The sequence below is a fragment of the Pezoporus occidentalis genome, unplaced genomic scaffold (genome assembly GCF_034315485.1).
Source record: "Pezoporus occidentalis ecotype Australia unplaced genomic scaffold, CSIRO_AGI_Poc_V1 ctg132, whole genome shotgun sequence".
Classification (NCBI taxonomy): Eukaryota; Metazoa; Chordata; class Aves; order Psittaciformes; family Psittacidae; genus Pezoporus; species Pezoporus occidentalis.
The window spans coordinates 1,535,639-1,679,817 of NW_026913126.1; the positions used below are offsets into that span (position 1 = coordinate 1,535,639).

At 40.0% G+C, this 144,179-nt stretch overlaps 2 protein-coding genes across 3 annotated transcripts; one reads left to right on the top strand and one right to left on the bottom strand.

Annotated features, from left to right (window-relative positions):
* Positions 1-313: 313 nt before the first annotated feature.
* Positions 314-51,207, bottom strand: GALNT12 (polypeptide N-acetylgalactosaminyltransferase 12). The gene is made up of 10 exons (XM_062608976.1): positions 50,661-51,207; positions 35,895-36,064; positions 34,984-35,173; positions 31,625-31,810; positions 29,338-29,455; positions 22,656-22,832; positions 19,944-20,075; positions 12,384-12,497; positions 4,322-4,477; positions 314-2,078 (listed from the first exon to the last, which is right to left on the bottom strand). Exons 1-10 carry the CDS (start codon positions 51,035-51,037, stop codon positions 1,941-1,943), a joined length of 1,758 nt encoding a protein of 585 aa, XP_062464960.1. The 5' UTR covers positions 51,038-51,207; the 3' UTR covers positions 314-1,940.
* An 8,835-nt stretch (positions 51,208-60,042) lies between these two features.
* ANKS6 (ankyrin repeat and sterile alpha motif domain containing 6) lies at positions 60,043-95,928 on the top strand. Of its 2 annotated transcripts, none has more exons than XM_062608977.1 (17): positions 60,043-60,840; positions 63,964-64,463; positions 68,604-68,648; positions 71,859-72,063; positions 74,064-74,170; positions 75,720-75,868; positions 80,059-80,269; positions 80,900-80,949; positions 81,829-82,032; positions 83,907-84,072; positions 84,733-84,902; positions 88,234-88,420; positions 89,201-89,317; positions 90,649-90,716; positions 91,960-92,076; positions 92,984-93,080; positions 95,145-95,928. In XM_062608977.1, exons 1-17 carry the CDS (start codon positions 60,107-60,109, stop codon positions 95,192-95,194), a joined length of 3,177 nt encoding a protein of 1,058 aa, XP_062464961.1. In that variant the 5' UTR covers positions 60,043-60,106; the 3' UTR covers positions 95,195-95,928. The 2 variants fall into 2 exon arrangements, with proteins under 2 accessions (XP_062464961.1, XP_062464962.1); XM_062608978.1 differs by having other exon boundaries at positions 80,059-80,266.
* Positions 95,929-144,179: the final 48,251 nt, after the last annotated feature.

Sequence of the window (144,179 nt, forward strand, 5' to 3'; positions counted from 1 at the left end):
ACGAAGTGCACAGCACTGCTGCTAGCAGGTGAACAGAAGCATTACTGAGTTCAGCAAAGTGAACTTGAGAGACCATAAAATAAAGCTGCCTTCTCCCAAGTGCTGCAGGGATCAGAACCTAAGAATCAGAGAAATGATTAAAAGATCATAACTGATCATAAGAAAAACATAACTGATCATAAGAAAAACATAACTGATCATAAGAAAAACATAACTGATCATAAGAAAAAATATTTGTAAATATAAAAAAGAGGTATAAAATATATACAGGTAAATATATAAAAAATAGTTGTAAAGACAGTTCTCACTCTACTGAATCACAATATATTTTATTAATTCTAACATCAATTTCATCAGTCCAGCCCACAGAGACAAAACTTTAAAGGTGCTCACAAAATCATTCTATCTACATTTGTTTAGACAGACCTTGGACGAACTTACATAGGCATCTCCTACAGGCAGAAACGCTCCCCCCCACACCCTAATCATATAAATAGGTATGCCAAAATGGCACAAGCTTATAAGGTTTCACAGGAAAAGATGTACATTTTTTATCAAAAACATGAACAAAGGCAGGTAACAAAATACATACGAAACTAGCTGGAACTAGACTTCTAAAGGAAAAAAGGTTGACATTTTCATGCTTCTACACATAGACATACTGCCAGCTGATATGGAAAGAAACTTTCCTTATGAGATGAAACCCTTTTAATCAACGTTATAATGACTGATGATGGTCAATGACCAAGTATGTTGCTAAACATGCTACTTGTCTGATCAAGTAAAGGGGATCCCACATAGCAGGGCAGAACACATGCTGTACTGGTGCAGATCGAACCCCATGTTTTCAATAAACCGTATGCATTGACACAGCCAACTTACCAGAAAAGGAGTTCCCAGACAAAATGCAAGTTAAATCTTAAAAGACAATTCTTTTTGTAGTGATATCAGCTGTTTACCATATCAATTAGTTGCAAACCTATTTTTATCTAATAATTTTTTATACTAACTACTTAAACATTTACAATTTAATTAAAGATACAATTTCTTAGATTCATTTTCTCTAACTGCAGTTTTGAAAGTTGTCAGAAGAATTATAGCTAGGTCTGATCTTGCAAGTTTTATACATGTTGGAAATCCATATAATGTTGAATTAAGTTGTGCACTCTGGGACACAGCTGCATAACTAGATCCATGTGAATGTAAATCACTTTCCCTAGAGCATCACCTTTAAATATTGTTGCTGTATTTCTTTAAGATGAGAAAAATCCCCATTTTACTGCAAAACCAGACTTAAGCATGTTTAAAAACTTGTCAAGTGCCATTATAATATGAAATTGTTGCAACATTTGATGTACAGTATTGTCAAGCATGTGCAATCTGTAAGCATCTAGACTGTTATTTGTGCAAATACATGCAGACCTACTCTGCCTTCATGTGCAAATCCACACTGTCTCCAGTGACAGTTTTGTGGTAGTCACTTAGGGCAGAATCTGGCCTACATTTACCTTCTTGGTATTTAAAAGACAAGAAGAATGATTAACTACTATCTTCTAAAAGGCCCAACTGCAGAATGCTTTAGTAGAAAAATAAACATTTTAAGTTATTGGCAGATAACATTAGTGCAATTATTTTGACTGCCTTACTTTTACACAGTAGATTAAAAAAATATATTGTCACTTGTGAAAGGAACCTAAGACACTTCAGAAGCAGTTATGTAGCTGCCAAATAAAGAGTAAAGAAGAGGAGTGATTCTGTGGCATAACCACAAGCTCTCAATGCCTTTTAATGCTCCAGAAAACAAAATCCAAGGCTTGTAAACTAATTACAGTTCTTTCTGTACAAAAATGCATCACTTATGTGATTTTCAAAAGGCTGACTAACTGCTGAATAAAAAGAGCACATTTTCATATTCAGCTATAGCCTAGACCACATCTGGATCAACTTCTTTCTTTGAAGAACCATTTTTGGTAGTCTGAGTCTGTACACGGTCGTAACAATGGTGCTGGGTTACCATTGTAAGCATTTGACTCTGCTTGTACGCACTTCTGGGTTTGAAGATGAAACAAGGTACCATCCTACAAAAGACAAGAATAAGTTTTGCTTTTCAGGTCTTAAAAATTACAGGCATATCACTGTGTCTTAAAGTAACAGAAGACATTTGCAACAAATAAATGTCACACATATCCTTCTCATGGGGCCATTCAGTGAAGCCAAGAAGTGTAAGTAGAAGATCTCTGAAACGTTATCAAAAGACCCTTTTAAACTTATATTACCAGTGCTTCAGAGCGATTCATGTCTTGACATCTAAGCCCATAAAAGATGTACTAACTTCATTCACTTTCATTGCCTTTTGTTACCGTGCTTGAATATGGGCAGAGAAAACCAAAGTATAGGCATTACCCAAATTCACCAACTTACTGCACATCTTGCAAGAAAAATGTAAATGTTAGTTAAGTGTAGATGTTGGTTATATTTTTAGCAAAGAAAATTCCCGTTTCTTCACAGAGTATATTTTTAGTGGAAAAGGCAAAAATATCTAAGCATGCCCCTTGCCTGCAGATACAGGTGGAGTTAATCACACCTCAAGCCACAGCCCCTGATGCCCAGCAGCGTGTGCTTGCTCATGGCTTGCTGACAGGCTTAGCTGCTGAATGACGTTTCTATTTCCATTGTGATAATTCAAATTTTTGAGTGGACTAATCAATATCTCCCTCACTCGTTTCTGACTCTCTGCCCGTAAGAACTTAATTCTTGCCAGGCTGCTGGGAAGGCTGCTCAAATCTTTGATTATGTTACATCCATAAGGACAGCTTTTCCAGTGTCTGAAATTTCTCTGCACAAAGCAAGAGAAATGTGGTATTGACACCTCACCCATCACTTACCTTGAAAAGTGGGGACCAGTGATTTTGATTTAATGCAATAGAAGAGGAGGAATTGGAAAAGAGCAAAATGCTCTCAAATCGCACGCAGGCACAAAGTGGTCACGAGAAACAAAGAAGATTTGAAGTAATTCCTGAAGTTTCATATGCTAAAAGCTAATGGTTAGGAATGCAGTGGAAACAGATGTATTCCAAAACTGTGTTTTCTGAAGTGACTTCGGGCCTTTCAATATATGTAATCTTAGGGATTAACAGACACGACCTTGAAAAATTCTGTTAAAAGTCAGCATTGAAAATGAAATGTCATTTATTTATAAAGTCAGCCTTTCAAATATTTTGTTTTACTCAGTAATACCACTATGAGCTTCAGACTGGACTAGATACAGTGAATGGACAATAGTTTTCATATTTTTTCTTTTGAATTCACCCTGCCACATATCACTGGTGGTAGTATCCAAGCACGAAATTTGTCTGCCATGGAGCCTGTAGGAGTTTAGATGCACTGTGCAGACACATTAGGTAAACGCACCATTTTGACATATTACGTGACCTTTTCCCTTACCCAAATAATATCACTCCAGAACCTGACCAAGGCCATCTTTTTTCATCCTGTTTGTTTTCTCTTGGGCATCCAGGAACTCCTTCAGAGATTAAAAACTAAACACAAGGTTTTCTAAGATCACATGATATGTTTATTAAATATACTCCCATACTTCTCAGTATTTCACCCCTTTGGGAGTAGGCATTAAGGCTGAAGAAGAGAGGTACAGATTTGCTGAGTGCCCACAGCCAGGACGATTTGTCCTGTGTAGGGGCAGGAGTAGGGCAGAAGGTAGTTTTTCAATGGTGCAGCAAAGTACCCAATGACATATTGCAGAAAAGCTCAGGGAGCACTTCTGGTCTGCATAGGGAGGGTCACGAAAGATGGTTTGCAGAGGAGAAGCAGCAGCTCTCAAAAGCAAGAAAGAGTGTAAAGTAATGGTGGTATGTGAAGTATCAGGGATATATGGGAAATAAATGAAGTCAATGAAAGAAGAGCAGAGATAGACCAGCCACAAGATTGATTGGGAAAGGGCTGTAATTTCTCCTCAGTTCTCAGGAAAAGGCAGTAGGCGTGTGATGCAAGAGAGCTGAGCAGCCCAGAAAATACTAGATATGGACAAGGCAGAGAGACCTCCTTCAACATTCCCAACTCCTCTTAGGTGAAGAAGGGCATTTTCCTTTCTCTCATCCTCCTATTCTTTATGCTGCCATACTCTTCACCTGCACACTGCTGCTACCCTGCTTCTGTGTTCAGATATTAAGACAGCATATCTCAGAGATCTCTACTGAGGTTGTGGCCTGCATGATGTGTAGGCAGTAAAAGAAAAAGAAAGAGAACCTCAACAATTCTCCTTCAACTACTTCCAGAAACCCCAAACGCAAGCAGGCACACTTACCTCTCTGAAAACAAACTTCTGGTTTTCAGGAATATTGCGGACATTTTCATGACACAAGTACATTGTCAAGTAGTCGGTCCCCGAATCAACTGCTGCGCAGACTTCTGGCTGTCGGGTATTGTAACGTATTTCATTATGGGATGTGTACTCGAAAAACTACAAACCCAAAAGAAGCAAAAGACAACAGTCATTTCATATGTACACAAGAAAGTATTTATGAGGAGGCTATACTAAGATACTATAATTAAATTCACATATTAAACTTGCCACTGTGAAGAGAAATTCTGCCAAAAATAGTCAAGGAGCCTCAACTTCTGCCATTTGCTAACTTTTTTACAGAAAATCTATCTTAGCACACCACTGCTTTACTCTGGTAGCACTTAAAATGTATGAATTGCTGAATAAATGCCGTGGAAGACAGACTTTCCAGCACTAAAGAATTTACAAAATTCGACTGTAATATTCTACTTGCACATTCTAGATAACACTTAAAAATAGGATGGAAAACATTTTATAGTCTGACATTTTGCCTTCTTAATTCAGTTGTCGCAAAACAATGTTACTTTTAATTAAGAAGTTGCTCACTGCATAGTTCAAAGCAGTTTGGTCAAGGTTCATTTCCAATTACAAAGTACTCCGGAGGCACAGTGATAAGCATTTTATTATATACCATTTTTAGATATTATTTGAAGCAAATCAGCTACAGGTGCTTTTAAACACAAACGTTATTAAAGACAATTTACTGGCTTTGCTTGATGCACAATATTCTACAGAGGTGTTCTGAACATGCTGTAAAACATTTTGGCTTCTGCAGCCAAAAATCATGGTTGATGACTTCCTTAAAATTTTTATATTTATTGTGGACATATGCCAAATTTTGTACTTCATTAAAGAGCGGCAGAGCTTGAGAGCTGTTTGTATTTAGCATGCTTGTAAATAATTTAGATGGCTATAGTGCATGGATGTGTGTTTAGATCCAATTTAGATTATACTAAGTAGAGGAGAGTTTTATACACATCAGAAAATTGCTTTTTACCAATAGTATAGGTGCATTAGTGGAAATCAATAAAAGGATGGAGGGACAGAAGGAATCCTCTTCTGTTTTGTTTCACCCCTGGAGAAAGAGACTGTAAGGCTTTGTGAAAGGGGGTATGCCAATTCAGAAATATTGTGTGCACTTGAACTTAGTGCAAAACCATCCTTAGCAACCACCAAGTCTAATTAACCTTGAAAGAGAAACTGGAAATGGAGTTTTAATGTAAACAGAACTGTGTGATTACAAAGTCTGAAGTCATCCATTTCCAGGTGTAAGAGCTCTGATTTAGACTACGCTGATGGTAGTTGTTTTACGAAATCTGCCCTTCCTTTTAACACAATCAGGTATTTCTCTGCTAAGGTGGCTGTCGCAGCCATACTCAGATGAATGCTGCCCATTGCATCATGGCTTTGCTTTTTTTTGGCAGTGGTGCAAGTGACTGACCCCCTATTTTTAACCTGTGTGCCACCATTCATTTGTGGTATGCCGCAAAGGGAAGTGAGTGTTTTGAGAAAGCAGCTTCACCCAGGAGACTCTGATTTCACCTTGAAATCTATTGCTAGGACCTGTTCCTATGATGTAGGCTGAACTGCCTTTACGACATTTGCTCTATGCCAGAAATGTCGACTCATCAATGGAAGTCAACTGTGAGAACATTGGCCTATTATTATTACTATTATTATGAAAAACAGCAATGTGCTTGGTGACAGCCAGCATGGCTTCACTAAGGGGAAATCCTGCCTGACCAATTTGATAAGGCTACAGAACTGATGGCCAGGGGTAGAGCAGTTGACATCATCTACCTGGACTTGTGCAAAGCGCTCGACACTGTCCAGCACGATATCCCCGTCTCTAAATTGGAGAGACACGAGCTTGATAGATGGACCACTCGGTGGATAAAGAACTGGCTGGATGGCCGCACACAAAGAGTTGTGGTCAATGGCTCAATGCCCAGCTGGAGACCGGTAAGGAGTGGTGTCCTTCAGGGATCGGTGTTTGGACCAGTGTTGTTCAACATCTTTGTCACTGACATGGACAGTGGGATTGAGTGCGCCCTCAGCAAGTTTGCCGATGACACCAAGCTGTGTGGTTCGGTTGATATGCTGGAGGGAAGGAATGTCATCCAGAGGGACCTCGACACGCTTGTGAGGTGGGCTGATGCCAACCTCATGAAGTTTAACCATGACAAGTGCAAGGTCCTACACCTGGGTCGGAGCAATCCAAGGCACAGCTACAGGTTGGGCAGAGAAGAGATTCAGAGCAGCCCTGTGGAGAAGGACTTGGGGGTGCTGGTCAATGAGAAAATGAACATGAGCCCGCTTCAGTGTGCGCTTGCAGCCCAGAAAGCCAACCGTATCCTGGGCTGCATCAAGAGGAGTGTGACCAGCAGGTCAAAGGAGGTGAACCTGCCCCTCTACTCTGCTCTCGTGAGACCTCACCTGGAGTATTGTGTACCATTCTGGTGGCCTCAACATAAAAAGGACATGGAACTGTTGGAACAAGTCCAGAGAAGGGCCATGAGGATGATCAGGGGACTGGAGCATCTCCCATATGAAGATAGGCTGAGAAAGTTGGGGCTGTTCAGCCTGGAGAAGAGAAGGCTGCATGGAGACCTCATAGCAGCCTTCCAGTATCTGAAGGGGGCCTAGAAGGATGCTGGGGAGGGACTCTTCATTAGAGACTGCAGTGATGGGACCAGGGGTAACAGGTTAAAACTTAAACAGGGGAAGTTTAGACTGGATATAAGGAGGAAGTTCTTTACTGTGAGGGTGGTGAGGCACTGGAATGGGTTGCCCAAGGAAGTTGTGAATGCTCCATTCTTAGCGGTGTTCAAGGCCAGGCTGGACAGAGCCTTGGATGACATGGTCTAGTGGAAGGTATCCCTGCCCATGGCAGGGGGGCTGGAACTTGATGATCCTAAGGTCCTTTCCATCGCTAACTATTCTATGATTCTATTTACCCCAATAGGAAGGGGCTATTCCCTGGCCTTCAGGCTTTTGTTCCCATGTTCGGTATCTGATTGGCACATGGAAAGTCTACTTCTTCAGGCACCTCATTGAGCTATAAAGGGCACTCACTCATTTTAAGCCTATGACTTGTGAATAATGAAAAAAAAAAAGCTTCAATCCCTCTCATTTGTGTCTGGATGGACATTTTTTTACAGCTGTCACTTTTACAGGGCCACATGTAGAGCCCTGCTCATTAGTAGATTTATTAGATACAATAACTTCTTTTAGCAATTTGCATTCAGTATCAGTGAAAGCCTGCAAGCTGCTGATTGCACCAGATGCATCAAGAATAGATGGAACAGCTACTAGGACAGAGTGCTCCTTACTATTGACATCTTCCTTGAATGACCTCTCAAGGACTTGTACCAGATTTTGGAATAGAAGAGCAAGTAAAATGGTTATTTCTGAATAACATTAATGTTATAATAACAATAATAAGAATGTTATTTCTGGATATTAAGGATTGGGGTTGTAGCATTAGCAACTAAGGACTCCTGCCTCCTTGTCCAATTAATATTATACAGTTCTTTAACCTATACTCCTTCAAATGAAATAAATACTTCAGGCTTCAGGCTTTTTCAAGCTCCAGTAATACATGAGATAAACCTCTTTGACCTCAAAAAGTAAAGTGTTCTTTAATGCCCTTTCCTTGCTGAGCTGGTTCTGTGGACAGAAGGGAAGCATTTTCAAACTGATCCATAGCTCAGCAACTAGTAGCTATGCAGCATTTCTTTGCTTCAGAGAACCAGCAGACTCCTTTAAGTGCTACTGAGAAGCTTGATGAGGCCTTTTATCCAGTGCCTAGTACTTCTGGGTGATCTATGGGATATGCTGGAGCTGCATCAGTGCTCTGCAGAAAAAGTGATGGAGGCAGATTTCAGATACCTCACCACACCCTGTAACCTACTCTCACCCCTCCCTGTGCCTGGATACTGCTCCTCTGCACATATGAAGAAGTTTGCACTTGATGGGTACAACCAGCAGAGAGGATACCAGGTCTGATACTCCTTTCACAGAAAACCCAAGGACTTTGCTAAGCTATTTGCCTGCCTCTCCCTATTTGCCTCAAATCTATCAGCTGAAAATGGGAATATTGGAGGAAGCACTACCAGACAAAGCAGGCTGTTCAGTGGTTTCCCATCCTCCTACCACATCAGATCAGCTTCCTGCCATCATACATGGGTGCCCTCCATACTGCTTCCCAACCATACCAGGAAGGGCAATGGGCTTTATTAGTGTTGAATTTCAAAGCCTTCATTCTCATTTACTGGGGACAGACAATCCCACAAAACTCCAGCAGCCTGAGGTGCAAGCACCAAGCAGCCAACATTTTGTGTATTTTCTGTCTCTCTTCCATATACACACAGGTCCTACCCCTGCAGTTGTATCCTCATCTTCTTGCTACAACGGACTCACTAATTTTAAACAACCTACTTACACAACAACTCCTTACACAAAAGCAACTCAAAAGGACTAAAAACAACAGTCTCACTTAGGCCATGGATTCAAGGAAAACATCAACAAACTACCAGGGACCTTAGTTTTCTCAGAGTAATTTTTGTTACTGAGACATAACATGGGAGCAGGTGCTGGACTTTATAAAAAATCAAGAGCGCAGAGCTCTCTCCTCTCGGCACAGTGCGCACAGATATTCAGAGGTCACTTTAAGTGGAGAATTGCTTCCAGTGAAAAAAGCTTTTGCAGTTGTCCCCTACAAAAACAGCCACCTGCCAGCAGCATATCATGCCAGCGGATGGGTGTACTGGAGTGTAAGACACAGATGTCTGACCAAGTTAACCTTCATTAATGTTAAATCCTATCAAGATGTTTTTGGATAATAACTTTACTGAGCTGTACTCTGGAGAATAAACTTCATTCCTTTGTACCATGAAACAGAGTGAATGTGCAGCAGGGAATACTGTTTGAGGAAGAAAGTGATGAATCGTGGAACAAACACTGCAACTAGAAGAAGGGATGAGAAAAAGACTAAAGGACTCAAAATGGGAGCTAGCCAGGAAAGAAGAAAGGCATGTGAAAAGGAGCAAAACATGACCTAATCTGAGTAGTAACTGGGGGAAGAGTAAGTGAGAGGAGAGACAGAGTGAGGGTGTTAGCAAAAGGCTGTGAGACAGACAGCATGGGAAAGAAAGTGTTAAGTAGCATGTAGTGAAGAAACTGCAACTGTCTATGATACATGGTGCTGGACAGGGGACTGTATGGAAGCTTTGTAATGAGGGTTTGCTGCTAAAGCTGTATATAAGTAATGAGTGATGAGAACAGATTGGAGGAGAACAGGCAGAAGAGTTCTGTATTAGGATGCCAGATTCCCTTCCAAGGACAATCAGAACTTAAGGGCTACCTGCTGTTAGCAAACATCTGTGAAACTCTGAAATGCCCTGCTCACCTTAACACAACCAGAAGATGACAAACCTGGTCACCATCAGCTGACAGTGATGTATGTACATGTGGGAGATTTGACTGTTTCAATCCTGCCACTGTCACCTGCCAACTGAGCTAAGGAATTCATACCACCAGGAACAGCCTACTACCTTTGCAGAACAACTGTCAAAAGGTGGGGGCCAGGAAGGAAATAGAAATATCCTGCTGGTAGGTTTCACGGCTATTTGTGAGCCAGAAAAAGAAGGTGCAAGTTCAGCAACCCTGACTTTCGTTTCCTGTCTCACTTGTGCTTCTATGCCTTGTCTTATTTTAGCCTCCCTCTATTCCTGTACCTGCAGTTCTTCCTGCTGTTCACTTCTTCTCTTGCAACTACTACTCATACCCCCGTTTGCCAATCAGTATCTCCACTAAAGGGGTCTACAGTGATTCTGATTGTTTCATGCTCCTTCCTTGTCTTCCTCTGTCACACATGAGGCTCCTTGCCTGTTGCCCTACCTCTGTCACAAGCTTCTTCTGCCCCCTGCCACCTTGGCCCCCTTTCCCTGGTTCCATGCCTTTTGCCCACTGTGTTTGCCATTCCCTCGTCAGGCTCTGCAATTCCCCGTGTCACCTCCTATTTTCTCTCATGGGTTTATATCGCAGTCAGGCAACTTCTCCATTTCTCCTGCTGCCTAGATGCCAGCAGAGGGAGCGCTAATTGCACCGCTCCCACAGCATCGGTGCTCTCAGCCCGGTGCTGCTATTGCAGGTGTGTTGCACCATCAGCAGAGATAGCAATGCTCTGACATCTAGCAATGTGGTCTTTGCAGCAAATTCAGTTAATCTTTTAGTGCTAGCTAAACAAAGGACAACTGTAAAAGTGTCCTCTCATGACAATCCATCTCTCAGTTGCACTGTTGCTTTCACCTTTTGTCCTATATCATTATTTTTTTCTTGGTGGAAGAGAAAATTCAAACAAACTTTCTTTTCTCAGAAAAATACAAAAAGATTCAACCCCTCTACTCTTGTAATCTAAAAAAAAAAAAAAAAAAATCTATAAATACCTTTTGTGTTTGAGTATGCAATCCCATACTTGAAATACTTCTTAATCTACAACAGCAATCAATTCTTCCTCATAAGGAAGTGGCTTAACTCTGTTGTCTGATTATCAACTTCTGTATAGGTGTACACAAGCGTATTAACTTGTGCATGGAGCTGAACTGGAGGAGTAAAATGGGGTGGGGTGACATACATCTGTCAGTACTGAGATCCTTTGGCTTTTATGATGCAAGACTCTCTGCCTGCCCTACCCTGCGCCTTGGTCTCCAGGATAGAAACATTAGGAAAGTTAAGACATAAACTGATAAATAATACTAAAACCCAGAAAAGTTTCTTGTTAGTACTTAAGGCAACAAACTTGCTACCAAAACCAAATCTACTTTCTTCTAAGATACAAAGCAGAGTGCTAAGACTATTGTTTTCCTTTTCTTATTTAAAAGGCAAGTCACATTAGAAGCTTCTTTCTTAACACATACTTGCTTTTCACTCCTCAAGCTTGTATATATTTATAAAGCAAAGTTCAGAAAGATAAGAAATACACTGCTTATCTGCCACATCTCTGGTTCTTTCCCAGACTTGTTTTTCCTTTCCTAACTGAATGTTTGGGTTAATTTCCTTAAGAAAAAAAAAAAATTCCCAAAGAGTAAAGTCACCCAAGTTGTCAATTTTATGTACTTACTCTCAACAAAGACCTTGGTTATTTCTCTACCCCTCCCCACCAGAAGCATACTATATAGTCTAATCTGAGTTAGAAGCCAAAAATCAAGCTAAATAGGGAAGTACATGTTACATGCCACAGAAACACCAAACCTTAATTCTAAATGGTGGCCACTCAAAGCCATGCAAAATATCCATTGTAAATTGGCACATGGTGCCCATAAACACTTTTAACATGGCATTATGCAGACAGCTTTATGGGTATCATAACTAACCATGAATGCACACACTTTCAATCAGCAGGGAGAAAGACACCAGCAAGCATTTTCAGCTTCAGAAGTTAAAACCAGGAAAGGAATAATGAAAGTGTTAGAGGGACCCCTGCTCCCCTGGGATTCTGGAGCCCAAGCCCAACATGACATTTCTCTACTGTGGAGTTCAGGAGAAGATGCCCTCCAAAACCACTTGCACAGTTTAGACAAGCATGAAGAGGAAAAGACATGATGACAGACACAGGCAGAACTAGGTGAGGTTTGCAGTATTATTAAGGGCTTTGGAGACATGGACAGACAAAAGCTCAGAGATGTGCTGGTCTGCCCAAGACCAGCTGGAGGTGAACAAACACTGGCCTAATAAACATTACAGCTGCAGTGCTATGCTGTTAACCCCTGCTAATGAGCTCTGTGGAAAGGCATAATTAAGGTATGCATGAGTTCTCTCATCTGGGTAGACACATCTTCAGAATGAAGAAAATCTGTCCTGGATATACATCAAAATTACAAGCAGTCGGTGCAAGAATCAAAATCAGACCTACGATTACTTCATTGTGGCAACATATTCTCTCAGCCCTACTGCAATGCCTTTACCATACTTTTTTACATTACAACCGTGTTAGTCAGAATTAAAGTAAACCAAATCTTACCTGATTTTGTCCCATGCCATGACATGGGTACAGTATGATCCTGTGTCCGGTTACTTGATGTTCATTTGTAGGGTTATAGTCAAAACAGAAGTTTGCCATTCCTCTATTCTTCAGCTAATCAAAACAAGAATATTTTAAAGTATTAAACTAAGGAAAATATGTTGTAGTCACTTTACACCCATCCTGCTGGGCTGTGAGGTTTATATCCTAGAGCTAGAGCAAATTAACTTGATTAGATCAAGTGGATCCAATGGCAACATCTCTCTGACTAGTGTGAAATAAGACTGTTGGGACCATCTTGACTTCGGGCATTGAAGCAGACAGGCTTCCCCTAGGAATGACACCGTGTTCCTGTGTATTTGCAAATGAAGTAGGTAGGAACTATGAAAAGCTGTGTTGAAACCCAGCAAGCCAGCAATCCGCATGGAACAGAAGAGTCAGGGATGTCTTCCCCCACCCAGGATGTACTTCTTCAATTATTCTTATGAAGACTACATACTTTTCTGAGTTTGTCAAATGGGTGATATTACAAGGATTTGTTCTCAAAAGGATTGCAGTACCCTCTTGAGGTTGAGCAAGCAGACAGATTTTAAGAACAGTATCTTACACCTCAAAGTGGGTAACATGTCTTTGGAGACAGACACTAGGTGTGACATTAAACATTCTTTACCAGTGTGGCTGATCTCTGACACATGAGGTGCATAACTTTCAGATTAAATTTTAAAGTATTAAGTCACCTCATTTTAAAAACATCAGGCCAATTAACAGGGACTTGTATTTAAGTATTCAGGAGGCAAAAGTGACTGAAAATAAGTTAAACAATGTCATAACAATTACTGACTCTTAGTATTAGCCACTTAACTGAATTTAAAATTACACAAGGCAAAAGAGGTTCTGTAAGCATAGGTTCAAGCTGAATGCCCCCGTTACTGAATGTAATTATATCACAGACAAAAAGAATAAGCATAGTAAATCTCAGAAGAGTTAGCTCAGCAAGGTGTAATTTCACTGCTCTTAACTAGTCATGATAATTGCATCCTCAGTTCTCAATGGGGAGAATGGATAGACACAAAGGGACTGCAAAAGGCTAAAACCAAACAAACAAGACAAACCCTGCAGGACCCAAACCCACCACAGACCTAACCACACAAGTTGAAAAATTAAATATTTCTGTTCTACATACATTTTTCTTTCCTAACTGCTGTTTTTATTGCTACCCAACATCCTCTTTCCACTGCTTTGTGCCTATTCCCGCTGAATGACAGCCAAGCTCTCAGTGCTCTGCATGCCTGGGCTGCTGGCCCAAGGCAACAGTAATACAGAGGGTCTCTGGAGGACCACCAAGAGCTTGGGGCCCTTTGCAGGCCTGCTGGGGCTGTGAGACTCTCCTGTCAGAGCCAAATGTATAAATGTAGGAGTGAAGCCCTACCCTTACAGGCTTTGCCTCTTAATTCCTCTCTGAACACGTTTCCACTAGCATTCGGTGGAATTTTTCAGTACAAGATAAACCAACATGTGAATTTGGTGTTTGATAAAATTCGTCCTTACTTTAGCAGAAGCAAATAAACCTCCCTGGGAACCCTTTCTACAGAAAGCACTGCTTGGTTTGTTGGGAACCCACTAGGCTGCTGCACCCTTCCCCTGAGCTGTCAGAAGACATTTCATTTACTTTGATAACACTAGACAAGTACCACACCTCCAAAAGTAGGAAAGGAAAGTTTCTTTAACAGATGACTTTTAACACAACCGTGTAACTACGTAAACCAAACAATAAGCTTCTCATCTTTCTGCATTCTACATCAAGAATGTGCAGACATATTCCTAAACATACACGGCCCATATCTCAACCTATTTATTTTAGTTTGTTTTATCAGATACCAGTAGATATTCTTCTATACCCACACTTCATCAGTAAGCCTAATAGATATTCAAGACATACTCTGTGGGAATAGCCCATACTAAGCTGTCAGATGACCTGATCTGAAATGATAAAAGATTTGAAAATCTGATCACTGCACCATTTAGGCAAAAAAACTAAAACCCGCCCTCAGTTCCTAGGCAGAAAAAAAGAAGTATGAGAGAATTTGTGAAAGTAGTGTTTTTCTCTTGTTAAATGAGAACACAGTTTAAGTTCCCTTTATGTGCAACAGCTCTATCAAAACAGTAATCATTCATTCATTTCTGAAGCTCTCTTTATTCCCATATCCACCATAAACACATCATGCAATAAGAACAAAATTTTCTCTGTGACTTACCTTAATTCTTTTGCAGAATGCTGCATTAGAGAAACAGAAGCAAGAAAAAATGTTGATCACCTTGTCATTTAAACACATAGATCTAAAAAGTTCTGCCCATGCAGGATTACTGGCTGCATCTTTCTACAGTGTTTGTCTCCTGTTGAAACATTGCAGGCATACTCTACAGTGCCACTGAGTTACCACTCATTTGCAGGCTGCGATACGTAATAAACAGCAGCTACTGAGATATTCACCTCAGACCTTTATCCCCTACTGCTTGGAGAAATTCAAATCTGTTTTTTCCCTAAAAAATCTGCACACTTGCATATATTGACAGAATACAGGTATCAATCTGGCTTTGGGGTTATTTTGAAGATAAAATCTATGTCATGTAACTGTAAGCAACACATCAACAACAGATTTTTTACATTAAAACTTCATTACATTAGTTGGTAAGTACAGTCAGTGGAGTACAGCCAACTTCTCATCCACAAAACAGATCAGAATCCTCTTTATTCCACCACAGTGGCATTGCTGCTGATGCATTAATGGAATGGGCAGATGATACTGTGGGACACAGTAAGATACAGATTTGTAGCAAGCAAACAGCTTCATGGTACTGACCAGTCATAAGCTTTTAACTCAAAGGTAATCTGAGCAGTCACAGGGGATGATTTTTCTGAGCATATGATATTTTCATATCATGCTTTTTTGAATTAAAAATAGTGAATATCCTCAGATTTCTGTTAACTTGTTAAATGCAATGCTGAAATGGGTATACAATGCTGATGACTAAGACCCTTTGAAGGAATCAAAATAATGAGACACTGCTACTGGAATCTAGTTGCTCACTCCAGCGAGTCCAGATCTCCCTGGGAAACTCAAGAACATACAAGCACATGTCTCAAGTAATGCTGTATTCACTTGAGATTAGTATCAAACACTTGAACTTCTCCCACTTCCTTTAAAAAGGTCTGTCTCAAGCTTTCAGAGGCTGCACAGCCAACAGAGTGGTGCATGTTTTGCTATGATGGCCATCAGATCTCCAGGTCTAGTCAGCCATAACACTGGGTACCAATTCAATCTCAAGTGGTACAATAGAAATTGTATTATAATGCAGTTTTAGAGGTATGCCCTAGAGGAGGCTGTTTTAGAGCCTGATGCCTCAGAGGACTTCTAACACCAGACATCCAATAGTTTTCTTGATATATAACTTAAGCCACATAGCAAAGATCGCTTCCGTAAGTTTGTCCATATATATCATGTGTTATTTGGATAAATTACAAAATTCTCTCTTTTTTTTGTCACAGCAAAACAAAATTCTTTATCGTTTTAAAGGCTTAAAATCCTTCTTCCTGATTTTTTTTTTAAGGTTATTTCTGGCCTAAATTAATAGAAAATTATGACTAAGCATTTGGAAATTCATTGATGATTAAAATTGTCTTGAGGGAAAATGTGGAAGGAAATGGCCAACAGAAAACTTCAAGTTTTTGATCTCCCAACTGATTCAGTCAGTCTCAGATGCCTTTAAGGATAGATGGTGAAAGAGCCATCAGCTAGATAGCCACAAACATCTATCAGCTTAGCTGCTTCACATCAGCTAGAATAAAGACCAGATAGAAACTGTTTGAGAAGAACAGAGGAAAACTTCTCATATCTGAACATAACGTAGTCTCACTGCCAAGTAATAAAACTTACAGAAAAGCAGAGGTAAAATCCTGATTTTTAAGTCAATGCTGCCTTTTTAAAGCAATCTGGATGCCAAGTTCAAAACCAAATTCACTGGCTGACCATAATCTTCAATCTCAGATATGCCAGCAATACTTAGTAAGAGGGGAGAAGAACCCTGGCTATTGAACCCTTGCTTTGCACCCATGTATTTCCACATTCATCAACAACACAAAAAAATCACAGAGCTGCCCAGTTCCTCCATTTTCACCTACCCGCATGATGCAGCTACATCACAGTACTAATACTGGACACATAAAATGGCTCAAAGTTCTTCCTAGAGGTGTCCGCACCATCCCATCCCATAGCAGCTAAGATTTTTAAGCAGACCTAGTCTGGGCTGTGAGGGTGGGCAATCTGCACAGGCCTGGGGTTCAAGTCTTTTTAAGATTTCACACCAGCTGCAGCAGAAGTATACACTTCACTGGTAAGTACAAGCTCAAGGATAGCCAAATCAGGTGCTATGCCAGCAAGAAAAGAGACATCAGTGCTCTGTACAAGAACCTAAAAAGGATTTTCAGCCTTTCCAGAAATGCTGACATCTTAATATTTTAACCCACTGTCATAGTTTAAACCCTAGCGAGACAGCTTGTTCATTCACTCCCAGTGAGTGGTGCTGGGCTGAAAGCAATCGAGGCCCCCCCACCCCGGGGGCTCTCCCATTCCACACTCCTGGAGGGATGGGGAGGAAAATCAAAAGAGTGCAACTCCCATGGGTTGAGACAAGAACAGTCCAGCAACCAATGTACAACACAAATCACCACCGCTACCACCAATGACAACAATGATAAAATAACAAGGGAAGAGAATACAATACCACCCACCGAGAAACGAGTCTGACCCAGAAGACCCCGTGTCCTTCCGACTAACTCCCAGTTACATCCTGAGCATGACGTGCTGTGGTATGGAATACCTCTTTGGCTAGCTTGGGTCAGGTGTCCTGTCTCTGCTTCCTCCCGGCTTCTCCTCCTCCCTGGCAGAGCATGAGGCTCACAAAGTCCTTGGTCAGAGTAAACATTACTTAGCAACAACTGAAAACATCGGTATCACCAGCACTGTTCCCAGGCTGAAAGTCAAAAACACAGCGTTGCACCAGCTACCAAGAAGGAGAAAAATTGACTGCTACTGCTAAACCCAGGACACCCACTAAGTGTCTACCCGCTTCACTCCCTCCTGCCCCCCAAACAAATTAAACTTGAAAGGTTTAGATCATGTCCCACACAAAGTTCCAAAGCTGCATGGAGCCCAAGAACAAGTTAGAAGTATATGCCTCATTTCTAGGCCTCCAACAGTTTATAAGAATGCAATCATAGTTTGGGCACAAATATTAAAAATTTGGTATGCTTAAATAAAATTAACACCAGTAGCTATTTGTCAGTGCATGGCACTGAATGCTGCTCAATAATTCTTGCATTTATTTCAATAACATACAGCTGAGCTATGGGTAACCTTAGAAAGCTTTTCAACTTCAGTGTAAAGATCTTTAAGGGAGGGAGAAATCCCCATATTCCTTTGCAGTCTCTCTGAACAACTGAATAACCTCACACTAAACTGTGCTGTTAGCAAAGCCAACACTTTGAAACACAGTATTTTTGTGAACCAGAAAAACACTACACAGCTAAAGCAAGAGTAAAGAACATGATCAATGATTCACTGAAGTTAGCAGATGGGACTCAATATCCACAAAACAGTTGAATCACTAGGTGTCATTTTTGCACTGTCACTTTCTTAGAGTATAACTGTACTTTAATTGCATTTTAAACTCTTCCTGAAAAAAAAAAAAGTGCATTCTTATTCTGCTCACAACTAGATGACAGCATTTAAGGATTGACTTTAGAGAAATACACAGAGCACACCCAAATTACACCACAGATACTTCAAGAAGCGCTGAACAAGAATTATTATTTCTAGGTATTGCCAACACCTTTGCTGAGGATGACATGTGCAGTTAAATCGTGAGAGAAACTGCACAAATCCCTTCCCCTCTGAGGGGGTTGAAGCACTGTCATCACTGCCACCAGTCTCAGCTTTGCTTGAGAGGGCAAAGGACGGAAGTAGAGGGGAGGATAAGGTTACTGAAATGCTTGTGGAAGGTAAGTCTCAACATGTTATTGCTTCAGCTGTCACTGACCTTGTCAGTTAGCGATCCAGCACAAAACAACTGAAAACGAACCAGTGCTGTACTGGGGAACATTCAAAGTGCTTGAGTAATGGTGGATATTACCTTTGATGCCAGTGACCACACGGATACCAACTCAAGCGCAAAGCTCCAAGACAAATGGAGGAGGGTGGCTACTCTCTCAGAGGTTCCCAAGAGCTTTGCTGGCAGCTGATGCACATCCCAGGGGAGCTCCTACAACTCCCCAAGGAAAAGACTGTTCTCTATGGAAAACTGCAGCATTTCCACATTAGGATCTTTTCCGTTCAAAAAATAAAAAAGCTATTAGGGAAGACTGTGTGGAGACTTGGTTCTTGTGTGTTTTGTACACCCACAATAATCAGGTTTTTTCCTCCACTCACGGAGATCCAGCAGAGACTGAGTAATTGAAGTGCAGATGGCAGCAAGACAAGACTGTTGTGACACAGGCTGGATGTGATGCAGCAGTGTGGGAACGCAGCTTAGCTAGATCTGCAGAGTGATCGAGTTACCAGCAGAAGTACTTCTAAATCAATGCGGCATTGGTAATCAGGAAGGCATTTTATACAGCTTTGCCTGGCAGAAAGGCGCAGTCTTGTCTTGCTAATAAGACACGCAGCAGATATCTACTCATTTTTCAGACAAGCGGGTATTTGCTGCATCATCTCTGCCTTCATCCCTTTCAAATAAGATTACAGAAATGTGATATACATGGAGCTAGTTTATATTTATTTGTAAGCTGCAAACAGCATAGAAAGTTGTCAACTCTTAAAAAGGAGAAGGGGATTCTGATATTGAACCAACGAAAACTATTTGTGAACCTGTGCTGGTCTGAAGTGGCCTCCACATTAAAAATTAACACGTTGGTTTTGACATGTAGAATCCTGTATGATCTGTGAACTCACAGCACCAGCTCCCTCTCCCATCATAATTTTCATCAGATAAAATGTGCAAATACGTGTTTCAATGCACTTTCCACTGGTAGTGGTGGAAATACCCTCCCTGGAAGTGTTCAAAAACCATGTAGATGCCCTCAGTGTTATGGTTTAGTGGTGGACCTGGCAGTCCTGGGGTAAAGGTTGGACTTAATGATCTCAAAGGTCTTTTCCAATGTAGTTGATTCCGATTCTGTTTTCAAGTCAACAAGTAAAAAATGGAACACTTTGGTGTTTCAATAAATTAACAAAGTCATCTTTTGTTGCCTTTAACGCTCCCAAAGCATCAACTGGAAGGTGTAATTCATGGCTACATTGCCTGTTCTTCTCCCTTCTCACAGGACTGCTTCATGAACAGCACCCCCTAGATAAAATTCTGATAGAAACCACATGTTAAAGCCTACCAATTTTAACTGAATTTGATCAAAATCCCAAACTGATTTTAGCTTAAAAATACCTTGATATTGAGTTAGTAGGAGAGCTCAGAGAACCGCAAGGAGGCCCCTTCTCAGCAGCCACATACCATTCCAAAGAAGCCTGGTCTGTCCTCAGGTACATGAAGCTCTGGGTACACATTCTCCAAGAACCATTTGAAGTCCTTACATTTCAGCTTCTCTCGAAGGAGTCTCCTTTCTGTCACATCTCCATATGGTTCCTGAAAGAAAAAAAAAAGAAAAAGAAGGAGGAAACGATTAAAAATAACCCCAACCAGAACAGATGCTTTCTTTTAAATTATCTTTTTACATTATTAGGAACCGTATGCTAAAGTGATGAGTAGGACTTTTAGCCAGGAAAAATCCTTATGTTTGGGTGCTGGATTTGATTTCATTATCCTTACATTTGTTAAATGTTGACAGAAAAAGAATTGGAACAGTGTACATAAAGTTTTAAAATACTCTAGAGGACAGTTTGTCTGAGAAAACTCCTCAAATCTGCAAGTAAGGAAGTCCTTGAATATAGATTTCTGGGAAGTGAGATGATGTGTTGGAAAATAAAACTCCCTTTAGCTGGATAATTGAAAATCTCAAAAGCAGTGAATGAATCTTGAGCATTTTAAACCATTACACCATGCATTTGCAAATTTCCTGTACCAACAGATTTACAATTAACTGATGAAATTTATAAAATCTGCTAATGTTTCCTTAGAACTTCACAGTTTTGGCAGGTGGGGAGTATAAAGTCTTAAAACTCCAGAGAAAAGCTTCCATGGCAGACGTTTCCCTGTCTATAGATGGAGCAGAGTTCACATCTTTTCATGTCTGTCTTCAAAAATCTGTCTTTATATTGACTAAGGACTTCAAACAGTCAGGCATGAGATAGCATTTGCAACCCCCTGATTTTTACAGGTCATTTGACATACTCTTTCATCAAACCACGTATATGTTTGCATTTCTCAAAGATGTGGAAATATCACTGGAAACACAAAGCTGATATAGAACAGAGGCAAAGATGCGTGCTTGAATAAACAAAGAGCATGACATATTAGCTCCAAGGTCTGAACATTAATCTTGAAGTGAAACTTTATGGAACCAAATTCTGCAGCCATAGCATCAATCATTTTTTCATTATGCCATGGAACTGAATATTTGGATTAGATGAAGTAAAAGGGTCTGAACTCAACCACTGCAACAACTGGTGCATAGAGTACTATAGAAACTAGCGTGCATCAGCGGTAGCTTTGTTACGTGCAAAAAAACCCACACAAGTCTCACCTCACATCCACACTGTCACAATAAGCCAATATGCATAATTTCCAGCACACAAATATCCTTTAAAGTTCTGTCATCACAGACATAAGTTGCCCAGAACTTTACAAGAAAAACTGTCAGCATTTATTGCTGTTTTCTCATTGTATACAACAAGCAGAATCAGGCTGGCACTGCCTGTGAGCTCCTGTCTTCAGATATACAAACCCCATATTTCTCATAAAGTCAGACACTAATAATAAAACCTAAATGGCTTTTATGATGTTAAACAATTATTACAAATGCATGGACTGTAATAACCTAATTATCCAGTTTAATCCAAAGGAACACAAGATGGAAACTAACCAAATTCAGCTTCCCCAGCGTCCTCCAGCACATTATTTAAAAGCCTAATGGTTTCAAGAGCACTTTTTCCCCAAACACATCTATTGGGGTAGACCACCCACACATGTGGGGGTCTCCCTGTCCCCCTGCCTGGTCCCTAAGCTCTGCTCCAGCACAGCCAGAGGTGAGTGCCCAGCAGCCCACCCATCACATGCACAAAACCAGAAAGCCAGCGCTTAGAAAACTTGCTGTGCAAAGAAAAGTGTCTGGGGAGATTAAGCACCTCCAGAAATAAGAAACAGCAAAGAATTATTTCTTTTAGGCCTGAATTTTGAAATCTGTGCCAGAGATTCATTCAAGGCACTATGTGGATATTTCAGCATTAGTCTTGCAGCCTACAGGCCCCTCATGGTAAGTATACCCAAGCTATGAATTTGCACACCGGTTTACTGTTTTGACCTACTCAATTTTGATAGTATTTATCTCCTGAAAAATACAAATGATCTTGTATTTTCTTTCTCACAGACAATAAAGATATTAACTGGTTGTTTTTTTAAAAAAAACATCAGAACTGATAATTCAGACATTTTATTAGGGACATATTCACCTGAGTTCCCAGGACTGACTTTAATTACTTTAATCTTTGCAATATTGATTTTATTGGGACTTGTTTTTAATCAAACGTCATGCAGCAGTAAATCAAACAGGAAAATCCATCTTGTCTTACATCAGTCCAAAGCTTTACAATTATCACAAGATAAGTAATATTGCTAAAGATTATTACCATGCTGTTCACTTAAAGAGCTACTGCTCATTGAAACTTGATGATTAACATTCATTAAGTGTGTCTGTTCTGCAATTCTTTATCGATAGAATCCTGTATGAGCTGTTTCACAGAAGTGCACACTTTAGGCTAAACAGCTCCACCTTCCACCTTACCTGAGTCACCTTGCTTAGCTTTATTCCTTCACTTATTCATTCATTCATTTAATATTGACAGAGATTTAGCTGCCTTCTAGTATTACAGAGTTTCTGTCTTTTTTCTATATTACTATACATACACTGACTCTATGCTTGGAAAAAGTTTCAGAAGAAATAAGAAGCAAACATAACAAGCACTTCATGTTAAATATTAGCTTAATTAATACTTATTTCACTGAAAAGAAATTCTACTGAAATTCTAAGAATAAGGGACTTGAACTCACCAGGCGAGCGTGTGGGTTTCGGTGGTAATAAAGTTCTCTATATTCATCCATCCACACTTCAGCTGCACGCACACTGTTTGCCAGAGCTTTGGACCGTGAGTAGGGAGCTTGCTTGGGGAAAACGTGACCTACATGGGAGCAAGGGTGGATCTCAAGACTTCCTCCACACTGCCATATCTGAGCAAAGAATTGACATTGTGAGTCATTACTTTGAATCTTTGCAAGCAGAAGGATAACGTAACAATAAGTCTCTGTACGAACAACACCCCAAGAATATCACAGCACACTATAAGCAACACAGACAATAATTTTGTGTCTCATTTGATGAATAATCCTTGTGAACTCAGAGCAAATCACTGGGAGTAACAAGGAGATAAATCCATCTCTGGTTTTATATGGTGTGCAATTATTGCCTCCTTAGCTTTATTTCTCTGAAGGCATAAGAAACGGTCCACAATATTTCTGCAGGTCTCTGCTCTACAATTCAAGTTATACAGGCCTTATTTAAGCAAACAAACAAAGAAAGAACAGGAAAAAGATGAGAGACATGATTTTTGTCCAAATTAACCATGCAAATAGCAACCTTAGAAAGAAACTGATGATCAGTAACTGATTTCTTACCAGAAATCTTTGCCCATATTCTACTGGAAAAATGGTAAGGTTGACATAGCATTGGAGAATGGTAAGTTGTGCTCCCATTTCTATATGCACTCTTCAGAAGAGAGGCATAGGTACCTGGTCATAAAATAAAACTAACTTTTTTCATTGGAAAGCTAGGAAAGGAACTGAAGGCCCAACACATGAAAAGAAAAAGACAAATTCTGTAACTAGTTCATGGTGGTTAAACGAGCAAGAGTGAAATAACCTCCCCTATTTAAAGCAATATTCCTATTTGCTGTCAAGGAAAACACTTGAACCTGAATGTGGAATTGGAGAAACTCACTCTGTCCTTGTGCTCATACTCGTGCCTCTGGCTCCCCAGGTCAAGCTCCATCCCTGGTAGTGTTCAGAGCCAGGCTGGATGTAGCCTTGGGCAAGATGGTTTAGTGTGAGGTGTCCCTGCCCATGGCAGGGGGGTTGGAACTAGATGATCTTAAGGTCCTTTCCAACCCTAACTATTCTATGATTCTATGAAATTGTACACCCCTTGAGATAAAGCCCATAAATGACAACTGAGTGAATACATTAGCCTCAGCACTCTACAAATTTTTGTAATTGTCTCTTCTCTTTTCAAAACCACAGATTTTGGCAGTTCATCTATATACCTATACTTTCCCATCTGCCATTCTGTTCTCAAGTTTGATGTAATGAAAAGAAAGCACGGCTAGGTATTTCCTATGTAATATTGTGTGCTATCACAGTTTTGTTTCTGAAGGGTGCCCAAAACAGTTTCTGAAACTTAGTCATATGGAAGGAAAGGCAGAACATGCCACTACTCCTGAACAAACTATCACCAACAGCTCCAACAGACTTTCCACAGAAGATTTTTGAGAACTAGCACTCCAGCAAGCTAATTCTCCTAGTGTATTCAACCATGCATAGGTGACACCTCGTCTTTCCTTTGTAACTGGAGGACACAGGAAATTAGCTGGAAAATGCTTAAAGGGTAGAGGTCTGACAACATTCTTGTATAATGAATACATTTTTAATTACATGATATTCAAATAAACTCAGCAGGAGTGAAAGCTATGAGGAGGCAAATAAAACTTCTCTAACCTAACAATGACAAAAGTTCAAAAATTGTACTGAAGTTAAGAGGAAAACACATTATTCTACTCTCCTGTGAGAAAGTCTGATTTAAATGGAATAATATAGGCTGACCATAGCTCTGTTAAACTGCTGGCACAAAGAGAATTTCACAACAGCTGAATTTTCATTAATTAAAATTCTAAATTTCTCTACAAAATAACCATAGGTTGCTAAGCAATGCTTATTTAATTCTGCTTCTTTCATCAAAACAGTTCAAAACCACTCATCTTTCTATTACAAAAAAAAAAAAAAAAAGCAGATTACATATATTTCAGCTAAACAATCCCCATAAAGGTTTATTTTTACTTTAATGGAAAACATTTTGGCCTCTCTCTAAGATCAGGTACAAATTAACAGCCTTAAAATCCAGGAATTCAATAGAGAAACTAAAGTTGATCACTAAATGCTAAGTAAGTGACTCTGAAGATTTTCCCCTAAAATGATTTCAATCTTCTGTAACAAAGAAACACATTAGATTTAATGTATACTTCCATGCTCATGTGCATGCAAATGTGTTTCTTTATTAGGTCTGGCTACCTTGCAGCTCTCATTATAAAAGCGTACTTTTTCCTTCACTGTACAAGGAAACGAAGGTGACATTCCTTTTTACTTTCACTTTCATCTGGATGCATATAGACTACCGATATTTTCTTCTTTTCAGAGACAGACGGTGGCATTACGAAAAGCTACAATAAATGTTCAAGTCTTGCCTTGGCTACCCATCTCTGTCAGGGTCTCTGGTCAACTGATCTAATGCTGGGTCAATGAACTCCAAATTAGAGAAGCTCTGTAAACTCTACCATCTCCATTTTAATGTTTTAGGGCTCTGGAAGAATTACGAAATAAAAAATGGATGCCGACTCCCGAGCAAACTGGAAAGCACTCAGTTCCATTCCCCCTCTCTGCTCCAGTTTTGCTGGCTGGCTGGTGGCCGTGGTGCTCACCCCTGATCTGCTGAGAGCTGGGTGGCCAGAAGGGCCTCCCCAGCCACTCAAACCCATCCTGGGTGCTCCCGCCACAAGCCAGATTTCCAGACCCAGGCAGAAGGAAGCAGTACTAAATACCAAAAAAAAGATGACCCAAAAAGATTGGAAGCATATAATCCAGACTCATGGGCTATGAAATTTACTTATCAGTAAATAACTTTCCCTTTTTGCACATGCCTAGTTTTCTCTCATGCTGCAATGGTGGGTTGAAGGACAGAACACAAGGGTATCAAACGCCGGTCCCCAGAAACAAACTAACACTGCAGTGCTGCTATAGCAGGAACAAGAACGGGGGGGGAAGCTGGTTGCAGCTTCCCCCCCCGCCATGTACAGGAGGGAGAAGATGAAGAGGCATGTTTTGCATCCCTCAGAAGGAGACATTTCCATGCCCATTATGCTCATGAAGTGAAATTTTATCTACCCTAATAGCATTAAGCAATCCAAAATCAAGGCACATTGACTCGATCCTGCATTCAGCACACAGCTTCCATCTCTCTTAGTCATCATGCTTTTAGCTGAAGCTATGTCCTTGTTGCACCTCTCAAAACCATAGAGAATTTCTTCAGTTTAGAATAATTGAAATATGAGAAGGAGAGGCTCAAGGAAAAGTCCTTTCATTTCATCAGGAGAGGGTGGTGTTTTCAGAAACATGAAGAACAATAATTTACAGTGGTTTTCAGTACACCTGCTCCTAATTTTCAGGCCTGGTAGGTCTAGAAATAACAGAATTAAAACTGATTTATCCCTCTTGACCTTCTTGAGCACTATGAGCAGCCAGAAGAACACAATTAAGCAATACCACTGCATTCTGCTCTCTTTCACTGTAATCCTCACTGCAGGAAGTATAAGTACAGGGGCTCTATATCAAACAGAAGAAAGCATGTTGTGTACAACACCCACATTCTACTGGCAATCTGCACTAAAATTAACACACCCAGGCACATTCCACTGGCCGTCGCACAGCCTGTCCTGCAGAACTCTTGGCCTCCCAGAAGAGCAGCTCAATTCACCTGCAGCTTGCAGGCATCCACACTGGTCTCTCTGCTTCCTTGTTTGAGCACTTCTCTTAGCCTCTGTGAGCCATTTTCCCACTCTCAGCCTGGTGCACGGCAAACTGCATGCCTGTGGAGGCTGAAGGACTGTCCTGAGACCCCAGGCTTTAGCACCCATGTGCCATGTGGTCCGCCTCTGGCTCCTGGATATTCTGCTGCTGCTCTTTTTGTGTTTCGCCACGCTGAAGGACTAAAGGCACTGCTCAAACATGCTGCTCACCCCTTGGGGTCAAACACCTGGTCCAGGGGAAGTTGCGACATCAAAAATGAGACTTGCTGTCCGAGCCTGGTAGAGGTCAATGGATAATGGTACCTTGGGTCTAAAGCAGCAGCCAGTGCAGGGGCACTCCATGTCATACAGGGCAGGGTCAGACCTGTCCTGTCTCAAGCCTTGGTCTCCCTAAAAGTAGAAAGCCAAGACCTGGATGCAGAGAGGGCTATCTTCAAGGCTTTCTACAAGAAGCTGTATGAAGTTTCTACAATCCATTTCAGAGGAGAATCACTGCCATCTAGGGCAGTGCTACTCCTAACTACTGCTAGTTAGGGGGCAACCATATTGATACCACCAAAACTGTGACAGCCAGGGTCACAGAAGACTGCAGGCATTTCAGAAACGTTAAGTAGATTTTGTGATGAGTTGTCAACTGTGGCTGTTGTTGTTTCCAAGCTTGCTGCTTTGGGAGAAACATGCATTGGTGCAAATTTCTGCTGAGGCAGAGTGTGGATTGGCTAAGGAATGGCAGACATTTTGTGACCAACCCAGACGTCTTAGCCTTGGGAGATGGCAGTTATGAAGAATACAATTGAACAATGGACATGTGAGCCATTCCAGCTGTGTGGTCTTAGCCAAACTCTAAGTTAAGTTGTAAGGCCTGAACTCAAGTTCCCCAGGCTGCTAGGCCTAACCTTAGGCTACTAAAGGACAGCTATGTGCAGTAGAACAAGGAACTTGGCGTTTGCTCAAGGTTAACAAGATGTAGAAGCGGGATGGGAAAACTGTAAGATGTGTGCAAAAAGTAACAAATGGACAAGCTTTCAGCTAACCTATTATCTACTTCGAAAACGTGGGGACAGCACTTTTGAGCCAGTCAGAGTCTATATTGGTTACATCAGCTAGTCGTATAAACTATAAAAGCTGTTGATGTGTGTGAATAAATTTGGCAATCACTTGATCATATTGATCGTCTCTGTGTTGTCCGTGACTCCCGCATCAACAGCGGAGCATGTATGATTCCATGATTCTATGCAGTACCACTTTCAAAAGCAGCATCCTCTCTACCTCATGGGTGCTTGGTCTGGTTACACGTGCAACAGCAGACACAAACGAGCCTGCAAGAGCCAGCCTTGCTCAGGATATGCACATATCCAACATGCTTGCTACTGTTATGCTGTATTTGTGGGAGGTAATGTCATGCTCTCTGGTGTAGGCTGCTTCTAAACTGGCAGTCTCCTGTCTCTGTTTAGTTTTCTGCTGCAGGGTGTCATAGCTGAGAAACCAGAGAAACACAGCAAGGCCCAGGTCAGTAAGCATCTGTATCCAAAATGTGTGACTCTCTCACTGTCATCACCTCTCCCCGTCCTTCAGTAAGGAAGGAAAACAGGGATGGCATGCACTGCCAGGCTGCTTTCCAGTTTAACCTACCTTGGGTTGCAACTGATGATCAGCACAGCTTCTTTGGCTTCCAAGTAAAAGATGAATCTATTGCTACTGCTGGCTCCCTGAGCAGCGTCTCAAAAAGAGGTATAACAATAATTTCAACAAGAGCTATTTCACAGAACCTGACCTTGTGACTGAGCAAATATCCCATAGAAAGAAAATCCCTTCCAGTGGAAAGAGGGGACCTGCTGCAACAATCTATGTGGGCTACACCAGAACTGGAGACAGCTAGGAGATTCTTGCTTCAGAAGGTCACACTGCTGATGGAGATTGATAGGCTGTGCATTTGGACTTACAGGCCAGAAACATTTCCCTATGTGAGTAAGGAGGTGGTCATAAATTCAGATCAAACAGCAATTTCAGCTGAGAAACCCCCCTCCAGACAGAAGCCACATCAACTCCAGGTCTGTGCTTATTATCCTCCCTTATCCTTATCCTTTTCTTTCCTTATTTTTGTGCCCTCTTTGCTAGGATTTATGCACTACAGGCAGCAGGAGACAGGAACAGCAACCAGGAAGACTCCATGCTCCTCTGGTTAACAAGCAGACATCAAGTGAGACAGCCTGCTGATACCTCCTTTCTCAAGAAAGTGGTTTTGTAACATTACAGTGCTACTTAGCCATGAAATCTGGTGTCAGGTGGTAAAAAAAAAAAAAAAAAAATCAACACAAAGACATGAACCTGCCTCACACCTGAGCACTGGTCCCCAGTGGGGTACAGCTCTACAGTTCCTGGAGATTTTCCCCATCATCTTTTATAGCTTTATACAAACTTTTCCTGAAGTGAAACAGAAAAAAGTGTTAAAGAACTGCAGGGACTGGTGCATCCTGCCCCACTGGTAACTGCCACCTGCTGCCTCCTGCTCACTCCCATCAATCACACAAAGAGCCATGAGTCACATTAGGGAATTATACATGTTTCTTTCCAATGATACTCTTCAAGCCACAGAATATAAGCTTCATCTGCTAACATCACACCATTACTTAGATTTTATACTGGTGTTCAAAACAAAGGCATGTTTTTTTTTAAGGATTGTTTTTAAATGGCTATTGGGAAGGAAAAACAGCTACAACAAAGTGTGGGAACAAGGAAAAGATTCATATAAATATCTCCCAAAATACTCTCTTAACACTTGCTTACATTATAGCTATCTCACCAAGTAAAAGCGTGTGAAGAAAGACACAAAAAGCTTGTTTTTATTCTCAAGGAAAAAAAACACTTTCAATTGAGCCACTTACCCTGAATGAGAATTCAAGGTTTTCTCCTCCCCAGACTTCCATTCCTGTGTCATATGAACCAAGGTAATCAAAGTACTTCTTGCTCACAGAAAATAATCCACCTGCCATGGTTGGAGACCTACAAAAGAGAATAGTAACTCTGAATTGAATAAAAAAGCAAAACAATTAACAAACCAATGCAACGGAAAAAAAATACAGTGTATTTTTAGTTTCCGTTCACTGTCTTTGCTGGACACAAAGTAACAGCTATCAAACGGCGATCATCAGACCATTTAAGTTTACTTTTGTAGTAAAAAAATTGTACCTGAAACAATGAAATCAGAGAAAATAAACACTGTGTTAATATAAATTTTTGCAGTCACTGTGCCTTTGCAAGTGACAATAAATAACTTAAGTTTCTCACCTTCACAGAGTAGAACCAACTTTTTCTGTGGCAGAATTATGAGTCAGCTCTGAAATTTTAAGTGCGGTATCCTTATATATTTTACTTAAGTGATAAGTAAATATTTGTGCTTTAGTAATTAATAACAACTTTATTGATCCTCTATCAAGTGGAAAATCTCTCAGACATCAACTAAGCAGGATTAAGTAAATATAACCCTAAAGAGACTTTTCCTTCTAAGAAGATCTGCCCATCTGTATTTTTTTGGGGGAGGGGGGGAATCAGGGGTCAAGACCAGATCCTCATCAGACATCATAAGGGCCAGAGCTTCAGCAGACTTAAGGGATGTGCTTTCAGTAGGCTATTGTGTGCATATATAGACATAAACTTGTATTTGTTCAGTATTGTCCCTAATTGTTTGCAGTCTTAAAAAATTACCCTCTTTAACATGTCAAGCATACAATGCTGGTTGGAACTAAATTCATCTGACACTTCATGCATTTTACTGAACTGCTGTTGAGGTAAATACTAACAAATTCTATGTGCAGTGATCAGTTACTCTTAATCTGTCAAAACTAATTTTACCAGCCATCTTTTTGAAGCAACACTGTCTTACACTGTCATATGCTGTTTCAAAGAATGGAACGAGATGAGGTGAGACAGAAGGAAAAAACCCAAACTCCATAACCAGTCAAGCTCTTCTGTCTCACTCCAGATTTCATCTTTCCAAACATAGCTGTCAGTGACATTACTCTCAGCACTGCTGCTTTCTCCAGACACTTGCTGAGCCCAAAGTCCTTGGGCTAACCATGAAGATTTATCCCTCACCATTTTCCCCCTGGCATGCCAAATATAATTCTTCTTGTCATGGAGAATAAAAGCTTCATATTTATATCAAAGGCTTTAAAAACATTTACTCTACTTTGAAACTTTTTTTAAGGAGGATGTAGACTAATACATGTTGAGAAGATTAAATTACTGCCTCACTTTTCCAACTGAAAAAGCCCCTGCAGTTAAGTTCATTAATATTTGTGAAGTACGGGGTGTTATTATCATCATAAGTAACCCAGAAAAGACTGAGAAAAATTAATCATTCTGTATTTGTTGTAGTCCACAAGATATTATAAATATAAGCAAAGACTAACAAAATCGTGATGTTAAAAATGCCAAACACCTGATTAATTTCTTAAAATACACTGCTGAATACAGGAACCCTCAGCTATCTGGCTTTTTTCTATAGTGCCCATTTTCCAGATGTATTGCTTGTACTCTTTACCTTACCTCTCCTAAAAATACAGCATGGATTGATAAATAATATTGCCTGATTACAATTTGTCTTAACACAAAACTAAAACCCCCAAGACAGACATCCGTATGAGTTCCTGAGCCCTTAATAGAAACAATGGTGGGTAGAGCTGTACCATTTCCTCTCAATAAAGAACTGGCAAGCTAGTTCACCTTTGAAAAGAGCTCAAGAAACTACCACTATTACTACAGCTTAGATAAAGTCTTCAAAACTACTTCTGCCTCCTTACTAGTTGATGATTTTTGTCCATTTTCATCATTGACCATGATACATTTTTTAGAACATGGGTTAATCTGTTACAACCTTTCCATGTTCGAGTTTGCCTGCAGAAGCCAAGAGGTCACTTGTGCAATAAGGATTCTGTATGGAAGATTACAGAGGAATGTCAGCTTTAAGAGAAATATTTTTCCAGGAGTATGGTAAACTGGAGCTATTTAAAAAAGAATAAAAAAAAAGGGGGGGGGGGGGGGAACACGACTAAAAATATGTAAGTTTTAGTAATGTGTTCATTTCTCAATCTTTTTCAGCACCTGGCATTTCCAAGTGAAATCAAGAACGCTTGCAACATTCACAGTTTCAGAAGATGCATGAAATGTAACCTTATCACATCGGTCTTGGACTTCCTCCGCTTCTGTTCTCTTTCAGGGGTACTATGCCAAGTGAAGACCAGCCTCCAGTCAAATCCACCAATCTGTGGCTCACCAGCATTTCCCAAGTACTCAAATGTATTCCAGTCAATAACATCAATAACAGGGCAGACGACAGCAGATTCTTCTTCTGCAATCCTAGTATGGTTTTAAAGGAAAGGGTGACTTCCATTAGAAACTTATCCCAGAAACTGTAACTGTCAAGAACAGAGAATTCCTGAATACCAAACAGTTTTAACTCTTTTACAGTTCAGGCTGCAATACAAGGAGATAACGGCTACCAGAATAACTACCAACTTCTTGCTGAGGATGCATCAGGAGGATACATCACGATGGACTCGGCCGTAGGCACCTGGGAAGCATCAATCTTCCTGGACAGTGGAGGCAAGGTATGCCAGATGGCTTGAGATAACACATTCAGCATCTGGCTTGGCTGCCATTGCTAGCACCACATTCTCAACAAAAATGTCTATTTTGTTTTATACAGGCAGCTGTGTTTAAGATATTAAGAGAGCAGCATGATTATATAGTTCTGCAAAGTTGAATAGCTAGCTAGCCTCTTGGCCCTTAAAGTCACGGTTGCTCTTGTGGCTGTAATCATCTGCAAAAAGTTATACTGAATACTACAACAGTAACTCAAAAAGAAGCCATGAGCTCAAACAAAAAGCCACCCAGCATGGGAATTAGATCTCCAAAAGTGAAACATACGCGAAGGAGGCCTCCAGAAACCCTGGCAACATAGATGATAAAAAGGAGAAACAAGGTAGTGCTGCAGAATAACATACCTATCAGCAAGGCCGATCTAAAGATAGTTAAGCTCTTTATCATACTACAAATACATCAGAGCTGACAATGTTTCCTGCAGGTCTACTTCTACAAGGACATAAACCCCTTCCTCCATTTTCTCATTACCACGCAGGGCCTTCTGGATCCCTTTCCAAAAGCATTTCCCTTACAAAAGGCAGTGGGATTCTTTGCTTTCGCCTCAACCTCTCCAAAGGACACCCCCCAATACTAGGAGAGAGAAACTTCAAGAATGCAAGCTCAAGCTGTTCTCTTAAATCACTCTTTAGCAATCTTCTCTACACTAGTCTCAGATATCTCCCATTAGTTCAATGAAACAAAGTGACTTATTTGACTTTCAAATTCTTGTACTTATTTTAGCCCTGATTTTCCGATATGCATACTCCAGAGAAGAAGGAAAACTGAATGCATCATATTGCCAAACAAGGAAGAGATGTGAGGTATCTGTCATTCAAAAGCAGCTAGTTTCTCATGAGATTATTAAGCTTAAAACCCACAGGCTGACCAAAGGGCTCCAACTGTGAAATTAGAGCAGCCTGTGATAGTTAAATGCATCAGAGAAAAGCAGTGACTCCAAAGAAGTATTGTCTGAGCTGAGACAGAATGCCTTAAGTATGAAATGGTCTCTTGTTGCCAGAGGGAAGATGCAACACAGCTGTTTTCTTCTTTATAATCTCCCATTGAAATCTTGTTTGGTAGAGCACACAAAAGGGTTTATACAAATATTGCTATCTCCTGTCTCACTCGCATACAACTTATGTACAAAGCAATGAGAATGATACGTACACAGAGGGAAAAAAATCCCAATAAAATGTAAAAACGCTTTGTTGCTCCTGTAAATGAAAAGGAGTAAAGATTAGTAGCTGGCACATTATTTCAGTTATGAAAGGAAACAGGTAAGTGAAAGGGCATCACCTTTTCTGTAAGTTAAGAATTAACTAGATAATACAATCCACAGGCAGCTTACAAATACAACTATGTTTGCACTGCAAAATGCTAACACTGTTGTACTGCTCCCACACATTTGAGTCAGATACACCATGCAAACATCCCCTTAGAGATGTATGTCTGCATCTGTAGCTAGAAAGGCAAAAATTCCAAGACACATCCTATGCTAACTTTCTACAGCAGGTGAATTACTGCCCTTAAAATTATCCCAATCCTTCCTCAAGATTGCCATCTAGTGGTTTGCTGAAGAAGTGAATAAATTACAGAACCATCTGTAACATACCAGCTATGTATCGGTATTTTTTTCAGAAGACAGTCTTTAAAACTATGCTTATTCTTTGCTTTTTACCCTTTTCCCTTTGGTCACACTATCTAAATTATTCATAGCTAACCCACAGTAATCTGGAATATACTTGGTGTGAAAGTCAGAAACAAATTAAATATGACAATTTATAAATTATTCTAGATACGATTTCAAATGGGCATGCAGAGTTGGAGAACACAAGTTCCACTAGGAATCAGAAAGACCTGCATGCCTCATGACAGCCTCTTCTTTTGAAAATCTCTCTCCAGTTTGCACAGGGCTGTTTTTAACAGTCCTTCTCTGAAGCTTACAGAACCTGGTGGGAAACTTTACAAGATGCAAATTGAGCCTCTGACCTTGAGGAAAGGATTGTACTGTATCTATCAGTATCTGCTAATAGCATCCAAAGGGGTGAAGACATAAGCTTTATGCTTTCAGCACACAGGGCAAAAGCAACACAGCCTTGTGCATATGATGTAGGGGCAGCAGCAAGGTGTAGCAGTGGCTAACTGACAGCAAGAAGTGTATGGCTGCTGACTACACGAGTGAGGCTTTACGAATATAGTAATTATTCCGAGTTGTAATAGAGAGCTGATATTCCATTTTTTAGGGGGTTTTGTTGGGGATTGGGGGAGTATTTTGTGTTTTGGTTTGGGGTTTTTTTGGGGGGGTTCTTTTTTTTTTTTTACTAATGGAAGTTTTCTGAGCTGCCTGACCTATCTGCAGTACAGATAAAAAACTACATAGCTGAACAGTGCATGGCAGATGGTGTCCAAGCAGAAATCAGTATTGACATATTAACTCCTCCCTATCAGTTCTGATGCTCCATATCAGAACTGGTTTGGAAAATGGATTCACTCAGGACTTGGAAGATGGAAGTTTACTGACTTCTATTCCAATCTGCTTACGTGCATGTTGTCCTGCATTAGGGGATGCATCTTTTCAGACCTTCTTATCCACCATCCAGGCTGAGAGAAGAAACTACACTTCCCAAGATAGTTTCAAAGCTGGGGGAGCATTCCTCTTCCTCAAAATAAAACTTTCTCTTTTCTGAAGAAAAAGAGCAGGCTGGAGCAAACAAAAATCCACCTCCTGATCTTCCACACTTCCATTTGCTACCCGACCTCCAGGAGACAAACACTCACAGTGCCTAAGGGACCAGACTGTGGTAACCTTCAGTAAATGTCTGCACGGAGTCATTTTTTCCACCTCAGAAGCATGCCAAACTGTCTCTTCTCCCAGAGCATCACCTCACCTTGCCAGCAGCGGCTCCAGCCAGCCCTCGTGGCATTCACAGTGGCAGTCCAGGAACGTCAGTATGTCTCCTTTTGCCACAGATGCACCTAGCAGCCGGGCTCGAACCAGGCCCTCTCGCTTGTTTGCACGGATAAGACGCACCTTGCGCAAGCCAGCCACATAGTTTTCCAGAGTCTCCTTTAAATGTTCTGGAACAGAAACAACAACAGAAAAAGACAAAAAAAAAAAAAAAAAGTTCTGGAATGATTGGTTTAGGTCATGCCACAGAAAGCTCCTTTTTTTCAGGAGCATATTACTCATGCAGTGAATCTTAAACTCTGATTCTGCTACACTGTCCGTGTTAGGAAGGGACAAGGAAAAAGCACAGAACTTGGATGGATGCAGATCACAGTTACTTTTAAGAAACTGAGTGCTCCATATTCTCCTCTGTGATTAGTTTTCAAATTTTTAAGTGCTTCTAAAACATTATGTGAAACTTTCCATGTTAAAGTTCTATTCTTAACACAATTCATGTGTGGCGGAAAATGCCACCATTATCTTTGTGTCCCATAATTGAAAAGAAACATAACCAGGTAGCTCTCACTATACTAGACACCAGGGCAACCTTAGAGCAATTGAAATTTGCCCAAATTAGGAAACCTGAAATGCTCTGATCAACCTGTAGGTTATCTATACGTGCAAGCAGTCATGTTACAACACAGCAAATGTGCTTCCCTATTCTAAACTAAATTTGGTCCAGAAGTGAAATATTTCACCGGCATGCTACAAGAAAAACTATTTTCCAGTTAGATGCCTATGTTGTACCATTTTATGGCATGTTACTCAAACTACCTATCTTTTTCTCCCATGGACTGGCTGACTAAAAAAAACCCATCAACAATCAACATTATTTAGGATTATTCTTCCTACCTTTGTCACTGTAATCATCTACAAGGATAATTTCTTCCAAAAGTATATCTGGAGATGTCTCAAGAACACTATGAACAGTTCGTAGAAGTGTTGACCAAGCCTCATTATAGAAAGCTATCACAACAGAAGTCTTCGGCAGGCTGTAATAATCATACTTTTTCTCTCTGCATCTGTAAGGGAGGGGATTACATTTAGTATAGTGCAAAAACATTTGATAATCTTCAGAAAACTATTTTCAAATACAGATTTTGTATGCTACTTATTAACTGTAAGCAAGAACATATAAAGGATATTAAAAGAACTGTATGTACTTGGAGAAGTCATGCTAACACCTTCAGGAAACTAGTCTTCCAGAAGTCCCATTTCTGCACCAGCATTATGACTAAAATTCTGCAACCCCCTCAATGTCTAAAAAGAAAAATAAAAGGAGATATTCTGGGCTGGTGTATGTGCAGTAGCCTTCTTTGCACAATATTACCTCAAGCAGAAGAACAAGCAATGGCCAAAACATGCCTCAAATAATAGAAAGAAAAATAAAACCTAAGTGCAGTAAAAACAGTAGCATAAATTACTGATAATTTGTGTTTTGGAAAACAAAACAAGTGCTAGATCGCAAAAATATAACTGTGAAGGAACAGCAACATAGAAAGAAATCAGCAACAGAACTGAGACGTATGTTCACTGAAGCAGAATTTGGGAAGACCACAGAACTGCCAAGATATAATAGTGAAATCAGCAAAAATCACACAGACATAAAAATGCATGTTTTGGCTCTGCGGAGAGCCAGGAAGTTTGCAAACCTTTGGATTAAGCTCCAGAATGTATTTCCTATAAATACACACATATATATGAATTTCCCTAAATGAACATAAGGATGCCATGAAACTTACAGCTGCACCAAATGTGTAAATTGATAAAGATTTCCCTTGTCTGAAAGAATTTTAAAATAATGACAGTGTTTATTACCATTTCTTCCGTTTTCTTGAAGCATTCTGTATGAGCAGCTTTCTTTAAAACCAAGAGAAATGGTTTAGAGATGCTTGATTTTTCTTATACCTTAAGCTTTCTGCCTGGACTCAGTGGGGCTTGTAAGGGGCAGAAGGACACACTTCAGCTTCTTCTGACTGCTAGATCACAATAGATACTGAAGCAGGTAGGACATCCCTCCTACTAAACCAGAACAGCAGCAAGTCCTCCAAAAGAACAAAGAAGGAAACCAAAGCTGACCAGTAGAAAATGTGACAGTAAAACCCCTTAGGTTGATTTAGGGGAATCAAAATTTGCCAAAACACCCAGAAATTTACATTAAAAGAAAACTGCTTACTGACAGCATATTGAGAATATATTTTACTAGCCGTTTGATGCTGATGTGTTTGCGATAAAAACTTACAGGTGTCTTTAAAGATTAAGCAATACTTATTAACATCTGTGGTGGAGAAAGAAACTAAAAAAGTCTAAATATTCATAAAATTAAAATTCTTATGAGGAAAATATCAAGTACTTCAGTAATATATACCTAAAATGCCATCCAGAGGGACCCTGACACGCTTGTGAGGTGGGCTAATGTCAACCTCATGAAGTTCAACCAAACAAAGTGTAAGGTCCTACACCTGGGTCAGAGCAATCCCAGGCACAGCTACAGGTTGGGAAGAGAAGAGATTCAGAGCAGCCCTGTGGAGAAGGACTTGGGGGTGTTGGTTGATGAGAAAATGAACATGAGACTGCTTCAGTGTGTGCTCGCAGCCCAGAAAGCCAACCATATCCTGGGCTGCATCAAAAGGAGCGTGACCAGCAGATCAAAGGAGGCGATCCTGCCCCTCTACTCTGCTCTCGTGAGACCTCACCTGGAGTATTTTGTGCAGTTCTGGTGTCCTCAACATAAAAAGGGCATGGAACTGTTGGAACAAGTCCAGAGAAGGGCCACGAGGATGATCAGGGGACTGGCGCACCTCCCGTGTGAAGACAGGCTGAGAAAGTTGGGGCTGTTCAGCCTGGAGAAGAGAAGGCTGCATGGAGACCTCATATCAGCCTTCCAGTATCTAAAGGGGGCCTATAGGGATGTTGGAGAGGGACTCTTCATTAGGGAGTGTAATGACAGGACAAGGGGTAACGGGTTAAATCTTAAACAGGGGAAGTTTAGATTGGATATAAGGAAGGAGCTCTTTACTGTAAGGGTGGTGAGGCTTTGGAATGGGCTGCCCAAGGAAGTTGTGAATGCTCCATTCCTAGCGGTGTTCAAGGCCAGGTTGGACAAAACTTTGGGCTACATGGTATAGTGGAAGGTATCCCTTTCCATGGAAGGGGGGGTTGAAACTCAATGATCTTTAAGGTCCTTTCCAGCCCAAACCATTCTGTGATTCTATAAAATTAGGAAGTAATGAGGATAAATGACACTTGGGCAGAGGAGGCCCACAGAAGGCTGCTTCTCAAAGATGAAAGGAATGCTGTGCAACAACACTCATTGTATATGATGTTTATGCATGCATACACCATACAGATATACACAGACAGGTAAATACAAATACACACATTGATACAATGAAGTACAAAAATTCCCATCTTTCCAAGCTGTAACCCGTCCTGAAGCAAATAGGGGCATCCACACAGAGAACTGCTTCACACCAATGCCTGGTGACAGAAGTGATTTATTTTGGCAAATGCTCCTGTATGAATACATGAAAAAGGAGTCACATTTTAATTAACTTTTTTTTAACACAGAAAAACCTACTGTATGAATACAGTTTTAGAAATACATGTTTACTTTAGTCTACTGAAAAACATTTATATTCAGTACTGCCAGGAAAAAATTCTTCTTCTATGTCACAGTCACTTATACCAGGTAACTTCAGTTAATTTCTTCACGAAAATGGGATAATCTTTACCTACCCATTTTAGAACACCGAAAGAAAAAAAAATAAATAAATCAAAAAACTCCAGGAAAGCTTTCTCTGGAAAATACATCAGAAAGATTCATGGAATAATACGCTTGTATTCCATTATTTAAAAAAGGAAATCCAAAAGGTCTAAAGAAGTTGATAAGCCTAATTATAGACTAAAGAATTCAATGGATTTGCCTGAAAATTATATGCTGGAGATGGGAAACATAATTTGGCACAGAGCAAGGCAATCCCCAAACTGTTTGTGATTCACTGTGCATAGCTGCCTCCTTCACTGTGTATACACCACACTGTGGGAAAAGGGCAGCCTCCTGGGGGACATACCGGAGTACACATTTCTTAGGTTTCTGAATTCAAGAAAGAGGACTATTTAATAGCTCCATGGTGGAAGGCAGCACACAAGTGCAGAGAAGTGTCACTCCAAGGCAGCAGGGCAGGCTGCTGGCTGGCATAGCCACTCTGCACAGAGATGTGCCTAGATCCCTTGCTGCCTACTTACCCCAACAGGCTGGTGGGACAATGCCAACAACAGTCTGAAGAAAGAAACCATCTCTCACCTTGAGTATTGAAATACAGATAGCACAACTGAAAGCATAGCCCTTAAGTATATTTAACTTTATTCTGGGGAAATACAGCATTCAGTTCCCAACATAAGGAGGGCATGGACCTGCTGAAGCAAGTCTAGAGGAGGGCCATGAAGATGATTATAGGGCTGGAGCACCTCCCCTGTGAATACAGGCTGAGAAAGTTGGGGTTGTTTCGCCTGAAGAAGAGAAGACACTGGGGAGACTATAGGAGAGCCTTTCAGTAACTAAAGGGGGCCTGTAAGAAAACTGGGGAGGCACTTTTTATAAGGGCAGGCAGTGACAGGACAAGTTATAATGGCTTTAAGCTGAGAGAGAGTAGAATTACATTAGCTATGAGGAAAAAAACCTTTACTGTGAGGGTGGTGAGGCACTGGAACAGGCTGCCCAAAAACAATGTGGCTGCCCCACCCCTGGCAGTGTTCAAGGCCAGGATGGACGGGGCTTGGAGCAACCTGGTCTAGTGGACCATGCCCCTGCCCATGGCAGGGAGGTTGGCACTAGATGATCTTTAAGGTCCCTTCCAACCCAAACCATTCTATGAAAACTAATCATCACATATTGACAAACTAAAACTGCAAAACTTTTACTTTAAAAAGAAAACCAAAAAATACAGTTACTGAACTCCGATGCATATTTGCATGATTATCTCAGAATTAATTTCCAAGACATATATTCCTTACTAGACTGATACAAGATCTCAATTGTTCGCAGTCTTGAATGTTGTTGCTGAAACAAAGCGCACTTTTCCTCATCTTTCTCTACTGAAAGAAATTTCAGAGACTTTTGCTAAATCTTAAAAAATAATCCCACTGGGGAGACCACAAACCAAAAGCATTTAAACCCTGGAAAAATAATAGTGTAAGAAAATCTAAAAACCCCTAAGGGATCCCTGAAATGGAAATACTTAGAAGTGTTGTTGAATAAAAATTAAGCAGCATGCACATGGACACTAAATGTTACCACTTCACAAGACATATAAGCTTCAAAAAAAAACACTAAAAGTATGAAACCTGACAAAGCCCAGTAGTCATAATTCATCTTTCCCATTTCCCAAGTCCTATTTACAACAGAACTACCTTAGCAAATCTGTATCCACCTTCGTAAACTTCAGGATGTATTTTTAGTCTCTGTGTGTATCCAAGCTCCTACTTTCCAAGTGAATCTATTCACTCCTACTTTGGGTTATGTAGAAAAACAAATGCATTATGAGTTACAGTAATGTCATTAAAATGACAGGGAGGATACAAACTGAACAGCACTCCCAAAGTATGCTTTTGCAGATACCGGGAATGTGCATTTATATTCCCTGTACTGCAAGCTGCTTTTGGCTTCTGACTAAGGCACTCTTCAGTGCCACCCTTCGACGTGTAACACTGCCCTTTCCCAATACAGGGAATCATGTTAAGACAAGACTAATTGCATTTCACATTAGGCATCTAAAAGCTAGGTGCTAACTTTGATCTAATCATCTGGACATCTGTCCTTAAAGACAGATCCAGAAGGCGACTCACCTCACCGTCCTTAAGCCATTGGCACAGACAACCAGTCCTTTGTGGATTCCCTTCTCCCCCTTGTCTATAGAACAGATAACTTTCCTACAACTAAAGTTAAATGACAGGAAACCACCTATAATCCACAAAACAAACACCCAAGTGAAAAAACGTATGCATGTTGAGTGAATTCATTTTCTTCAGAGAAGTACACGTATCTCCCTCCAGTCAAGCTGATTTTGGAAAGTTACTAGGTAACAGAATCAGTCACTTAGGAAGATCTTACTGTCATCACATATGAGCAACCTTTTTTGGAGCCAGCAAAAGAAAGGCATAAAGTTTTAAATAGGACTCAGATGTCACTGAAATCCACTGATATAGAATAGATAACAATGATAACAGATAATGCAATGCAAAGGAGTGACACCTGCTCAGCCTCTGCCCTCCAACAGCTCCTGTTCTCTGCTGCCCCACAGGCAGAGTCCTTGTGCGTGGCAGAGCTGCACCAGAAAAAAACACAGCCAGGATGGCCCTAACCACTTCCCAGGGAGTGGGTTGGGACACTGCCCTGCTCCAGCACCATCCTGCTTCTGCATCCTCCTCCATTTCCTTCAGGCATTCTCTGACACAGTCGGTGGATGTACCAGGAATCCTCCTGTTTTATCACTGTGGCTTAAAAGACAGGTATCAAACAAGAAATGCCAAAAAGACATAGCTTTTGTTTATCAATGTATACTACACCAAACATCTACATTTTTAAAGTCTAACTGTATTCATCCACAAATCTTTAGATGGGGAAAGGAAAGAGAATAATGCTGGTACATACCTGAACACAAACTTAAAACCACGTTCACTATGTACCATCTTTCCTGGATCTTTCACTACAGCATCTACTCAAACATCTAACTCCATAAAATACAAACTGAAGCAAAGCATGTAAAGATGTATCATCATACATCCACATTCCTGTGGTTGTTTTATCTTTTTACACTGTGTTTGCAAGTCATGGTCTAACTGAGACTATAAAACTGACAAGTTTAATAATTTAACCTTGGAATCTACTACTCTACAAAGTCTTCTGTTAGCAAGTTCTAAAATAGGTTATTTATTAGAAACTGAGGAGACATCAGTCAGGAAATGCCTAAACAAAATTAAATGGGCTATTTTGGAATACATTTGTGCCAATTAATGTAGTCACTCAATTTATTTCATTGTAAGGAGCTGTTTCTCTTAGAGATGTGTATCTATACACAAGGAGAGAGACTATGAATGCGTGCACACCAGGCATGCTGCCACGAGTTAATTAGGAGTGGTTGCTGACATACTTTTATGTAAGACTTTCACCACAAGTGAAACAATACAGCAAGAGAAAAAACATTTTTAACCTCCAAATTTGATGCTCTATAAGCAAAGTTCTTCATATTTTAAGAAAAAATATGAAATATTTTGTGAGTTTTCAAAGATTTGTTACAAATAGAATCTGTTCATAAATTATTTAATGTTTTCTAAAGATAGGCTATATGTTTTGCTTTTGAAGTTTCAATGCAAATGCCAGAGAATACAGGCAAGTTCAAGATTGCATAGCTTCTCTCAAGAAGATCAAAAGAGCACGTGTCACTGCTGCATCTGACTTAACGTGATTTAAGTGACTAGGGTATGTGACATTGCCATATGTGCACCATCACAGTGTCACGTAGCAAACACTGCTAGGGTCCTACTTCAGGCTGGGTTTCACACAGTGGGCTAGGAACCAGGCTTGCTGGGTTTATTATGGTGGGCTGTGGACATGCTGACTCACAACACAACCTCCTTTTCCTTTGAACAGAGTTAAGGCATTTAAATAAACAGCAGATGCCCTTTTAGTAAGAAGTGTGCTCAAACATAGCATTTTGTAGGCTGAAAATTAATATGACTGATCTAGAATAATGGCAGCAGCCATGGGCATCTCAATCTAGTTTTACCTTATCATTTAAGTTGGAAAAGACCTTCAAGATCAGACTCCAATCACTAACCCAGAACTGCCAAGTCCACTGCAAAACCATGTCCCTAAACAACACATCTACAAGTCTTTTAAATACCCTCAGGGACAGGCACCTTCTCCACTCTGTATTAAACTGCAGAGTCAGCAATGAGGACTCAGGGGTCTGCACGTATCTTCACTCAAGAGAAAACACCTCCTTCTCCCATCCTCACAAAGCCACAGCAAAGGAAACAGCTGTGCTGGGGTCCTCTTCTTGCCCTTTCTCTACTTCTCCCTTCCCCCCTGCTCCCAGCAGCAGCAGCAGCTTAGGGTTCAGCAGGTCTACCCACGAGCATCCTAAGCTCACCAGCACAACACAGGTCACAGAGCTGGTTTCTGAGCCACCGTGCAGTTACCGAGGCCATGTTAACTGCTCCAGGCTGACCATGTGTTTGAACAGCCAAATCTCACCCCTCCCTGGGGAAGGCAACATATGGGTAAAATCTAGCACATGAGCCAAAAGCAACATAGCCCTACTGCATCAAAACCTGAGATACAGAAGTGTGGCGTTTCCAGTGGAATTAAAGGTTATGATAAAGCAGATAATTCTTACCTCCTCCAAATACTACCCAACTTTTCATGCTCATTTATTTTTTCACATAAAAACTGCCTTGAGCCAACTGTCAGTCCTGGGGTTTGGAAAGGGGAGACACCAAAACCCAGAAGTGTCTTAACTGCACATGGGAAGGCTGCAGCTGGTTTTGCACACCTGCTTACCCCAGGTGTGTTCAGGTATTACAGAAGAAAGTAATGACGTTGACAGAAGGTGTGTCTTGGTCCAACTAGCAAAGCAGATAGCAGCAAGGTGCTGATAACTGACAAAATGGTTGAATTACCAGGGGAAGGCTGGAACACATAAGCAGTGCGAACTACAGCAGTGCTGGCCCACACTTCCCCATCACTCAGTCCCAGCCTGAGCAAATGCTCCCTAAATTGTGTCTGCTGAAACAAACCACATTAGGAGAGAGTACCCCAGTAGAGTCTATGACACCATGATATGATCAAGTCTCTGAAAACAAAGGCTAAACAGACTGTGAAATGACTTTCCAGATTATTTGATGTTTTAAAGAATAATTCTCCTGGTGACAGTAAGATCTTGACAAGACAAACTGCCAAATACCATTTTAAGATTTCAGACAATAAAGGCCTGCATTGGCTAGTAAAAAAAAAAACAAACCAACACTGTGAGAAGCGAGGAAGAAAGCTGGGAAGCCTGAAATAGAAGAAAATATTTGCAAATAAGTTAAAAAAAAAAAATCTGTTTAAGACAGATTAAAAATGCATTAAGAAAAACTTGTCTAGAAAGCTCACTCAGGAGGGTAAACTAAGTCTATATCCTAAAATCCACAAATTCAAGAAAACCATAGTTCCTCCTAATTCAAAATTGTTAAGAAAAGGCAGTGGAATTCCCTACCTAGCAAATGTGTAGATAAGGAGGAATTTCTGTATGTGTCTGTTGGGAAAAGCCTTTTTTTTTTTTTCTTTTGCTGGTTTAAAACAGTGGTTTCATTTTGCTCAAACGGTCAAATTGGTTTGCAATTTTCTTCCAAGGTAGTGAGATACATTTGCACAGAACGTTACAATTTCCTACACCTACATTCAGAAACGTGCTTTCATGCAATTTGATTCAGGGCAAGAAAAATACTTTGCAAAGTAATATAATATCTGAAATAAGTTACTGTACCTGTCACTAACGGTAGGGTGTGAATGCACCTGATCCTGACAGGAAATTGTGTACGGCAAAGGCACTATTTGAATAAAGAAAAAAAAAAAAAATCTTAACTTGTGGTTATTATCACTGACCTGGGGACTTTGTCAGGTTAAAAATGAAACCAATCCAGACATCAGAGGAAGCTGAGAATCTCTACCGGAAAGTGTAAAGAAAAACAGTCAAAAAAAAAACCCATTTGAGCTCTTGTGGAAAATGTCTGCAGGTGACTATTAAATGAAGGCACAATGACAAAGCAAACTGACACATTTTTACATAAGACAGGAAACAAAAATAGGAAAATAACCTAAATATCATCATGCTTTGTGCTTTGGAGGGAAGGGATAATCTGGAAAGCTCAAGCTGCTGCAGGCAAGTTCTCCAAAGAGCTCACTTTTTCCTACACACATCGTAAAAAAAATATATATATATATAAAAAAATAAAAATCTCTGCAGTTATTTCACCTTTAAATAACAGATGAAAGAGAAGCTCCTGGGTGAAGTCAGGCAGCCAGGGTGGGCTGAGGAGGAAACACCCGGCTGCTGCGCCACTTCCTGGAACAGGTCAGGTTAAACTCCTGGCAGGAGCAGCATGCCCATCAAAATCAGATGTTGTGATTTTTGTAGTAGAAGAGGGACCAAAACCTAGTCTTGAGGATTATTCTAGGAATTGGCTAGTGAGATACTATCAGATGAGTAGGTGCATTACTGGGTATTTACAACCCAGTAAACAAAATAAACCATGGCAGCAAGACTGTAGGAGAATGACACTCAAATCTGGGAACATATAGGAAAAGCAGTTTTGAAAGTCAGAAAAGTCTTAGCATAAGACTGTTATACTAAACCCACAATATCTCCAAACCTAAATCATAATATAAGCATAAATCATGGTGACAAAGAAATGTAAGCATTTGTGTGTATCTACTGATATGTAGACACTTTAATTATACAAATACTTAAATGTATGTAAAAACATACACATAGAAAACATATATATAAAACCAAACTCTCTCTCCAAGACATACAAAATTATCTAGAATTAAAGAACAGATCTCTAAAGCTTTTCTAAATAACTGCTGATTATTACACAGACCACATTCAATATTTTGGGGGCTTCTGTGGCTACTCAAAATCATTTGCCAGGTAAGGAAAGACAGAAAAGACTTACAAATCCATTTGCTTGTGAATACAAGTGAAATGACGCCAAAGGGCTGATTCAGGCTTCTACCATGACACAGCACAAAATGCTGAGTCGGCACAAAAGTGCCTATCCTGCCTTGTTCCTTTTGTAACAAGAGTCAGACAAAGGAAAGCTGGTGTGATTTTACAGAAACCATTCCTGAAACAGACTTGCAATGGAACCCTACTGTGAGAAATGTAGAAAGAAAAAAGAGAAGGCAAAATGTTTAAAATCAGGAACAAAGCTTGAGAACGGTCCTTGGCCTAAAAGAACCCAAACAGAAAACCAGGGAAATTATTTCTTACACATTGCAATAAACTATAAAAGCCTATCTAAGAGACCTTATCAGTTTGCTGCCTAATCCTGCAGCCCTGTAAAATAAGAATGCAACAAGAAGCCCCACAGGACAGGATGCAGCTAGGATGCTGCATGGGGCGAGCAGAGCAGCAGCAGCAGGCAAAATTCACAGCTCAGAGCTCATCCCGGTGCACTCAGAGGGCATCAGTCCCAGTAGGACCCTCAGTAAGCCAATGTCTGATGGGGGATGATTGCTTGGTTTAAACCTGCTATAACTGCTGCTTCCCATACGGCATAAACTCAAGAAATGAAGGATAGACACTGGGAAGACAACCTGGGCCATCTAGACAACATTATGATCAGGAAGTGAAATTCAGTGTGGCAGTGATGTAGTCTTGAAAGAGATGCCTAGACAGGCTGCTGAATCTCCACCCTTGGAGACCACTCAAATTTGACATGACAAGGATGGTCTTTAGCAACATGCCCTACCACTGAAGTTGCCCTGCTTCAAGTAAGAGGTTGAAGTAGACACTACAGAAGGTCCTTTCAACCTCCTTCATTATCTGACCCTGTGGCATATTTCACTTCCAGCATTGTACAAACTGTATCACCATTTAGTAATTTCCTTACATTCTTAAGCATATTTTAACAAAAGACCATTTTTTATAGTTTATGTATATGTTTATTTAATTTGGTTATATGCTTAAATGTATATATTTATGTATACATGTAAGTACATACACGTATATATACAAATACATAATTCTGGCCAGCAATAAAACTAATGAGCTCCTGTATGATGAAACAAGCATTATCAATTGCTGACCTTGAGCGCAGACAGTTAAAGGAAGCAGGAACTGTCTAAAGGAAACAATAGAAGTTGTTGAGTTCACCATATCTATGTTTCAATAGAAACAGGATCAGTTCTCAGAAAAAAAAACAAACAACAACATTACAGCAGTCTGAGAACAAGTAGGAATAAAGGCCTTTGAGTATTTACTGGCAAAAAAATATTAATAGGAGAAACATCTGAAGCTGAAACTTTATAATAAAGTGACATTTGTATAGGTTTCATAGTCAAATATCATCAAACGATACATTATTTGGGGAAGTAATCCCAGGCAAACTATTCTTCTCTTCCTGCACAGTATTAGCAGACAGAGTATTAGCAAATAACTACTAACAGTATCAGCAAATAACAGCATTAGCAAACAACTACTGCCACATTTATGGTCTGACAGCAGGTCCAAGATGTGTAACACGGAGCAGTGGAAAAAGTCTTCTGTCATCCGTTTCTGATAAAGCAACGCCCTGTATCACAGTTTCACAGAACCCATTTAAAGGCTTACTGGTTCAGATACTCTCAGCCTTATCAGCAAAATTCTAGTTTCCCCTAGACTGAAATGCTTGTGATTTTCTCAAATTCACACCCAGACAGCAAGTTCACTGATGACTGTGGGAGGACACTAAGGTTAAAAGGAGCAACAGGGCATCAAGGTGGTGGGGACACTGCCTCTCTTCATTTCCCTTTCTTTCATCCTCCCATTTTCCTGGTATCTAAAATTTCCAGACTCACTTCCACACACATAAGAATATGCTGAAACAGACAAAACCCCATAGCCCAGAATAAAGTCTCCAACTATAGCATCTGTCAATAGCTCATGAATACTTAATTTGAATTTTCTAGTCAATAGGCTTCCTCATGCTTTACAGTAAACAGATTTTCAGAACAAGAAGGTGACAGAATTTGGTTCATGCATTCACCTAGACATGCTCTAAGCTGAATGTCATTGGGTTCAACACAGATTTCTACCAAGTACCCTCCACTAAGTAAAAAAAAAAAAAACCAAACCAAAACAAACAAACAAACAAACACCCAAAACCAAAAACAACTCAAACAAGTGCTTCCCAGCTTTTATCCAGTTATTTATAAATGCAGGAAATTTTCACCTTATTTCACAGCCTTTTAAGGAACTCAACAAAAACCTCTGGAAATAACACCACACTTCCTTATCCCTAAACTTACAACATTCAAAGAACTCAAACAGGTATGAGAGACATGTCATTCTTGATAAAAGCCAGGATGACTCGTAACATATCAAACCTACCTATTTGCTATTAATTCTTCTCCTACCACCATTTGTAAATAACATGCCTGGAAGAAATCCAAGGCTTGGCAGCACACAGTTCCCTGGTTCTCCTTCGGGACTGCACTAAGAGAATAAAAATGGTGTATCTGTCAAATTCTGGTCTTCAGGTACCAAAACTGTTTCATTGATCACATCTCAAAACTTACTGCCTTTGCATCATTTTTGTGGGCAGTTGAAGCCTAGCTGAAGTCTATCATTACTACTTATTTCCTACCATTGTAGCCCCACCCATCACCAAATTAAAGATCACAAATGGTCCAGATTTACCAACCTCAAAATAAAAAAAAAAAACTTAAATCATATTTTCCTTAGAGGTGACATTTCAACCTGCATAGCCTCTAAATGCAGTGAATTTTCTAACCCTATAGGCTTGGCGATACCTTTTTCAATACTTTTTTTTTAACTTCCATCTCTTACATGGTCTTCCTTCTTAAGACAGGTAGTCAACCAACTTGCAAAACTGCCTTTGTGGAAGTTATTTTTTACATTTCCTATGTGAGTTGGATAGACGTTCAGTGAGGTTTCTGCCATAATTTAGATTTTCTGTGTGAAAAGGCATGAAGCACCTGCTAGCAGATACTACAACGTTACAATACAGTCCAACCTCAGAAGGCAATTACCTCTGAGATTGTGTCACTGATGCTTTGCAATCCTTTTGGTTTGGATATATTTTGTCATTTCAACATCTAAATATTCAAATGAAAAAGGGTATGTCACTGTAGCAAAATCCATCTGCCCATTTACATTATTTTCATTTCAAGAATTATCCCCACCACATCTACATCCCCTGCTCAACAACTATGATTTCCCATTTCCTCTAACATCCTGTCATAGAGCAATGGCAAGAATCCAGAATACTGCATTGAAACGATTTAAATTCTTCCCACAGAAAAGCAACTAAAACAGTCCTTTTCAGCCTATGGTCTACAGACTGCTTATAAGGGGAGAATAAAAGATGACTAAGAAAAAGAAGCCTTCTGTCAGGCTTAAACTTACAATAAAAAGGCCTTGCATTTTCATTGCAATTTTTTGAGCGCTATCGTTGGATTCATGTTCTAGATTCGGCATTTATAACTACAGTTGGGTGAGCAACCAGACAGGACACACAGACATTAAGTTAACACACAGCAGAGACAGAGCCCTCCTTTTTCCACAGCTCTCTGCAACCATACTGTACAAACCCATTGCAATGAAATAAACTGGCAGAAGCCAAGCTCAGGCAAAACCGAGGAGCAGGGGCTGAGGATCAGTAGCAACCCCAGCTCCGTCCTGTCATAGGATGATTTGGGTTGGAAGGGAGCTTAAAGATCATGTAATTCCACCCCTCTGCCACAGCAAAGGACACCTCCCACTAGACCAGGTTGCTCAAAGCCCCATCCAACCTAGTCTTGAACACTTCCCCTTTGGCTGAAGGCACATACGTGTAACCAGCCCACAGGACAGCCCACAATGAGATGAACCACTCAGCTAAACCAACCATTTGCATTAGGCCCAGTCAGACTCGCTCTGCAGAGCTGACTTCATAACTGCACTGAACCGCTGCCTGTAAACTAGAATCATCTTACCAAGCAGTACCTAATCCTTAGATTCAAATTGCTTATGCCATCATCTAGCATTTAGTGTTATAACTGTAAATGTAATTTGCAAATGTAAACTGTCCCAGCAACTAAGTACAGAGAAACGAGCAGAGTGCTAGTTTAGAAGAACGCTATGCATCTCTGGAAGCATAATGCTCCTCGTAAACCTGATGCTAAAACAACCTGCTCTATTCTGTGTGGCATAAAACATTTGAATTCAACACAAAGCCAAAGTCTGGAATCATCACCGAATCACAGAACAATCTGGACTGGAAGGGACCTCTGGCGATCATCTGGGCCAACCCCCCTGCCAGTGCAGGGCCACCTAGAGCACCTTACATAGGAACGTGTCCAGGTGAGTCCTGAATGTCTCCAGACAGGGAGACTTCACAACGCCCCGGGCAGCTGGGAGGGACTGGAAAAGTATGCTGCTGTCCACGGTGACTTACCCGGGGAACAGCAAGAGGAGAAACAAGGCACCAAGCCGCTGCTTACGGGCTGAACCTACACCGCTCGGGCTTCCAGAGTGAAATCGGCTCTCCCGACTCGCACACGCACCACCAACACGCTACTTTTCCTGCCTTGTGGAGGAGCGGTAGCCAGGCAAACCCATGGAGGTAGCGGTAGCCAGGCAAACTCTGTGAGCAAACGCAGTGATCTGAAAGCTTTTGAGGGGAAAACGTTTTAAAAGTTTCCGCGTTTCCGAGCGAGCCGCAGTTGGGACGCGGGTATCGCGCGCTGACCACTGCCACCGAATACTCCTCCGCTCGGAAGAGCCGCTCTAGGGGCAGGCACGGCCCCCGGCCCGGGAACTCACGGGACCAGTCGGCAGCGGGGCAGGTGGGGCAGCGGGTACTCACAGCGGGTGCCAGCGCTCGGGCAGCCGGCGGTGCAGGGAGATGCGGTCGCTCAGGTAGATGTTGATCTGGTGCCGGCGGATGCTCTCCTCCTGGAGCTGCTTCTCGGCCGGGCTCAACTCCAGCCGCACCGCCCGGCCCAGCTCTCCCAGTGCTCCCGGGTCCAGCGCCGGCTTCGTGTACACCGGCTTCCTCAGCAGCTCAGCGGCAAGCGGCGGCTGCGGTGGGGCGCGGCGGACGGCGTGGCGGGGCGGCGGGCCGTGCCGCCAGGCGAGGAAGCCGACGGCGGCCAGCACCCCCAGGGCGAGCAGCGTGCTCCCGCCACGGCAGCCCCGGCCCCGTTTGCCCCAGCACATCCCGCGGCCGAGGCGGCTGGCCATGCCGAGCAGGGGGCCAGGCAGCTGGTGACCTCTCCCGGACACGGAGGCGGACGCGTCTCCGCCCCAGGCGGACTCAGCGAACTTCTCACGGAGCTGCCCACACCGCGGCAACGCTTGCCCCGCCAGGAAACCCGCCCGGCTCCTCCGCCGGCGGCTCCTCCCTCCTCCCCGCCCCGCCGCCGGACAGCCCCGAAGGGCGCGGCGCGGAAGAGCCGCACACGGGACGCTACAGCGGGACGGGGAGTCCCGAGCGCGGAAACGGTGAGGGGTCTGCGCTACACCCGCACCCCGGCAGGATCCTCGGGTGAGGTGCTCCTCGGTTTCATAGAATCATAGACTCAAATAGGTTGGAAAAGACCTTTAAGATAATCAAGTCCAACCTTTACCCCAGCACTGCGAAGGCCACCACTAACCCATATCACTAAGGGCCTTATCTACGCAAGTTTTGAACACTTCCTGGGATGGTGATTCCACCACTGCCCTGGGCAGCCTGTTCCAATGCCTGAGCACCCTTTTAGTGAAGAAATTTTTCCCAATATTAGGTCTAAACTTCTCCTGGCACAGCTTGACGCTGTTACCGCTTGTCCTATTGTTACTTGGGAGAAGGGACCACCCACCCTCTCCATCCTCCTTTCAGGTAATTGTAGAAAGTGATAAGGTTCCCCCTTCTCCAGACTAAACAACCCCAGTTCCCTCAGCTGTTCCTCATAAAACTTATGCTCCAGGCCATTCACCAGCTTTGTTGTCCTTCTCTGGACCTGCTCCAGCACCTCAATCTCTCTCTCACAGTGAGGGCCCCAGAGCTGAATACAATACTTGAAGTGCAGCCTCACCAGTGCTGATTTATGGTGGTCAGTGGGCTCAGCCCCAAGGGTCCCAGCATGCCGGGAAGAAACCTAGCTCCTGCCCAACTCAGGCTTCTATTGGGAACACAACTGGTGGAGCCAGTCACATCCTTGACGCAGATCCAGGCATTTTCCCCACAGCTCCCAGAGCAAGGCAGGGCCAGCCTGGTGCTGCTGGGTCATGCACATCCAGGATGTGGGGAGAAGGGAGGAAGGCACGTCCCCTTCATGTGCTTGCTGTCACCCATAAAGGAACAGGTGAACTTGTCACCTTAAAGCTTGAGGGACTTTCATGAACACTGGTAGCTGTATGACAGATACACAGGGGTACCCCCAACAAGGGGAAAGTTTGGCTGGCACTGGGCTGGCATAGCCACAGCAAGCTGCTTTGGCCATTGGAGATCACAGAGATGCCCCCAACACTTGCCATCTGCCGACAGAGGTAGCCAGGGCTACAGGAGGACAGCAAGCGAGGTTATTTGCAAGGGGCCAGGAGGCCATGGGAGTTGCTGACAAATTCTGTCACTGAAGAAAGCAATGTTCTTGGTGGAAAAAATAAAAGTCAACCAATGTGGCCTCAGAGAGAAATCCAGAAGACAAGTGAAAATCCCAACTTTATTACCCATATAATGGGCAGTCCATTTTGTGGCTTGACAAAATTATGGGGAAAAAGCAACTGTGGCATTTAATCAAAACTTTCTAATTTGCTTCATATTCAATAGCACATCCATACCTCTTCTTTAGTCAGCCCCCTAATAGGATGCAGCCTTATCTGTCTAAATTTGTGATCTTGAGGCCATGAGATTACATGCAAATTTGTGATTTTACATCTGAAAAACCTTAGCATAAATGTAACATAACCAATACAGTTTCACATGCAGCAGGGAGCTAAAATTGTTTTTTAAATGTCACTTGCCCTATGCATTTAACAAAGAGACTGTTTACTGCTCTATGCTGTAATGCTGGAGGTCTGTCAAGATCCACCCAGCAGACTCCCTAGAGAGGGGCTGCAAGCGGTATTGGGCGGCACTTACCAGCATTGCTGAGGAATGGATGAAAATACGTCTGACACCAAGGAAGAGGAAAAACCTCATCACTGCCAGACAGGGTCACAGCATACAGCTATGAGCTGTTTCCAGATTTACATGATAATAAGTACTGTATGTGACAACAACCATAGAGGATGGCAACTACAGTGGAGGCCTTGCACTGGACAGAAGGGTGAATAATAATGAGTCATCTTGACACTGGCAACCTAGCATAAATCAAGCAGTTTAGGTGGATTTGCAGATGAGTGTGTGTGTAGAGATATAATGTCATTATTTCTTATTCAGCTATACAGTTATCTATCACAGATGGTTACATATGCATATCATCTAGATTCAAAGCATACATACTGGCTGGAATAACTTAAGCATAATAGTAGTGAAGTATGTGTGTGTGAATATGCACTGTAGACAACTACTAAATACCAATATTCTGGACATGGCAATATGCACTGTATAGAAAGGAAGCCATGCCTAGGAAGCTTTGGGACTGAAAAGTTAGGTGACACTAGTAGTTGCAAGCCCAGTGACTTCACTGTTTCCTTGCTTATCATCCTTCCTGCATAAAGGAAGCCCAACTGGTGTATTTAGTATTGAGTTTATAGCAGGAGCTTGCTAGTTTCTGGCTGCTGTAGGGGTAAACCCTGAAGACACAGCCAACATTTCTGGAACATGCTGCTGGGTTAGATTTGGTTGTCCAGAACAAATATTCTTGGGTTTTTTCCTTCGTGTAATGTTGCAAATTACTTAGATAGGGTAACAGCATTAAGCATGAGGAGCCCAGTAAGGACTTCCTGGAATGAAGGAGATGGAGATCCTTCCAGATTCCCTACATAAATTACTGGGGAGGGGGGAGGGGGATTGGAAAGATGTAAAGAGCAAAATGTAGGATTGAATGTTAACTAAGAACAGTGAGAACGAAAACAGGAGAGTTCTGCTGCCGGGGTTCTTAAGTATTAGAAGAAAAAGTATTTTGTTTAAATATTTCAAGTATTAGAGCAATATGGATGAAGCACAAGAATATGATCACATGACTAAAGTTTTGAGATAAAAAATATGGGAAACTGAGAACAGATTGTGACAGGACAGCAGGAGGCATGCTGGAATCAGTGGCAGAGTAAGATCAGACCAGACTACTGAAGAAGATAACCATAGCAGTCAGATTTTGAAAAGGAAGAGGGGCTTGAAGAAAAGGTCAGAGAGCATTGGCTTGCTTCCACAGGAGAAAGAAAGGTTACAGCTCATGGGAAACCACGGGAGGTGGCACTCAGCAGTGATAATGAAGGTAATATCAGTGAATGGTAGCTCCCCAGGGATGATGTCCAAGCACATAAATCTGAGGAAATTCGGCAAGGTACAATAAAGGTGATAATGCAAACATTAAGAATAGATCAATTGCACTGACAAATAAGTTTGGAAAAGATGTAAAGAATGTGAAGTCAGACACTTCTTAAAACTTTTAAAAGTTTGTGGTGTTTAATTAGGATGGGAAGAGTGAAATTTCTGAGCTGAAATACTTAAAAGTATAAAGACTTCTGCTCTGGATGCAGAATTAGGCTCCAGAGAAGAAAAATCTACAACTAATAACACAAAATAGTTTCCTGCTAACCATAAAGCTTGTAGCAATGTTTTCATGGAAAAGTTCCATTTAAGAAATTCAGGTTTGGGTTTGGGTTTTTTTTAAAGGCTTAATAACAATCGAAGTTAAAACAACTGGGGTTTAGATTTTTATTTTTATTTTTTAATATTAGCAGAACATTTAGTGAACTGCAGATTCAGTTGCTTCAGGAATTTCAGTCAGAAATAATTAGAGTAACCAGACAAATCATATAAAACCTGTAATTACTTATCTAGAAAGATCTATCATGCCCTCAGTTCTCAAAATTAAACCAGAAGATCAGTAGATTAATAATTAATAATTAATTTTAAACTTTATTTTTAAAAAGCTAAATCTTATTCCCCCCAGAAAAAAAAGAAAAAATATTAACTAAACCTTTCAAAAAGAACTAAGAAGACTAAACACAACAATACGTAATTGTCCATAAGGACTTACATTATAGTGAACGAACTAGCTGAAAAAGAGTGTATCTGTTGCTCACTGAAATACCCATTACTGAAGGAACTGGTCTACAGACAAGGAAAACTTAAAGAGGTAAGTTAACATTATTATTTTACATATCTATTATTATTTATTCTTATTTGGTAGTGATGACGTACACATTACAGGAAAAAAAAAAGTATTAAATTTTGCAAAAGTGTTAAAAAAAAGAAAACATCCAATGTTTTAGGTTTTTTTTTTGTTCGATCTGTATTTTCAATCAAAATTCCAAAATGGAAATGGGATATGGAGAAGTATCAGCTGATAGAGACTGCATTTTCAATAAACCCAAAGTTCAAATAGTTTTCTATATTCATACTTCCAGGTGAAAAGAAAAAAAAAAAAAGGAAAAAAATATCAGAGGAACATGATGTACAAATGTACAAATACATTGTAAGAAATTTGTTCAAGGAGAAGAAGAAATCTGTAGGAAATTTGTTCAAGGAGAAGACGATTCAGACAAGTTATATAATATAGCCACTGGAGATAGCTTTGGACGTATGGGTCATTGTTCACCACTGCTTTCACTGGCCATAAAATAACATTGCCCCACAAAGAATCATCCCCACCCCCTTCTACTACCTCAGCTGCTCTTCCTCTCCTATGTCAGCACAAGTGTACCTGTATTTTTAAAATATTATTATTCATCCTATTGTCCTCGCAGTGCCAAGGATTTTTTTATTAATGTGTCTGTGTTTAAAGTGTTTGTCTTTGAGACAGCTGTGTAGCTCAAGCAAAACGTGAAATGGGCTGCATCTCTTTCCCAGCTGCAGATCTGTCCTGAAGGGGGGGTGTTGAGCTACTTGGTGCTTCAGTGGGGACCTCGTTTTACAGGGTAGGCTTTGGGACAAGAGGGAAGCTGGGTGCTTAGTGCAGAGGCAGAGTGTATCAGGAACTTAGATGAGAGGAAGAACAGTGGGTGCAGAGGCCTTAAAATAAACTGAAAACACAAACTTGATGAGTGAGATAGAAACTGTCAGCTATTTCAAGGATCTTCTTCCAGACTGATGAATGCTCTGTAATTTTCATACTGTGACGCCAATAAAAACAGGCATTATTCAGTGGATTACTTGGGCAAGACCTAACCTGTACCAGTTTGCAGATCTCTGTAGTACATGTACACATGTATGTCTACATATATATACATACACACGTACAAAGTACCTTTTCTGAGAGGTCATATGCAAGCCCAGATAGCTTAAAGGTAGGAAGAAGATGGATTCAGTTGGTATATTTGCTTGCTACAGGTATGTACTGTTGATATATAAATGCTCTTTTCAGCTAAATAGCAAGCATGAACTACAGGCAGTAGAAGACATGTTGTACATAAAGGAAGCCATGAGTAGCAATCTTAGCTGTCAAAACTGTTGGAACAAAACTGCAGTTTTATGCACAGAATATGGTATGACATGACCTGTTACTGTTACATTGGAAACCTCACTGATTTTTCATACATTCTTTTGTGGACACAGTGAATTAAAATACTGAGTTGCAAATAACTTTTGAAAGCTTATTCAAAATTATGGCATATTCTAAGACATATAAATGAAGTAAATTCCTCACAAAGTTATAGCAGATGGTTATAGTGGACAAAGTGGAGACCTGCTATATACACCGTGACTAAAATTCTGAGCCAAGAACTCAAGGGGATATTACATGGTGGATTTAATCTTAATAATTCTATATTGTAGGCACTTACCACCATTTTTGTTTTTTTAGTAATTAATTTAAGGTTATTTTGTTTCTGTGCCTGAAGGGACCGAAGTTAACATATATGAGTATAATGATACTGGAGAAGCATCTCCTTTTCTGTGACACTATTTCTAATATATGTGCCTGTCTTTTCATTAAGGCAGAGATAAGAATCTTCACACAAAACACATGTTAAACTTTTAAGTTTTCTTTTTCTCAGAAGAATGACTTCCTTGTGATTCACAGCAGTAAGGTTTTTCAGTAGAAAATAAGCCTTTTCTTCCTAGAATTGCCATGAAAATAATGCTATCATGTTTGGGGATTCAAGATGCCATTATGCCCAGATCTTCATAGTGAAGATTATGAGAGTCAGATAGCTCTATTTTTCTGGATTTCTTTGGAACAGATAGCTTGACTACTTGCATTTTCCCCTTTATGAAATGTTTTTGATTATGATGGTAATTTTATACTCTTTCATATTATGAGATCCTGATTATATATGGGGTAGAAATTTGCTCATGTGTCATGATATAAGGATATAAAATCATAGAATCACAGAATGGTTTGGATTGGAAAGGACCTTAAGATCATCTATTTCCAACCCCCCTGCCATGGGCAGGGACATCTTTCATTAGACCAGGTTGTTCCAAGACTCATCCAACCTGGCCTTGAACATTACCAGGGATGGGGCATCCACACCTTCTCTGGGCAACCTGTGCCAGTGTCTCAACACCCTCACAATAAAGACTTTCTTCCTCATAGCTAATGTAAATCTATCCTCTTTCAACTTAAAGCCATTCTGCCTTGTCCTGTCACTACCTGCCCTTGTAAAAAGTTCCTCTCCAGATTTCTCATAAGCCCCCTTTAGGTATTGCAAGGCTGCTCTAAGTTCTACCGAGAGCCTTCTCTTCTCCAGGCTGAACAAGCCCAACTCTCTCAGCCTGTGTTCGTAGGAGAGGTGCTTCAGCCCTCCAGTCATCTTTGTGACCTCTGCTCTGGACTCGTTTCAACTGGCCCATTTCCCAGAGCTGAATGCAGTACTCCAGGTGGGGTCTCAAGAGAGCAGAGTAGAGGGGCAGGATTACCTCCCTCAGCCTGCTGGCCCTACTTCTTTTGATGCAGCCCAGCATACAGTTGGCTTTCTGGGCTGTAAGTGCACATTGTTGGGTCTTGTTGAGCTTCTCCCAAATCAACACCCCCAAGTGCTTCTTCACAGGGCTGCTCTCAATCCATTCTCCACCCAGCCTGTATTTGTGCTTGGGATTGTCCTGATGCAGGTGCAGGTGTTGTTGAACTTCATGAGGTTGGCACTGGCCCACCTCTCCAGCCTGTCAATGTCCTTCTGGATGGCAGCCCTTCCCTTCAGCATGCTGACCACACCACACATCTTGGTGTCATCAGCAAACTTGCTGAGAGTGCACTCAATCCCACTGTCCATGTCATGGACAAAGACGTTGAACAGCGACGGTCCCAACACCGATCCCTGAGGGATACTACTTGTCATTCGTCTCCACTTGGACACTGACCCACTGACTATAGCTCTTTGAGTGTGGCCATCCAGCCAATTCCTTATTCACTGAGTAGTCCATCTGTCAAATCCATGTCTCTCCAGTTTAGAGACAAGGATGGTGGAACAGTGTCAAACATATTGCACAAGTCGAGGTGGATGTCAGTTGCTCCTCCCTTATCCACCAACACTGTAACCCCACCGTAGAAAGCCACCATTTTTTTCAGGCAAGATTTCTCCTTAGTAAAGCCATGCTGGCTGTCACCAATTGTCTCCTTATTTTCCATGTACCTTAGCATCGTTTCCAGGAGGCTCTGCTCCCTGATCTTGCCAAGCACCAAGGGAGACTGACTGGCCTGCATTTTCCTGTGTCTTCCTTTATTCCCTTTGTAAAAATGGGTGCTGTGTTTCCCCCTTTCCAGTTAACAGGAACTTCACTGAACTGCTATGACTTCTCAAATATGATAGATAATGGCTTAGCCACTTCATCTACCAGTTCCTTCACAACCTGCAGGTGCATCTCACCAGGTCCCATGGATTTGTGCAGCTTCAGGTTCCTTAGATGATATCAAACCTGATCTTCTGCAGTAAGTGGTTCTTCTTTCTCCCAGTCCCTACCTTTGCGCTCTGCAACTTGGCTGGTGTGGCTGGAGCTCTTGCCAGTGAAGACTGAGGCAAAAAAGTCATGGAGTACCTCAGCCTTCTCCATGTCCCAGGTAACTAGGTCTCCTGTTTCCTTCCAGAGAGGGTCTGCATTTTCCCTCTTCTTCCTTTTATCAGTGATGTGCCTGTAGAAGTTTTTCTTGTTGCTCTTTATGTTCCTGGCCAGATTTAGTTCTATCAGTGCTTTAGTTTTCCTAGCCTGATCCTTGGCTTCTCACACAGTTTCTCTGTATTCCTACCAGGCTACCACCTTGGAGGTTCGTGCTTCTGCCCTTTGTAGGTTTCCCTTTTCTGCTGGAGTTTGTCCAGGAGCTCCTTGTTCATCCACACTGGTGTCCTGACGTTCTTGTCTGACCTCTTTGTCGGGGATGCAAGGCTCTTCACCTTTGGGGAAGGTGATCCTTGACTATTAACCAGCTTTTGTGGGCCCCCCTTCTCTACAGGGTTTTATCCCATGGAACTCTACCAAGCAGATCCCTGAAATGGCCAAAGTCTGTTCTCCTGAAGTTCAGGGTAGCAAGTTTGCTGTGCACCTTCCTCTAATGCTGTGAGCTTGCTGAACTTGCTCAAACTCTACCACGTCATGGTCATTGCAGCCAAGGCTGCCCTTGAGCTTCCATTCTCCACCAGTCCCTCATTAGTGAGGGCAAGGACCAGCACAGCACCCCTCTTCATTGTCTCCTCTATCACTTGGAGAAATAAGTTGTTTTAATAGATAACTTACAAGGACATAACACAATATTCTTAAGTGACTTGTCAACTGCAGTTCAAGAGTTATTCCATCAGTGCTTTATTTTCTCCCCTCACTTCAGCTGTTGTAAATCAGTATAACCTGAAATACATTTCAGGTTACCTGGGACGCTGAAGCTACAGATAAGATAAAATCTAAATTTTACTCTCAAACTCTTTAAACTGAAAGACTAACTGATCAGTGCTATTGGAGCATGGGAAATACATGTCTGTTAGGGAATGACGGGAATGACTCACCTTACTGAGATAACTTCCCTTATCTCAGTGAGGGAAGAGACCGGTTTGGAGCTGAAAGCCAAGGTAGGAAGGTACAAGTAAAGGCTGAAGTATCATGTAAGCGGAGTGGGCCTAACAGAGGCCGCACCAGGCAGCACAAATTGTAACTGTGAGGCAAGAAAAAGCGGCTGTTCTTGGGACAAAGCCGAGTAAGAGACGACTTGCTGCGACGACCCTGAGCAGAAAACGAAGATGCTTCTTTGTAGGGGAGTCGGTAATGATAGCAGGAACACGGCGTGGGAAACGGCTGCAGCCCGTGGAGTGTATGACAGAAAACACCTGAGGAAGGGGGCAGGAGCCGCAGTGACCCCGGCGCTGGGGCGGGAAGAGGTGACACCTCTGGGACTGCAAGCTAGGGCAGGGAAGGGCGGTCAGGCAGAGCAGCCCCTTGCCGGCTCCGAAGAGCGTAGTTCAGCGCTGCTTCCCCTCCCCGCCATGCGAGAGCCGCCGGGGCGCTGTAGTTGCCCTCGGCCAGCCTCCTCCCGGCGGCGGAGTCCCCTCCTCCCCGCTGCTTTCGCCGGCGGCGGGGCGGTGACGGGCGGCCGAGTTGCTCGGTCACCGCCGGAGCTGCCCATGGGGGAGTGCGGAGTGCCCCCCCAGGTCCAGCTCTTTCTCCGCGCCTGCGAGCAGGGCGACTGCGAGACCACCCGGCGCCTCCTGGGGCTGTCCGGCGCCGGCACTGCAGACCCGGCGGCCCCTTCCTCCTGCGGCACCGAGGAGGCAGCGGTGGCGGAGCCCCGCGGAGAAGTATCCTCCCCACCGGCCTCCGCCGTGCCCGTGGACTGCACCGACGAGGCTGGCAACACAGGTCTGCAGTTCGCTGCGGCGGGGGGCCACGAGCAGCTGGTGCGGTTCTTGCTGCGGAAGGGGGCCTCCGTACAGAGCACGAACCACTACGGATGGAGCCCCCTCATGCAGGCGGCCAGGTAGGGCAGGGATCAGGGAGAGACAGACGGAGAGGAGGGGGACTCCGGTCGCTATCCTGCTTCCCCGTGGGGCACCGGCCTAGTCAGCAGCAAGGCGGCTGCCGCCGGCAGGGGAGGGTTCCCAAGGCGGTGCCCTTCTTTTCCCCGCCCCGGGGCTGCCGGCGGCGCCCGGTTCCTTCGCCCTCAGAATCGAGCTCCCCAGGCCGGGGGAGGGCGTCCGCGAGGGCCGGGGAAGCTCCGGGCATGTGTGGGAGCGGGCGGGGAGGCGCCATGTTTTAGGCCGCGGGCGGTCGCCGCCGATATAGCGGTGGCTGGTTGTCTGGGGGGGTTCGGAGTGGTCACTTGTTACCTTATGCGGGGTGGAGTGAGGTGAGGGGGTGTTGAGTTTAAATCTGGGTAAGCATTATGCTGCGGTGTTAGGTTTTCTCTTTCCGTGCTATGGTTGAGGTGATTGGAGCTGTGCATGTTATTTCTTGGGTAAAACGAAGTGTAGAATCACAGTCAGTGGCGACTTGAACATGAAAACACTGCTCCTCTGTTATGCGGAAGTAAGATACATGCACACCCTTACTTCATTCTTTTTGTTTTTTGGTGTTTTGTTTTTTTTTTTACCTTTAAATTTTGTGTGTGCATCTTACCTACCCATTGAAAAGTCGCCTTTGACATAACCTATACTGAAGCAAATTTGTTGCACTCTGCTTTTCCGTGTTTTCCTAAGTGGTTCGCTGGATGATGTGGAAAATCATTGCTGAGGGTTTTAATGGTGAAACTGGGTTTTCTGCATCAGTGATGCCATGCTTTATGCTTATGTTGTGGGAGACCCATATTGCAACACCCATATTGCTAATACTGGTGTTTGTGTTTATTTTTACATATACAAGCACCCCTTGGGTTTACAAGGTGTGTTTACTGAAGTTGGAGGGCAGTCATTTCTTGTAATAATTGAGAGGAGAAATGCTTTTTGGTTTTGGTTGGGTTTTGTTAGTTTTTATTTCATTTTTTTTTTGTTTCATAAATACTTGGAAGAAAAGAGTCTGTTTCAAAGTCAACGTTTCTCTTTTCAATTAAAGCCCACGGAAAGTTCCTGAAGAATGAGTCACACAGCTGGTTTCCCAGTAAGAACAAGACAAGGTTCAACAATTTTGTTATTTTATGAAGGTTAAAAAAAAAAGGGGGGGGGTTGAAATTGCAGAAACATTCTTAGATTTATTTTTTCCCTTAATGAAAACCGTACGCTCATTCTCTAAAAACAACACGCTCAAATCACTATAATTCTCTCACTGTTTCAAAGAAGTGACTTGCTGACATTTGAAAGGTAGTGTAGGTATCACTGAAATCTGTGGAGAAAGCATGAAGTGAAAGCACGTTCCTTTTTTCTTTTTAATGGATAACCAAAAAGAAGACATAGCCTTTGTACAAAGGCAGGTTTCATGCATACATTTAATTTTCTGGCTGAGGCTCGTCCTGTTGAAGTTGGACAGGAGTTAGCATATATGCATAAAATTAATTGTGTGTACAGGGGTTGCAGGCTCTACTGAGGTGACTCAGTGAAGCCTACCAGGATAGACCTAGGGACAGGCCCTGGAGGCTTTCTTCTGCAACTGTGTACTTTCTGAAGGGAAACCAGGGAGTTCTGGTCTCATGTCTACTGTTAGTGGTTAGTAGCATTCTTCGGGATTTCCTCAACTAACATTTGCTTTACTGCAGTGTACAAAGGTTGCTTTCAGGATCAGCGTTTGATTGTGTTACACGCTGCACAAGTATATAGTAATGCCTGATATCGTTAGCAAGAGCATGAAGTACGTGTTTTGTGAACGTATTATGTTTATTAACATGTGGAATTTCTCGGCTGAGGATAGTCAGGGGTTTCCATTTTCTCACAGTTAGCTAGCTGGTTGGTTGTATGGCTTGCATGATTGCCTTTGCTTACTGACAAAACTACCAGCGCCTCCGATAATCAAATGTTATCAAAGCTGCATTACCGGTGAAACCAGAGTTCAGTACCCTGACCAAGTACTGTTAGATATTCCACATAAAGAGGGTTTAATGCTTTAATACCAAGTTTCCTTATTGGAAGATATTTAATGTTACCCAGGATTTTAATTCAGCCTAGTGATACAGCAATCTCCTGAAATTGTAACACAAGCCTAACATAGCAGCTGCAACACGCATTTGAACCACAGGACAAATGGCATGCCCCTTACCAGTCTGTATGGTCACCAGCATCATGATGCTGGGTGTCCCCATTTATGAGAGAGGAATATGTGACTGGAAGCCAGCTTAAGCCTTGCTCTCTTTAAAATCCCATTTGTTGTGTTGGGCTGAGCTGTGTAGGTGCTTCTCCCATGCTAGCTTGGTCTGGCTGACTCAGGAGGATAATACTTTCTATTGATCATTTTGGGGAATGCCATTCATGCAGCCACTTGTCCCACTCTGCTGATTGAGCAGTTTCTCTAGATCAAGGACCACCCTCTGGTCCCCTTTGTGTGGAGAAGTTCAGCTCACTCTACAACTGCAGTGGCCGCTGCCTGTGTTCTCTAAGCTTCATGGGCACATGCCTGTCTTCTTTGAGACTTCTGCCATTCTGGGGCTTCACAACTAGAAAGCAAGGAATGATGCAAGCCCAAAAGATTGGGTATTGAGTTTATAAAACAATTTTTTTGTTCAGCATTGACTCTGAAGCTTTAACTCATTCAGCAGTAATTACTGTACTTAGTTAAGATCTCTGCAGACAAACTGGCTTTGATTCTTGAATGTGATGCTGGAAATAAGAGTATTATTTGACTGTAGTTTATAGAGGTCACATGTTGGTGTCATGCAGTTGAAAATGAGGCTAGCACGTTGCTGCTTTGAGCAGAACATTCTTTTAAATAAGTGCCTGGTTTATGAGTATGGTCACTGGTTCATGTGAAATGGTTTAGTTTTCAAGTCCTGAGCTGTTGATTGGTCCCCTCCAGTAAGGTAGCCACTGTAACATTCAGTGATGTGTGTATGATCCCACATAGCCTATTAGTCAATAGGCCAATTTGGTAACAGTTTTCTGTGTTCAGAATATGTCAGTTTTCTTTGAGAAGCTTCTGCCATCTGAGGTGTTAATTCTTCCCTTTGTCTCTTTCTCTCAAGGTTTGGACATCTAAGCGTTGCTCACATCTTGCTGGAGAATGGTGCCGATCTCAATGCACAGAATAAGTTAGGAGCCAGTGTCCTTACAATGGCTTCCAGAGGCGGCCACGTCAGCATGGTGAAATTGCTGCTGGAATCTGGAGCTTATGTAGACAATTATGATCATTTTAGCACAAGTGTACTTAACAGCAGCAGAGAAGACTTTCCTGACATCACTCCACTGATGGCAGCTGCTCAGCATGGACATGAGGCAGTGGTACATCTGTTACTAGACTGGGGAGCTGATTGTAATTACACTGTGAAGACTATGGGCTGGAGTCCTCTAATGCTGGCAGCTGTTAGTGGAAAGGTGAGCTTGGCACAGCAGCTCATGGAGAAGGGTGCCAATCCTGATCACCTGAATGTGCTACATAAAACACCTTTTGAAATCTCTGTTGGCTTAAAACACAAAGACATGAAGGACTACCTGGAGTCTCTCACAACAATCAGACCCCAGGCAGGTAAGGAATGTTAGTTTTTTGTTTCATTTTCTTGAAGTTTTGATTGCACGTTTAGAAATTAAAGAGGTTATTTTGTGTGTATGTTTTCTTGTAATTAGACTCTTTTGAAAATGTTGGAGTAGGTACACCTGCCTTGGGTGAGGCAGAAATGCCCAACTTCAGCAGATTACCTTTGCATGACAAAATTTCTGTCCTGCAATAAAAATCACATGAAAAATTTTAAAATGTTTAGATGTTTTAAATGCGTTTTTGGTTTGTTTTTTTTTTTTTCTAAAACACATGATCCAGGTGCTTATTGAGGAAGAAAATTACAAAGGCCTGCTTGAAGTGGCACTAAAGAGTGGGCATAAAAAACAGAATGTCAAAGAAAGGGTATTGCTGAATTAAAGACAACCTAGAAGATCTGAAGCTAGAAAACCTGCCTTGTGAAGAGAGACTTAAAAAGGTCAATCTGTCTAGTTTCATGAGGAGGTGGTTAAGAGGAGTGATTATTAAAGTCTTCACATTAAGAACAGGAAGTCCAATACTGGAGGGCTTTTATGGGAGCCAAAAAAAACCCAGCAAAACTGTAAAGCTAGAAGAATTTGAATGGGAAATAAGACACTATGTTTTGTGGTGAATCTTAGTGTTCAATCTCTGACAGTCAAGGTTAAATGCCTTGGTCAAATTCATAATTGAATTGTCTTCACTGAGTGTCACATACAAGACCTGTGACATGCAGAAAACCAGATGAGGTTAACCTAATGCTTTTTTTTCTACCACTCTCTATGAAACCTCCCCAAAGTGCTTTAATAGTGGATTGTGTATTCTAAGAAAACAAAGTATTAATGTGGATGAATAGCAAGTTGTCATGTCCCTTACTTTTCTGTTCCTTGCAGGAGAGGGTAATACTTAGTTAACTTCAAGGTTTCATATAATTTATTACCAACCTTCTCCCTTCAGACTTAGAATCATAGATTCATTAAATAGTTAGGGTTGGACAGGACCTTAAGATCATGTAGCTTCAACCTCCCTGCCACTGGCAGGGACACCTTGCACTAGACCATGTTGCCCAAGACTGTCCAGCCTGGATATGTGTGCGCGCACACAGAGGCAGGCATGCACACTGTTCATGTATGTACAAAACTAGGTTTAAAATAATATTATTTCAGTGCAAATCTCAATTAAAATGAAGTTAAGAAATGCTGCTTTTATGGTTTTTAGTTTTGCCCTGTAATGTATTTGTTATGTGCAGTGAATGATATGAGAACTGCTAAAGAAACATTTTTGTCACAATGTGATTAAAGAATATGCAGTGTTCATGTAACTTTAGCCATGAGCGTGGAAGGGGGTAAGAAATCCAGGATTTTGTAGAGAGAGGTAATACCTTATACTAGGGGATGTGAAGGCTAAGGAAGGTGTGAGCAAACCTAAAGCTACAATATTTTTCATTCAGTCTTAAGTGGTATATCTATTTTCATACAGTCAACCAGAAGGACAGAATAGTATATTGTGTGTCTTTACCAATTATTTCCAATTACTAAAAAAAAACCCTTGTGCTCAGTTAACAGTTTTTTTTGTATGTAAATTCTAGGATTTTTGCTTAGTAGTAGGCTTAACCTACTTGCTGTCACCTGTCTGTTTAAAATGTTAATGAATTTAGTTTTTAGACATTTTTTACTTATTGCAGCTATCTTTCAAAATTATCGTTTCTTTCTAGCTGGTTCAATAACATAATGTTATGAATACCATATGTTAGTGTTGTTAAAGTATTGTGGATTTGCTTCTCTTTCTTTCTCCAGGAGTTTATGTTAGCAGAAATGCATTAAATCTGTTGCTGAAATCAGATAGTTTAGTTTGGACATTGTGTTGGAAATCTAAGTGTCAATAAGTGATTTCAGAGATTGAGACCTTTTTCTGTATGTGGCTGTTGGGGACACTTTTCAAGGTATTTATGCTTTATGATGCAGACCAGTGTTGGGAGGTGCTTAACAAGAAGGTTTGGAAGAGTGGCATCTGGATTTTTTAGCTATGGAGTACTTACTATAAAATCTAAGGATGTGGGTAGGCCTAGAAAGAACCTTTTCCAGGTGCTAGCACCCATCTAGCCATGGTGGCAAAAAGCCTGTAGAGTAGGATAGTCCCCTCTAAGCTCTCTGCCACTTACGAAAGATAGGCTTATTTAAATCTTGCCTAATTATTTCACTATTACACTGCTGTGTGGACATTTTTCTGTACATTTGCTGTCATTCCTGCAGGTCAAGCTTCCCTTGTACTTTTAAGAAGAAAGTTAAAAATCTGACATTTATTTCTGCTTTAGAGAAGGTGTTAACTTAGTCAGATGTTGACTCAGGTTAAATTGGAGCTAGGGCTTTCATAGCTGTGCTGCCAGCCAGAGCTGGCTGACTGTAGAAGTTTGCTGATGAACAGTCTCTGAGGAATAGACATCAATTGATTGCAGTACACAGAGGGAATAAGACACCTCTGGGATTCACTAGTGCAGTGCTTTATGCCTTACCCGGGCATTTGGACGTACAGAATCTGTATGCATGCAGAGTTGGCCTGATGAGTCTTGAAAGTCTTCTGTAGTCACAAGACTTCAAATATTGGAGACGTCTGTTTAAGCTAGGAGAGTGGGCTTGCTTTAAAGCAGATGAGTGAGTATTCCTGTCACCTTTGCTGAAGGATAGTAGGTAATTGGGGCAGAGTTGGAAGTGAAAAACGTTGAGCTTCCACACAGATTTCTGCATTCTAGCACTGAAGTCTTCTATATCTTGGGAAATAAAAAAGATCCTTTCTCTCGTATGGAAGGCAGCAAAAAAGGAACTTGTCTTCTGATCCATTGCCGTAAATAGCATGAATTGCCTCCCAAAAGAAAGCAGCTCATTTATCAGGGCTCTTTTCAGTAGCAAATTAAGAATTACCTGAAATAGTATGGTTGTTGACTGAGTTCTGCTCCTGTCCTTGCTTTGGTTTACCTGAATGGCAGTTCTTCCTTCTGGCATGTCCTCATGGTCTCCTGCTCCTGAGGCTGCCTCTCTTCCAGGCTTTTCACATGCGATGTATGGCGTCTGGTCCTTTGCTAAACTAGTCTTTTGAAATCTGATTTCCAATGGTGAGCTCATAAGAAGTTCCTTCTGAGCTCAAATGAGTGCAGTTTCTGAAACAGGAGGAAATGCAGGACCCACCATTCTCTTTCTCCACCTTAAGAATTTTTCATTTTTTTTTGAGGGGCTTTCCAGCAATTACATTTGTTCAGCATTTTCAAATTACTTCCTTTGAAGTCAAGCTATGAAAATTAGCCTTTGCTTTTATTACCATAAAAATGGCAGAATTTGGCTCGGGAAATCTCTCCAACATCTTGTTTTCCTTAAAGTCTTTTTACCCCAGTGATTCTGTAGTGTCAGTAATGGTTTGGAAGATGGAGGAGAATATATTTTTCTGTCTTGTGGAAAAGTGGAAGGTGCAAAATATGTCACTGTTTTTATCTTAGTGTCAGCAGTTTCAAAGCACTTTGAAGGCATGTCAAAGGAATGGTCCTTCACTCAAAATACTAAAATTTGTAATAATTGGAGTTCTTCTTATGGGGATTGTGATCTGGGAGCTGAAAGGTACCTATTAATGGACAAACAGTAAGCTGTGTAGTTAAATCATCAGTATTATTTTTGTGACCTTCATAAATTAACCTGGCAGTCCTCAAGAGGAAATAAAAATGGGACTGCTTGTAAAACTCCTTTTGAGTCACCTTTCAAAATAATCCTGAACTATTTGAGTGTTTGCTGTTGTACAGAGGATTATACCAGACCACAGAACTATACTGTGGGTTTTTAATTGATATTTTAGTCTTCCAGGCAGGAAACAGAAAAGTTTCCAAATACAGTTTCCTGATGGAGAATGGAGGTTGTAAGGAAAAAGCCTATACTGATGCTTTATTACAGTTTGTAGCTTTAGCTCTGCACAGAGAACCATATAGGTCACTCATTCTTCTCCAAAGAATAAAAAGGTTATCAGTGCTTTCATTGTTCTTATTAAATGCATATCTAACCTTACGTTTTATAGTACTATGGTTTTTTAAACAGTTTTTGCTATCAAAACTTTAATAAATATTTTTTTCTTGTCTTTTTAAATGATTGCTAACAGAAATGCTTCTATTTATTCCAGATACTGAAAAGAGGCAACCTGATGTCTTTCATGCTTTGAAATTGGGTAAGTGCTGACAGGATTCTTCCACCATGTCTGGTTCTTGTAACTTCAGAGCATGTCTGTTAACATGGGAAACCAAAACGTGCTCTGTTTTTACATGTGACTTTGGTTTTTCCCTTGTTTTGTTTTTAAAATTAAAAATACATTTGTTTCTGTAGTTTATTTTTCTTCACATTCCAATAGGAGAAAGAAAATCTTAATGAGCTTCTGACTACGCCCTTCGTACCAAAATGGTGTGATGTAGTAGTTCTAGTAGTTCGAAGACCATGCTACCTTTAATATGCTTTTTCTTTTTCCTCCTCATAAACCTGAAGTATAAACACAAAAGTGCTAACTGATGCAAAATATATGCTGGCCTCTACTCTGTATGAGCATTGTAATTGCTCTTTAAAGTTGTTTCAAGAAAAGAATAAGTGTCTTGGATATTGCCTGTTCTCTCATGAGTAAGAATGACTTTCCTGAGCACACAACTGGTAAAACTGCTCTGGGGCAGACAGAGCCAGTGCCATCCTGTTGATTTAAATTTGATCCAGGCTCTGATGGATGTACCCTTAGTGGATGGCAAGCTGCTTTGTGGTTACCTATTTTCCTGGATCTTCCAGCATAGGAAAAGGTGCTGAAATGAAGTGTTCCGCCTGAGGCTTGCTATGTGATGGCTTTAGCATGGGAAACAAAACTATTAATTTTCTGATCTGGTTCCTGATAATGTCACAGGTCAGAAAACTCTTTGCAATCTCTTTGGCAGGTTAGAGAGATTCAATTTTTGAACCTGTTCCTGCTCTTACTGTTGGTGTTTTGCCATTTGAAAGTTTTCAGCTGGTTTGGAACTAGATGATCTTAAGGTCCTTTCCAACACTTAACTATTCTATGATTCAGTGATTCTATGATAGAATATTTTGCCTGTTGCTGGCAGTCCTAGCAATATAGGCAGTTAGAAAGAAATAGTAATAAAATTCCTGATGGAGCTTTTTTTTTTCTTTAATAATACTGGAAGATGTTATTCCCATGTGAGATTAAATTTTATATTCAGTGAAGTGATGAGAAGTGTCCCATGAGACCTAAGTGGGGGCTTTTTTCTCCAGTCAGCCTGTACTTGCTTGGGACTTAAGGATGCCCAGGCAACAAGGAAACATAGGTAATACAGCCTTGCAGATGCAGTGGACCTAATAATCCTTACTGGTACTGTGCTTTCTATGTCTGTGGCATAGAAAGTCTGATCATAACACACTGAAAGCTGGCTCTAACTCTCCTGACTTTGGTATGTGCGTATGGAATAAGTAGAGTTAAGCACAACTACCTTGCATTCATTTTTTTTGGTCCATGTACCCAGTCCACTCCTGACATAATCATGAAGCCTTTGGTATCGTTCACCTTCTTGCTTTCAACTGGGAACTGCAACCTGGAGAGTTCTGAGTTAGCAGCTTTCACAGTTTCTGATGGATTTTTCAATCTTTTTTTATTACTATTTGTAAACGAGTGGTTGTTTTTTGTGTGGGTTTTTTTTTTTTGGGGGGGGGGGGGGGGGGGGGGGGAAGTGTTTTTTGTTTTGTTTTGGTTTTGTGAAGGAAAATGTAATTTTTTCCTGAGCATCTGTCCAAACGGATTTCCGTGATGCATCATTAAATCAACAATTATTTTCCAGGTTCTATTGTCGCTGCATTCCTATTAAAAGCTAGAGGTGTGATCTAAATGGTCAAGCCTGGCCTTAATGTTCAGATCTCATCCTAGGTTTGGTACAACAGTTGGTAACAGTTGGTTTTCAATTAACCATCATAAGTCACCTGAGGAACTTCATGGCTTTTCAGGCTACCAGAATGGGAATGAGCAGACATAATAGAGGAGAAGAAAGAGGTGATAGCTAGCAGTACTGGAAGCTCTCTCTTACATGTCATCTCTTCATATATAAGCTACCAAAAAATCTCAGGTCTGTCAGATTTTATAGTTCAGCTGCCCTTTTTCTACCCCTGTGACTTCTAGTTTGAGATTTATAAATGTTGATGCTGGGTCAGGAGTCTTGGAGGGGTGCCACATCAGCACCCCAGGTCAGCATACTCCTTTAGGGTTTGTTTTTTTTTTTTTCTGAAATACTTGGCTATTGATGGCAGCAGTGTTAAAAACCCCAACATGATAGGTTAGGAATTGTCCATGCCAAAGTTCAAAGTCAATTCTGGAGTCTGTGTAGTTTCCAGGGTTTCTGTTTAACAAAGTCTATGATGCAGGTCTGTGTTAAGAAAACCACCTGCTGTTTTTTGCTAAACTGGGACATGAAAAAGTAGTTTTGTGCTTTTCTATCTTTCCTGTTCCAAGAAATTAGCTGGGCGGTGCAGGTGGGTGTTAGTTTTTAGTGAATGCATGCAAGTAACCTGCAGTTTGGGGTTTTGGCTGGCTTTCCAAGGCAAATGTTAATGCCTGTGATTGAGTTGAAGGCAGCCTATGTCATGAAGCCATTTACCATGTGAAGGTTTTTTAAAAGGTGAGAATGTTTCTGTTTGCATGGCAGTTGATGATTTGCTGCTTCTTGCCTCTGTTCCTACCATGGTAGGTATTCAGTCACAGAGATCTTTTTTTTCCCCTTGACTTCTTCCCTGATTTTGCCTGCCACATGTCATAAAAAAGTAGGGGAGGTGCGTGAGCTTGAGCTCTCTGCTTAAGTTAACCCTGACTGTCTCTTAAATTTTTAAAAGGTTCATGTTCCTACTTTTATTAAGGTTTGGAAAAAAAATGGTTAAAATATGTTCAGTATCATGTTTTCCCTGGAACAGGGATCTTTGTCCTGCTGAAGGACAAATCATGGTGTCTCAGCATCGTCAGTTTCCCTTGCACCACGCCATCTTACAACAATTTTACAGAAATATTTCCTACTTGTGGCTTCACATGTGAGGTACCCTTCAGTTTTTACAGCCTTAGTTCATTTCAGAAAATGATTCTAGTGATGGAATTGTACTGCAAGGGTACAGGTAGGGAAAATGAGAGAAAACAACACCTCATGCTTATGCCACCCTTTTATGTAAGGAAGATAGGCTGAATAGCTGGGACCAAAGATCAGTAGAAATACTTAGCTTTAGTGTTACAATTGCTCTAGTACTTTATTTTTTCTGTTTTAATTCCATTAAATGTAGACCAATATCTGCATATCAAAATACATTTTAATTCTGTGGCTAAGCTGAATTAAACTCTGTTGCTCATGTAGATTGTTCTATCACTGTCTTGCAGGAAATTTTCAGCTGGTTAAAGAGATTGTTGATGAAGACCCAAGTCAGGTCAATATTACTAATGTTGACGGTGCATCTCCATTAATGATTGCAGCTGTAACTGGACAGCTGCCCCTTGTTCAGCTCCTTGTTGAGAAAAATGCTGATATTGACAAACAGGATAATATTCATGGTTGGACAGCACTTATGCAGGCCACATACCATGGGTAAGAGATACGCTTTCTTTGGGTCCAGCAGTAAAAAAGTTTGTTCTGTCGGGATGTAGGAAGAATGAAATCTTTTTGATACTGACTCTGGAAGCAGAAAGGTTTTAAAAGACTTTGAGAGACTTACGACCTCAGTTTTCCATGACTCTTGCACTGGCCTCTGCTTTTCAGAGCAGACTTCAATGCCATTTGGATTTTGGAATGAGTGGCACATCTGGGAACTTGAAGCTTGGTCAGTAAGTGCTGGGAACATAGTGCTCCAGGCAGGCACTAGGAGCTTTAGTGCAGATTTCAGTTTCCATCCTTTGATTTTTTTTAGTCTTTTGTAAGAGAGTATCACCCCCTGCCAGGGTTATAGGCTTACATCAAGTTGTGAAACTTTAAAGCAATGACCCTTTTATATGCCATATTTTCCAGTCTTAAAACCCTTCATATGTTCCCCTGTTCAGTCTTTAGTTTTCATGGTGTTTTCAGAATTGCACCCACTGGACAGCTGATTGCCAACTTCTCTAAAGCTACTTTATAAATGCAGGTAGGCACTTAAGAGTCAGACCCCAGAAATTGGCCTGGTTCTTCAGATGTGATCTCTGTCATATATTTGACACTATCTAAATACAGGATATTCAGTTTAGGAACTTTTCTCCATTGCTGTAGACGAGGCCCTCAGCAAGGTGAAGATTCACTTCACTGCTGGTTAACGCTCACATTAATTGTACAAATGCAGATATTCTGGTCCAGCATTTATATTTAGACATCAGATCTTACTTGACTATGAAAGTGCAACAGAGGGGAAAATAGGAGGTCAGGTTGTCACTGCTTTGTGCAAATTTTCTGATGTAGTTCGTGGGACCTACATTAAGATGAGATTCTCTGCTTCCTCTCTAATGCAGTAGCTGTAGTAGCGAGAGGCATTTAATGGGAAGTGCCTGAAAATCTGTTTTCCTGGTGCAGTGATTTTGTTCAGCAGCAGCTACCCCAGCACACACTTAGAGTAGAAGCAGCCAGGTCATGCTGTCATGTCCCCTTGCTGGTACTTGGGCACTCCTCTTGTCTGTGGAAGAACAGAGTGCAGCTGAGTGCTGTCTGTGTTCATATACTGCCTTTCACAGTTTCCTGGAGGGCTGTGTTATAAAATTACCCTTCCCTATTATATCAATCAGTCTTTATAGTATGAAATGAAGTAGACAAGTTGAGATCTCTTTGTCAGCTTTAGCATTAGAATTTGCAGTCACCTGTTGCTACTTAAGAACATTTTTTGCTCTGTGTTGCTTGTGCATGTCAGAATTTGTTTTTATACAAGGTCAGTCTCTGCTCAAGAGGTGTTTTGGAGGCTGAATTACAGTATTGTTTTTAATTCACAAAGCAAGTCCTGCTTATTTATTCAGGTGTTTGAGAAGGGAGAGGGGCTAATGGGAACAGGATGGTGAATTCATGCAACTAGCTTTTATGAGCCTTTGTAGGAACATATTTGTGTTGGTTACATTTAATGCTGATTGGTTTTGTATTTTAAACACCTCAAAAAACTAAAGTACTAATTAACTGTTTGGAGTTTGTAAATTATCTTCAGTCAGTTTGGCTTTTCTATATGCAATTTCTCATCTGTTCTGAATATGAAGTTGTGTTGAAGTATTAGTGATGGTGTATGATGACTACTGGACTGTACTTTGTCTTTTCATCTCATTTCCTTGGGAAGGTGTTTGGCAACAAATTCCAGAGTCAGTTCTGAAAGGTCATCTTAAACTGACTATTCAGATTAGGGTTTTTAGGCTGACTTTCTGCATGTTGATTAGTATAATTCAGAGTGAGTAAACAGTGATTGATAAAGGAATCATGGGAGCTTTTGAAGAGCTTGTGAACAAATTTTAGACTTGGTTAGCTGTAGGAAAGGTAGAACAGATTTCTAATTGAGGAGCAATGATATAAAAGGATGAAAATGGAGTATTAGTGTTTTATTTTGTTCTGTTTTTAATACGAGCAATGCCTTTTTTCTTCCCTTAAAGAAACAAAAATGTTGTCAAGTGTTTGTTAAATCAAGGAGCTGATGTCAATCTTCGTGCCAAAAATGGATACACAGCGTTTGACCTAATAATGCTCCTTAATGATCCAGGTATGTTATTTCAAAGAGCACTGAGAAAACATACAACATAAACAGATAAACATCCCTTCCAATCTAGAGTATATGTTAAAGTTGCTAGGAGTATCCTCTGAGGACTGGGCTGGACTGGACCAAGAAAGGATACTGCCTGAAAATGGTGGGTTTCAGTTAATGGGTTAGATGAGTGTACACATTTATGGGCTTCATGCATTCCTCTTGCCTTTGCTTTTGAAGATGCTCCAAAATGTGATGTTTGTGTCACCAGAGCCAGTTTAGTGGCATTTGACTGTAGTGGCCCAGGTATTCTGTAGTGTCATTAGCACAGAGCTATGAACTGGAGCTAGAAATTTCAACTGGGTAAACAGCAGTAAAGGGACAGAACAAAGAGAGTGCAATCAGAACAAAAACAGTGAACTCCTGGCTGAACCTCCCGCTAGCTCTCTAAAGTCTGAGAATAAATCACACTTCAGGGTTCAGGCTGTTTTTATGGTAGTGCTTTGGAAAAAGGCAGCATGTCTTGGGGAAACTTAATGAAACTAATTTAGGTTTTGTTGTAGTTTGTTTAGCCTAAATAATTTGTTTAGCCTATGTGATTTGTTATTGTTAACCTTGCCTGGTACCTGAATTGCTTTATCTGAAGCCAAAAGCCAGTGCTGTCTATGGAATTAATGTTTCCTCTCTATTTACTCATTATGGTGGTTTTGGTTACTAGCAGGTACCTTTTCTTTGTCAAAGTAAATTATTAATAGTATGAAATTTTAGAAAATAAATACAGTGGATTATTTGTAATTTCTTGTGTGACAGAGGAGTTTGTCTTGTTACCTGTCAGTATTTATCTATAAGTCAGTTCTGTCTGCCCTTCTGAAAGTACTGCCTGACTTACATGGTCTAGGATGAGGTGTCCGTGCCCATGGCAGGGGAGTTGTAATTACACAATCTTAAGGTCCTTTCCAACCCTAACTATTCTATGATTCTGTATAAAATACAGATTTACAGAATGTTTTTTTGCTTTCCTATCCTTATCTCATGCTCATTCTTTTTTCTTCCTCTTCCTTTCTTGTGTTCTTTTTTGTTCTCCTTTTGTGTTACCATGTCTTTTCAGTCCCTTCATTGTCCAGGCTGAACATCTCCTTTCTCTTTGGGATTTAATTTCAAGCTTCTTTTCTGCAACCTACGCTTGAAGAAAGAATATTTGTTTTTCTCTACTCTCTTCTGTGTCAGGTGAGAAAAGGGAGCATCACAATATCATTCTTAACTTCTATGAAGTGTGACAGGAGGCAGTTCGCTTGGTTACACATGACTGATTCTGACTGAATAGCATGCTAATTTATATTTATAAATACCTTTACAGAGGTGATGTTAAGACTGCAGCCCACTGTGTGGGGAGAAGGTGTGGGAAATGTAGCTTGAGAAAGAAGGCTTTGGGGATTCAGCTGCTTTGTATTTGAGAGATAGATCAATTGCAAATTATATGGGGATTTATAGGAAAAGTGTCAGTGTGTCAGTCATAATTTGGGAAAGCAAAACAGACTAAATGTTATTTTAATTTGTTTTCTTTCAGACACAGAGCTTGTACGGTTACTGGCATCAGCATGCATGCAAGCAGGCAAAGACAAAAATAAACTGAACAACAGATCATCTTTGCCTTGTTCCAGAAGTAGGCAGTCCTTAAATGTCCCAATATTGCCAGATGACAAAGGAGGTCTAAAGGTAAATATATTCATTCTTAATAAATAACCAGTGCATTGTTTCCTGTAATGTATGAAGCAGAGAAAGTAATTTCAAAGAAGTACTTTGGATCTAATGTGTAACTTTTTTGTGTGTGTGTGTTCTGAATTCCTTGTTGACAACACTTTTCTGGGGACAGGTTGCCCAAAGAAGTGGTAAAAGCTCCATCCCTGGCAGTTTTCGAGGCCAGGTTGGACAGAGCCTTGGGGGATGTCACCTGGGGCAAGTTGTCCCTGCCCATGGCAGGGGGGTTGGAAATGGATGATCTTAAGGTTCTTTCCCACCCAAACTATTCTATGATCAAACTCACCTCTCTTTGGACCAGCATGTGGAGAGAGTGCTGCAGTGAGGGACCTCTCCTGGTTCCTCCCTGCTTCTGTGTGGACAGCTGCTCTATGCTGGGTTAGGACTGTAAACCAGAGATGGTTAGGGTGACTCAGCCAGTACATAAATTCTGTGTCCATATTGGTGCAAATGACAGAATATGTGGTCTGCAGAATTGTGGAAATGTAAAAATGAAAGGGAACTCAGGAGACTCACCTGCCTTTACACAGGAGAACAGAATCAACATGCCAAGAATATCCTTGAGGGAAGTTTCCGTTCTCTCTTCCTTATCATGATCTCCGTCAGCACCCAGTTCCGCTGCTTGTTGTTTCCTGTGGTCAGGGTTTTTTTTTGCCCTGATCTTATCTGTATGTCTCTTGCTGCATATTAAGTTGATTGATTCTTTCTCAGTGGCCACCTTCAATTTTGTAAGAACTGTATACTTATAGAATTATCATAGTCTCTTCAATAGCTTTTCTTTTTTTCTCCAGTCTAAGCAAAAATAATTCAAATTTCTTTATTTGCAGGTTATTTTCCCTAAGTTTCCTACTATTTCTGATTTGTCTTATCTATCAAGGTGACGGAGCCAAAATGAGTCATGGGGTTCCAACTAGGGTCTCAGTATAACATAGTAGCATACATAAACAACTTGCATAGTTGTGAATTTTATGTTGTTTTCTGTAAAATTTACCTTTTTTGTAGCAGTGAGACACTGTATCTATATTCAGTTTGTGATATGTTACAGCTGTCTTTTTCTTCAGTACAGCTGCTTTGCTGCTTATTTCCTTTTCTGTATTTGTACACTTGATTTCTTCTTACATGTCAGCTTGACCCCACCTGAGAGAATGATGCTATTTTGTTAGTGCTTAAAATTAGAGTATCTAAGGTGCTTACAAAACTGTCCAGATAGATGTCTTCCACAAAGTCCGTCCTCTCAGTTTGAGATCAGATTCTTGTCTCCTAATATGATAGGGTTTTTTTTGCTATGATGCTTTCCCTATATTAATTTTACTTGAGCCATATTTTGCTCAGTTGTTTGAATGTTACACGAAATAGCGATAAAAGCTTTGTTGAAGTCAAGCTATGTTACAGCTTTTCCTCCCTTCTGCCCACTTGACCAGTTACTCTGTCAGAGAGGGATTGATTTGGTGCAGTTTATTCTGGTGCCAGCTCTTATCTGTGATGACATACTTAGTATGTTCAGTTATGTCCTTCGCAGTCAAGCTTTGTGATCAGTAAATCTTCAGGTTTTCCCCTTTTGGATAAGGATGATTATGTATTTGCCTTTTGCCTGATTCCTGTAACATCTGCTGTCATCCTAACTTATTTTGAAGATAATTTATATTTGTTCTGAGATCGTTTTGTCTATAATTACTCTAGGGTAATTTTAGTAAGTCTTGTCAGGTTTTAATTTGTGTAAGCTCATTTAAATATTCTTACTTTCTTATCAAATGCACATATATTCCTACCTTCCTCCTGTTAATGGCATTCATACTAAAATATCTGATCACAAGTTGTCTGCTTTTGAAGTTATAAAAACCCTTCTCTTTTCTGTGTCTCCTGTTTGATCACTTTTGTCATTAACTAGTTGACTTTTTATTTTGTTGTGTGCTGGTTCTATTTGCAAGTTATGCATAACACAGGACCTTGCTCTTTTACCTACTGATTGTGTAGTGGATAACCAGGATCTTATTCTTTACCCGTTTCACAGAGGAACTGTTGATGTTTTTTTTTTTACTCACCATTTTGTGGACTTGAAAGCAAAGTTGTATCATTTCCGTATGCAAAAACTTGTTTCTTTTCTTTTCCTTTCTGTGCTTCTTCAGTAAGCTATATTGTCAATGTCAGAATTAGAGCAGTGTGAATTATCATGTTCAGTTTCTGGTTTAGATTAAAGTTGTTTGCTGAAAGAAATTTCCAGTTCTTCCCCTTAGTCTCTCATTCCTAACATTGTTACAAATGTCTAAGGTATTTCTTCAGTGGCAACACCATTTTTGTGTTCTTTGATACTATTGCCTTCTCCCACTGCTAGATTTTATCCTTTTGACAGGCAATATTTTTACCCGCGGATGCATTTTTGTTACTTGGCTGCTTCAGTCTAGTTTAAAGCCCTTTATTCCAGCTTCTGTCTGTGTGATGTGGTATCTTATATGGGGAGGCCAAACTTTCTGCAGTAGCAAACTGGAAAATCCAGAGCTCAGACCACCATCCTAGGAACACCAGAGTGCAACATGAACCACTCCATTATCATTCTTTTTTTTTGCCACAGAGCAATATTGTTTTTATATGGTGACATAGTGGCTGTACTTACTCCATTTTGGGTTAGTCTGTGGTGTGAGCATATGTTAATGAAGCAGAAGCACTGTGAAGAAGAGTAACAAAGATCACAGGAACTTAGAAGTGATCTTTGTTACAGAAGCAAGCTAGCTTCAGGGAACAAAAAACATGTTTTGCAAGCTGTCTCTTTTGTAAGGTCATTGTACTGTGTATTAAAACTAGATGGATTTTTTTTTCCCCTTTCAGTTCTTTTTGGAAGGTGAATAAATGCTGAATGGTGTGGGGTTTATTGCTTTCTTGGAACTATTTGTCTCTTTCGCCTTTTTCCAACAGTTCTTTGTTGTTGAAAGTAATGTAAATATTTTAGTTACGGCTCCAAAGAGATACAAATGTCTGAGAAGTCTGTCCATTACTAATGTTCCGTGGAGAGTTAAAATCTTTTTAATGATCATCTGCTGGAAGGATTGGTTTACAGGGAATAAGTTTACGGTTTATACTGTGTCTGCCATATGATAGTCAGGAAGGCATATCAGTAAGCAATTGAAAAATGTTAAATGCCAGGAGAAAGGGGAATATGTATGTTGAGACGGAATGGCCAAGAACAGAGGAGAGTGTATTATCTGGATGGGATATCCCATAAAGCTGCCTTGATGAAGTATCATCACTTTTACACAACTTTGTTATTTTTTTTACAGCGCTCTGGAAAGGGAAGAAGCAGCTTCATAAAGAAGATATTTATAATCTGATTGATTTACAAGACGCATAGGTCTTCTTAATATAGCCTATAGATTTCATATATTCTAGAGAAATGTCCTGCTAAATATTTGAAGCATCTTGCGTTGTCTGATTATGAAAATGTATAACTTTGTGAATACTTCGATAAATTTTCTTTTGAGCGAAGATGATCTGTTTGTGTAACAGCTTTCATGTATGTGATACCTGTGTGGTTGCAGGTTGTAAGTGCAGTAGTGCTCATCACAGCTGATGCTTACTTGCCTTGCTCCTTTTCAGTTTACAGCCTTTCCAGTCTGGCAGAGCGAGTTGTCTGTATAGCAGCACTGTATGGACTGTGGATCGGTAGTTTATCAGAACTCTTCCAGTTTGCCACTGATTTTGAAAATCTTAAAGAGAAACTTCTTGCAGATCAAATAAACTTCTATGCACACCTCTGAAAAGCAGAAAATACACATGCCAGTTCCTTGATGCCAGGGAGTATGTAAGAATATGTGGTGAAATTGGAAGATAATGGGAAGAGTAAATATTTGCAATGTAGCTGTAAAGATTTCCTGTTCAAATTCTCCTAAATATTTTATTTACCTTAGGTAGTGTGGGAAAACACTGTAAGGCATTTACCAGATAAAAAATTAAGGAAAAAAAATTCTGTTGCACATAGAAAGTATGGTGAAGGATTCTGTTGATAATTGCAAACCACTTTAACATTGCTTTTGTAGTTGATAATAAAACTGTCTTAATAGATTTATCACTGCTGTAAGGATTACTTAATTGTGCATTTTTTTCCTCTTTTTTTCTTTTAGCTGGAACTAAATTGTTGTGTCTTCTTATCAATCTAGTCCTGGTGGAGCAGGATGTCCAATCGATTCCGCAAGCTGAAGTTGACTCAGACATTGCGCCATGGATTTCCTTCCAATCAGTTTGCACCTTTTCCTGATGAGCCTGAACCGCCATTAAATTCCACCATAAAAGCAGTTTCACAGAGTGACATAGGCACCTCTGGAAACCTTGATGCTGCTGCAGCTCGGATCACAAATAACAAAGCTAGTGGTAAAGCCAGAATTGTCTTGTGGGAAGCAAGTTGTCATGAGCTAGCTAAGATGATACTACTTCTATTGATTTTGTTTTTATTTAGCTTAATATAACTGAAAAGGCATGTAATGTATCTGTAATATATGGAAAGAAGATGTTTGTACTCTTTATGTACTCTTTATTGTTGATCATGCTAAACGCTGAGCATAGTGTCATTTAAGCAGGCAAATGCTAACATAACCATGTTACTGTTCTGTAGCAAGCACTATTAGATTGGACTGTAGAGACAGGTTGTTCAAAATCTGCTAGTATCTTTGATAAACTAATTTACGTAATGAAAACCAATTTATTTAAACAAATAAATAATTCTCAGAAGAAAGAAAGATTGAAAAAGCCAAAATTGTAAAGCGCATCTACGGAAATTGTAGAGGTCTCCATGCCACCCCCTCCCCCCCCCCCCCCCCAGATTGTGATGGGAAATAAGACTATTGGCCTAAATTTAATTTAGGTACATACCATGTCACTGGAAATCTTATTTCTGTGTGCTTCCTGAGGGTAAAGCTGTCGAATGTTTGAAAACAGTAAGTTATCCTTGAGAACAGAAGTAAGAGTGTGTAAACAATAAAACATCATTTATGTATTTTTCAGGTGTAAACACTGCAAAAGGAGAAAAGGATGATGAATTATTGACAACGATGGTATGTCACAGTATTCTTGGGGAGTTCATCTCCATTCAGGTCATGAAGCTCCCATGATTTGAATTTTTTGTTTTTAATCTCATATTCAAGTCACAAGAAAGAGAACTATCATTTTTTTAATAGTTACTAGACAGGAGCTGACAGGCTGTGATACATCAGTAGTTCTTGGACTAGGAAGTACTATAAGAAGTATGGTATGGAAGCTGTTCACAAAAACTGACTTTTAAAAAAAGTTAACCTATACCTCTGTACGGTAGCAATGAATTAGTAGAATAGGTAGAACAGCTGATCAGTTGCTGACATGCAGTATGTTGTGAGGAAGGCATGGATGGAACATGTTACCAGTGTAAAAGTGAGAAATCATTAGTAGAGGCAACCATGAAATATTTAGTTAGGGATGTTTATTTGTATTATTCTGTTACTTTGTTTGTTATGCTGTAGCTTTAAATTCCCCCATGGCTTAGCCCCTGGAGATGTCATTAAATTTGGCTGGTTATCCTTTATGTTCTTTTTTTAAGAAGATTGAGCTACTTTTGATGTGACTGACAGAACTCCAGGGAGCCAAATCAGTTGTATTGTTTATTTCTTCTATTTCTTTGGAAATTAATTGTTAACATTCCTGTTAACATCAATTTGAACCAAGATTCAGCCCAATGAAGGGGCAATTTCTGCCACTTAATGAGCATACTTATGGGTGCTGGAATGTCCACTGGAATTGGTTATGTGTTGTACATCTTCACAAATACTACTTTTGTGTCTCGTTTCCATTTTATTTTGTTTAAAAATGCCTACAATTTTGAAGCTATATCATAAGCTCCCAGTAATCTTTCTTAAGAGGAGGCTCTTTTTGTTTTCCCTTTCTTTGTGTCCCTCACTCAGTTGAGAAGTAGTGCTCCTTTTACCAGGCTGCCCAGCGATAAACTGAAAGCAGTGATACCGCCTTTCTTACCACCCTCAAGTTTTGAGCTTTGGAATTCTGACCGAACACGACTCGGCAAAGATGGCAAAGCTGAACAGATGAGAACAGCCTGGCCACAGAGAGCTATCAAGCATGATTTTAACAGCAGTGGGAACTCTGACATAGTAAGCAAACAAAATATGTACAAAAATACTGTGTTATGTCCAGGCCATACTGACATGGTGGTAAGCCACACTGTGTTTCTGATTAGAAATTACTTTAAACCTACTGTCTCAGTAATAGCTCGCCCTCTTAAGTTCTGCTGTGTAGGAAGAATACACATCTCTGTAGAAGAAAAATAAATGGAACAAAAGTGTTGTATGAAATGAGTTGTTTGCTGTTAACCAGAATAAAGTCAAGGCCTAACATAAACTGTTAATGTAGCTGCTGGTTCCACCTGTATATTTTAGTTGCCAAAGTAGCTATAGTCATTGGAGTATGGTGGAAACTGCTCTGATTTGGGAGATGACTAGGAACGGAAGAAAATAAAGTGTCTCATTTTCTTAGCAACTGGGGGGAAGAAAAGAAATATCAGTGAGGCATAAATACACAGACATAACATTCTGAAAGCTTAGTAATAGATAAATTTGTAGCAATTAGTGATCAGGTGGGCTTGAAGGCATACTGCCTTAAAGCTTAAGTACTGTAAAAAAAGAAAAAAGTTTGAATAAATCCTATTTTTTGTAGAAGGGACTTGTCCGATTCTTCATTGTTTCTAGTGAAAACGCAAAACAAAACACAAAAGAAAATGGCTTGTTTGTCAAATCAAAACAAACTTGACCATGTTTACTTTCATGATTACGAGGAGGAAAAGGAGAAATGCTTGCTCCCCTGAATTTAGACTGATAGTCAAGTGTAGAGAAGAGTTTATTGTATTAGTCCAGAACTGTATGTCATGTCAGTTCTAGAAAATGGGACAATGAAAACATTTCAGGAGGTTTTTTTCTGTCTTCTTTCTTTGAGTGAAAGTTAGCTTAATACCAGTTGAGGTAATTTAGGTGTGGACTAAGGGGAAGTATTAGATCACAGGAAGAAGGTAAGTTTTCATCATCCTAAAAAAAGGTGATTATGTGGATAATTGGCACCCATCTATAAAGTGAGGGAAGGAGCGAAACTTGGTAAATCAGTTAGAAGAAGTAATTTGAGCAACAGGGTAAGAAACACAAAAAAGCTGAGTTGCAGGAGCCGTATATCAGATGGTTGGCAGTGGTCTAAAATCAAAAGAATTGGAGAATGTGGATGTGGCAGAGGATTTAGCTAGTTTATAGGTAGATCATTAGTGCCTCAGTTAACAATAATAAAATGATGCAGGGATATTAAAATGCAACTGGAGGAGAGAAAGTTCATGTTGCTTGTTGCAGCTTAGTAAGAAACAAGGGTATGGATGATAAGTAGGTGGTAGCTGTTTTGTAAGACGGGAGAGTCAAAACCAGGATTCTGCAGGAAAGAAGTTTCACATATGACAATTCCCCCCACCCTTGCAGTATTGCGTATATTGTGTCTCAGGTATCTCTCTCATTTATAGTAATTTTATATTGGCCAAAGGTTGAGAATTAATGCCTTTACTACGGTGTCATTTCTGTTGTTGAATATACATATTCAGAGGGTAAATTTAGATTAGATATTAGGAAAAAAATCTTTACTGTGGGGGTGTGAGACACTGGCACAGATCGCCCAGATGAGCTCTGGCTGCCCCATTCCTGAAGTGTTGAAGGCCAGGTTGCATGGGTCTTTGAGCAACCTGATCTAGTGAGAGATGTCCCTGTCTATGGCAGGGGGGTTGGACCAAGATGATCTTTAAGGTCCCTTCCAACCTAAACCATTCTATGATTCTGTGATAACTGCATATTCGGTATATATGTAAAATAAGATTATTTCTGATAATCCCTGTTCTTCACTGGAAGTTTCAGAATTTAAAATAAATAAAATAGCAGTTGAAGTTTGATCTTTATTTTGCTTAATCAAGAAAGATGAAAATTATTTTCTTTATGTTTTCCAGACATCTGTTAGCAAAGGTACTAGACCAGTCAAATTGCCAGCATTTGCAAGAAGACCTGCATCTCCTTCAAATTCCAACAACTTCAACCATTCTCCCCATTCTTCTGGTGGATCCAACAACATTGCGGGAATTAACAGGCATGGAGGAGAGCTGCATAACAGATCAGGTACCTGTTTTAATAAGAAAGTCATTTGTATCTGGTTCAGCTAAAAAAATACTGTTTGTCATGATGAGGGCTCCTACTGCCACGTAAACAAAACTGCTGTGTAAATTTTTGTTGGATTGGACTGTGTACACCTACCTAAGGGAAGAAAAGCCTCACATCCCTTGCAGAAGTCTCATAGGTTAGTCCCTGTCTCAGAAAAAGTATTTTGATATTGTTGAGTCCACCCAGAATGGATGAGGTGAATGATGGATCTATTGCAACATACATTTCATAGATCTGTCTCTTAACCCATGTTGCTTGCTTTTTGTTTAAAAGAAAAATCAGCTTTTAATTAAAATAAAAGCTGCAAGCATTGTATCTGGCAGCTGTAAAGACAATATGGTGAAGCAGCTCATGAAATGTGTATCTGAGAGTATGAAAGTCAGCTTTTTTTTGTGTACATAGACAAACCTGGCTTCTCTCTTCTCCTCTGATTGTTTTTTGTTCTCTTTTGTGAAAGCTGCTGAATAGGTCTAAACTTTACAATTCTCTCTCTCTTACTACATCCAGTCAGTTTTTAAAAGGAAGTGAGTAGTGAAGGGAATTGAGAATTCACAAACATTTTAAAATGGTGGTTTCCTTGACTCTTTTTATTTCAATTTTTTCTTTTTTTTTATTTAGGTGGCAGTGCAGATAATGTTTTGTCTCAGATTGCAGCGCAAAGAAGAAAAGCAGCAGGCTTACCTGAACAGAAACCCAACCAGCAGAATAGTCCAATCCAGACAACTCCTTCATCCACTCTGCCTGATTTGCAGTGTGCTCAAGTTGTTGGCAACGGACATGTTGTAAAGGTGCATAAAAATTTGTGCTTCCAAAATGGCTAATTTTAATAGGTCATCTCTCAGTCGTAGATGGTTGATAAAGGTAACTGCAAGACCTCACACAGCCTAAAATGAATGAACACCTGTTACAGAACTCTTCAGCTCCACAAACCTTTCTTTTAATTACAAGTCTACAAAAGGTCAGACCTAATAATAAAACATGATTTTGATTTATTATTTATTTCACTCTGTTTAATTTTGTTTTCCTGTTATGGTCCTGACTGAGTCCTGTGTTCTATATTTGTGGTTCCTGGGCTTTACTTTGAAGTGGTATAGATAAGTTTCCCTCCAAAGGCACAACCTGAGTGCTCAACACTCAGATAACTTGTACCGGAATCTGTCAGCCGCAACAGTATGTGTGTATCTAGTCTGCTCCAGAAGGTGTTATTTTTAAACAGCATGGACATTAAGTTGTCATTGCAGTAGGGTTTTGCTTCTGAGTACAAGCTGTATTATCTGTGCTGACTTGCCTATGAATTTCCTGGGATAGCATTGCCCTCATGACCTGCGCATTTTCGTGCATGTTCTTTGAAGTTAACAACTGCTTTGTACAAAACTTTTTAAAGATTAAGATTTTAAATCTTTAAAATTGCTGAGACACAAGTTAGAAAGCAATATCATCAGGGAAGATGTGATACACTGTTGTGAAATGTATGAGTTTATTCACCCAGGGAAGCATTGCATTTCAAAGATCAAGAGAAAGAAGGAACATAATTTGGGGGTTTACTTCAAATGTCTGGTATTCTGACAGTGTTAGAATACATGACCAAGAGCAAAATTTCTCAGCTTTTTGATTGTGTAATCTTCAAACAGCTTGTTTTGCTTTGTTTTGTTTTCTTGGCATCCTTTAATGAGATTCTTCTTGAAGTTTTGCCCAAAGAAATAAAAATGGCCAGAGTATAAAATTGCTACCTTCGCTGTCTCTTTCTGTGATGTCTTATAATGACAACAGTAAGCAATATGTATATTTAATCAGTAAATATCAATGATAAATTAAGTTATGAAGTTGTCCAGTGATTTAATGGAAATTTCTGGAGGACAAAAATCAGAAAAAGTGAGCAGTTACCAATGCTAAAACAGTTTCCATGAATAGCCATTTTATCTCTAATCTATCAGTCCTGATTCTGAAAGGACTAATGGTTTCTTTTCAAAAATGAGATTGGGAGATAAAATGTATTACTCTGCCCAAAAGCTATGGACTCATACTGATGCTTTGGCACATGATTATCTTTCCTCCCTTTCTATCCCACATAGCTGCTCCTGGGGCTATAAATGATATGTCTCTTTCTTTCCTTCAGATAAAACCACTTTATTATCCTTTTCCCTCATTAATGTCTCCTCTACTGAACAGTTACCAAATGCTTTTTCTTTCAGAGGTGGTCTGACCAATGTATTTCTAATTAAGTTCTCAGCAGTTACTCTCAGCTTATTTTTATCTTGGAAATAATTTCAGAAGAGCTGCTTGTGTGCCCTCCCCAAATCTTATTTTTCTCCAGTTACATTAGTGCGTATTAAGAGATAATACCTGTGCTACTGAGCTTTGGGCTTCAGCTCCTGGGGCCTGTTACTGCCACTAGGAAGTTTCACTGTTATTCCCACAGTGGAAGACATTAGGGGATAAAGAATAATAATGAGATGCAGTGCCCTGCAGATCATCTTCCAGGAAGGGAGTTCATCGTACTTCTGAAAAACTTTTTGGATAAAAATTATGCCAGTATGTTGGAAAAGCAACAGCTCTTTCAGTGCTCTTTGCTTAGATACTTAGATAAATTTCTGTCTACCCAACAATAACAAAACATGTAATCAGTGTATCACATCTCAGGTGGTATTTGGGACTCAGTGGCTGTTGGGAGTACAGAATCGTGAGTGGACCTACTCTGGTTGCAAAAGCTTAAACAGACTACTTTGTAATCAACATTATAAATGCTGAAAATTTAATACCCATTGTAGAAGTGCTTGTGCCCTCCCATTAGATCATGCTGTCTGAACTTGGAAATAGTGATCTAAAAATGTGGTAATATTTATACTAATCAATTTTGTAGAAGTTACCTGTGAGGGGTGGGATTGTACAAGCCTTAAAGGAAAACTGTAACATTTCACAGGGTGATGTAGTTTAAATAAGTGCAGACAGTGCACTTGAGAGGGGAGACCATTCTGAATCACAAATGAGCAATAAGAAAATACAGGGATATTTGGGGCAAAAAATTTGAAATGAGTTCACACTGCTCTTCAGAGACTTCTCAAATTCATATCATGCTACACTGCTTTTAGTCAATTTAATGCAGGGCTAAGGAGGTAGTACATTCTGGCATAGGATAAAGTAATAGAAGCATGTTACCACTCAAATAAGTTTTATCTTTTAATATGCATCTCTTTGTAGAAAAGTTCCATTTATGCTATAGCACAGAAGCAAAATTGTACAGAGGCAGGAACCACTGCCATTTTCCCTTGTCTTGTTACTCAGCTCAGCTTTGTCAGTGTTTTCCTTGTAGCAGCCTGACTGACCAAAGATATTTTAAGTTAAACCCTTAATTTAGGAATCGAAGAGAAAATCACCTAACACTTCTTTTTAGGTCACATAAGGCCGACATTGAAATTTGTGAAGTGATACATAGATTGAGGAATTTAGAAGATGTAGGACATTAACTTGTTTTGGATAGACTGATATGGTAACATATATACATACGTATATATTCTTATTCCTCACTTTAATTCATGTATTTTCTATGTCTCCAAATATATTAAATGTTTGCAGAATATTTAATAAACTTGAATCATTTGACTCATGTCAAGTTTAAGGTTTGACTGGAAACTTTCATTCCAGTGCAGCAAGGGGTTTAAATGCACAGAGTAGTTTATGCTTGCTACATATTGCTGGTTAATCCAGCATGAAATGCTATTTTAAATTAGCGTCTGATGTACACTGAAAAGCCTTAATTGAGGCTTTCTTTATTTAATTAAATCTCTGAATGAAAAAGACCTGTTTTCAGAGTCAAAGTAATTTCAGCTTTTATAAGAAGAGTAATTGTGCTTGTATACAGTATTGCTTTATAAGAAATCATTTTCTCATTCCAGAATTAATGCCTTAATAAATGTACTTTTCTTGATGAATTTAAGGGGACAGACTCACCTGGGATAAATCAGTATTGCTCAAATTATTTCAGTATGTATCAAGCAGAAGCTTCTGATTGTAACTACATGCTCTCTAGATATAGAAAATTTAAGTAATATTCAAGCATCATATATAACATAATTTTATCTGTTTTTTTTTTTATTGAAATGAATGTATCATTAGCTACAGCAAAAACTGGAAATGAACAAAAGACCTCCATCTGGGACTTCATCTACATCTAAAAGCACATCACCAACTCTCACACCTTCCCCGTCACCCTCCCCATCTCCTAAGGTTCACAACACGGAGTCCTCTCTGTCTTCTCACAGACAGGCCAAGAGCAATGGTTCCAGCAGTGGTACTATTACAGATGATGGTGAGTCAGTCACTGGGTTGATAGGAGATTTATTCATCAAGAGCACAAAGTGTTTAAAGCCGTAACTGTACTGGGTTAGTGTGTGTCTGCATGTGAGTGAGAACTTTTTTCTTTCCAGAAAAAAATACTTTGGTGTTTCTTATTGCAGGATTGGCATTCCTGCAGTAACTGGCTATTTTGCCCCATTTAGATGGAGATTGATGCCACTCTAAAGCTAGCATAGAGCATGTAGGTAGGCCACTCTTATGTGGCCTCCACTCTTCCCTCCTTGCTGGATTAAATCCTATTTTACACCCTTTGCTGAGGGTAGAAAATGCACTTTATCCATATTCAAAAAGTTTCTGTGTTTTTTGGTTGGTTTGGGTTGTTTTGTTTGTTTTTGTTTTTTTAATAAATGTGGCGAAGCACATCACTACAGACATACAATTTTAATTCATAGCATGTCTTAGCTACATGCAAATGATTTTTAAGAGCTGTATTGCATTTATTTTTTTAAATTGCAAAAAGTAGCCTTATTTTGACCTTACTTTTAACTTCAGGTCATAATAAAGGGTAATGATGTCATTACTTTTCCAATAAAATTACTGTCATTTAAGTCAAACTTTTAGGTCTAAATTACAACATTTTATTTTAAAATGTCTTATTACTGTATTTGAAACAGAATATCAATTACTTTTTTGTTTTCCTTCAAGTAAACTTAACTTAGAAAATTGCATTGAGTATTACTGTGGAGGAACAGTAGGCAGGCAGGCTTCAGAGGTGTGCATGGTTTCTTTTTAGGCAACCACTTGGTGGATCATCAACAGCTTGTCCCTCTTCTGAGAACCAGTGATGTAGAGAATCATGACCGACGAAACCACGTGAAAATAAAAGGAGGCTCTGAAATCTTGGAGAAAGGTAATCTTACCCTACTTCTACAGAGTAGTACAAAAGGAGGTGCTAAATAGGAGTAATATGGAAGAAGAAGCAAGAGCTCTGAGAACCTTTGCTGTTTCCAGGGATGTGGGTAGGAATGCAAGATATGAGTAGAGCAAAGAAAGACATGGTGAAAAAGCCAAGGAGAAACAATAGGCTATGCAAAAGTTGTAAAACAGAGAGGTTTCTGGTTTTGTTCAAACTTGATGTGTCATACAGACACTAGAAGAGGGAGAGAAGAAAACACGGAAGGATGACAGCTTATAGTTGTTCATGACAGCAAGACTCTGGGCTCAGACCCTGAATTTTTCTTCTCATATCACAACCTGTAATTTAAGCTAGTGTGATGAAAAAAGTCTAACAAACTATCTAAAAGAAAAAAAGCTAATAATATATCTGAGGTCTTCTAATGAAGTTTTTACTTTCTTTCTGTAAGGTGATATTTTTCATCAAACTGCCTGGAGAAATTCTCATGCTGTTTTTAAAGCTGGTTACCTTTTCCCATAGATTAACCTCAGTAAGGGTACCTAGACTTTTAGCTTGAAACTATGTCAGCGTTTACAGATTGTGTTAAGCATGTCAGATTAATTGGCCTTGAGGTAAAAATATCAAACCCCTGGCAGAAAATAAGACTCAACTAGAATTTTTCACTTCAGTTTTCTGTGGAATCTTCTATGTAAAGAAGGGGGCTTCCAGAGTGGTGCATAGAAAAGCGTGTCCGTCATACTGGATATCTTTTGACAAGCTTAGAGAGTGAGATTCTCTTCCAAATTTCTGCTAATGATGAAAGAAAAGAGACAGTCAAAAGACAAAGAAGTGAAATAAGTGAAACTTAAATTGTGTCCAAGTTTCATCTTAGCTGGACTTCAGCTATATGTGTTCAAGATGCCTGAATGTCAGGCACTTAAGGAGAAGAGGTTCAGATATACCCCTGTTATTTCAGTGGTTTGAATGAGCAGCTGAGTGGTTGTTTGCTCTGCACTGTGCCTAGTGGATCATAACACGGAAACGTGCCATTCAGTTCATGGCCTGCTTGAGGAGTTTTGCTGTCTAACCTGCATGATCTGAGTTGTTCTTAGCGGTTTGGTTTTTTTAAGATACTTCTAATGAGGAAGAAAGGCCAATACAACAGAAATATTTTATCCTAGCAAGGTAAGATTTTTGTGAAAGTAGGTAAGAACACCTTAAACCAATATTTTAATTTCTGATGTAGATTAAATGTGATTGGGTTTTTTGTTTATCATGTATGCAGAGATCACTAAAATGTTTCCTGATCCATGGAGGGGGTATTGTTTTGTTTTCTATTATTACAGATGAGCTGACTGGCATCCTTAAAAAATTGTCACTTGAGAAGTATCAGCCTATTTTTGAGGAACAAGAGGTATGTGTTTTTTGAAAGATTTATTTTTTAGTTTTAGAAAAAGTAGTGTGTGACACACATTACATCAGAACTGTGATCCAGATTTTCAAATTTAAGGTTTTACAGCAATTTCTGGTTCAGAATGGGCCTCAAAACATGGAACAAGTATTTGTGGCATTCTCCAGGATACTGCAAATAGCAACCTACGGTTTTGATATAGGTAGACTATATTGCCTCAGACTTCCCCCCTCCTCTGCTTTTACACTCTGCTTTTTCTGTATATGGCTAAACAGTTATAGGACACACTTTATCATCCCTAGGATCACAACTGGAACATCATTTGTAGATGGAAATCATCAGGTTGTGAGTCACAGTGAGGGTTTTTTTCCTTTCCTATCTGCTATGAATAAGCAACAGGAGAATTGGGGGACTAAGCATTGTTGTAGATGAGGCATGCAACAGTGATTTGCCTGAAGGATACAATGAAAGGAAATAGGCTAAAAATAAGTAAAATTAATTAATTACAATGTTTAAGACAGTATCAGTTGTGAGCAATAATTGTTTGTTTGGCCAAAGGAAGAGCGTAGTGAATGAACATACAATAAATTGTCATTGCTTCAGAGTTCAGGATTCAGCACCACGAACACAGATTATTGAGCTGCATCACAATACACCGAGTTTATTATTGTTCCCCTGCACGATAGTTAAGGGAGGGAGCATTTTATAGAAATGAATATGCTCTGTATGTGAAGGTTATATCGATATGAAAAGTTTTAGATGTTTATTCTTACTCATGGATGCGTTGATACAACAAAAACTGATAGATGAACAAACTCTAGGTTTTCTTTAGGAAACACTGAAAGAGTGTATACAATATTCTGAAATTTAAAAAATACTTGGTGGAGTGGAGAGGGAAGAAAATAAATGAGAGAAAACTTAGGATTAATCAACTAGCTGCTGCTGTAAGTAGAGGAATTGTGGAGAGTGTGTATTTTGTATTGATAGAGGTTATCTGAAAAGAAATGGAAAGTAATATTTTAAATATACTGTCATAAGTAATTGAGTTATTAACAGCCAGTTCAAAACCTGACAGCGAGTGGTAAAGTAGGTACCATTTGGTGTTAATAATTCAGTGAAAATCGTGGTGTGCACAATATTTAGAGTGAGTCTAGGCAGTAAAAAAAGAACCAGACGCTTAACCTGTAATAGTTAATCTTTGCCTAGGTAAATTTGCCTTGTCTTTTTTTTTCTTTTTTACATGCAGGTGGATATGGAAGCCTTTCTTACACTTACTGATGGTGATCTGAAAGAGCTGGGTATTAAAACTGATGGATCAAGGCAGCAAATTTTGGCAGCTATTTCTGAACTGAACGCGGGAAAGGTAGGTTTTGAAGTACTCAACTTAGTAACTTAATTCAAGACTTGGTTATGTTGTTAATTTGACATAAATTTTAAGATTCAGTTTCTGATGTTAGTTAGAAAAAACAGTGTTTTCCAAACAAAATATTCAATGTATTTGATTAGTGAAAAATACCTTCCTTTGTGTTACTCCCTGTTCTCTTTCATTAAGTCTTTCTAGTTACTGGATTTTGTCCCAAAAGCTACTAGTAACACAAACATTGGAAACACTGCAGTTACTGAATATTGATTTTTCATTTTTTTGATGCTAAAAAGAATCAGCTGGCCACTGTGGCCCAGCTCAAAAATATAATGTAAAAAGAAAGGTCTCCTTTGTTTTGCCTAGCAGTTCTTGATTTCTCTGTGACTAGGTAAATAGTACTTCTGTCATTCCTTACACTTTTATTGCTTTTCAATTTTATATTGACATAAACAGATTTGCTAAGCATGGCATACAGTGAGAAATGCTGTTGTCAGAGGGATTATGGACTGGAGCATCTCTTTAGTTAGGCCTGCTGACACTTCTCAGCTGCTTTTTCAGTTTTGAGCTCCATTCTCCAATACTGGAAGCTAAACAAAACATAATTTCCCAAAGTTAAGATCAATAGCAGCAAGTGATGAAGCTAAAAATTAGGGAAGGTGGATGATGCATTTGATGTGCCATTCTGTAAAGCTATGAAGAAAATAATGAAAACGTTTACATTGCTGTCTGATAGTTTCAGGAAATGATAACTGCAAGGTAAGGATTTGATATTATTCCTGGTAGTACACTGTGACTGTCTGGGCATAGACTCACGTATTGACACTTTTTTTGTGTGTGTGAACTCTTAATAAATTTTTTAAACCAGGAATTTAAGAATGCCTTATTCTAATCTATTGTGCTTTTACAGGGACGAGAGAGACAGATCTTACAAGAAACTATACACAACTTCCACTCTTCCTTTGAGAGTAGTGTTAGTAACACACGACCTCCAGGTCATTCCCAGTGTAAGTAGCACCTGAAAATAATTGAAAAACATACGGATACTTTTAATTAATACTGGCTAGAAGACAGGATGTGGCAAACAATCTGGTTAACTGCTTTCAGGGTTAATGACTGATGCATGCCTGTGTCTTTTGCTGAAACTGTACACAGTAAAGGTAAAAAGTTAGATATATCTGTAAGATTTTTATATGCACTTCAGTGCTATTTGAAATAAGCAGATTTTTGTTATGTGCTAATAAACGCAGAAAATGGATGTAACTATTGCAAACTGTAGTATACAGTATACTTTAAATTGTGTATATATATATATATATATACACACAGCCGTGGGAGGTACGTTTCTGTATGATTCATAATTTACTTTTGCATACTCTATAGGAGACAGTTTTATTTATTGCGATCAAGTAGAGTAAATACATTCAAGGTTTACAATTTGCTGGTTTAGCTAGCTATGTTAATTATGTATTTACGTATGTATACATTTAGTTGTTTTGTATGGGTAATACTTTACTGTGATTGTCTATAGTCAGTTTCTTTGGAATGCGTCTATTCCAACAACCAGTGTTAAAGTGCCTCTTAAGCTCCTTGAGTTGCTTACTTTGCGTCCACTCAAAAAATCATTTAAGTTCTTTAGTGGTTATATTAAACAGTATCTCAGGTATTGTGTGCTTAGGAGGCCTTAATAATGACCAGGTCCCAGTTATTCATTTTCAGTCGGCTGAATATCACTAGATATGTGAAATTGGGCACTAAATGTGTCTTGAGGAAAATGGCATGCTGGGGTAGCTAGTCAGTGTGGGCTACTTTCTGTAGTCTTCTTGGCTGAAAGCCACTATCAGATGTCACTGTGTGCATTGTGCAGCTTACTTCCCATTCTCAGAGTAGTCAGCGTGTGTGGGAACTTCTGGATGTCTCTCAATAACATCCCAGACTCAAAGAGCCTTTTCAGTAGGTACTACTAGGTGAGCAGAAGCTGCTATTTGGGATTTGCTAACACAGTGCAGTGAACTGAAATTACTTAAGAACTGAAGAGACATACAGATGTAATGTCTCCAAGCAACTTGCTGAGTTTTCTCCTAGGGCATTTCTTAACCTCATTATGAAAAAAAAAATCAGATTTGGAGGTAAAGCTAACTGCCGTTTAGCTTAGTTTACTTTCTAATATAAAGTTCATTGAAACGCTTGAAAGAGCAAGATGAGCCTCATCACTTGGTATAGACATCCAGCTGCCTCCCCACCTTGGTGTAGACATCCAGCTGCCTCCCCACCTAAACATAACACTTCTCTTCTAACAGTGAGAAGAAAAGAGAACAACCCCAGCATCTAGCAGGGACACTGAACAATGGCTTTTAGATATCAAAAGAATAAACAATGGCTTTTAGATATCAAAAGAATAAACTAAGTGTTCTCCAGATACAAATTAAATGAAAACTAACTATGCCCATAATGACAAAGGAATATGATGCCATTCCGTCTATAATTCTGTGCAAAAATTCTGGTCTTCCAGTTTCTTCTTACACATGTAAAAGTAAAGAGTATTTTGCATATTGATACATAAGTACACATATGTATTTGCATATATAAGTATTTTAAAAGATGTGACAGAATAAAGTGGAAGAGAGCGAGGAGTTGTTTATATATTTACTTTCCACTTTTGGATTCAAAATCAAAAATATCAAATGGAAATCAATTATCCAGAGGAGGGAGTTAAAGAGATTGTAGAGTGAGAAGTAAAAATAGGAACAAAATCAATATAGACTTGCAGATAAATATTGTACAGGATTCAGGTACTCGCTGGAAAGGTACACACTGAGAAAGGAATGATTCTGGAAAAGTTTGTGGCAGTAGATGAACTTTTCAGGTGTGACTTTGACTTTTCATACCTTCTCTGTACTGGAGAGGCCTTAAGGTGAGTAAAGTGAATTACAGAGTCAAATGGTTGAGTCTGGTCTAATGGTGATACTGTGAAATGTGGGCCTGTTTCTAGTAGTTGTGAAATTATTGTCTCTTTAAAGTCTTGTCTTGCTTGTCCCTGTTTTTCAGATTTATTTTCTCTTCTTTTACAGCACCTGGCTGCTCTATAAAACCACAAGAAGCTGTTTCTCCTAAAAGGTAGCTATTGGAAAAAAAAAAAAAAATTTTTCTTGTGGTGAAGTTTGGCCTCTGGCTGAGTAAGTCCAAGTGTGCAGATGGAAATTTCAAAAGCTAGTCCTAACTACACCTGCATAGGACTTTCTGCAGTAATGTGCTTAAAATTCAAATCCCGCAAAGAATCAAAGAAAATACCAGAGATGACTTTAATAGTTCAACCTAAGTGTTGAATGGTTCAAGGCATCAGTGGTCTGAATTTGAGAAGAATGAAGGCAGAAGAGCAGGAAGAATGAATGACTATCTAAAAAGATTCCTGTTTTCATTCTACTGTTGCCTATAGATGAAAAGCCCCATAGGAGACCGACCTGGGCACAGTCAAGAAAAACAGAAGCTTGGAAGAAGGCCTGAAAACCATCACAAATTATGAGACATGGAGAAATATGTAAACCAATCACACCCCTATTGACTGGATACAGATAAAGGAGTTCAAATTGAAAATGTAATGGTTTCATGAGAAGGAATATGAAGGAAAAGTAATGTTGCATTCTTCATCAACCAAAATACAGTTTTATCTACTCAATATTAAGAGGTTAGAACAGCAATAAAAGTAAATATGAAATACCTATTTGTAAAAACAGCACTTTATTTAATTAAATGCATAATCTGTCACCAATATTTAAACAGAAATAGTGTTAAAATATTTTATATTGCTGATTGGTTTTTTGTTGTTTTTTTTTTGAGAATAAAAACATCTAACTGGTATTGATTGGGTTTTTTGAACAGTGACACTATCAGATCCATAAAATATATTTTTGTAACTTCTGTCATAATTTTGAAAGGGCCAGTTATAGTAATTATGAGTGGAAATAATTTTCTGCTTAATAGGAATTATTGCACAGAAATTATTGTACAGCAATTAAGATACAAGTCCTCAGAGGCTTCGGACACTAGACTTGGCTTTCTGAAGACTCACAAATACATGACTTTATCACTGGCTGAAGTAGCATACAACTTGGGAGTACTACTGCAAGTGAAGTCAAGCTCTTAGAGCTCTAATGCAGAAGAGTGATGTCAGGTAATTATTCTGTGCTGAACTAAAGAATTTACATTTCTCTATCCTTCTCACTGCAGTTTTTGGTGGAATTTAGCAAAAACAAGAAGAGAAGTGAGTGCAGTGGCAGAGATCATATCATCGGCAGTGATGCCCCTGCCGTCCCTCAGGTGCCTCTGGGCATGTGACTTGGATCTATGATGGCTTCGTTGTTTGGCCATCTGAGGTAGAGCTCCGAGTTGCTGACAGCAAACAGCAGAGCAGCTGAGCTGTACCAGGTTATGTGGTTGTGCTGAAACAGAGCTGAACTTGAATACAAGTAGCTAAATCCCTAGGACAAAGAGGAGAAGAGATTACAGGAGTGTACTGCAGAAAAGAGATGTCTGTGAACTGATGAGTCAGTCAGATGCTGTTAATGCGCTGAGATCCATGGAGTTCATGCTATTAACATTTCAGGTGTTAAGCTAACGGCCCTGTCCCTTCCTGAAGAAATGTGGATAGTTTTGGTTAATACACGTCAGAATACAGCAGAGACTTAATTGTGGCTTCTTATTAAGACTAGGAGGTGGTTGCTTCTGAGCCAAAAACATACAGTGACACCTTGGAGCTGCTGTTGGTGTAAGTAGGAATAAGTGGACTGGAATGAGCTGAAACATCTTGCCTGCTACCTAGTACCTGTGGGCCAGAAGGCAGCACAATTCTGTACAGTTTTGTGCTTTTAATGTAACAGGTGGCAATCCAGACATTTAGTTACACTGCAGAGTCACCTGAAGCTTCCTGATAGGAAAACCTCAAAGTGAGATAGATTCAGCTATTCCCTTTCAGAGCTTGTGGGCCTTACTCTTTGAAAGAAGTATTCAACTGAATTGAGGGGGTAGGTGTTGCTTGTTTCCTTTTTTGGGGGGTCCTTTTCAGTAAGCCATTGAACAGTTCAGTATGAAAAACACTGCAAGGTTGCAAGATGCATTCTTTCTACAGTCTGAGAGGGTTCAAATTCATATATACCACTGCCTAGAAGATTGTAGGAACCTTAAGGCTGTAAGGCAAGGTAGAGGCGTGCTTCATTCCTCCAGTTAAATCTTGTTTTACTGTGCAGAAAATAATTCAAGATTCATAGATTGTGGTCCCATATGGCAGACATTGGTCTGGGATGGCCTAACTGAAGGCTGTAGTTTCGCTACTTGCTATTTACAAATTCCTAAGCTATATAGTGGCTGAGGATAAATAGTGCTATAAATTTGGAAATGTTAGCCAAAGTGCATCAAAGCACGAGCAGCAAAGAGATTTAAATAGAACACAAGGTCAGAGGAGACCTTGCAGTGCACAAGGACAGGCTCATAGCATTTACACGACAGGCAGAAAGGGTTCCTCAGACTGTCCCACTATCAACATTCTTTCATATTTTCTGCTGCATTTATTTCTTAAATGTGGTCTGTTTCTTCTGCCTGACTTAGCTGCTATCCCGTTAAAACATGTTGCTTACTGTGGCTGCTTTTTATGCCTCTGAGAGGAGGTAAGTTTGAGCCTGACATCTGTGTGTCTCTGTGTAAGGCCTGACGTGAGCAGCTGTATAAACTCTGCTGTAGGCAGTGGAGGTCAAGTCAGTACCATCACTGGGGCACCAAAAGCCAGAGTCTGACCAGTTTAGACCACAAGCTTGATTCAGCCGTCCAGGTATGCACTGGCATTTGCATGCCTTAAGGCATCCAAAGCACCCATAAGGGATGCCAGGCATGACACCATGTGGAGGTTATGAGCAGTTTGTTACAGTCACTTGGACAAAGAGACCATTCAGAGATAGAGACTGTCATTTCATTGACCTCTCCTAAGACATGCAAGGATGAAAAGCTGTTTACTGTTAATTTTCTACAAAAAAGTTCCTGATGACTGCAAAAAGGGAAATACAACCCCCATTTTCAAGAAGGGGAAAATGGATGACCCAGAAAACTACAGACCAGTCAGTCTCACCTCTGTGCCTAGCAAAATCTTGGAGCAGATTCTCCTGGAAGGCATGCTAAGGCACGTGAAAATTAACAAGGTGCTTGGTGACAGCCAGCATGGCTTCACCAAGGGGAAATCCTGCCTGACCAATTTGGTGGCCTTCTATGGTGGGGCTATGGAACTGATGGGCAGGGGTAGAGCAGTTGATGTCATCTACCTTGACTTGTGCAAAGCATTTGACACTGTCCCACACGACATCCTTGTCTCTAAATTGGAGAGACATCAATCTGATGGATGGACCACTCAGTGGATAAAGAACTGGCCGGATGGCTGCACACAAAGAGTTGTGGTCAATGGCTCAGTGTCTAGCTGGAGACCGGTAACGAGTGGTGTCCCTCAGGGATCGGTGTTGGGACTGGTCTTGTTCAGCATCTTTATTGCTGACATGGACAGTGGGATTGAGTGCGCCCTCAGCAAGTTTGCCGATGACACCAAGCTGTGTGGTTCGGTTGATATGCTGGAGGGAAGGAATGCCATCCAGAGGGACCTTGACACGCTTGTGGGGTGGGCTGATGCCAACCTCATGAAGTTTAACCATGCCAAGTGCAAGGTCCTACACCTGGGTCAGAGCAATCCCAGGCACAGCTACAGGTTGGGCAGAGAAGAGAGTCAGAGCAGCCCTGTGGAGAAGGACTTGGGGGTGTTGGTAGATGAGAAACTTAATATGAGCCGGCTGCAGTGTGCCCATATTCTGGGCTGCATCAAGAGGAGTGTGACCAGCAGGTCAAAGGAGGTGATCCTGCTCCTCTACTCTGCTCTCATGAGATCTCACTTGGGGTGTTGTGTGCAGTTCTGGTGTCCTCAACATAAAAAGGACATGGAACTGTTGGACCAAGTCCAGAGGAGGGCCACGAGGATGATCAGGGGACTGGGGCACCTCCCATATGAAGATAGGCTGAGAAAGTTGGGGCTGTTCAGCCTGGAGAAGAGGAGGCTGCATGGAGACCTCATAGCAGCCTTCCAGTATCTGAAGGGGGCCTATAAGGATGCTGGGGAGGGCCTCTTTACTAGGGACTGTAGTGATAGGACAAGGGGTAATGGGTTAAAACGTAAACAGGGGAAGTTTAGATTCTATATAAGGAGGAAGTTCTTTACTGTGAGGGTGGTGAGGCACTGGAATGGGTTGCCCAGGGAAGTTGTGAATTCTCCATCCCTGGTGGTGTTCAAGGCCGGGTTGGTGAGAGCCTTGGGTGACATGGTTTAGTGTGAGATGTCCCTGCCCTTGGCAGGGGAGTTGGAAATTGATGATCTTAAGGTCCTTTCCGCCCCTAACTGTTCTATGATTCTATGATTCTGCATCCTTTTCATTTAAATGAAAATCTTTGTTAGCAAAGTTTGCTTACCTCATAGTGAAAAGTAATACCTTACGGATTTTGCCAAAGAAGTAAACACTACAAGAAACAGTTCTTGTTCTGACTCGGTCTAGAATTATGGACTTGACTCATCAGTAGTTGTTAACCCTAAGATGTCTTACTTTGCTGAGGGGTAGTTTTTTTACAAAAAGCTTCTATAAGTTTCTTTGAATTTAATTTCTCTTTTTTCTGCACTTTGAACATTACTCAAGGTCAGATTTTAAGTAAAGATACTTCAGTAGTTCTTGTGCTTTAGCAAATGCTTCAGAAGCCAGGTAGTTTCTCAAGGGAACAAGTTTTGTTTCCAGACTGATGGGGAACACATTCCAATACAGTTCCTTAATACCAAGATTATCTTAGTTCAGAATTGCTAGGCTGGTCTGACTCTGACACTAGTAGCCTCAAATGTGCCACTTCAAGATTTTCATTTTATTTCAAAGCCCTCTTGGCAGTACAAGGATACATTTAGTGGGAACAGGCTTTGTCCATTAAACCCGAATCTTCATATGCTATTTTTAAAGCTCATTTGGAATACTTAATTTTCAGCCTCTCAGAAGTTTGTATTATTGAAATAAAACTGTTAATGCAATGTCCTCCTTCAAGTGTCAGGGCAAAGAACTGTTTCAAAGCAGTTTTTGTCACTTGTCATTCACAGCATTCCAGCATGCATTAAAACTTAATGAAGTTAACATGCAGTCATAAAGCCATATAAGTCATAAAAATCAAGTAGATTTTGAAGTACGATTGCCATAATTTCAACTTTGCATTTTATTGCATTCTAATTGGCTTCTTATTTCTCTCAACACAAGTTTTCTGGTCTTAAGAGGAGTGCCATAAAATGGCTGTTAGAAGAGTGGCTAGTACTGTACTGGAGCAGGGTGCTTGATGGGGATAAATGGGTAAATGTGAATGTAGAAAAACAGGCCCATTCAAGACATCTACTTATAAATGGTCTAAAAATACTCTGTGTTCACACGTATACTTGATATGCATCTCTGAGTTCTTGTTTTGAGTGAGCCTGAGTGATTTGTTACACCACAGAATCAGTGACCTGCAATTAGCTGGAGCAGAGATTTATGTCTTGCTGAGTTGTGGAACAAAATCTCTGCACAGAGAGCAGCCAGCAGAGTGCGATGGATTTGATACTGTGGGTCTAATTTCAGCTGTTCTCCACGGATTTCTTCATATATTGTTTTTCCAAGTCACTCCCTGCTATCCTAAGAAGGGGGTGGTGGAATAAAAAGAAAATAATAAAAGTTCAGGATAGAAGCACAGATAGTATTTTTACTAGATTGGGATTACTGGTTTTCTCTCCAGGATGTGCCTCTCCTTTAGGTTGTTTCTTGAATAGTTAGAATTAATATTGAATGCCCTTGGATTCAATTCCTTATGTAGCTCAGGACTCCAAAGCATGCCACAGTCAAGGCGAAGCTGATCTGCTCTAGTTCCCTGCATCCTCTTTCTTGCCCTTCCTAAAGACAGAGATGTCATAGGCTTCTTTTCAGCCCTCAGGAATGTTGCCCAATTGTTGCAGTGTTTCAAAGATATTTGAGAGTGGCCTTGCAATGGCTCCAGACAGCTCCCTCAGTACTTGTGGGTGCATTCCATCACATCCCATGGACTCGTGTATATATCACGCAACATCTCTTGAAATGTCATGTAAGGATATTCTGTCACCTGCATGTCCCCCTCAGACAATACCGCAGGTGTTCTGTACACACCTCTGCTAGTCCTTTTCTGTTTTACAGATATCTTCTTACTTCATATGTTTGTCCCACTATATTATAAGCATCCCATCATTTCAGTTGCACAGCAGTGGTATTCATGGTTCCCATTCTTTGGACATGCTGTGTTTCTTTTTAGCCTACACAGTGATCCATCAGCTTTGGGGTCGTCCTTCTACTTCCTTGGAAAAAGTGAGTGAAATTTCCTAACTCTTTCTGTGTTACCAGCATTCAAGCTAACTCAGTATCATAATGAAGTGGGTGAGGGTCTGTTTCAAAATGCTGAAACTTCATTGGGCTCTGAATAATTTTAAGGGAAAAAAAAACCAACAAAACCACAACAAACTAGTATATACTGAAGACTGTAATACCCTGTATTTCCTCGACCATCCTAATAACCATTCCTGGCACTCACAACATTGACAAGTACAAAAAAATGAATTCATTCAAATAAATACAGAGTTAGGGAATAAGCTATTAGATGTAGAAACAGAGTAGCAAATCCTGTAATAATATAATATGTCTTATTAGTGTAGCCACAGGTGTTTTATCCAGATAACAGACAGTGAAGTCATGCTGACTAGTAGCCAGCCAGCAGACTTGGATCCAACTCTCAGGGAAGCCAATTGCTCCAGGTGCTGTTTTCCGTTCATCAATAATTGTTTGCAGCTTTTCCTTATTTCCTCCACCTGACGAGAGGTGCACATTCTGAATTATTCCAAAATGCTAACTTTGATAATCAAAGATACTCTCAATATTGTGAATTTGTTGCTCAGTTTAGAGGACAATGATGTTTTCAGATTAGGCAGTGTCCTTTGACAGCTCCTAAGTGTGTTGGGGCTTGAGATAGCACTGCTTAAACATAATTATGGTTTTCTACTTGGGGCAAATATGCTTGCTGAGAAATTCTAACAAAAAAGAAATGTACCTTTATAGCTTTCAGTAAATAAGTAATGAACTAATGAGCCACATGCTGTCCTGATTTGTGCTGGTGTAACTTCACCAAATCCACTGTGGATTTAAGTGCAGGAAATTGACAGAATCTGAGTTGAGGTAATCTGGAAATGGAAGATCCCGCCCACTGTGTTTGATTGCATCATTTCTGTGCAAGCATGGTGTGTAACAGGGAGACTTGTGTTCTTCGGGTTGTTCTTGGACAAGTAGCTGCAGAATGTGTCTGTCATGTTGCTTTAGATACTGCTTTAATTTGTTGGAGCTCACTCACCTCCCTGCAAGTTGGTGTTCACTGTGCCATTGTTTAACACGTTGGAAAGCCCTTCCACTCTCTAATCTGTTAAGTAGTAATTTGATAAAACAAATATTGCAAATGTTAATAATGGACTTGCTTTATGTTGCTATTCTTTTCTGTTGGATCAAAGCAACACAAAGAGTGATTTGTACATAGAGATGGGTAGCCAAAAAAGACAAAAGAAAACTGAAGAAGAAACCCCACCAGAAAAGCTTGACTTGGCTGGATATAGCAACAAAACTAAGCAACTGATTTAACCTGTTCATTATGTGGAAATTAGCAATAGCCTTGCCACGTGTTAGCCATTATGTACATGTGTATATTTTAAATTAACTTGGGAGAATTGTGCATAAGCACAGCATGACTAACACCTTCTTTCTCTCCTGGAGACAATGCGCAATATACAAAGGGTCACACATCTGTTTCACAGAAGCATTCTTGGCTTTCTGCTGCAACTTGCTGCTTCCTCACAGGCAGGAAAAGCCAAAGAAAAAGCAAATACAGGAGCCAGAGCTGATGATAGGATAGTGTCTTGGGTTCAGAAGTAGTCATTTTTCTCCTTCTTAGTAGCTGGTGCAGCACTGTGTTTTTGACTTTCAGCCTGGGAACAGTGTTGATAACACCAATGTTTGTAGTTGCTGCTCAGTAATGTTTAGTCTGACCAAGGACTTTCTGAGTCTCATGCTCTGCCAGGGAAGAGGGGAAGCCAGGAGGAAGCAGAGACAGGACACCTGACCCAAACTAGCCAAAGAGGTATTCCATAGCACAGCACATCATGCCCAGTGTATAAACTGGGGGAGCTACCTGGCAGGGCTAGATCACTGCTCAGGTCAGGCTGGGTATTGGTCGGTGAGTGGTGAGCGGTTGTATTCTCTTCCCTTGTTATTTCCCTTATTATTGTTATTGGTGGTAGCAGCAGTGGTTTGTGTTATACCTTAGTTACTGGACTGTTCTTATCTCAACCCGTGGGAGTTACATTCTTTCAATTCTCCTCCCCATCCCTCCGGGAGTGGGAGGAGGAAGGAGGGGGAGTGAGTGAGCAGCTGCATGGTTCTGGATTGCTGGCTGGGCTTAAACCACGACGTGGAAATCCTCATTATGCTGTTTCCACCTTCTATGGATGGTTCCTTGAGTTATGCTGGATTCCTTCTAGTTTACTTCCACACAGACACAATAAAAAATAGACTCCTTTTCATGTCTTTAAGAGGACTTCTCACCAAGACACACCGGTGGTTTCTTAGATGGAACAAGGATGATTCAGGAAGGGAGAAAGAGGAGAAGACACTCTCCTGTGCTTTTTGCATTTTCAAATTAAAAATTGCATAGAAAGTTTTAAAATATGACTGACAGCTGTGTAACTACATTTCTATTGAAAATTAGTGGGGTTTTAATAAAACAAAGCCCATCCACATTTAGAAATTTCCCATAAAGCCTCCAAATAAAAATATTTTGCTTTCCATTTCCAACACAAGTATTTTTGCCAGCTTTGCTTTTTTTAGTTCATGTACCTGTTTTTTCAGCCTGTCATCCTAGGTTTTTTAACATTCCCCAATGAGCTCGTGTTCCCTGTAAGTGCTTATTATCAGAGCCAAGTGCATGTTACAATGCAGGTAATTCACTTCACTATTATGTTGCTTTTCCTGTTTGTAAATTAGACATGTATATTTTTTATGCAATGAAACCCCAGTCTGAGGTCACTGGATGGAAGAAGCATTTGTCTCATGGGTTTGAATGGAAGAGTATGTTCTTGGCAATAGTTGTCATGTGATGCATTTGGAGATGAGTTTGTGACCAGGGGGAGCACATCCTGAGTTCTGCTTCTGCCTTGAAAACAGATATGCTGTGTGATGTTGAGTAAATCAGCTTGCTGCATGAGTTTCCCTTCAGCAACAGTCAGCTATTAATATTTCATCCTTAGCTGGTTATGCAGTAACCCACACTGATGACAGAAAGCTCCAGGAAGAATTAACATTGGCATTAGTGGTAAACTGCTCTTTGACCTGGCTGTCAGTAGTTTCTGTGTGTTGAAATGAGAAAATAAAACCACTATAAAAACATTTGCAAGTGTGTTGGTGCCCAGACAGAAACACCACCATAGCCCCCGGCTTTGGATCATGCTCCTTTCCAAGATTTGGAATGAAAACTGGGAGAAGAAAGTGGGAAGGTTCAGCATGAGTTCACTGACTGCCTGACCAGCATGATTTCCTTCTGTGAGAAAATGACTAGGTTTGTGGATGTAAGGGCAAAAGCTTGGATTTAGAGAGGCTTTTAGCATTGTCTCACAATATTATTATATCCAAGGTGAGATACCACATTTTGGATGAGTGGACAAATAGGTAAAATGTGGAAGATCAAGCTCAGATGTCAGTATTTAATAAATCATGCTTTACCTGGCAGTGAGCAGTGACATCCTAGGCTGTAGTAGCCACAGGCTGAGACGCGTGGTTCTAATTTACCAGTTGGGCTTAAACCACGACGACTTTTGCAAAGCTTGAGTGTCCTCTGGTCGTCCCTCGGTATGCACCCTTACCAGTGCGCCTCAGCGACAACGGCTGCAATTACTCGCGGCTATTGACAGTCACAGAAATAAACGTTCCCTCCCAAAAGCCTCAAGAAAGAGCATTGCAGCACCCTGGTAATAATGGCCAAAGATTATACGCGATTACGGCCGGAGGAGCCCTCACCGCCCCTCGTGGATATACCCTCAGTTCAGACCCGACCCCAGTCCCAGGCGCGGGCTCGGCCGCGGCTGAGAGGAGCGCAATGACAGCAGCTGCCCGCCAGGGAGCGCTGCCGTCGCGGCGTTGGAGCCGCGGAGCCCGCCAGCCGAGAGGAGCCGAGGCGGAGAGGGAGCAGCGGACGGGATCCCCCGCCTGCGGCTGGCCTGGTCCGTCCGCTGCGCCGCGTCCCGCAGGGAGACCCCGCGTTTACCAGCGGGGATGGAGCGGTTTAAACACACTGGGTCTCCCAAATACAGTGGGGAAAGCTGATGCGAACGCCTGCCCTGCCCTGAGAGCCGGGGAGGAGGCTGGAGAAGTGTCACTGGGTTGTGGGTCCTGCAGTCGCCCTGTGGCTTCAGATGGTGGGAGAGCCTCATAAAGTATTTGCAACGTCCCGTTTGTTGTATCCAGAATACAGGCACAGAACCATACATGGCAAGGACCTTAAATATCATCTAGTTCCTGGGAAAGGGTGGCTGAGGAGCCAACCTGCAGTGGCATTGTCCTGGTTTCAGCTTAATCATAGAATCGCAGAATGACAGACTGGTTTGTGTTAGAAGGAACTTTAAAGATCATCTTGTTCCAACCCCCCTGGTTCTACAAGACCAGGTTGCTCTAACCCCTGTCCAACCTGGCCTTGAACATTGCCAGGGATGGGGCAGCCACAGCTTCTCTGGGCAGCCTGCTCCATGCTCATGCCACCACCTGAACGTTTCTTACTGCTGCTCTCCCATTTAATGCAGTTGCTGCACGAGAACTGATGTGCTGGCAGCTCTATGGGAAGCTGGGTGAAATTGCTGAACACCACCTGAAACAGATGAGATCTAAGCTTCCCTCTGTTTACATACAGGAAAGGAGAACCCACAGAGTAATACTGGTGAGTGGCCAGCCAAATTTTGAGTGCTATCTAAAATTGCCCTTGTGCATTCTCTACGATGTGTGTTTACTGTAGAAATAGGTTACAGAAAGTGCAAGGAAGGGAAATGTGAGAGGAGCAACATGTTATTGTGTAGGACCCAAAACACGCCAGGGTTGTTCTCCATGGCAGTCAGCATCCTCTTTGGAGTGGGAAGCAGTTTAACCCATCTGAACCCTCCAGACTGAGTATCTGTTAGTTTAAGCTATATAAATAAGAAAAATTTACAGTAGTAAAAAATCTCTGATCGGCTTAAATTCGCCCGAATTTAGGTTCAGCGTTGAGTCATCATTATTTCCTGTCAAGTGGTTTTGTGAAGTCACCCAAAATAATGAGATGTCACTTGCCCGGATACATTAATAATTAGAAGGATTTATTGTAGCAGGCATCATGGGAAAATGTAACTTTCCCATTAGATGTCCTTAATTAGAAAAGAATGTGTCAGATTTCAGATCAGCATAGGGGAACTACAACTATCCATTAAAAAGCAAAGGACAAATAATGCAAGTGACAGTCCTTGCAGAAGAACAAAGATTTAAATACTTTATAAATTAAGGGGATTGAAGGCGCTCATTTTCATCACTAAAACTCTATGACCTGTCTTCATCATTAAAAAGATGCAGTCTCCAGACTGAATTAAACAACATAAAGTGCAAATGCTGTATGTAATCCTGACAATGGAATATTTGTGTAATCAGCAATTATTCCTTTTTATGTCTTTCAGCAATGTCTCCTTAGGGTGGGCCAACTGCTCTGCAAAGTGTTCAATTATGCTAATAGGAAAATTTTATAGTGACAACGGTATCTCTTGAACCACAAGAACCATAGCTAGTACATTTGTTCAGATGGTGGCAAGATGTGGGGTAGAGAAATGGTCAGACTGGATTTTAGATAAGAATTGGAAGGCTTTGAGGTAATTGTAATGCATTACTCTAAATGTGAGGTATTACTGTAAATCCAAGCAGAATGAGGTGCCTAACTACTTGGGCATGTGTGAAGGGTTAATTTAAGTACCTGGTTTTTGTGTCTTTGTTTTGGCTGTGGAGAATTCCTCACAGACCCAGGCCAAGGGTTTTATTGGGTGGTACACAGAAGCTAGGATATAAGTCTTATGATGCTTATATTTACTTAGAGCCACGAGTGGAACCAGTTTGCACTCACATTTTTGCCTGGTGCTTGGTTAACATACAGGCATGTACTTTGTTTATTCAAATCTTAAAATCATGCCATGAATGACATCAAAGCTGGAGTAATTTAAGAACGAGAACGTGTGTCTGCAGTCTATTTCAGCTTGCAGAGATGATGTTCCAAGATGGGGATATTAGACTTTTGCATCATAACCGGCCTTCTCCCTCTGATACATTGGATCTATTCATTCCATGTCAGTTACACCTGAAAGTTACTACAAACTGGTGCTTTTTCTGCAGCCTCTATGAAATCAGTCACTAACATTGTAGCAGTGCCTAACTGACAGGTGGCCACATTACCAAGTTATCAGTTCATTTGCTGCTCTTGATAAGTGTTTCATTAGGGCTGGTTTTGGTAGGAAAGCTGAATTTGTTTCTTCTGGGGAAAGAAAATCCTTTAAGAAGCAGGCTGAGCTGCATAGAGCCTTGTTAGATAAGCTATTCACTTTGAGTGACCATTTTATGCAGCATTTTGCTTGCAAAATATGTCTGGGTTTTTTTTATGACTGTTTATCTGAAGCATAATTATGAGCACTAGGTTTGGAATTAGAAAAGTATAAATCTAGTTTGCCAGAGGGCCTGGTGAAGACAGGCATTCAAAACTTGTATAGTTCAGTGGGATTGAAAAATGTGCAAGTATTTCACTCAGAAATTAATTAAAACATAAAGTGTAGGTAGAACTTTAGAGGCATGTCATAAATGTCCTTTTGAAGTACTATGTAGAAGTCCTTTTTATTGTTAATTTAGCCTTTTCTTTTCTAAATGGAGCCTTTCATCACATATTAAATCCTAAGAGGGCTGGGGAACACAGGGTGTCTTCCAAAGGGATGCATAAAAATCACCTTGCTTCCATAAGTTGTTTGCATCCAGCATTTGTGCTTTTAATGAGCTGAAATGAGAAATCTTGTAAACTAATTTGAACAAACTACAGAGTCTTACAAAAAAATGCCTCAAACATCAATCAGCTCTTGAAAGTTTGTTTGTGAGATACTTCTCTAAGAATCTTTCATCCTAAAAATGACACTTGAAAACTCTGCAGTAGATCTTGACAAGATTCACCCTGAATGCCCAAGAGATAAGCGATGCATTGTTTCACTGTGAAAAGTGTTATAAATACTCCACTTCTGAAGCTAGGTCTAAACAAAGCTTACCTGCTCTTGAAAAGGTAATGAAACTCGACTATTTTACATACCACTTTGTAAGTGAGATTTCCTGAAACACACCTTTATTTTCAAACCTCCTCTGCAAAGCCTCTGGGGATAAGCAAAGTTCAATGTGATAAAGAAAACATTTTATTCAGCTTTAAGAGCTGGAATGCCTGCCTCTGAAGAGCGTTATGTAGGATGGCTACATGTCACACCATCAGTGGAGTTGACTATTCTCTTTTAGTAGTAGTAGCATTTTTAGTTTTACATTAAAATCTGCCTGAAGCCACACATGAGTTCTCAGCTCACTGCTCTCTGAGTAAGGATACAAATCAAAATTGACACTTTCCTCAGAAAGCCATTTTGAATGTTAGCTGTCCATTTGGACTGAGTGAAACCCCTTTGACTTCAGGAAGACTGCTGTGCCTCAAAAGCTCCCAGGCCTGGAGTGCTGTCAAGCACTTCAGAGCAAGAGACTTCCCATGTACCAAACAGTAGCTTTTTCAACTCTTTAAATATGGGACAAGTTATGCTAGAAAAAGAGACAAAGAAACAGATTGAATTGAAGCCACATGACCTCCCTTTTTTTTTTTGCAAAAGAGGGTCTTCACTTATCTGAATATAATTTTAGGGGTTTTGCATTTTAAGAATCTGTCTCATGCATTCAGGTTTATGAACACCAACACAAATAAATACATGCCCAACTTAATTTTGCCAGTAAAGCCGATGTATTGCGCAGATTTTATAATGAAAAAGTTGCCCAAACCAAACAGATGATCTATCTGTGCCTGCAAAAATTGGAAATTCAGTCATTCAGACAGTTTAAGGGTCCTTGAAATCAAATCCGGTTATGTCGAGTCAATCTTGTCTGGTTTTGGTGGTATACCCTGAACAGCAATCTTGAATATATGTCATTACTTATGGGTAGCCATGTATACTCATACATGTATACTTTATATATGTATACCCGTTACTTATGGGTAGCCATGTATACTCACGGCCAAAGTAATTGCTCATATACCAAACACCTTCCCATTTACTGGGCTTTCAGGAGCCTCTTTAGGATTAACTGTGCTAAGAATGATAGTAAACAAAGTCAGCAAAACAGGGCTTATGCATGGAAGAGGCTGAGGTGCTGAATGCCATCTTCACCTTAGTCTTTATTAGTAAGATCCACCCCAGAGGCCAAGGGACAAGTCTGAGCAAGGAGGACTTCCTTGCTAGAAGAGGATCAGGTTAGAAAGTAGTTAATCAAACTGCACATACATAAATCCATGGGCCCTGATGGGGTGCACCCATGAGTGCTGAGGGGTCTGATGGATGTCATTGCACTCTTGATACTTTTTGAATGATCATGCTTACTAGAAGTGTCTGAGGACTGGAGGAAAGAAAATGTCACTCCTGTCTCCAAGAAGGACAAGAAGGAGGACCCAGGTGTCGTGGTTTAAGCTCAGCCGCCAACCCAGAACTACGCAGCTGTTCTCTCACTCCCTCCCTTCCTACCCCACTCCCGGAGGGATGGGAAGGAGAATCGAAGGAATGTAACTCCCACGGGTTGAGATAAGAACAGTCCAGTAACTAAGGTATAACACAAACCACTGCTGATGCCACCAATAATAATAGTGGTAAGGGAAATAACAAGGGAAGAGAATAAAACTGCTCACCACTCACCATCCGATACCCAGCCTGACCTGAGCAGTGATCTAGCCCTGCCAGGTAGCTGCCCCCAGTTTATACACTGAGCATAACGTGCTGTGGTATGGATTATCCCTTTGGCTAGTTTGGGTCAGGTGTCCTGTCTCTGCTTCCTCCCAGCTTCCCCTCCTCCCTGGCAGAGCATGAGACCAGAAAGTCCTTGGTCAGACTAAACATTACTGAGCAGCAACTACAAACATCGGTGTTATCAGCACTGTTCCCAGGCTGAAAGTCAAAAAAACAGCGCTGCACCAGCTATTAAGGAGAAAAATGACTGCTACTGCTGAACCCAGGACATCAGGGAACTACAGGTCAGTCAGTCTCACCTCAATCCCTAGGAAAGTGATGGAGCAGCTAATCCTGGAAACAATTTCCAGGCATCTGAAGGACAAGAAAGTCATCAGGAGTAGTCAGTATGGATTCACACAGGGGAAGTCATTCTTGACCACCTTGATAACTTTCTACAGTGAAGTGGATGGCTTGGTAGATGAGGGAAGAGCAGCGGATACTGTCCCCCTCATCTTCTATAAGGCTTTCAACACTGTCTCCTGTAAGATTCTATAAGGCTTTCAACACTGTCTCCCGTAAGATTCTCATGGAGAAGCTGATAAAGTGTAGTTTGGCTGAGCAGGAAGTGAGGTGGACTGAAAACTGTAGAGTCCAGCGAAGTAGTACAAAGGGGATCTCATAATTGTGTACAAATTCCTGAAAGGGGGTACAAATAAGACGGAGCCAGGTGGTTCTGGAGTTTCCATCACTGTAGTTTTTCAGGAGTCGTCTTAACACAGTTGTGGGGAGCCAGCTTTAGGTGGCCCTACTTGAGTGGAGGGGAACTGGACAAGATGACCTCTAGAGGTGCCTTCCAACTTCTGCCATGCTTTAATATGTGCACTATGCCATGCTTTTATTTCAGGTATGAAGACAGGTTGAATGAATGGTTCTAGTCTGTATTTAGAATCCAATATCTGAATCACAAAGTGTAAAATTAAAGTGAGGAAAAGAGCTGCAGAAGGTTATGACGCTGGAACAAGTAGGGTTGTACTCTCTAAAAGTAACCAATAGTTTTATTATCTCAATTTGGATTTCTTTTGAGTAAGTAAAATGGCTAAACAGTATCCAAAACAATGGGGAATTAAATGCCAAAATGAGAGATTTATTCATTGCCATCAGTTATGGAAGGAGAATAAGCAAGTTGTAAGAGGCCAGAATGAAGAGACAATACTTCCTGGAAAGTGTGCTGTGTCAGGAGTTTTTACCTGTTGTAGGCAGTCAGCAGAGCCACTGCAGATCTTTTCTGGCTGTGCCAAAAGGGATGCCCTTACTGCCTACAGACCCAGGATGCTCCACACCAGGATTCTGAACCAATGTGGTGGTAGGGCAGAAGTTTGTGTGTTCACTCCCTCCACTGAAGTCTTGATACTGTTTACAGAGTAATTGTGTGTTTTCACAATGAAGAAGAGGTCTGAAATATGGTGCCACAGGAAGATTTGTGTAGACATATGGCTACACGATTAGCACAATTAGCTGATGTAGCACTCGAGCTACATCAGTTTGCAATCATCTGCAAAGAGGGCCTCAGACTGTAGGCCAGATGAAGTTGTTAGGTGCAGATGGGGGTCAGTCTGAATCCTGTGAGAAGTGAGTTTAAACATCTGTCTCAGTTCTGTAGAGCAGGGAATGTAGAAATTAGCTTCCCAAAATGCTGTGGGACAAAACAGGGGCACATGAAAAGGATCTTGCAAGGAGACTGTCTTCCTTTGCACTGATTTGTGAAGTTGATAGCTCCTTGCTCCTCAGTGTGATGGCCAAAAATGGTCTCTATTCAGAGGTAGGGGAAGTTGATGGAAACAGTTAACGTGCCCAGGCTCTTTTTATCTGCCTGACTATAAACATCCGTGGATATTAGCACAGTTTGTGTATATTTTTCCAATTACCATGGAAGTGAGCATTGCTGCAGTATAAAGCATTTTCATCCATTTGTCTTTTGATCAAAACCAAGAAAAATAACCAATACCAGAACATTGAAAAAATTGCAAGACCAGTAAGCATTCATTACAGATCATACAGATGTCCACTTTGACCTACTGTAATGCCATGAGTAAAGTTCTCAGTATTTTGGCAGGCTTCATTAGCCTGGTTTCATTAGAATTTCAATCATATGAGATTTCAGCTGCGCATTTCTAAATTTGATTTTATTATTCTTTTATTTTTTTCCTTTCATATATATATATATATATATATATATATGAATGTGACTGGAAGGATTGCAGCTTTTCGGTGTATCCAGTAAATGTGGTCTGAATTGTCTTCATATACAAAACAGCTCAAATATGATTACAAACACAAAGTCACCAAAGCATTTTCTGTATTGGCTATCATTGTGCTTGATGACTGAAGCTTCTGCTTTGAATCCTCCATTTTTTTCAAAGCATAATGCAGTTTCTGTTTCCCTGTTGTTATGATTGTATGAGACAATCCCTAGCTTTAGAAAAGACAGCAGCAAGTCAGGGCATTAAAATTAAAGGGGAAAAAAATCTACACAAACCACTTAAGCACACTCATTATTATGGCCCTTGCTACCTCAGGCCACTGGAGAACTTATAATTTAGTCAGCATTATACAGTTTGAAGTGTTTTATGTTCTGCATGGGAGCAGGCTGCAATTCAAATATCAGTGGCCATGAAAAATATGCACATACGTTTAGTATGAAAATCTCCAAGGGCATAGCAGAAGAGACAGGCACATGTAGCTGCAGTGTGATGCAGAATTTCTGTGAATTAATCATTTGGACATAGTTTATCACCGTTTTATATTTTGCCAGAGATGCTTCCTCGCCATTTGTTGGGAAAACTTATTATACATGCACATCTTAGAGAGATAATAAGGCCAAAGCCTTTGATGCTTAAAGGCAACAGGCTTTGTTAGATTCTGTTATGACACAGACAACTTCTCCACTGACAAAGCCATTCAGATAACAAGAGTAATTGCTTATTTTATCGAGTTTAGGGAATTGTGCTCATTCTCCCTTCTTGCCTATTACATCAGCTATTATAACCCATCTTCTACCATAATTTAAGGGGAGTGGAGTATGAGCGTTTTGAAAGCTTTCTTGAAAGAATAGAGTGCTGTATTTACATGTTTCCTTCATTATCCCAAAGTGCAAATATTTTCATGTATTCCTTCCAAAGAAGCAGGGTGGCGTGCATGTGCATGTGTGTATCCATTTATGTGCCTAGGTGTTTGTGTGTAGTTCACTGTCTGCAGTGGGCGGGGGAGTAAGAAGGATTCATTTAGTTATTTATTTCTATCCTCTTCTGACTGCAGACAATACCACTGTAATTTGTATTAGTGAAACTACAAACACAGCAATTGCTTCTGACACTTTAAAAGAACTTCATTGACATCTCCAAACACGTGGGGAATTTTAAAGTAGAACTTTTCCATCTGTAAGACTTCATATGATCAAAGGCCTGATAGCAGCTCCAGATTACTGAAAGTAAGGCTACAGACCAGATTCCAGCTCTTTTGGAAACAAAAAAAAACCAAAACAAAACCAAAGCCAAAAGTTTTAAGTTTCATTCAGCCTAATCCTCACAAAATTTTCAGAAAACTAGCATTGCAAGGACAGAAAACAAACAAACAAACAAAAAAGATTATTTTAAATTTTATATGCTATCCAAATATTCTAAGAAGTACAAAAGCAAAATGTAAGTGTACGATTCAGTATCTTAAAATGCTGCTGAGCTGTACAGTTTTATTACCTAGAATAACCAATTCTTCCCACTAATTCTGAAGTAGAATTTTTAATGTATGAGCACTCTAGCAAAATCATGAAATTGTCATAGTCTGAATTCCTAAGTAATACAAGACAATACTGATAACAGAAGGACAACTTTCAAATGGAAGTTGGGAGTTAAATGGAAACCAAAGCAAGTTAATAACTTTTCCAACATGTAAAAGATAATAATTTTTCAAAAGTGTAACCAAATACATAAACCAGTTCTGAGCAAATTCTTTCAGCTATTTTAGGAAAACAGATTTCATTATTTTTACCCCAAAAGGACAGTGAACTTTCACACTCCAGAAGCACTGGAGGCTTTGTGACTCATAAGTGAGAACTTTGTGTTTACTAACATTTGTTTTCCTGGTTTACGTGAATGCCCAGGTAGAGTATCTGAACTCACTCAGCTAGCACCACTGCTATCAGCTGAGTAGATTTGGACACCAGCTTCATATCTCCGATGCTTGTTGTGTCTTTTCCATAAAAAGGTCTTCTTAATTCATCCACCTTTGTGTTTGTCATACTTCAGAGTGAAGCCAGATTCTTAGTTTTGCAAGGATCTTTTCATCAACTTTTGAAGTCCTTCCATGAGGCTGGTAAAGAATGAGAGCTTGCCAGCTACAGAATGGGTATTAACAATGAATTTTCCACAGAAGACATTCATGTGTTTGTCTTGTGACTGGCTAAGAGTACACAATTGCATTCTGCACCTCAGTGGAGCAGCTGGTAAGATAAGCAGAGTATCTGGATTAATATGGCCTGCTGTAATTTGTTCTTGTAAAGAGGCAATTGGCCTAGGCAGAGGCCTGTGGTGGAGTAATGAAAACATGCTTTTTTTTCAGAACACTCTGCATAGCACTGGTTTGTGTAAATAGACCAACTCGTTTGGGCCAGCTTGTTCATGACTAAACTATGCTACATTGTGCTTGGTACTTTATAATTTCCAACTGCAACATAACATTTCTGTAGACTTGGTAAAATTAGACATAGCTGTTGATAACACTTTGTACTGAGATCAGATCATGTTTGATCCAGTTGCTTCTTGACAGCACTGAAATATTCTCTGTCTGTGCCACATTCTGCATTACATTGCTGGCTCCCAAGCTTCATGTACTAGAAGGTTCAGTTGTTGAAGTCCTACACAGAAACGGCATCAGTAGCTTTTTAGGTTTGCCAAGAGTTAGTCATGGCTTCCGTATCAGGATGTCACTCTACAGCAGAGCTACTTCAGGATTGTCTGAAATGTTGGTGATGCTTTATTGCAGGTACTGTTGAGTTGCCTGAGGTTACTTGGACCACTTGCTTCACTATTTAACCTTCTCCTTAACATTCTCCTCCTTCCCACTTCCCACTCCAAGTCTACCTTCCCTTCTTCTTTCATGTTTCTTTCGATACACGCTGCTTCCTGCTCGTTTTTACTGCTGGTAATGAGACTAAATGAACAGCATTTAAGTACGGATTCAAGTAGCAAGCAGTGTAGGACTTGCCAGGGGTGACATTTCCTAGGCTTCCTAGGACAAGGGCAGGGAGAACTGGACAGAATTTTTGATGGGGAGCTGAGGAGGATATTTCCATCCACAGTGCCGACTGGTGTTCCAGGGCAATCGTGGCCCATGGGCTTTCTCATAGTTTTCTTTTTAGATGCAACATCCAGGGAGTGTATTTTGAACAGGAATCTTGGAGAGTTTATTAATGTTTCCATTTTGCCACATCCTTTCCAGTTCGTATCACTGTAGCCTCCTTGCTGGGAATACATTCTGGCTCTTTCAGGTCATTTGTCTGGCCTTTGCTGCCCAGTTTCCCATTGTTCATTTGTTCTCTGTTGGTAGGCTGAGCTCTAAACATTTTTTTATGCCTTCTAGTTACAAGCTTAACACTGTATGTTGCTGTTCCTTCTCTCCAAATTAACTAACTGCTACTTTATAGATTCTCTAAAAAAACGGAAAATCCACATCACTTCTGTAGCTGAGTGTAAAGACTGTAGTCTGACAGAGCACAAGGCCTAATAGAGCAGAAAGCCTGTGGCCTAACTCTATTACTTAATCGAGGTTATATATATTAATAACAGAAAATGCAAAGGTAGCAGAAATTGCAAGTAGGGACAGGCAAGATCAAAACGGCTCTGGCAAAAGTTATTTTAGTCAAGTGAGGTTTTTTTTTTTTTTTTTTTTAATTTATTGCTTGGGACAAAGTATGAACGCAAGCTAAAATTGCAACAGCAAATAACCCCAGAGCGTGGCGAGTTATACTTAGCTGGCATTAAGGTAATGTCATGTAGAAGCAGAATATTTGTGGTTAGCTAAAGTGACAAAAATACATCTGCACTGATATTAATCCTGCATTAATCTTGTAAAGAGATGGGATTTTGAGAAATAGAGGTCCTTGGAAGAGATCTACCTGCTTCCTCTGCATAGACCAGTTTTCTCTTTTTAGGCATTAACTGAACTTGTTATTCTGATTTTGTTATTGATAACCTACCTAAGTAGAGAGCTAAGCTTTACTGCTCATTTATCTGTGAGTTTTATGAGTTTATTTCAAATCCTCATAACAGCCCTCAAATTTTACTGACCATTAGAGGTCCCAGTTTGAGAGTTTTACTGATGGTTTAATAACTGGTCAGTGATTCAGGATATGTTTTTAAAGATGCAGCTGCTGGCTAAATACTTTTCAATGGCAATGTGAAAATCTGAATGGATATAATGTGATTTCAGAAAACAGTCCTAACTCAGGAGAGGGTGAACTGTATCCTTTGAGATATGTGAGTACATAGACAGCAGTTGAATGCTTCAAAATTTAGTGTATATATTTTATAAACAGATCCTGGCTTGAAAGAGAGCATTGCAGGTAGTAGAATTCCATTCTGCAGAGGGCAGTAGTATATATATGTGTCTAATGCATAAATATGAACAAAATTAGTATTACTCATTATGAAGTGACTTTTATTCAAAAAAGTGATAAATTGTGTACTAAGCTGTTATTCCATATGGCTACAAAATTTGGTTTTACTGAGGTATAAACAGGAAAATGCTAATATTTGAAATAGTTTGCTATACAATAGGCTAAATTGAATCTGTGAGAAGTCAATCAGCCTGTGCAATTGATGTAGTGCTGTCATCTGTTACAAAAATTAGATTGGAATTAGCAAGCTTTAATGTTTCTTTTGTTGGTATAGGAGAGGTGTAATAACCTGACCTTGAGAAGGGGCCTTATATATTTGAAACAGAATAGCAACTCATATTTTTACTCTCTACTAAAGGGTTAATAGGATGCCATTTTGTTGTCATCTCTTAGCATTTGTTTTAGTTCTTTATTTCCCTGGGAAGTGCTTAGGTGAGAAATGTTGGTAGTGAAATGGAGACAGCTCGGGTAGGTCTAGAAACCCTTGAGCTCACATTACTGGACATCAACCTTTCTAACTGAATAACTGCTGAGCAGTGTTTGCACTCAGTGGAATATTTTCCAATAGTAAAAGGGGAGGAATCATGATCTTCAAGGTGTTTATAGCTTTGGCCAGCATCCTTTTTCAGTTTTGAAGTTTCCACTCATGCCACTGTGCCTTTGTTCCCCCCCCCCCCCCCGACAAACACACTCTGTAGTGTTTAAAAACTGTCTGCACCATCGTTCTTTGAAATACCAGTGGTTGTTTGCTTCAGGTCTTTTATTTTCTGTATTACTGGGTTCATAGTTATTGTGTTACTGGATTACAAAAACAGGCCGGTGATGAATACCAGGGTGTTCATGACTTTTCCCTCCAGGGAAATACAGTGCTGAAATATGATTTCCTTTTAGTGAAGCAAATGTTGCACGCCTCTGTTGAGTTTTCAAAGGGAAATTACAAAGTTACAAAGTTACACAGTTTTCAAAGGGAAATTACAAAGCAAATTTGGGACTTTTCATGCCTACACTGTCATTTTAAAAATTGTAGCATGGGTATCCAACATGGATGTTCAAATTTTCTCTTGGATATCAATCCTCATGGAATTAAAGTATTGCAGAGGGAAATGTTATTTGATTTGAATCATCTGCCTTAGATTGTATCTTCTATAGCTTAAGTGAGGTAACTGGTGAAAGGATATTGCATAGCCAAGTATTTTCACATGACTTCCACTGCAGCCTCAGCTGCGGTGGGATGAAACAGCACTTGAGGTGGGGGGATTTTCAAGGTGGTTCATGCTTTAGCAGGATGAGAACATATTTTAGATAGCTGTACTAAAAGAAAAATCTACAGGTTTTGTCTCTTTTTTTTTTTTTTTTTGAGGTGGTGGTGCTGTTACTGCCACTAGCTGACCAACTAGAGATACTAATATTTGCTTGTGCTTCACCTTTCTGAAGTAATCTAATTGTTTTCTGAGTTAATTTATTGGCTGTTCATTAGCATCTTCTCTTGATTTTCACTCACAATGCTATCTAGCACAGTGAATGCATACTCCAGTTTGTTTCTGTTTTGGTTTGTTTCTGTTAAATAATACGGAAATTCTGGTCAGTGCTGTGAACCTACCACTGATTTTGAATTAGGTTTCTTTAAAAATGGAGGAAAGGAGAAACTAGGTTACTCCAGGTTGCTTGAAGTAACATTTTAAACCCAGCAGATATCGCAGGAAAAGTGAGGATACTGTGGTAAAAATGACCATATATAGACAGTTATTTGGACTGCTCTATTCCCCTTTTTTTTGTTTTAATGTGGGTTTGGGTACTTGCCTACCAGTCACCTACTTCTCCGCAAGGCAAGGGAGAGCATTTTTCTGTTGCCCATGTAAGCCACCGAGGCAGAAGAGAATGGTGAATGGCTCTGTTTTAGATAGAATCACAGAATAGTTAGGGTTGGAAAGGACCTTAAGATCATCTAGTTCCAAACCCCCTGCCATGGGCAGGGATGCCTAACTATTGCTGCTTTACTTGTGTTTAGAAGTGCTGATTTATGCTTTTTATAAAATGTATTATTTTTCAGGGTGATTGACTGGGGGAAGTCTGATACATTCCAAGTGCTAACTGCATGCCACTGGAGGCTGGATGCAGCATAAACCTTTTGCAGCCATCTCATTACTAGAGCTTTTATGTGAGAGTGAAGCAGAGCATGCAAGCCAGAAAAAATTCTGTTGACTTTAGTGAATATTGGCTTATGCACAGAGAAGTTTGCTGTAAAAAACAGAGTCAATAGAGAGAAGACAACAGAGAAAAACTGGGAATGAGGGTTTTACCACCACTTCCCTACTGCAGACATATGAAAGGCCCATGCAATGCTGACCTCTCCCTGCATAAGATCCATTAAGGTTTGAGGTAAAAGCCTTAGCTGAGGAGCCTCAGGTCCAACCTGCACCCACTGTGTAGCTAAAAAGAGATGTGTTTTTCTCAGAGCTGTCAAAGCTATTGCTGTTCATAAGCAGTAAATTTATACAAATTAATTTTAAGAAATGGAAGAAGTTGAGTTTGCTCACAGGTAATACATTTGGACTTCAACAATGTGAAAAATTTAAGAGCAAATGGAAAGAAAGAGAGCAAGCTGTATTTTTTCCTTATATTTAATGAAGCACTATGAATTTCTGGCTCTTAGGAAAAGGTGTATTACTAAGAGTCATTAATGGAATCTAGGCTTAAAATACACTCAGCTGAATTGCTGACTGAAGAAATGTCTATGTAATACTTAATGTTTTCTGTTTTGTGAATATTTTAGAATCTTTAAAAAGAATTTTGAAGAAAAAAAAGAAATCAGTGTTACACTTCTTACCATTTGCTTTAAAAAGGATTTTCCACTTGCTCATTTCCAGAAGGTCATCTCTGAGATGTACAAGCTAGCCCTTCATTTAGGTCTCCTCTTACATTCATATTTAACTTTCTTTCATTCTGTGGCCTTTATTAGCTGAGCTCAAGGAGCTTGTAGCACATTTTAAACAGCAACACTGGGAGGATGTAAATGCAGAATAATGTATCAGGACTCAAATTTGCATGGTCAAATGTCAAAAAAATTAGGCCTTTTCCAGAACCATGTCAAGAGAAATAACGTAAGTGGCCAGCTCAACAGCAGGCATGCCATTATCAGTTAGTTCAACCTGTCATCACTGACTGGGAGTGGAAGCAGTGGTCATTAGGTTTAACTCTGCCGAGGAAGGTTGTGCTTCTTTTTATTTTATTATATATATTTTATTTCATCTGACAGTATTTCACAGAGCACCACAATGTTATGGTTTCCTCCTTGACAGGGGAAGGGGGGGAGGTGCAGGTGAGGGAGCAGAGAAGAACACTTGCAGTCATCTGTTGTCACCTGGAGGAGGCAGGAATTGCATTGCCTATCGGATAAATACTCATTTAGAGTAATCACTTTATTTCAGCCCTGTAATGACATTAACAAGCTTGGAATACAGGGAATTACATGAGTCAGAACAAATAATTGAATATTCCACTGCTGGGGAATGCAGCACAAGTCTGTCTTAATGTCATGCCATCTCTGAAGCCAGCACTAGCATGCAATTAGATGATAAGCTTAAACAGCATATAATTGGCAGTACTAGTATGAAAAACATACTATTAATTGTTAAATTCTTACCTGCTTGTAACTTTCATGAAGTAAAAGTATCTTGCATGTCTTTTTAAACAAAAATAACCAGAGGAAACATTTCAGTAAGTTTTTAAGAAAATAAGAATTGCTAGCAAAACAGAGGGGAAGAACTATAGTTCACGATCTAGAATTATAGAATCAACTAGGTTGGAAAGGATCTCCAAGATCATCAAGTCCAACCTACCCCAGGACTTCCAAAACCATCACCAGACAATGCCACCGAGGGCTTCATCTCACGGTTTGTGAACACTTCTAGGGATGGTGACTCCACCACTGCCTGGGCAGCGTGTTCCAATGCCTGAGCACCCTCTCAATGAAGAAATTTTTTCTAATACCCAATCTAAACCTCCCCAGCTTGAGGCTGTTACCTCTTGTCTTATTGCCTGTTCCCTGGGAAAAGAGACCAACCCCCACCTCACTACAATCTCCTTTCAGGTAGTTGTAGAGAGGAATAAGGTCCCCCTTGAGACTTCTCCAGACTAAACAACTCCAGTCCACTCAGCTGTTCCTCATAAAACTCAACTTCAACATAAAAAAAACTACAAGACTTTTTTTGGGTAATTGTTTTTTTTTAAACATTTGATTATGAGAAGGATGAGAATGATTTAGTATAGACAATGCCATTGTATTTCATATCCAAAGAGAAAAGTCTTCATTTGTTCTTTTTAATTCGATACCTTTGGTCAGGCCACTGTTTTTTCTGCAGATGTTGTTGTCCCACAAAGTGTGTTTCAGAGCTCTTACCATTTTTTTCAGTCACTTATTGTTCTTGGGATGATCTTAAATGTCTTTTACAATCTAGTTGATTCTATGTTTCTATAATGTGGTTAATAATGCAAAGGCCTATACACATAAATTTGCCAAAGTATCCAAAACTGCTCTGGGCTTAGGTAAACAAGGAGGCAGAGGAATCTTAACGTGTATTGATTAACACAACACCTCATAATCTGTCTGATTTATCACCAAACTGTAGGTTTAATTTTTGCCACATTCTTACATCTCAAGTCATATAATTTAGCAAGTTCCATCATTTTAAGCATCAACTAAACTGACTCAGTGCATCAAATTACACACTCCATGGTAGAATATTAAAAGGATTCAGTTGCGTGTATTGTATACTTCAAATGATTTGATAGCAGTTACCACAGGCAGCACAATTCCTGAAGTATGTGTCAATTTATGTAAAGGCTAATGTTGAACAGATAGAATGTAAATTCATGTGGTGGTTTAAACACAGCCAGACAGCTCGTTCACTCACTTCCCCCCCTTCTTGCCCTCCTCCTGCTCCTGGAGGGATAGAGAGGAGAATCGAAAAGAATGCAACTCCCACAGGTTGAGATAAGAACAGTTTAGTAACTAAGGTATAACACAAATCACTACTGCTACCACCAATAATAACAATGATAAAAGAAATAACAAGGGAAGAGAATACAACACCTCACCACCAGCCGACCAAGCACTGACCCATACCTCCTCCAACCCTGCAGTCTCCCAGCCCTTCCGGCTAACTCCCAGTTACACCCTGGGCATGATGTGCTGTGGTATGGAATACCTCTTTGGTCAGTTTGGGTCATGTGTCCTGTCTCTGCTTCCTCCCGGCTTCCCCTCCTCCCTGGCAGAGCATGAGGCTCACAAAGTCCTTGGCCAAACCAAAACATCCTTGTTATCAGCTCTGTTCCCAGGCTGAAAGTCAAAACACTGCACTGAACCAGCTACCAAGAAGGAGAAAAATGACTGCTACTGCTGAACCCAGGACAATGCAGAAGCAGCGTCTCCATCATCTATGTAGCTTACCTCTGAAAATCAGAGTCTTATCCAACAGATAATACATTAGATTTGCAGCACTTGAACTGAGCAAAGTGGAGGGCTTCTCACATTTATTATAAAGATAAAAAGATCAGGATATCTTAAAACTTAAATCCTGCTGTGGATCTTTGGCCATTGATTTCAGCAGTGTTGGAGCTTCCTTATAGTTAAAACAATAATTGGCTCTGCAGCTGCTTTTTGTTTTTCTCACCAGCCTATCATCAGGGCACCACTGACCCTTCCTGTGAGAAGTGAGCAAAAGACTTTGCTGTAGGAGCATGGTAGGCCTAAGAAATAGCTCCTTTCTCTAGAGGGGGCTTGTGGGGATGCCCAGGCCCTATGCAGTAGTTCAAGCTGTCAGGAAGGGATTTTTCTTTGAAAGGAGAGAGGAATCCAAGCTGACAGAGAACTGTGGGTTCTGATAGGTGAAGCTTTGCATGGCTAGCTGAGTCTCAGAGATCTGAGACTTGTCATGTTGAACACCTATTTCTGTTTTCTTAACAGAATAGAATGACCCCACCTCTTGCTTTCCTGAAGATAAAACACTCTGGGTGATCGTACTTCAGATTATCTCTGGCATTTGGAAAATGTGACCCATGTGTTTGACAAGTTGGCTGGAAGAAAAGCTGGCTGTAAAGTAGCAAGCACAAGCTTTAGCTTAGAAGGTCAGGTGAAATATCTCCTAGAAAGGGATGCAGTTGATTCCTGAATGGGATCCAGGTATGCCACTCTGGTAATGGGGTAGGTTTGAAATATATGAAGTTTTTTTAAAAAGGAAATATTTGGTGCATTGCTACTAATTAATAACACAATTTTAATCACATTTACATTATTATTCCTACTCAACAGATGGCATACTCTCAAGTACTTCCATTTATACTAGCATTAAGAATACTAGCAATTAAAAGACCTCATGACTCTTGATTTTAATAATGATACTGCAATTACAGAATGTATTCACAATTGACCTATTTAACAAAATTTAACTTACTAAAACAATATTAACACTTAAAAACATTGCAATTACTATAGGCAATCTGAACATTTATATTAACTTGCTATAATTCTCTACATGCTAATATGTGTATTTATTTCAAGAAGGCAACATTTCTAGTATATTAATATTATCCATGCTTGTGCCAGGATTTTATATTCTTATGCTGGTTCAGTTGTTTCACCTTGGAACTGTACTAGCACCCGTGAAGGGGCAAATAAAAATGTTAACTTATGCCAGAGTAGGAATTTGCAGATAATATTTATAAAAACCCACAGAAATATTAGGAGGTACCTACTGAAGAAAGGTAAATGAGTGTAAATTACTGGTTTCCATGTCAGTTACTAAGTATTTGTTGGGTTTCTGAGTGTACTCACTCCCCACAGTGGGTTTGGCAGCCTGGGCTCGAGGTCAGTGCTGATTTGGCCCAGCTGCAGGGCCTTGGATCCAACTCCTGTAAAAGAAGTTGTCTGTGTGAAAAAGAGCTGTGAGAAGTTTTACTGAGGTTTGGTCCTGATTTGCTTGAGTACTCTATTTAAGCTCAGACCCTTGATCACTGCTACTCCCTGACTTTTATTGCACCTATGCCTGTGCTTGGCCACATACACCTTCAGCCAGATACTGACTTACAGACTTAACTGCCTGGTTTGGCTGTGGAACTGCTTCTGCATTACAGATTTGTCCAGTTGTCTGGACTCCTTCCATTTGCTGCCACCAGATGTGTTTTGCTCTTCTTTTTTAGGTACTGTGGGTCTGTGCCCTTACTGATGAAGCCTCTGCCTGCCTTGCTGCCTGGTTCCTCTTCCCTTAGGAACAGCCAGCCCTTGCTGCTCCCTGTTGGTTGTTTTGGACCTTGAGTCCTGAGCCAAGCACTGTAGAGCCTGGCCATTGGACCAGGTACAGAACCTTTCACACACCTTGCATTTTGCACTCAGGGTTCTAACAGCATTCTTAAATCCTTAACAAAGCAGATAACTTTGACAGCAATGCAAGTTTGAAAATTAATTCAAAAAGGCCAGCTAGTGCCTTTCTATTCATTCATATGTATCCTATCCCTTGCAGATATCAGTACCACTTTTGATTTTTTTATAAAAACTTTAATGATTGGGACTGTAGCATCTCAGTTCTTAAAATCTCACCTGAGAGCTAACCTGAGTGTCTTCTTCTATCATTGAAGCTCATAGCTTTTTGTTTCCCTCCTGCTGAATATGAAAGACTATTTCTAATTTTATGTTTTACTAAAAATCTTACAATGCTTTTAGAGATTCTCCTCAAGGCTGGACAAACATAATTATTTCCACCCATCTTCACAGGCCGTGTTGTCTAAACCTGTCACCATTCTGAGCACTTAGCTCCCTGCTTACTTGAAGTATGCTGGTGGGAACTGGCCCCTGTGTTCCCAGGCTGACTGAACACAGAGTAGAAAGACCTTTATCACTCTGGTCATGTATATGACAGTCGTACCATTATATGCTAAAGATTTTCCTTTCACAGCAGCAACATTACAATGTTGAGTCTGTCAATATGGACCTATGCGTTCTAGCTATGCTGTTATTCTTTATATCATATTATGCACTCTGCTTCCTCAAGCTGCAGAATCTTCTTTGCATTTGACTATTGAGTGTCTTCCTGACTTATTAGATTAATTTTAATACCACTTCTATCTCTGGTGCGAGGCCTTCCAGATCAGTGTCATATGCAAACTAGTAATATATTTTTTTTTAATTCTGCTATTCAAGTTTTAAATTAATGTGTTGAATAGAATTTGGTTGACAACTAAATTATGTTCTACTCCAATTGAATAGTGTTCCAAATCTGACCCTGTGTACGTTTTTGACCAAGTGAGTGGTCACACTTTTGTAATTTAGTCTCACTAATTTTGTTTGTTCATTTACAAGACTATCATAAGAGAAATAGCAAGTTTTAAAAAATGAGTTTGTCACAGCTGCTGTTTCTCTCTTTCCATTATGCCAGTTATGCTATCAAAGACGGTAAGTAGCTTGAGTTGATGCTGCAGGTTCTTGATGTGTTTGCAGTCTGGCTTCTATGTGCTTAAATGCTGACTGCTTAATACGTAGTTCCATGGTCTTAAAATTGGGCTTTTCTGCAATTCCCTTCATCTTCCTTTTGCTTTCTTTTAGGTATTCGGTTTCTCTTTTGCTACTTTACCAGTCTCTCAAAGTTCTCAAAAATGAGCAGTTTAGAGAGCACACTGACTCTAAATGTTGCAGGAGACTGATTCCTCACCAGGGAAGCTAGTTTTTCACCAGGCAGTGAGAGGTAAAACGGCAGGAATATGCTGAGGTGTCAGGAATAAGGTACCAATTTTGAGCTGAGAAATCATTGCCAGACACATTTTTGTGGTAGATGAAGCACAGCAGCCATGCTGAGACTGAAACTGCAAGGAAGGAGAGGCGAGGAGTCCTCCCTGCAGATGTCAGAAATGGTGCTAAATTTCTCAAATACAGCTTCTCACTTTGTTGTTGTTGGGTTTTGTTTGTTTGGTTGTTTTTTTTTGTGGGTCTAGTATTCTGTCTTTGATGAGCATTGATTGTATAGTTTTGCGAATGACTGATGTTACTATGAAGAGGTAGACCATACTCCCTTTAGGGGAACTGAAGAGAAGATTCCTGGAGAGGGAATTAATCTTTCCTCCCTCCTTTTGTTTTGATGTTTTCCAGAGGAGCAGCCGCCTACTTGAGTAGTTGTTCAATGTTCTGATTTCCTGCTATTTCTCCACCTCTCCCCTGCAGTAAGGAACCAGAGCAGCTTTGCTTCCTGCTTATCATCTGATAATTTGGCATTCAGTGGACTAATAATATGGGTATTGAGGAAGCCTGGAACAGTCTGCTTGCTGACAAAGCATAATTAAGCTTTAGCTTGGTCCTTACAGACAGATGTGTATAGCAGCTGGATCTGAAAGAAGATTTGGAGTGCTCAGCACTTGTCTGAAGGCTTCATCCATATATGGTTTTCATGTCTGGATGAGCAGCATTTTGTGCTGTCAAATACTGCATGGGGGAGAGAGGGAGGTATTATGGCAACATTTGGTGCTTAGCTGTGGGAAGGCACCGATGCCAGAAAATATTTCAACATCAAGAATAGCTACATTTCTGTGCAGGTTTGAATAGGATCCAGGGGGTCAAAACATCAGATTCTTGTTTCCACTGTGACTTGTGTAATAGTGGACATCAACACAGGACCAGAGGAGTTTTAAATTTATAAATTAAACTTTCTTTTTATTGGGAGTGACCTGTAAAATCTAGTGTTATGCATGACTCATTATGAATCTTCTCTGGCTATTCAGCTGTTGGTTATGATAGATTACTTCTTAAAGAGAAGAAGCTTTTGTTCTACAGCTTTTCTTTACTGCAAAGGTTTCTGTACCCTCATGAAAAGAAGTAGCTTGACTCATCACATGCCATGCCACATCCATCACATGCAGTTGTGGAGTTTTCTACCTGAATGCCAACATTTTAAATTAAAGGTACTTCATCTTAGAGTGCTGTTACAGGTGGAAAAGCCAAGTTTTCTTAAGTTTTCTTTGTCACGGAAGGAAGTGGCAGTAGCATCGTTTCCTTCTTTTTCCAGGCTGGGAGTAAACCCACCATTTCTTTATAACTCCCCAGGTAGTCTCAAATTCTAGTTGGTTGTTCATCAGCTAGCCCTGTCCACCAACACAGTGGGGGACTGGGGATGTGACCACAGATCCAGTTCCCCTTGTAACCTTGTGATGTATCTTTACAGTGGAGATTTGCAGAGTGATTCTGCCTGTCTGTATCCCCAGGCAGTAAGATGGAGGTCGCGAGAGTGTGCCATCATTCATTGAACTCTGCCTGGCATTAGGAATGCTGTGGCAGCTGGCTGCCCCTGCAGGAAGGAATTTTATGGATCAATTTTGCTACAAAATTATGAGGATTAGAGGAATAAAAGGTAAAAGAGGTTGAGGATAAGAAATCTTAAATGAAGAGGAGTGAGTGATCCCTTTATGAAAAGAGAGCTGCTATAGGACTCATGGGAAAAGTCACATCTACTATGCTTAATAATGTTTCACCCAGTATTTGTCTTTTGTGTTGAAATAATAAAAATACTCCCAATAGAAAGTAGTTTCCAGCTGGCAAAGAGGAATAACACATTTGTATCTTTGTAGTATGTCAGCAAAGTGTATCAACTTAAAAACCCCCAAAACCAGTTCTGTAATAGAAACAATATACATATAATTAATATGGAGCTCTTTGTGCTCACAGGGACTGAGGACATGTTTCTAAATAAGAGCTGGAATTTTCATGGAAATGGCAATTTTTTTTATATCAGTGTCAGACTGGCAAAGGGCAGGTGAGATGAGAAACTCTGGTGATGAATTTGCCCAGGCAGATGTTTAAGAAGAAGATATTTCAAAGACATCTGCATCTCTGTAGCATTCGGAGGTTGTGCTGGTTTAGGGCTGCTCTGCCTGCTGGTTCAAAGGAGGCTGACAAGGCGGATAAGTACAACATTTGGCTTACCTGCTCTTCTATTTTTCCTCAGTTTATAGTTTAACACTTTTCTGACCTTGGGAAGACTCAGGAGAAGGGATTTTAAATGTTGCAGTCCTCATCCTATCAGGTTGAGTAAACTAGTGTGTATTCTTGCCAATGTCTTTGATATGTCACCATTTAAAAACCTGTATATAAACATTTTTCATGTCTATATCTTAACATAGGTGCTGCTTCCTCCACTTCACAAATTTATGCAGAAACATAAGCCTCTTTCTTCCTTTCTTGATTCCTGTAAGCAGAAGAGTTTTATAAAACATACAGTACTAAACCCCCTGCTATTAAGTTGCTACCTGTAGATGCTAAAGAGATGCAATATTTTTCACGTTAATAATTTCATTAAATATGTTTTCATCCTCTTCTCTGGTATAGTTTTATAGAACATCAAAGCTGCTGATATGTGAGTCATGGTCTGGTTTGTATAAATTATCTCTGGCATTAGAAATTTTATTCTATGGCAGCGTTAACTATCAGTCCCAGGTTGGTTAATGATTTGAAGTAGGAACTCCAACACATGGGCATGGAGTTCAGGTAAAAGCTCTTCAGACATAGTGATTTTATTTAGCTTAAACTCCAAACCATTATTAAACTTGATTAAGAGTCAGCAAACCATTCCTGCTGTTCAGTCCTACTGATTTCAGAGTATTTGTGTGATGATTTGTCCCTTTTGAGATCCCCATAGGTTAACCTAGAATCCATGTTTACAGATTGTAATCCTTTGTACTGTACAGGCCTGAGTAATCAGATTACAATACGCCAGCTTTAAAGAGACTTGCCGTTTAAAGCTGAACAAATTTGAGACCAGAATTTGGGACCAAATTTCTTGTTAATATTTTTATCATTGACTTGTTGAACAGTTGTTGTAGACAAGATATTGTTATGGTAGTTACAGAAGGAATACACCTCAAGAATTGTGCAGCCTGAAAAGGTTTTCTGTTAAAAATAGATATTTTTTCCATTTGTTTCCCATATGTTCTGATGTAGAAGTGCTGTTTGGAGACATCTCTAATAGCTGTAGGGTCCTTCGAGTTGTAGCTTGTGACAAGCACACAGGTAAAAATTCCGAAAGAATGGATTGCAGTGAGCATCAAATACCCTGAATGTTTAGTAATATCTTCTGAAAGCACAAAATCAGACGTTAATCAGACATCCAGAGTTTTTTAAACCTTGATAGAAGTGATACCACACCACAGATAAGTTCATGTCAAAAATTGCAATAGGGCCAGGGTTTTAGTCCCTTAAACTGCATACTATTCATTTCATATTGCTGCAGAAAGAAAAAAAAAAAGGAGTTTCAAATCCCCCAGCCCTCCAAATTTGTGTTAATGTTTGAGAAAATGTGTAAAAAAAAAAAAAATACTATTTATTACTAGTAATCTGAAAGCACAATTTTTTGTTAAGGGTTCATTGGCACATGAAACCTTAGGTAGGTGGTAATGAGATTTTTTAATTAGTTTTGAAAGCACATAAAGCACATTTCTGTGTTTTTATGATTCAAAGGATAGTCCTTTGGGGGTGCTGCCTTGTCAGTAGCTCTTGTGGTTGCTTTCATTGCAGATATGGAGGCTTAGAAATACCAGCTTCCTGCTACATACAGTTCAGTCTTTCTCATTAAAATATGAGACCTTTTCAGGCTGTTATGCTGAAGAAAATGAGAGACTTTTACCCATGAGTAGCTTTAGAATGATCTCCAGTTTTTCAGAAATTAGTTTCTCATCAACTCTATTAATAATTAATTATTCTATTTCACAACAGCTGTAGTTTTCCAAGTTAGCATTAAAATGGTCCTTACATTGTCTTTCTACAGTTTTGTTCAGCTGATTAACTCTAACTGGTTTATCACTGTGCCATCCATTTAAATTAACAATCTGCAAAGAAAGCAGATAAAATGCTTCACATGTCCCATTACTGGGATAGTAATAGTTACTCAATTAGGCACAGCTTCTTCAGTTTCCAATCTGTTCTTTAATGATCAACACATTAGTTTAAAATGTTATTAACCAAAAAATCTATTTAAAGAGATATTTTTAGCAGCTAAAAGCATTATTAATGGTGAGAAAAACATGTTGTTTTACTTACTAAACATCTGTACCACAATTGCTATCATATCTGTGAAGCACTACAGTGTTACAGACTTCTAATCATGACCTCTGTTTTCAAGAGTATAGCCTTATCGATTATCCATTGACTTTCACAGCGATGAATAAGGAACATTTCTTAACACTTTTTCATATCACACGGATGGGGGTAGGAGTGGGGAGTTGAGGATAGGGACATTCCCTGTCTTGCTATGAAGTTTATCTAGCACTTGATATGTTCTGGGAACTCTTGTGAAATAAAGATAATAATTAATCTTTAACAGTTATTTAAGCAGCTGCTGTGTTAGCAATCTGATAACAAAATTGGTTGTAGGGAACATACCTCAGAACAGGGAGACATTAAAAAGACAGTTTGATGACATATAGCAGGTCCTGTTCTTAAGCATTAACATTTTTACACGCTGGAGAAAAATAAAATGGAACATGCTGACAGTCTTTCTGTCTCAGGAGCACTACTACAGAGCTGTATTTATACCTTAATACACTTCTAGTATATTCAGGGCTGCATTAGCAAAATGGCAGCTCTGACTTGGAGAAATACTAGCATATTCTGTCTCTAAAATGTGAAAAGCAGGACTCATTAACGATTTTAACATTTAAAAAAGTGGAACTATGATGTGTCTATGCTGGCACCATAGGAAATAAAATGTGCTGGTACTTCCTACATACATGCTACTAGGATTCCGAAGCTGAGTGCTTCTGTGAAGATTGATTAAACACCATACTAATTCTGCACACTCAGCATGTTACACAGTTTTTGTAGGTGGGTAAGCCAAAGCATGGAGAATCTGCTTTGCCCAGCATTACACAACTAAGTTGATACCCTTGGAAACAACAGAAAAAGAGTGAAGTAAGGAAAAAGTATGTGGAAGGATGAGATTAAAAAAAAGATAAAAATTTGCCACAACAACTGATAACTGGAAAAACATTTTGTGGTTTATTGAAACTAAAACATACAATGAAATTTTATGATGAAATGAAAGGAAAAAGAAAGGTTAAAACTCCCTTGAAAAGATAGATATTGTTAGATCAAATTTGCTTTTGAATTTATCTCTGTTGCATCCTTGCAGATATATTTTGAAAGTATGCTCTTTTCATCAAACATCCCATAATACTTTAGCTATAAAATGATTGGTACCATCATTATTCACAATTAAAACACAACTGTGCTTGTCAATATTAATGAACAAAGTACACTCTGTGATGCAGTATCCTTGACTTTTTTTAATCCTGTTTGTTTATTTACACACTAATTGCAAAAATTGATAATCCATATGAGGTCACCTAGGTCCATGCAAATGAGTTTTTACTGTATGTTCTGATACTGTAAATATTTATTTAGCTGTCCAAGGTATTGGAACAAATCTCTATAATTTTTCTGTAAAGGGCAGATTTCTCTCTACGAGGTTCCTCAAGGGGAAAAAACAATAAAGGAAGAGTTATTTGGGGAAATATTCCTTTTAATGTTAACATGCAATATTATGTATGTTTTCTATAATTATAAAAATGCATAATAAGAAGATTGCATACTATTACCCACTTATATCATGGTATAATATTCCATGATATAACCAGTTTTTATTCACACAGTGAATTGGCAATTCCGAACCAAGTTGCAGCCACCTTGAAGTTTTGGGGGAAATGCATGAAATTATATTTCAGAATATTTCTAGATTCTCCACTGGTTCATTTATGAGATGCTATAGACAATTTTTACAATAGACCAATGTAGATAAAGTCTCAGACACTGAGGAATGTAACATTTTTATCACAAAGTTGCTTCAAGTGTCATATATATCTGATGAACATACACTGATAATGGCAGGTATAATTATTTTTAATAATAAATAATGGCTTACAAAAGCCACTAAGCTTTTGTTGTGCTTTTTGTCCACATTTCTATCTTGACAAGGTGGAGTTCTATAGGAGATTTAGAAGAAAGAAGGCTTTTGTAACCTGACTGATAATTATCCTTAATATTTCTCTTACAAATATGCAAGGTAAGTTGCACTATGTGGTTTATATTAAAATATGTCTATAATTTTCAAATGTTTATTCTTTCTGAATAAACAGAATATTTCAGGCTTTATAACTTTAATATGTTAATAGTGTAACTACACAGAATGAAATTGGCTTGGGCTTATGTTTGTCTCTACGTATACTCAGAAATTAATCCTTGAAGAAACTACAGTTTTCCTGTTAAAAAGAAGTCTCACATCTTCTTTTATTTAGGAGAGAGTTTCAATCGGTTTCAGTCTGTTTTTGTTAAATATCAGATGAATTTGCAAAAATGATCCAGTGTAAGTATTTCTAAGATTAAGTTTATTGTAAGTTAATATTAAGTTTATAAAAGGGGCTTCACTGCATCTGCATTAAAATATTTCAAAATCTCTAAGTGACAAGATATTCCCTCTAGTTTTAAAGAGACAGTGTGTGTGTGAACTCAGATTTGCTCAGTGGTAGACACATAAACAATCAGGCAAACATTAGGATTTGTGAATATCTTCCTTAACTTCTAAGTATTGCATAAGTATTATGGTTATTTTTTGGCTCAGTTGTTGCTGGTAATGGCAATTGCCTTCTTCCCCTTGGCTACTAAAATGTATTCTGAGGGCCAAATATACATCATGATTTCTCTTGTTACAGCTTTAAAATGTCAGGTGTAATGTTCGTGACATTTTAAGTTCCATATTCAGTGTACTTAATTTATGTTGTTGACACATATTGGATTCAAGTGTGTCTTTAACAAAAATAGCTTCCAGATCCTCCAGCCATTTTCAAAGGTAATTATCTACACGTTGTCTAGTTCTGAAAAGAGATGGAATCTATACTACCAGAATTGATGTCATCGCTCTTGATCATGCAACTTAATATAAAGCAACACAACTTTATAATATTTACATCAGTATAAGCTTGATACATCATAAAGAAGATCTTCTTTCCCTTCCTCCCCTGAGATTACCAGGTAAAACAATGGAAAAAAACCCTTTCTGCTAAAATCTGGCAGGAAGGTGAATAAATGAACAAATAGGCATCAGTAATATATTGATACATTGTACTTTTTCAGGAGGAGTGAAGTCACCATCTTGCATGTTTCTTCTGCTCATTTTGTTGCCTTTCCTGGGGAAGATTTTAATTTTATAACTTGGGGTACCACAGGATGATATTTGCAGGGATGAGAGTAGACATTTCTTTCGCAATCTCTTTGTTAGTTTTGGTTCATTCCCTGCTAAAAGCACCTCTTGAGCTGGAGATCTAACATTTGTGTTAACTCTGATCCACAGAATCTTGTGTTGATCTTTGTGTGCTTCATGCTGTACTTGACCAGAGATAAGTTTTGGGGGTTACCCTTACTGCTCACTGTTTTCTTGCAGACATAGGAAGTTCCTTGAGAATGGTTTTAGACTCATACATTGACCTTTTCCTCCCCAAGTCCAAGCAGCATCAAAGTCTCCTTTCTGAAGCTTTTGAAGTTAAATTCTGAAAATGTTAGTGTGCATAGGCTTCAAATCCTCACCTCCACTATTTCATTATTTAGCAATGTCTTAGGTCTGACATAAAGAATTTTGCTCATCATGTGCAAAGGTCAGAGCTGTTCAGACTAATTTCTAACATATAATTAATTCCATGAATTCTGTTTGCAAATTGCTGAGTGCAAGTTGCTTGGTTTTGGATATGCTTTGTTACATGGACAATTTTCTATGAAATATTGAAGTACTTTCTTCATCTGTTTCACTCTCTGCTATTCATTCCTTACCCTGTGAGTGACCACCTCAGCTGCCTAGGACTGAGTTTGCTCCCTGACTGAATGACTGAAACTTTCAAAATGCAATGAGAAATGAATAATATATGATAAACGCTCATGTTCACACATGGCTAGGCTGGTTTGCATGCAAATATTGGAATTCAGATTGTTCTCAGTGTTTTAGAATATCTCTAGGAGTGACCTGAGAACAGGAATATTCATTTTAAGCATTCATATCACATCACTGTTAAGTGTAAATGCACTATCTGTGCACCAGACCTTTTGTGGTCCTGCATGATTTAATGGGCTCTTCTTTGCTGCCATTGGAGATCCATATCCTCCATTGCTCAACCCAGTTAAAAAAAAAAAAATTGCTTTCAGTTTTGTTTCGTAGTAGGAGATGGTAGAATTGCTGTGTTGTTACTTGAATATACAGGAGTGATGGCAGCACCAGAGATCAGGTGGCACTGTGACTTTTGACTGGTGAGCTCAAAGTGGTATGTTATATTATGTTGTCTTCTAGAAAAACAGCTCCTTTGCATAACTTCAAGGGAGAAATCTGGTTGATAAAATGGCAGTAATGAATTGAACATTGAATTCCTACACATTGAAATAGATAAATGCATATATATAAATACATATTCATATATATACATACATATTCATATATGTACACATACATATATAAACAATACGTATGCACATACATATGTATGAGTGTGTGTGTATATATCTCAGGGTGGAGAAGACTAAGAGGCAGATATGGCTCAGCCTTCAGAAGTAATTTGGAATTCTTTACCCTCCAGGTAAATATCTAAGTGCACTCTCATGAGTACAGTGTTTCTTCCCTAGGTGTCCATCCACCCCTGATGGTGATTGTAATGGGCTTCTGGGGTTATAATGGTTGCAAGGTATGTCAAGGAAGGTGCACAGTGCCTTCCCCAAGGTTTTTGCGGTTTGAAGATGTTCCTCAAGATGATATAGTTCCAGATGACTTCATTATAAGTGGGTATTTTTGAGGTCTGAGCTGACCTTCAAGAACCTGTCCTAGAAATGCTTAATTAGCTGCAAGTTTGCAGTTATTTTGTCTTGGAATGAATTCTCCTAGCTCATCACTAAGTCTTAAATCTGCAGGGGAAGCTTATAGCAAGTTAAAGAATTTCTCAACCAGTCTGGACCTGAACACATGCTTCTGTACATGTTCGAGTTAGGCCAGAAATTCAGCTCAAGAAAATGAGAGAAAACTGTGTGGTAAAGAATATCAGAGATTTCAAAATTCTGGCTCAGTAGTATTGCCTTTGCCTTCAGAAGCCAGGTACAATAATGTCTATGAAAGCTGCTTCATCTTTTATAAAGGAGACTTTGCCCCCTCTAATTGAGGGAAGTAATTATTCCCTGCATTTTCCACATTTTTTGACATTGAGATGTTTTTTAAATTGAAAAAGGTAAATAATACTACCCAGAGCATTGGCATGGCACATGGGATTCCTATGGCCTTACCATCTCTCTTTATGAAAAAATCTACATGATGCTTTACATTATACACAGTTGTGTATGCATAGTGCCAAATAGCACCTTTAATTATATCAGCATAAAGAGGGCTACAACAGCTATCAAACATCAAGAGTTTTTACCATCATGTGCATTCCTAGCACAGCTAGATGTTGACTTCTTGGACTCTTTTTCCTTAGTACAATATATCTATATTCCATATGCAAATTCCACTGTGAGTGATTTGCCTGTTTTGTAAGCTAGACTGCACCTGTAACATGTGGGATTGAGTTAAAAATGACAAGCAGACAAGCACAAGGCACATTATCTTGACAAACTCAGGCTCAGAAAATTAGCCTGTGCCTGAATTATTAAAATAACAAGGAATATTTCACTCAGCTGTGGAGCAATGCTCCTAATTGTCCACTTTAGCCAACTTCTTTCAGACTTCACGATCGGTCAATTTACAGTAGCAGCTTGCAAATTCCTGAACTCCCATTAGAGAAAAGTGCAACAGCAGTCCAACACACCCTCATTTATTTTAATAACCTGCCAAGCAGACATGAAAATGTTAAAGTTGGAAGGCTATAACATGACAGGAACCTGACTTGTCACAGCCACATTATAATCTAGTTAAACTACTTTCTTTCTGCCTTTCATGTCTTTTCAGGTAAGTGGAAAACTAATTGTGAAATTACTAATTTTGTTGGCATTAATATCAATACTGAGGCTAGAGAAGCATGAACAGATAGGCCTGTGGTTTTCCTTTATATTGTGCTTGGATGCTGGAAAGCATTCTGAAAATATAGAAGTATAAAATCGGAGCCCAGCCTTTCTATCAACACTGACCTATTTATTTTAAGAGGCATTGAAGCTCTATAAAAAGGCTAGTTAAAGTCTCTGGATTCTTTTATTATTATTTAATGCTTCGAAATCTTGTTTACTTCAATCTTGTTTCCTTTGTGCATAATAGTGTACCTGATGTAACGGGGCCAGTATTCACATCTAAAGTATTAATGACAGAGTCTGATCTTGCAGGAGAATACAAGGAACTGCACTACCAAGAAAAAAAAAATCTTCAACAATGTCAGGGTCACACTATCTTCTTTCAAAATCAACTGTAAGTAGGTCATGCTTCCATTGCAGGCAGGGTCAAGAACATCACTGCAAAAAGTGCTTGGGATGATTGAGGAGCATGTTGAGAGCCAGGGACAGCTGAGGTGACTGAAAGGAGGACCTAACTGTGATGAGCATGGAGATATGAATCCAGCTGCAGACATACTGCTAGACCCTTAAACCTACAGGGGGTTACTTGCCCTACATGACATGAAGGGTCCTGGGTACTTTCTCATGGCAGGACTGAATCTGTCACTTATGTTTTCAACCCAGTTTTCTGATTGATGGTTTTCGGTTGTTCAGGTTTTGAGGGGAGTTGTTTGTTTCCTTGCTTGCTTGTTTGTTTTTCTTGCCCATTTGATGATAAGCTTTCTGGGGAATGGGTCTTGACTTCATAAGTGTTTGCACAGATCTTTCTGACCATCATGGCACAGATAGCTTGGTATGAATAATAAGCCTTCCACAGAAAAATTGAGATGCCTTAATAAGAAACACAGCATTTCCCAGCACTACATGGATGCTTTTCCTACCAAGCTTTGTCTCTATTTCATCTGAAACAGACCTCTTACACTGGATCTAGGGTACAAGAGCAAGTCTTATTAACTGTGGCTTTGCAGGGAGCTGAGTGTTCAGGTTGTAGAAACATAATACTGTTTCTTGTACAATTTGGGACAGCAGTTATTTTCTATTGTCTTTTACCTGTTCTTTTTTTTTTTTTTTCTCTGCTGCAAAGAAGCATACAGAAGCCCATTCCCATAGCCTCTTAGCATGTCAGTTCTGTCCCAGCTGGAACATGAAAATGTAGCATTATTGCAATGAACAGGAAAAGGAGATGAGAAGGGAAGTAGGTCTGCTGGAGCACAAGCAGGGAAGGGCAATCTAAGTGGTACAGTTAGAGTTTCTGTTCCCAGAAGTTAATAAGGACCATGTGCAAACTTCAGATGGTCTATGAGGTAGCTAAGGGTATAAGAGCAGTCAATCAACACTGAGACTGGGTCTCACAAATAACTAATTTTCCTATGTTTCTGGCAGAGCAGGGAAAGTTTCTGTAGTCCCCTGAGAACTGGGTCATCTGGGAGCCAGTCTTATAAGGCTCCACTCCAAGTAGGATGGTAGCTACTTTGAGGTGTTAAACTGGCTTTTGAGAAAACTCAGATTCCCAGAAAGACTGATGGTTTGAGTTGTATGGAATTTTGTTAAATGATTTTCCTGCCTAATTAAATTTTTTTGAATAGGTAGAAATTAATAGAAATACAATGATTCTGTGTCAGTGGCGCTGCTTTTGTGTTCCCATGTGTATGTGTGACATGTACTCTCCTCTACATAGTTCTTCCTGTCAGCAATCTAAAAAGTACTTGTAAATGTGCTTTTTACTTTTCCCATTGTCTGTTTTAAAAATGTCTCCATTTTGGGAGACAAGAAGACAGCCGTGAATGTTTAACTTGCCATTAGCATCTATATTTTATGTTTGAAACATTTAAAAGCTTCTGTTTTAAATAAAGATAAACACATCTCCAAACAGCTGTGCAATGCATGACACGGAACAATTGAGTAAGCATCAAAGTGCTTAATAGATAAAACAGTGCTGGATGTGGTAAAATAAACACGACTTAATCCCTTTATAACTTCAGTAAATAAATACAGCTTTAATTCAGATACAGTTTTGCCTTTAGGTTGCTCTGTTCTGTTAACACCTGTCTGTCAGAGGTAATACCATGTAAATGAGCCACTCTGAGCTTTTCCCCTTGCATCTTGTTTAATCCTCTTCCATTCTTCTAATCATCCTACACACAGAGGTCAATATCTATTTTCATCTGGCAAGATAGGATCTCCTAAGGAATTAAAGACGGTTTCCACTTAGCTCCACAGTAGGCAAAGGCTGGGCTGTGATCTAGGGCTTTAGGGACTTCTCATAATGCGCTGGTGCTCGCTAGATCGAAGAATTGAGTTCTGGCTACTGGATTTTTAATCCTCCTGTGGCTGATGTTGGGAGCTCCAGTGATTTAAGATCTTTGATTACTCAGAGCTTGGCCCTTTGATTGAGTGAACTTCTGAAGACAGTGTGTGACTGATTTCAAGTTAGTGGTTTTAAGTAACTACTGGAAAAAATAGATAGGAAAAGCCCTGTGATTAAGATGCACCGTCTCTCTTTTTAATTGACTTTCTGAAGCTATCTGATGCTTTACTCTCTATGCACAAAAGAAAAACTGTATTTGTTCTAATGAAGAACTCAAATGTCACAATATTTGTCTGCACTTGTTTGCAGTGACATGTCTGTTAAAACTGTAGACACTAAAGGATATATTTTAAAAACATACTTCTCACAGGGCATGTACTAGAAGTAGCAGCAAATGTAGCCTTGATGCACAGGGCTAAGTTAAGCAGTTGATAAAATTTCAGCTTGCAATACATGTTCAGATACTATATTTGCCAGCAGAAGAACTGTACATGCACAAAAGCAGGTAGGAGTCATGGAAAGCTGTTTATGTTGGCAATTTAAAGTATTAGCAGCTTGGGAAACTGAAAATAGTTGGTTTGATGCATCTAACTGTATTCCTGCAGAAATGTTGAATGACAGTCATCTGAAGCAGGTGAAACTTCTCTGCCGAGAAATGTTCCAATAACATTTGCCTTTTTTATAAATAAGCCAGCTTTGTTGTAAAATACAATTTTAGTGCAGTTACCTTGTTTCAATGTGGTCCTCAAGAAAAAGACAGACAGTGCAGATGTTAGCTATTTATATCTTAGATGCCTGTTAAAAGCAACAATAACCTTGTTAAAAAGGTGAGATAAAGTATTTTACTGTATAGTTACTCTTTCAGTGGAAGCATTGCAGGAAACTGCTTGAGTCTGTTGTTTGAAGGTGCAGCATCCCTACCTTGGGAAATAAAAAAGTAAGGACAAGAAAACTGGCTTGGAAAAAAAGAGTGAATATGTTCATCTTATGGGTGAGCTTCAGGATTCTTAGGAGGTATTAGTGAACTATGGAGTGGTCCTACATTTAGTTTCGTGTTCTCAGTAAGATTTTAAATGTAAAGGAAGTGAAAAAGGCTGTGTCTCTGACATATTTGTATCGACATCATTCAGCATTTGGGTTCATATTTAAGCAAGCCTGAACTCTGGTCACTCTCTTGGAAAAGAAAGGGAAAAATCTGGGAAGTATGTTACCTCTCCAGGGGAGGGCTTGGCCATGAAAGAACAGAGTGCATGTAGACTTCCCCAGAATACTGTACATCACTTGTTTTCCCAAAAGTGGGACCCCGCAGATGCGTGGAGCAGCTATGCAAGTGCAGTTTCTCTGAGTCTGTGGTATAAAATCCCATAAGCTAAAGCTTGACCTTACCAAAGCTGTTTAATTTTGACATTAGGATTATGAACTGTCACTTTGGAGCACCCTCGCATATTCCTTTAATGATAAAGCTAGGGCTTCAGAAGTAGCCCAGTGGGTGGGAACTATACCCTTTTGCTAGCTAGGATCTCAGTTTTCCTTCTCCTGTCTTACTTGCCATTTAATTGTCAGGTTCAGAAAGCCTCACAGAAGGATGCCACTTTTGCTCAGTCAGTCATAGGGTATTAACCATGTTTCAGGGCAGCCACAGCACTTATAGATATCATTCCTATTCACTGGGTATGTAATTTCATTCTATTTCTTAGACTTCTCTGCAAAGACAATAACATCAGGATCTTTTGCTTTCCAGCAATACAGACATTTCAGGTATGCAACATGAACAACTGGTTGCTTAAAAAAGTAAAAATGACACTGCATTTCTTTACCAACCTTTGAAGGAGATTTTGTTTGTTTGTTTTTGTTTTTGTTTTTTGGGGGGGGTATGTATTTACATAGGAAATGTTATGTTTTGTATAGCTATAAATCACATATGTGCACATTCTCTTACTCCCATATACGTGTTTACAGGAATTTGGAAGCTTCAGGAACTATGACAATGATTGTAATTTCTCATTTGGTGAAATGCAGTCTTGCTTGTCTTCTCCAGTGAGGTTTTCTGGTGTACTCCCTTCACCCATTTTGTCTGCTCAGTCCAAAATGTCAGGGTGTCCTCCATTTTTCACTCCCTTGTTGCTTTTGCTTTGTGCAGTCTGTTAGCTTACTGTTTTGGGTGCCTGTCCCACAGTAGTTTTATGTCTTTCCCACAGTTTGCTTTCACAAGCTAATGTTTGCAGTCCTCCTAGATTGCAGCTTTTGCATGGAAGCTGCAGCAAAAGGAGAATAGAAGTGTTTAATGCTGATACCCTTTTGTTCTATGTGAACATCCTCTGGAATCTCAAGCAGGTTTTAGGGAATACACAACTTTGCTTTTGCACTTGAAACTGGGCTGCGTGAATATGCTAATAAACATATGAGTTTGGGAATCTCATTCATATAGTGTAGACTGTTCTGCTGCATTTCTGATGGGCACATTCTTGGTCATTTGGGCATGCTTTTTTGTGTGCCCATGATACGGCAAATCTGCATAACCAAATACTGAAGAGTATAAGAGTCCCTGTATAATCATGAATTAGTTTTATTAAAGGTGGGCTGGGACTGGAATGAGGAGTAATTAGAAAAAGTAAAACGCATAATTAGGAACATACATTTCCTCTAACAGCTTTCTTTTTCGCTGGATTCTTTTTCATGGTGCCTAATTAATTCCCATCTTTTAAAATTCACTTTAATTTATCTCTGCCTGGGCATGCAAGTGTTGCTTTTCTTTTCTTTTCTTTTCTTTTCTTTTCTTTTCTTTTCTTTTCTTTTCTTTTCTTTTCTTTTCTTTTCTTTTCTTTTCTTTTCTTTTCTTTTCTTTTCTTTTCTTTTCTTTTCTTTTCTTTTCTTTTCTTTTCTTTTCTTTTTTCTTTTCTTTCTTTTCTTTTCCCCCAAAGATTGATTGACAGCAATTTCGAAACTGTCACAGTCCTAATTAAAACCTTGAATATATGTCTTTATGAAGCCTGAAACACTCCACACTGCTGCAAAATCCTGGATCTTGTGTTTTGAATAAGTTTTTTTAACAGCTAATATGGAATCATTATAACTTGCCTTTCCTCAGGCTTGATATCCAGCTCTCTCTTTCACACTTTATTTATCACTGAATTTAGAGCTTGTATTGACAACATGAGAAAGAGAAGACCTCCCAGGCAATGATACCTGCTCTCTCTAGCCAGTGCCATTTTACACATTGCCTTTTGTGCTTGGCAGAACTGGGCAGAGTTGGCCCTTACTGAAATGCAGCATAGTTTGACTCACAGTCCTGTGGGTATATGGGGAATTCATGTTACGAATGCAGTTGTCATATTTTACTGTCTCTGTACTGACTGACTCTGCTGGAACTGTGTTGTGAGGAAAGTTCTACTTTATGCTTAAAAAATGAATATTGGTAGCATAAGGCATTGATTGCTCTGTGCATCAGACTTGTGTCCTGCTTTCTAGTTGGCAAATTTTCTAGGGACCAGAGTATTTCCAGACTCTTAAGAAAGGCGTGGCTGTAGGCTAAGGCAAGTATCTGCTACTAAGCCACAATTGTAAAGGCAAAGTAGGATAACAGTCCTTGCATTCAGCTGCAATATGGTTGTATTTCTGTCTCTAACCCTGTATTAGTCAGTTTTCCTGTAAAGCAGAGAAAACTATATGGAGGCAAGGTGAAGACTCTGCATCACCTATGGCAATCAGTAAAAATTATTAACTGTGCAAAACTGCATGCTATATCCTGCAGCAAGCACAGCACCAGTCCTGGTCAGAACATCTAGAGCAGGTCTTGCTGCTTCTCACGGTCACAACAGCATTGTGGTACCTCTTTGTAAGTATAGTTCATTTAATACAAAATACTTTGTGTGATAATAACTGAAAAATGAGCTCATTTTCTCATTCTGTTTCTTATTGTCATAAACATTCTGAAAGATTATTGTATTTAAAAAGTGATCAAAAATAGGAAATATTATCCTTGTTTAGTGTAAGTATTCTTGTACTAAATTGTATGACAATTGGAAGTTTGTTGAGTTGATTATTGCTACTGGCAACAATTCTTGCAGAAAGAAAATCACAATTTAAACAGTGTGGCTAAAAGATTTTTCCTTTCTTAGACACTAAACCTGATTCCTTAGCATTAACATTGTAATAGTTAGTTCTCCCAACCACCATGAAGCTTAGGCCCTATTTCCCTGCTGGACAAGGTGCTGGCTTTTCAGTGCCTGAGACCTTTTTGAATATGGTGCACTATCTGTCAGACCCAGCCACCTCATCTGTGGGCCTGAATATCCAGTGTAAATCTTTTAGCATGAGTGCTTTTGCTCTGTCTGAATGGCTATGTTTTCATCCTCATCAAGGTCGGCAAGACTGTCCAGAGGGAAGGGCAGAAAAACAGCATAATGACAAGAGTTAGCAGAGCTCAGTATGAATTGATTGGTGAAGGATGATTTCAAAATATCTCAGCTGCTGTGAAACCAGCTACTAAAAACCCCAGCATCTCCTCCAGTTGATGATAAGGATGATCTGACTCTTGCCTTTCCATCCCCCACCCTATGCACACTCTTCCTATGTATTCAGAATGTGTGTATTTCTTAAGTCCCTGCCTGCATCACTCCTCTGTCACAGTAATTTTCATGGGAAAATTTGCTATCCGTCAATTTGTGAGCTGTTGGACTTTTTAGGAATACATCATAAGCATATCAGGGTATAGAGGAGAGAGGTGAAAATGCATTTAGCTATGGAGGGCAAAAAGCACATATCAATGATACATTTTTCCCTTCCCTATGCAGAAACCTTTCTAGCAAAATTATTAAAAGGTGCTAACATGGTTATTCTTAAGTAACTGCTTTTACCACGTGTTCAGTCTTGGATAGAGTGGTTATTGGTTACATTTAAGATTTTAATATGAACATTTGCACAAGAAACAGTATCTGGTGACAGTAGCTGCCTGCTGTGGCAGTGATTGTGCCTAATTGCAGACAGGAGGTATTCATATGTCCATCCCCAGTTAAAAGCTCCTCAATTGGATCCCTTCCACTCATAGAAGTTGAGTGGATTATCAGGTTTTGTCTTCTTTTTACCTCAAAGGAGCCTTTACCAGTCCCTGATCACTTTGCACCCTTTCAAATAGAAAAAATATAGTTATTTAAATATAAAAATATGAATTTTCTTTTCCCCACTTCTGAATTATTGGTAGTACTTGTAATAAAAGTGCCCTGATTAAAAAGTGCTGGGCTCCGTATAACATATAATATAAATACTTTTGTCTGCAAGTGCTTGTAAGGTAATTTTATTACAAGCACAATAGATTAAAACCAACTAAATACAGGACGCGAAGGTGGTAGGACAGCATAACGATCTTGTTTTGCATGAAAAGTAATATTATTAGTTAGTCACACTCTTAGACTATAGTTCCAAAAACAGAATAAGTGTTAAATAAGACAGAGGATGGTAATTTATTTTTCCTGAGTAGGACTTTCTTATCAGTGAGCAGACACTGGAGGCTCTCTTTTCCTCTTGATGGGTATCAGAGTGCAAAAGGTCTAGCTGATAAAATTCTTTAATGATCTAAAGGTAACTTTGGGAAGTAAAGGATATCAGATATTGGAGGCTGAATGAACTACAGCTCTCTGTATAGTAGCAGTGGCTTATCCTATAGACAGTGAAAAAAAATGAGCAATATTTGAGGCAGAATGACTGTTTATTTGGCTTAGTAAATCTGGATTTAAACAGCAGGTAGAATGGAAAGAATGGAGCTGTGGAAACCACTGTGATTTTCATCTTTTCTCAATGAATTTGTTTCTGCTGGTGTTCTTGGAGAAAAAGAAAAAAAAGTCCTGACACTGTTATTAATCATAATTATTATTGCAATGGTTAAGGGTCTGTCAAA

Excerpts from the sequence above, each read along its gene's own strand:
- GALNT12 (XM_062608976.1), bottom strand. The coding sequence starts at position 51,037 with ATGGCCAGCCGCCTCGGCCGCGGGATGTGCTGGGGCAAACGGGGCCGG. Across the intron at positions 12,498-19,943 it reads GACCAGGCTTCTTTGGAATG|CTGAAGAATAGAGGAATGGC; the intron begins GTATGTGGCTGC and ends TGTTTTGATTAG. Across the intron at positions 2,079-4,321 it reads AGAAGTTTGTTTTCAGAGAG|GATGGTACCTTGTTTCATCT; the intron begins GTAAGTGTGCCT and ends TGTCTTTTGTAG.
- ANKS6 (XM_062608977.1), top strand. The coding sequence starts at position 60,107 with ATGCTTCTTTGTAGGGGAGTCGGTAATGATAGCAGGAACACGGCGTGG. Across the intron at positions 60,841-63,963 it reads CCCCTCATGCAGGCGGCCAG|GTTTGGACATCTAAGCGTTG; the intron begins GTAGGGCAGGGA and ends CTTTCTCTCAAG. Across the intron at positions 89,318-90,648 it reads CTCTGAAATCTTGGAGAAAG|ATGAGCTGACTGGCATCCTT; the intron begins GTAATCTTACCC and ends CTATTATTACAG.